This window comes from Coptis chinensis, unplaced genomic scaffold, assembly GCF_015680905.1.
Source record: "Coptis chinensis isolate HL-2020 unplaced genomic scaffold, ASM1568090v1 utg4047_pilon_pilon, whole genome shotgun sequence".
NCBI classification, from domain to species: Eukaryota; Viridiplantae; Streptophyta; class Magnoliopsida; order Ranunculales; family Ranunculaceae; genus Coptis; species Coptis chinensis.
The window spans coordinates 1-122,765 of NW_028238151.1; the positions used below are offsets into that span (position 1 = coordinate 1).

The 122,765-nt window shown below is 36.9% G+C and overlaps 6 protein-coding genes, 4 long non-coding RNA genes and 3 pseudogenes across 17 annotated transcripts; 9 read left to right on the forward strand and 4 right to left on the reverse strand.

Moving 5' to 3' along the window:
- Window positions 1-4,773: 4,773 nt before the first annotated feature.
- LOC147473166 (elongation factor Ts, mitochondrial-like) lies at window positions 4,774-10,653 on the reverse strand (annotated as a pseudogene). The gene is made up of 10 exons (XR_015210544.1): window positions 10,500-10,653; window positions 10,165-10,375; window positions 9,915-10,089; window positions 9,279-9,368; window positions 8,803-8,978; window positions 8,508-8,719; window positions 7,789-7,914; window positions 7,556-7,644; window positions 5,041-5,093; window positions 4,774-4,944 (listed from the first exon to the last, which is right to left on the reverse strand). The product of XR_015210544.1 is annotated as an elongation factor Ts, mitochondrial-like (transcript).
- A 9,166-nt stretch (window positions 10,654-19,819) lies between these two features.
- On the forward strand, window positions 19,820-22,803 carry LOC147473167 (ubiquitin-conjugating enzyme E2 2-like; annotated as a pseudogene). The gene is made up of 6 exons (XR_015210550.1): window positions 19,820-19,957; window positions 20,024-20,109; window positions 20,188-20,279; window positions 21,972-22,060; window positions 22,142-22,227; window positions 22,452-22,803. The product of XR_015210550.1 is annotated as a ubiquitin-conjugating enzyme E2 2-like (transcript).
- Window positions 22,804-25,130: 2,327 nt separating this feature from the next.
- Window positions 25,131-27,073, forward strand: LOC147473168 (putative xyloglucan endotransglucosylase/hydrolase protein 10; annotated as a pseudogene). The gene is made up of 4 exons (XR_015210549.1): window positions 25,131-25,343; window positions 25,638-25,740; window positions 25,937-26,130; window positions 26,242-27,073. The product of XR_015210549.1 is annotated as a putative xyloglucan endotransglucosylase/hydrolase protein 10 (transcript).
- Window positions 27,074-45,094: 18,021 nt separating this feature from the next.
- LOC147473169 (putative xyloglucan endotransglucosylase/hydrolase protein 7) lies at window positions 45,095-47,091 on the forward strand. Its single transcript, XM_086587760.1, has 4 exons — window positions 45,095-45,357; window positions 45,513-45,613; window positions 45,717-45,913; window positions 46,399-47,091. Exons 1-4 carry the CDS (start codon window positions 45,171-45,173, stop codon window positions 46,787-46,789), a joined length of 876 nt encoding a protein of 291 aa, XP_086443886.1. The 5' UTR covers window positions 45,095-45,170; the 3' UTR covers window positions 46,790-47,091.
- Window positions 47,092-48,277: 1,186 nt separating this feature from the next.
- On the reverse strand, window positions 48,278-56,717 carry LOC147473170 (zinc ion binding protein). Of its 2 annotated transcripts, none has more exons than XM_086587763.1 (11): window positions 56,551-56,717; window positions 56,382-56,453; window positions 56,222-56,292; window positions 55,903-55,981; window positions 50,977-51,051; window positions 50,739-50,853; window positions 50,593-50,650; window positions 50,440-50,511; window positions 49,291-49,421; window positions 49,082-49,205; window positions 48,278-48,441 (listed from the first exon to the last, which is right to left on the reverse strand). In XM_086587763.1, exons 1-11 carry the CDS (start codon window positions 56,563-56,565, stop codon window positions 48,366-48,368), a joined length of 888 nt encoding a protein of 295 aa, XP_086443889.1. In that variant the 5' UTR covers window positions 56,566-56,717; the 3' UTR covers window positions 48,278-48,365. The 2 variants fall into 2 exon arrangements, with proteins under 2 accessions (XP_086443889.1, XP_086443888.1); XM_086587762.1 differs by having other exon boundaries at window positions 55,903-55,984.
- Window positions 52,381-53,197, forward strand: LOC147473171 (uncharacterized). Its single transcript, XR_015210552.1, has 2 exons — window positions 52,381-52,521; window positions 53,037-53,197. It is a non-coding gene; the product is annotated as an uncharacterized LOC147473171 (long non-coding RNA).
- LOC147473172 (uncharacterized) lies at window positions 53,230-55,075 on the forward strand. The gene is made up of 3 exons (XR_015210551.1): window positions 53,230-53,646; window positions 53,884-54,523; window positions 54,810-55,075. It is a non-coding gene; the product is annotated as an uncharacterized LOC147473172 (long non-coding RNA).
- Window positions 56,718-75,238: 18,521 nt separating the features above from the next.
- Window positions 75,239-80,689, forward strand: LOC147473173 (homeobox protein knotted-1-like 2). Its single transcript, XM_086587761.1, has 5 exons — window positions 75,239-76,075; window positions 76,187-76,309; window positions 76,410-76,545; window positions 79,813-80,078; window positions 80,172-80,689. Exons 1-5 carry the CDS (start codon window positions 75,671-75,673, stop codon window positions 80,373-80,375), a joined length of 1,134 nt encoding a protein of 377 aa, XP_086443887.1. The 5' UTR covers window positions 75,239-75,670; the 3' UTR covers window positions 80,376-80,689.
- Window positions 80,690-83,379: 2,690 nt separating this feature from the next.
- On the forward strand, window positions 83,380-85,846 carry LOC147473174 (uncharacterized). The gene is made up of 3 exons (XR_015210546.1): window positions 83,380-83,562; window positions 83,830-83,956; window positions 85,413-85,846. It is a non-coding gene; the product is annotated as an uncharacterized LOC147473174 (long non-coding RNA).
- Window positions 85,847-85,998: 152 nt separating this feature from the next.
- LOC147473175 (homeobox-leucine zipper protein HAT22-like) lies at window positions 85,999-87,297 on the reverse strand. The gene is made up of 2 exons (XM_086587756.1): window positions 86,639-87,297; window positions 85,999-86,527 (listed from the first exon to the last, which is right to left on the reverse strand). The coding sequence occupies exons 1-2, from the start codon at window positions 87,110-87,112 to the stop codon at window positions 86,162-86,164; spliced, it is 840 nt and encodes a 279-aa protein (XP_086443882.1). The 5' UTR covers window positions 87,113-87,297; the 3' UTR covers window positions 85,999-86,161.
- Window positions 87,298-87,402: 105 nt separating this feature from the next.
- Window positions 87,403-91,438, forward strand: LOC147473176 (uncharacterized). Of its 2 annotated transcripts, XM_086587757.1 has the most exons (6): window positions 87,403-87,530; window positions 88,876-88,934; window positions 89,744-89,879; window positions 90,672-90,785; window positions 90,909-90,961; window positions 91,086-91,438. In XM_086587757.1, the coding sequence occupies exons 2-6, from the start codon at window positions 88,910-88,912 to the stop codon at window positions 91,121-91,123; spliced, it is 366 nt and encodes a 121-aa protein (XP_086443883.1). In that variant the 5' UTR covers window positions 87,403-87,530; window positions 88,876-88,909; the 3' UTR covers window positions 91,124-91,438. The 2 variants fall into 2 exon arrangements, with proteins under 2 accessions (XP_086443883.1, XP_086443884.1); XM_086587758.1 differs by lacking the exon at window positions 87,403-87,530 and having other exon boundaries at window positions 88,259-89,551.
- A 5,562-nt stretch (window positions 91,439-97,000) lies between these two features.
- On the reverse strand, window positions 97,001-100,362 carry LOC147473177 (uncharacterized). Of its 2 annotated transcripts, XR_015210548.1 has the most exons (5): window positions 100,166-100,362; window positions 99,827-99,973; window positions 98,964-99,109; window positions 98,618-98,762; window positions 97,001-97,473 (listed from the first exon to the last, which is right to left on the reverse strand). It is a non-coding gene; the product is annotated as an uncharacterized LOC147473177 (long non-coding RNA). The 2 variants fall into 2 exon arrangements; XR_015210547.1 differs by lacking the exon at window positions 98,964-99,109 and having other exon boundaries at window positions 100,166-100,357.
- Window positions 100,363-101,472: 1,110 nt separating this feature from the next.
- LOC147473178 (Serine carboxypeptidase S28 family protein) lies at window positions 101,473-105,329 on the forward strand. 2 transcript variants are annotated; one of them, XM_086587755.1, is made up of 10 exons: window positions 101,473-101,987; window positions 102,070-102,256; window positions 102,377-102,510; window positions 102,599-102,711; window positions 102,869-102,992; window positions 103,232-103,381; window positions 103,477-103,632; window positions 104,233-104,312; window positions 104,393-104,442; window positions 104,884-105,329. In XM_086587755.1, the coding sequence occupies exons 2-10, from the start codon at window positions 102,091-102,093 to the stop codon at window positions 105,066-105,068; spliced, it is 1,158 nt and encodes a 385-aa protein (XP_086443881.1). In that variant the 5' UTR covers window positions 101,473-101,987; window positions 102,070-102,090; the 3' UTR covers window positions 105,069-105,329. The 2 variants fall into 2 exon arrangements, with proteins under 2 accessions (XP_086443881.1, XP_086443880.1); XM_086587754.1 differs by having other exon boundaries at window positions 101,517-101,987; window positions 102,075-102,256.
- Window positions 105,330-122,765: the final 17,436 nt, after the last annotated feature.

Genomic DNA, 122,765 nt, shown 5'->3' on the forward strand with positions numbered 1-122,765 from the left:
CTAAGAACACAGAAAAAGGGAAATGTCCTGGTCTATTTATAGCGGTAGTTACCACATGCCACCAATGACAGTATACTGTTGTTTTTCCATTACTGAAAAATACAACACATTATTATACTTCGCAATTCTGTGATATTGTTTCGAAAAGAGACACTGCAAAAACTCATCATAAATACAAACACGATAAGGGTGATGCACAAGCAGTTCATCCCACTGGTTAGGTGCCTAACCAAAAGTGTAAGATAGGGCCCATCCACTGATAAAAAGTCAAATTGTATGCCGAAGCCCAAAGGCATAGGAAACTTATAAGTTGGACTTCCTTGCATAGACAAAAGTTTATAAGATCCATACATTTGGAACTAAAACAACAGGTACCGTTTGGGGGTGGGGAGGGAGAGGAGGAGGAAAGGGGGTTGTATTCCACTAAGTCATGAATTACTATCTATTAGCGGAAAAATAAATAAATAAAAGGACTCCACACCTCTCCCTTAGGAAGATTAATAAAGGAAATTTCCTGGTTTGGGAGGTTAATACTGTTGCATATTGAGCGGAGGTAACTAGAAATGTAGATGGGTTCGAGCAAGTCCAATTGGGTGCTATATGGGCTAAAGGCAAATATAGCACCCAACTATCAAAATGTATTTCAATGGGGCTGCTGAAGCTCCTAAATTTGGAAGAGCTATAAACCCGGTAAAAGTTAAGACCTTACGCTGGCAGCTGCCGCAAATAAATTTCAGGAGCGGGCCCGACATAGTTTAGTTGTTGGTAATTTGTAGGCGAAGAAATGGCTTTGTAGATACATCACCCATTTTAATTAAATGGAAGTGGGCCCGGCATAAATTTTACCCGTCTGTACTGAAAAGAATTGTGTGTTTTAAGCGTCACGGACTATCACGGATGGTAGAGTTTCTATAGCGGTCCATTATCCACGTTTAATAAGCGGCTAAAAGTCCCCGTGGACTAGTTTTGGATTTTGGTGGCAAATTTGATTAGGGCTGCTAAAAAGGCCTATGTGACACCTTTTAGCAGCCCCATTATGCAGCCCTCTATTGGACCTGCTCTCAAGACTTCAAATACACAAAATGTGAGTCAATATCCACATGTTTCACCTAGTTATACACTTCATAGCATTCCCCAATGCATGCAAGTCAATATTTTCACCTCCGCGTAGGCTCAATTTTTCCCTCTTTGTTACCGTTTGGTGAAAAGTAAAGGCGAGGGTGGCCAATCACGAGGTGACTTTGAATCTCGAGCGGAATGTTTGATTCCATCCCCGGGTGTAAAATCGAAAAAAGCGGCTGGCGTAATTAAATATCCGTCACGAAGAAAAAAGCGGAAAAGAAATTCCCGAAAAAACGCGAGGGCCGAATGAAACCCGAAAAAATATAAAAAAACACACGAGGCGGAATAAAAAATTCCGTCCAATCTCACAACTTCAGTAACTATCCTCGGTTTTACCAACTGCTATTCTCGTTTTGACTTAGTGACAAGTGACCGACTTTGTCACCCTTGCATTGAACAGGGTTTTGATTAAAAAGGTGAAAATTCTCAATTTCCCTCAATACTAACTTGCATTGGGAATGCTCTCAAGAACCTAGAAATGGAAGTGGAAGGGGCCTGCACTATTGAACGGTGAATTTAGTCCCACATATTTACTGACGATTTTTGGACTTGGCAAAATCAGAATATAAAAATCGTAAAAAAAACAAGAGATGGTTGGTGTCATGTACACCACATAGAATTATAATGAAAATCAAACATTCGGTTTCAGAAAAGATACATATACTTGGAAGGGCGACCGCTGCTTTTTTGAGAACCAACTGTTCAGCAATAGATTTGCTCCGACCATATGGATCCACATGGTCATCTATAGGAAAATAAAGGCAATGCTTCATTGCCATTAATAATCCCTCTTACCCCAAACACAACATTGTATGTGCTCACACACACAGCCTCTTAATCCCAAACTCAAGACAAGCATCAACACATGACATGTACCATTAATATTGACATTGTCTATACGCCCAGTTGCATCATCTCCTTTCCTGACATGCCATACGACGCAAGATGGAAACACAATCAGCACCTTTCAATGCTTTTCCAAATGATCTTTCTTTTTTTACTCACATCCCCCTGTGCATATAAACGTTTTAAGTAAAACAGGCAGAGATATATCAAAAGCATGGTCCATGCTGTCTAATTAAGCTCGAAATTTGTATGATTTGGTAGTGGATGAATCGTAAGTACCTTGAATGAAACGAACACGACCGATGTTTTTTTTAGATGGTCGGACCATGGAGATGAAGGCGCGAGGATCCAGGTCCGAACCTCGTGAGCACCTCTTCTTATTAGCTCAGAACATAGAGCTGAGCCACAAAACCGAGCCACCCGTCACCACAAACGTATTTTTTCTATCCCGTTCTCGCTCAAATGCATCTTTCCTTTTCTTCTCTCTCTCTACTCCCCGCCCAGGCTTTGTACCATTTTTCAGCGGCGTGTTTTCCTTTTCAGTTTCACTTATACGATTTTACCATAAGTAATTTAATTCTGCTACTGTTTTGGGCCTATGGTCCAACAATGCTTTTTGGTAAACATCACAAACTAGATCATGCCATCTTCAGACTATCAGACTAGATAACTGCAAACAGTGGGGGCATGAGCGGAGAGGAGAAAGAATGATCGAGATTGAGAACAGGCGAAACCAACCAAATAACATTTTATCCACTTACCACTTGTTTACCAAAGATCGTTCGCTTCGGCTCCTTGATTAAACATCACAACTTCTAAAATAAAAGTAAAAGCTAAAATACGTCACACACTCTCACAGACAATGAAGAATTCTTATGTATAGAATAGAATATGGAAATAATAAATCAAACTTCGCCTCTTCATTTCATTGTCTTGATGAACATATATTTGTAAAGAAACAAAAAAGAGTAAAATTGGGAAGCACAAAATAAGTGTAGTGGACACATTATTGAACGACTAGAAAAGTTAAAAGTTATGGATTCTCATGATTCCAGAGCTTCCACTGGCATAAGCATGAAAGATGTCATTGTGTGCAGACCAAAACTCTGCTTTAAGTCCAGCTCTTCTCACTGCTTTAGTATCTTTGTTCTTATGTGCATATCCAGTTACCACAACTTTTTGACTGCTTGCATCCACTTCCACCTTCTCAATACCTGGAAAATCAATTACTAGTTAACAATCAAATCCCCAATATAAGATTGGCTAAGATTAATATGATTGATGTAAAGATGGATGGAAGATAGAGAGAGTAGAGGGTACTGCAAATCTTACCCTTTATTTTGGATATGCTTTTCCTGAGTCTCTTTTTCATGTAGCCCCACCATTTCAACCCCTTCATTTCAACAGACTACATTGCAAATAAGACATGCATATTAAAGAGGGGTTGAAACAAAACAAAGATTCAATTCAGTTATTTAACACTGTCAAAATCATAACTCATTGATCAAGATCCTCCATGAAAATTGACATTAAAAGAATAGAAAAAAAAAAATCGGACATGAACACCAAATTAACAACAATGCTGCATGGTAATAAAGAGTATTAGAGTGTAGGTGATGTATTAGAATCATCAACTTTCGATAAATACGATTCTGGAAGTGAACACTAGATTTTACAAAACATGTTGTAAAATAATTGTATTATTCTATATGCTCGCTAAAAATGGAACGGTGCCACACACATTTGCAACATGTACGAAAGATTATATACATAGGATAAAGATCAGTGGCCGGAATTCGTTTTTTCTTGAGTATTCAGATCATTCTCAAAAAAATAAAAATTTTAATACACATCTAACCGTGCTCTACTCGCTCTATGTTGGCATAGCCTCGACGATGCTAAGTCCATACAAATATACATGAGCTCATGAAAAAACATAGCTAACATAAGAATCCTTCAAGGATTTGATATATCTACCATTCTACCTCCATGAAGAGCGACCCAACTGGAAAACGATGATAATAGATGTGATGAAGAACAGCAATGAGTGATTAAATTTCAGTACAATTGGAAAAATGAACAGATCGAGAAGGGAATGTTGGTTTATATATACAGTAACCACATAAAAACAGATGGAACTAAGGTGGTGGTGCTTTGCTTTGAGCCTTTGATTCGCTTTACTTTGCTTTATCAAAGAGAAGCAAGAACCATACCGCGGGATGCTGAGGTCAAGCGTCAGCAGTACCTTGAGACCAAAGCAATCGGAGTCTCTAAGTTAATAATAAAATGATGGGCTTTGACTGGTCCAACTTAACTTTTTCGAATCTTTGGATTTATAAAGAAACAGTTGAAATGGGCTTCTAAAGACTAAAACACATTAATTTAATCAAATTTTAGTTTTCTGATTTGATTACCATCGTTTGCCTGAATTGGGAGGTTGGAGAAATAAACCCCAAAACAAGATTGGAATATTAATTCTCTCTTTGAGGTTAAACTTGTCGATGGATTCTCCTCTTTCTTTACTGTTACAATTTTTTTTTGAACATAGCATTCTGTTAAGCCCTTATAGAACAGGTTCACACTATTGACTAACCTTGCAGGCTAACAACACTATGGAAAACAACACTTTATGAGTAGAACATTTGGGGTAATTTCAAGTGTTTTTGTTGAAGAGTTATAATTAAGTTTGAATTTAAAAATTGCTAAAAGTAGAACATGTGCAAACAAGATTTCAAAACAACAGAAAGTGAAATAGCTGAAAACCTTTTATTCAGTGCTCGCTCAAAATTGTCTATATCAAAAAAATTTCTTAACTTAGAAAGGCAAACCATTAACAGGACTGCATGATACAATTTCATATGAGGCACTTCACGACTGAACATCCATGAATGAATGATCTTTATCCCGAACCAGAATTTCTCTTCTACCAGCCCAAAATATAAATACAAAAAGTGATCTCAATTGAAACTTCAGTAACTGCTTTCCAGGAAAGAAAATGGAGAAAGATAAAAAGGGTCACTACTCACTACTCAAAATGCAAAACATTTTTCTGAACAAGGGGCACAATATTACCTCTAACTTAAGCTGCTTGAGCCACATCATCAGCCTCACTCGATGTCTCATCCCTGAAGTTCACCGCAGTATTAAGTATCTAACATATATGCATGAAACAGTATGAAAATTTTATCCGATGAAATGTACATATATGGAAATACATTCAGTTCTTAGAGAAACCAATACAAACTAACATGAGCCATTAGAATCTTGTTTACTTCATTACTGAAAATCAGAAGCAACATGGATGGGGACCAGGATTGAGAAATTGTCAAATTGGGACCAGAAGGATCATGGAGAGTACAATGTACAAGGTTTTGAAAAAGTATTGAGGCTTAAGCGTCAAGGAGTGCCTTAAGCCATTTACGGCTTTAAAGACTTTGAGGCCAGCCTTTACAAGTTTCTATTATTATTTTTTTACTTTTTTTCCCAATTTTTTATTTTTTTTGGCTACTTAACCACTCATAACTTCTTTAAAGATTAAAACTCCCTATTAGGTTATGTTTTTGACTTTTGAGCATCAAAACACCTCATTCTAATATCACAAACTTCCATTTTCCTCATTCTCTTTCTTTCTTCTACTATTGAAGCTCAAGCCTCAAGAGACAGAGCCTTGAGGATTTGATGCGTTTTTTAAACACTGACAATATGCTTAAAAGGTATTAGGCATTAATGCAACAGGTAGCACAAATTCTCTTACTGGATCTTTTTTTTTAATAGGTAGAGATCATCAGAACTCAACCTCCAAAGTCCAAAAAACAAATTCAAAAACAAAAAGAGATAACAGTTTTCTTTTTTTCTAAGCCAGCCTAGCTACCTATTCCCTTTCTTTCTCCCGGTTCCTCCAGCCCTTTTTCTCTGTATCGGCATTCTATATGATAACTTGAACATAATATATCTTAGGGTAATACGTAGAAACCTATGGAATAAATATGAAGTAGGGGTAGTTGTGGCTTTCTACTTCCTCTCCAAAAATGAAACTGATAGGAAAGCTCTTTAAGACTATAATCAGTGTTCAGTTTGAGTTTTGATTTCAGATATGAACTTATGAAGGATCTGCTTTTGTTCATGTTCACCAACGCATGGAAATACTTGGTGTTTTGATCCCCCTCTGAGTCCCACTCTCTTCGTCAATGGAAGTGGACGGTTTTGGTATTGGATTCCTTCTTCCTGACTTCATCTTCAAATCTGTCTCCTTGTCATGAACAAACTACTTTCTCTACATTAGAGTGCAAGGTGCGCAGAAGATTCATTTAGGTAAGCACACTAGAAGGAAAGGACTTGTCTTGTCTGGACTTCCTATGTCTTGCAGCCTCCGCTTCACTCAGGAGGAGAGCATTCTTCTACAAAAAGAAGAAAAACGATTATTGTAGAATAATGACACGCTACCCTTGCCTTGAGGAAGATCTGCGAACCGCGATCGAGGGAAGGCTTTTCTTCTTTCCTCAGCTTTCCTCACTTTATCACACTCGACGAAACAGAGAGCAAAAGAACCTTTACTTTAGCAAACTAAGAGACAAGCAAGGACGGGAAGCTACTCGCCCTCGGTCAGTAGAACCCTAGTGAGGGAAGAGCACCTGCTTCTCTTAGGCACACTACCTAGGAACAATAGCCAGCCGACTAGTCTCTTACACAATCCTTTGTGGACTCACACACATAGGTCACCCTCTTAATTATTTTCTAGTGTACCTCGGGTTTCGTTTCTTCTTTTTATTAATGGGTGGGCGTGAGAGTGCTTTCGACTGACTTTCTGTCCAAAACAAAAGGCTCATTAGTACAGCTTGGGGAAGCCCTGGTCCAGTAAAGTCAGGGGAGGGCAGTCGCCCAGTAGCGGAGGATAGTGGATCGATTAGCCTCACGCCACAAGCAGCACGACGTTGTTCCTACCCCTTAACCTACCTTATCTTAGGGAGTCTTTAGTCGCTTTTCCATTAAGATCTTTATTGCTTTTGCCGCTCCTAAGAGAAAGAGATCGTTAAAACTCAAGCAGGAGGAAAGAGAATCCTTCTTCTAGAGCTGCTTTCAAAGATCCCTTTACTAAGTAGCTTTCCACGCCCCCAGCCTTCTGACCTGCTCCATTTCATCTTTAATAATGAAAATAAGCAGACTAACTTAGACCTTAAAGGGGGCAACACGAATACCCACTCGATTGGACAAAACAAGACCTGGGTTGACATCCACGGGCAATTCAAATGTAAAAACAAGAGGGTTGGCCACTCGGGGGTAGACTTGGTTCCTCAGTGACTCAGAAATGCACCACCTCTTAGCTCAGCTTGGATGAGCTGACCCTTCTCTTACAATACTGGGATTTCCGCTTTTGCTCTTGCATTCCATAATGGGAAGAACCTCTTAGCCTATTCTTCTTCGAGGATAGTAGCAACCTGCAGGCTCGAGAGACCTGTGGAAGAGGAAGAGAAGCACCTCTCTCTTATACAGAAGTAGGGAACAGAGCTTCACCCTAGTTATGTTATGTTATGTTATAATATGGGGTAGTTATGTTATAATAAAACTTGTTTCTACGTATATGTATTACCTTTGAATTCCTTCTCCAACTTCCATTCTAAAAAATTTGCCAACCTTCACTGGAAATCCCACCTCCTTTGATAGATCATCTATCAGTTTCTGCAATAGTTGCAATAATAAGATTAGCAGTGCAAAATGGGAACAACCCTAGATCTAATCTTTTCGGCCATGGTATTCTCCGATGACCATGATATGAGTATATGACCATAACGGCCTCCTAATCATATATGGAAAGTAAAGCACCTTGACATTAATAGCATCATTTACAATAAACTTTTGCTCCAAGAGAACTACTTCTTCCATGTATTTCCGCATACGACCCTCCACCATTTTCTCTATGGCAATTTGTGGTTTCCCTGTACTTTCTGCCTGGCGGAAAAAAATCAAATGAACAAAAAGATAAGTTTAAACAGAAAATATGCTAGCTATTGGAATTGCCAAATTCGGATGATACAGGCTCTTTTGCTCTGTGGAGGTTTGCAAAGTTTAAAAAGTAAAAACATGGATTGCAGTTTCCAAGCAGTTAAATGTTTATACTGCTACTGTGTATATAAAAACTGAATGTTTATACTGCTATTACACAGCTAGACACACTCGAATATCTGTGGTAATTTGTGTCAACCAAAATCACTGCTGTAATATATCTCCGTGACGCCTTGAGCATGTGTCATTTGGTACCATTGTAACATGACCATGCATATGGATGTCTTTCAACATAACAATGACAGACTTCAAATTGTAAAATGGAAGATTGAGTATACTCCATAACTCAAATACAAAGCAATGGACAAGAGCTGAGTTTACAGTTTATGCAATCCAAAGTTTGTCTTGGCTATTGGCTCAACCGCCTTTAGTAGTGGGCACCTAGGCTTGCTCCCCGAACTCACTAGGCTCAAAGAAAAAAGGCCGGGGAAGGTGCTATTCGTCTCAAAACTAAACGCATATAAAATGTTCCAAAGTACCTGAGATTTAAGGATATCCGTTCTCTCTCTCAAGTGCCTCGGAAGAAACAAGTTCCCTCGATAAGAATTGTGGCTTTGCTGCGGACGGCGTGCATTGCCAATTCAGAACCAACTCGAAGAAGGGCATCCAGTGGAACTTTCTTTGTCTTCTGATTCCAGAGTCACAATACCAGCAAAGGCGCCCCAAACCTGCACTCATAAGGTAATTATTCCTCACAGATATCAGCATTAGATATGTACCTCGGCTTGTCATTCCCATTAAAATATAGAATATAGTAAGAAAATATTGCATTACCTGGTTGAGGGACTGCATTATGGAGGTATGAAGAAACAACACCATGTGAAGATGTTGACACTGTATAACCCCTTGAGACTTCACATTCTCCCAACCATTGCCGCCACTTCTGTAATTGCACCTTGAACCGTTGTTTCCCCACTTAGTTTTGGATGATCTAGATTTATCTTCAATTCCTGTACAAGAAAATATATCAAAACTCTACAAAGGAAATAGATCACTTTGAAAGTGAGGAAACTTTCAATGAGTTTCAAGTTACATAAAAGGTATCCGGTTGTATTCTAAGTAAACATAAAATGTATATAATTAGGAAAATAATAGCAATAGAGATCCACACTTTTTAATATCATTGTGATCAGAAAAAAGTTTCTAACCCATAGAAATGATCATAATAACAGGCTGTAAGACTATACAAAGAGATAAAATATCTAGGGCAATCAACAAAAACAAACTCTATCAGATGTAAGATGTCTCGCCTCCAAGTAGTCTGACCCAAGAGAAAAGGCCGTAGAAACCTGCTCGGGAGAACTTTCAACTGACAAAGCAAGCTTTGCCAAAGATAAGGCCTGAAAGAAAGAAAAAATAATTAGAATATGGAACATAGGCGAGAGACTAAAATTGTATTCTATTGGAAGTTTCAAAATGTTTTAAGAGTTTGGCATCAAATAAATTGGCTTGTTAAACGTGTGCGCACACAGAACCTACGAAAGCATCACTTCAGATTAACTAAAAAATAACAGAAGAAGAATATATTACATGTCAGAGACAAATTCATAATAAATCTGCAAGATTCAGGCATGATCATCCGGGTCCGGGTAAGGCATGATCATTTGCAGAACAATCAAAGCTTAAACAACTAGGGCCAATCCAGACTTTATGTATCGTGAACCTAGACATGGATTATGTAGAAGTGTAGAACAGACTCAAGATCCACTCTCAAAACATATAGGCAATAATTTATTTTCGAACTTCAAAACTCTACAGGTATATGTATCTCAAATAGTTTTCTAAGGACCAATGCATCAATTGACTCAGTAATCAGTGTCATTTACTAATGACTACACGAACAGATGACATAGTACACTTATCAAAGACTATAATTCCATACTCACCAAATACTGAAATATTTCATTTCTCGAAACAAAATCAGTCTCGCAGTTAAGTTCAATAAGTGCAGCTTTGCTCTCATTTTGTGCTAAAGCAAATGTAAACCCTCAGTAGCAGCCCTCGAGGACTTCTTTGATGCTAAAACAATACCTCTTTTCCTCAGCTCTGTCTGTGCATTCTCTGCATTAAGTAGATATTACTAGGAGACATGTCTTAATATTCTAAAACATAATTCTCCAACTCAAAGAGCCTTACCAATATCCCAATTGCAATTGACTAGAGCAGACTTGACCTCTTTTATAGGTGCACTCGTCCTTTCCCTTAAGGACCTGATGAGATTCAATTGGTCTGAAGAAGAAACTTGAGCACTGAACGATCTCAAAAACAGTTGCCTCCCCAAAGATTGCCTAGAACTACCCAAGTGGTTGAAGAGAATTCGAAAACTCATTTTAAAACAGAATTAATCCTTGGCAAAAACAAAACAAAATAAATAAGAAGTAATCATTTAGAAATACGAGATATATATAAGACGAATGAAAAAAAGTAAAACCATAAACCCTAGTTCATGCAAAGAGGCTTTTCAATCTTACTTTGAGACGCAAATTTAGAGGAGTTCTCGATGGCAAAATTTTAATCAGTCTTCTTATATTAAATCTCTTTACAATTGTTCAAAATCGATAAATAAATTTGTTTATTTCATTTTTTAAATAACTAATACTCTTAAAATGTGTTATTTTATTATAAATTAAATTATTAAATTATTGTTTAAAATAGGATTTTTAGAATTTTCTTTATACGTTACCTGCCTGGTCAGCTAAAGTTTGACTCTCATTCACCTTGACCATTAATCTAGGTTTTCTATTTTATTCTAATAAAATAATAATAGTAATAATCTAAAACTCCCATTATAAAATGTCGAGTATGCCTTCAATGGTAAGATTTTCTATTTTCTTCTAATAAAAAAATAATAATAATTTAAAACTCCCACATGAAATGTCAATATATCTTCAATGGTCATCAAATATATGAATTAAAATTTAAAACACCCATTGAGTACATTCATCTGTTCATGCTTGTTAAATAATATAATATAAATACTTTATTTAAAATAGCAAATTGCATCTGAAATAGAAATCATCAAGGCATATTGACATTTCATCATCGGAGTTTTATATTTTTATATATATTTTTTTTTTTGAAGAAAATAAAAACATAGACTAACGGTCAATGAGAGTCAAATCTAGTTAACCAGCATCCAACGTTAAATTTGGAGGGGAGTGGGGTATGTCTAAAGAAATCTAAAATTAAAACCTTTAAAAATATATGTACCAGAGGTAAAATAGTCAAAACAATCAGAGGTTGGTCATTCTAACATAAAACAAACATGTTTTTGGAGTTCAGCATTCATAGCAGACCCCAAACTTCAAGGGAAGGACTATCTACAAACCCCGAATCTCTCAAGGCAGACCCCAAACTTAAAATTGTCCTTGGGCACACCCTCTTGGGCCTAATTATATTTTGACAGCTTTGATCAAGGATTTTTTATATTCCAATTCAACCAACTAAAGCAGGAAATGTTAGCCTAGTTAGAACGTCTTTTCTCTTTAAGTTAGTTCAGTTAAACCGATCTTAATGCAGGACCAGCAAAATCTAATTTAAGTGTAAGACATTCCAATTCAACCAACAGAGACATAAAAAGATAGTCTAACTTAAATATCCTTATCTTTGGACCTATACATCTTGTTTATGTGCAAAATGGTTCAGTCCAACCAATTAAGACATAAAAATATAGCTTAATATGAACATTTTTATTTTTCAAGTTAGTGCAATTAAATTGTTCCTAGTCGCAGGACGGTACATCTCATCTATGCATAAGGCGGTCTATTTTTGGGTTAGTTAGACTTCCCCAATTGCAAGATCCAACGGCTACTTTGTGATTTTTTTTTTTTTCGATGAAGAAATCGTAGTTGGATCTTACAAATGGGGGGATATCACTAATATTTTTGAAAATGGGGAGTAACACTAATTGGCAACTAGTAATGGGGGTAAGTCTATGTAACCCTCTATTTTAACCAACAAAAAAGGAGGCATATAATAGTCCAATTTGAACATCTACTCTTTTTAAGTTAGTTAAATTGAACCATTCTTCTTGTAAGATCAACACATATCTCTTCATTTGATATTTGAAAATTTTAGTTTAAAGTTTTAAACTTAAATTTGAAATTTTGATAAAATATTTGGGTCCAACTTACTAAAGTTGTGCAGTTTAAAGTGCTAATCGGGGAGCAAGTCATTCAAAGAGCTTATAGCGATTAATCCTATTAATCACAATTAATCGAATTAATCGCCTTAGTTAATCTATAAAACATATGTCGATAATCTTAATACAACCAAGTGAATAGCTGGCACGTAAACCGGTTTAATGTATCAAATATCAAGTTGTTGGACAAGATAATTTTGTTCACTTTTTCCAATTATCAAATATTTGGACAAACTTAGTTTGTTGATTTTGTTCCCCTCCGTTAAGCATGCCACTTAATGAATTTATCTTTGCATGATAAATATCATTGACACAGGAATTTTATCCCATAAAATAAACTGATATCATAGCCTTTGCATGATCCCGCTTCCTAACATGAGAACTGTGAGAGTTTATCATTAGATGAGAGATTAATTATGCATGATCCCCATCCGTTTTAATATGGGATTAAGTGGGTTTTTCTATTTTGGGCTTTTTGTGGAGTTGAATTTAAAAACAAACATACAAAACTGGGGTAGAACCATTAAAAAGCGTTTTGTTATGCCAATTTATTGGAAATCAGCCGATTAAAGCGGAACAAAGCACGATTTGTGGCACCCGCCGGTTCTAATTTTTTTGGTTCAGGTCGGTCGAAAGTGCGCATAGCCATGCACCGATTAATAGGTGCTTAAACTACCCATACTGAAGTTCATAATGTTAGCTCTATTAGGCCAACACGAACGTCAAATATTAGCCCAAAAATATCGTTTTCCGTGTTCAATTTCAAATTTCAGATTCAAAATTTGGGCAGGATTTGAGATTTCACTAAAAATTAAAATCCAATTTGAAATTTGAAATTTTGAGCAAGAAATTTCAATTCAAATTTTGTTTTTTGAATTTCAAATTGGTTTTGTATTATCACTAACTCCAATTTCAATTCAATTCACGTTTTCATATTATATTGAACATGAAATGAAGAATACCAACCAAATTACCAAAATATTGTGTTCGAAATTTCACTAAAATTTAAAATTCAGGTCTAGAAATTTCATACCTCAAACTATAAACTCAAAACATATTCAAGACTTCGTATGAAACAAAAAAAAATAAGCCTCTACAAATCAATTGACCAAAATTTTTGAATCAAAGTTTCCTTCACTATATGCTTTGAACCAAAACCCAAAACTCGAGTCGTATTTAAATTCCAAAAATAATTTTGTGAGCCAAAATTCAATAATCAATTTTGAATTAAATAAAAAATGTTGTTCAAATTCAATTTTAATCACATCTCTATAAAGTACAAAACCTTGTTCATAAATCTTAAACTCTAAACTTATATGTACACCTATAGTGTAGTGGGAAAAACCATAAAATAAATATGTAACATTTTAGGTGTACTAACAATGGTTAGTAATGTTTTTTTTTTTTAATTATTATCTTAAAATCAATATTGTGTCAACCATTGTGGACCAAATTTTAGTGAATTACTAAAAATTAACCAATTTTGACCAACTAAACGGTTTATAACCATAAACCCTAAACTAAGTTGTGTATTTAAATTCCAACAATAATTTTGTGAGCCAAAATTCAATAATCAATTTTAAAATAAATAAAAAATGTTGTTCAAATTCAATTTCATTCACATCTCTATAAAGTACAAAACCTTACTCATAAACCTTAAACCCTTAACTCATATGTACACCTATAATATAATTGAGAAAACCATAAAATAAATATGTAACATTTAGGTGTATAAACAATGGTTAGCGATGGTTTTTTAATTATTCTATTAAAATCAAGATTTTGTTAGCCAATGTAGACCAAATTTTAGTGAATTACTAAAATTGACCAATTTTGACCAACTAAACGGTTCATATCAGTTATCCAAAACGAAATAGGTTAGTCTGGTCGAATTGTCTGTATTTGAAATGGTTGGTGAAATTGAATTTTGGTCCACCCATCCAATGCAGACAAAGTTAGCCTAATATGAATGTATTTTCTTTTAAAGTTGGTTCCAATAAACTGTTCTTAATGCATGACCAATACAATTTCCTCTCTTTATAAGACGATAAAGTCCAACCATCCAATGCAAACAAATTTAACCTAATCTGACGTCTTTTCTTTTTAAAGTTTGTTATAATAAACCGTTCTTAATACAAAACCAACACAATCTCCTCTTTATTAAAGACGATCCAATCCAACCAGTGTAGTCAAACCAAAGAGGCGCGAGCGTGAAAGACACACTTTTAGTGCCTCGCCTTGACTAAAGCTGAGCTAACATAAGGCGGTGCCTTTGTGTTTTTTGTTGATAAAGCGCCACGCCTTATCAACATTTACAGTTTTTTCGTATTTTTTTTACAATTTTTGCTATACGTGACACATTTACACTCGATCCAATTGTTGTATGGTACAAGAAATTGTACAAATTTAATTGGTTTCATCTTGGAGTACACTCTAAGTTTTATTTTGACTAGTTTTTGTTAAGTTGTATGGACTAAGAAAATACACAAAGATGGATTAAATGAAGTTTTATGGGATTCCAAATTTTGAATCATGTGTTCTATTTAAGAAGAACTCCTTTGGCTCAATTTGATTGATTCACTTTTTAGTTTATTGAAGTTGAGCTAAATTGTATTGAGATATCTGAGTTTTTATTTTGCTATTTACTTATTGTTTTAGATTTTTATTTTAAATGACTACAATAGTATGGAAATAACTTCGTGGATTTTATGGGTGTTGCTCAATGGTTTCATGTTTACAATTACATAAAATTAATTTTAATGTTTGGCTAAACAAATCAATGATAATTCATGTCATATTTAATATTTATTTTATTTTTTATTTGTTATATATATTTTTTGTTACTCCCCCTCATTTTAATCCGTTGTGCATGCGCCTCACACCTTGTGCCTAAGGCACAAAGAGGGTGTTAGCCTTAGGTGCGCCTTAACACCTTGACTACACCAGTCCAACCATCCAATGCAAAGTTAGTTTAAAAGGACAATTCATATTTTTGTTCCGTCTTTCCCATTTGCTTATACCTTTTATGAGATCGATCAATTCACCACCACCTCACATATCAAAATAAGTCTAGGAGCATTCCCACCAGTTGCATTTTGAGATTTCCCATGATGACAATAGCTCCCACTTTTATTTCCTTTATGTTGTGTCCAATCAATCAAATATTGATGACTATCAAATACCTATAAATCAATTTAAGTATTAATTAATCTATGAGTAAGAAAATATTAATTCAAATAAGTGAGTTTCAAAGCGTATATTCGTCAATACATACCATGTTGGTGTTAAAATATTTGGTTTGATCTATGTAGTGTCCCTCTGAAAATGCATTTGAATTTTGTGAAGTCCTAAGTGAATCAATTGGTACCTCATTGTGATGGTATAAATGATCATATAACATTTACAATTAATTATGATGTTAGCTAAAAATTTGTCACGGTGAAAAATGTCTATCAAAATAACTAAGCGTGACCAAAGTTAGACTGTCTATCGTTTCATAGGTCGCTCCAGTTGGGGCCCAGAGTCTTAAGAAGTTAGTTGGCATGGGACATCTTGAACGTAAAAACTACTATTTCCCAACACTCACTATTAAAATAAACCATAAATGGAAGAGGTCGTCCTCATAGACTGAGTTTGTATAAATACTTTGTAATCACATTTTGTACAAGTAGTCTTCATAATGATCTCATAATAATTGATATTGGAATCATTACGAACAATAATTGTGTATGGAGTTATCTTGTCTTGGTGGCCATCTTGGTCACTTGATTGAAATTTTATTAAATACAAAAACTTGGAGTCAAAAGGCAAAAATTGAAATTTGGGTGTTTTTTCGCTCTAAGTGAGTCTGTCATGAGAGATTATATGGGGACATGTCCTCTATTTGAATTTTTAAAATAGGGTCGACCCCGGAGAGATTCGAGTCTGTATATAGCAATCCACAACTTCAAAGCTCTCACGAACGCGGTGTTTTTAACAACTCAGCTCGTTTAATACGCAACTTGCTCGTTTAATACGCAACTTTCATTTGGCATTGGAGGTACGAGAGCATGAGAATTTGTCATTTTCCACTTGGGGATGCTCCAGTATAATGGAAACATGGAAGTCTTATTTCTCCACATGTTAACCACAATGCAAAAAAAAAAAACAAGAGGATTTGATTTTTGCTAGGACTCATAAACAAGTCGAGCTTAGGTCCTAGTCAACCCGCTCAAGCTCAATTGGTGTTACAAACTTACAATATCAGCCAAATATCAAACCCCCTCCTATGACTTGCTTTGAGCTCATTCCTATTGCCATTTAAGGAGGGCTGAAATGTATTTGAAGGCTAACATAAATAGGCTTTGAATCAGGGAAAGTAACAGATCTAGCTCAGTCTCTGAAGTAATTTGGGTAAAAAGCCTGGGCATTTTTCGGCTGAAAAATATGCTGTAACGAGATGCAAGCTGTAGCCTGTAGCAAACCATTTAGTCAAACCTATTTAAACTGAACGATATAGCCCACGATGAGTACAAACTAAACTAAAATCTTACCGAATTCATTTGCAATGGAATTTTGGTGCTGAATGCCTGGAGATTCAACTGAACTCTGTAAAATACGAATGAACAAATGTCCTATTGTATGGAGTTGAACCTAGCTATAACAAAATTGGATGGTAAAACTGTTAAAACTATAACGCAAAATTCAAAACCTATCCAAGAATATATGAGATGGATCAACCATATATCATACTATGATATCTTTTAATGGGACATGAGAACCGATGTTCATTTTGGCTGTGTTGCTATGGAGAAGGATGTTCTTGTTGCTGCGGTGGTTGTAGAGTTTGTTGTTGCCTCTCTTGAATCTGCAATCAATGCTAGTATTTTCAGTTGGGGTATTGATGTTGTTGCTGCTGCTACTGTAAAGCGTCTTTGTTTTCTTGATCAAGAGTCCCTTCTCTATAAACGTAAAGCACGTCTTCTTCGTTCATGCAGCGGAAATTCTTATCAAAAGGTCTGTCATGGACGCGATGCAATGGCATTCCCCTGTAAAGTACATTAAGAAGCATCAAAATAGCAACTTCACTGAACGAAATTTGATAGATATGTCTATATAAACATAATTGTAAGTCTGTGATAGATCATTACACATGTATTCATCCCACAGTGATGATATTCTTCTGATTTCAATATATTAACTAAAACCAATAATGCAATATTTAAGAAATATATGTGCAGAGTTAACCAGGCTATAAGACTGCAATCCTTTGACACAGACCTACAGCATCCCATTCTCATATATTTGTCTCTCAATTAAGTATGAACAACACAATAAACCTAACCATTGGAGATGATCATATATACGTTTGGCGCTAGTTATCATTAACAAACATTGTTGCTCAACAAAATATTATAAAGTTCATCCCAAATCATTTTAATGCAACACATATATTGTACAATGCCCCAATTGAGCTCCACAAACAAGATAGCCTTAACTTCACGAACCTAATAGCATGAAATCAAGTATTTTCCATTAGATCACCTATATATAGTTTGTATTTGTGAACTGTTACTTTAAAGTTTAAACCCGGTTCGCAACAATCTAAAGGCATAACAACGACTACCTGGACAATCTAAAGTTTAGTCAATTAGACCCATCTTACTTTTCTATTCAGACAAATTTGTAGTAAAAACTACGGTGTGAAATTAACTATGCTTAATTATAACAAAAATTCGCTCTGTAGGAGAAACTTTATAGTATATATTTTGACTTGGGTGTTGGCTAGGTGCTTAATACCCAAGTGGCCGTCATCAGGCCATGTACACACCACACTTAACAGCCTATGTTCCTAATAAGTTTGTATTTTTGTGCCTGTGATGACTGATGAGTGTGTTGTCATGTTTCCAGTCTACTTCATGATTTTTTATGCAAAATTTTCTAAGAGAACTATATCTACTGTTTTTATGCCTTGAAACAAGGGCATGTTTTAGCTTTTTGGTTTAATATTGAAGAAGAAAAAAAAGAGCCCGCTACAGTTCTCCAGTTTTTTTAGAGATAAAATGTTCCACGTGAATCAAGGTACCATGCGCCATGCGGTAAACATCATAAAATTAAAAACAGAAAAATTAAAAGGAAAAACTAAAACCAGCAGAAAAATATCTTATCATCAAGCATGAATGCTGGCCAGCAAGCACCCCTTGAATAGGCATATGCGTGCATGCAGTACAGGTACCACTGTACCAGACTAATCTACCAAAACAGGTTCACCTACTACCTACATAGCTGGTGTTTCCTATTTGACTCGGGACTTGTGCTTTTGATGAAAGATTCCCATTCGTCATCTCTGACTTTTTTCATTTCTATTTTATTTAAAAAACTTTTTAACGAAGCTCAATAAAAGAGGATATATTAAAAAGATTAAATGATGAAAAAAAGTACAACCTATATTGCTATAGCCTTTTTTTTTGTCGACAATTCAATCCATCACAAATTCAGAACTCAGTAAATTTCTGGCCACTGGTTAAGTAAGGTAAGGATTGAAGGGCAGCAAAGGGTTTGGTACTTTGGTTTGGGGGAGAAGTAGCCTGCTTCAGTGGCAAGTATGTAATTATGTATCTGCTTTTCAGTTAAAAACAATTTGCCAAAAGAAACAAAAATAAAAAAAAAAACAAAATAAATTGCTGGATTCCTTGCATAGAAGGTAGAACCACAACTGTACACTTTTGAAGTACTTTTCCGTGGTGAGTAAGCCTAAGATTGACTGGTCCCACCGATTGGAACCCTCAGGTCTCAATCAAATTGAATTTTTAAAGAATCCGTCCCAACTACTCAACATAATCACCAACATAAACAATCAAATTGACTTTTTGCCCCAAATAGAGAGAGACAATTTGAATGATATGAGGTATAAGCATGGGCAAATAAATAAAAAAAAAATTAAACAAATAAAAAAAAAACACAAATAAGAAAGTGATAAAAATAGTAAGTACCTCACGTGGAGGTGATCGGGAAATTCACGTTCCCCGATGTAAAAGGCAACGGCATCGCAGAAGGCACGATACGTGTATTGATGCAGACCGTCTATCCTTGGGTAAGGTAACCTTGGACGGGGAAGAGGGATAGTCTCAGTTTCAGTCTCATTCTCATTCTCAGTAATGGATATACGATCACATGCTCCGCCGTTAAAACCATACTCTTTCCAAACTGCGCCACTTGTGTTGGTGGTTGGTGGGTACCCAAAGAAACCCAAAGTCGACACAATGGGCTCTAGTTCTTCGTGCGTCATGATGGGCTTGAAAGTCTTTGTGTGCCATAGAGCTAGCTTCCGAACATAGTCCTCCATGAGTGTGTGTGTTGATGAGTTCCAAAGAAAGAGTGAATGTGTTTCACAGAAACGAGAGAGGTGGGTTCTGATGACAAAAAGAAATCTCGGTGCTTCAAAATAGGAGAATGAGGCTAATCCTTTATTTTCAATAAAGAATTTCTTTATTTGTGAAAGAGAGATTCCGTTTTTGGGACCAAATATAATATTTTCAATATATATATTTATATAATCCAGTTGGCAGTCATATATCGCGCGCTTTACAGGTTGGCAAAGGCGGTTGTACGAATCAAAACCCGCGAAATAGGAAAATCTCCATATCTTATCTTTTTGCACACCCTTCACTTCCCAATTCCAGATCTAATCTAATAAGTGAGTGATAGAATTGTGTAGAGAAAATAATGGCATCGTCCTCTTCCCAGCTTCGTCTTATGTCTGATCTCAAATCAATTGTAAACGAGCCTCAGAGGTCAATTTTATGTTATGTTCTCTACTCAGAATTCAAAATCAGTAGTAAAAAATATAAATAAATATAATTTTGCATGTATCAGGGATGCAGCGCGAGTCCATTATCAGACGAGAATCTGTTCGTGTGGAGTGCAACCATATTTGGTCCAGACAGAAACACCCTGGGAAGGTAACACATCTACTGCTTTTGCCAATTATATACAAAGCTTAAATTTAATCCGTCTTAGTCTATAATTCTATAATTCAGGTGGCGTGTTCGGATTAAGATTGATTTTTGGAGATAATTATCCCGAAAAACCCCTCGTGTTCGATTTACTTCTGAAATTTTTCATCCCAATGGTTAGTTTTAAGCTTTAACTATCGATTGCCTTAAGTTTTGGTTCCTTGTTACTTTGAACTATCGATTATGCTACTTCACTCTTGTTCTTCATATAATGTTCTTCTGTTAAGTTATCTAGTACATTACTATACCATCAATTTAGGATCTGGATGCTTTTTCATCTGCTAGTTCCTATATAAAACATGCTAGGCAATTGCAGGATCACTCAAAATTCAACTTTCGTTAGACCATCTGGATGGATCTGATTCAGTTTGTGTCTTTACTTGTTTTCAACTTTTAAAAATCACGAATAAGTATATAAATCTGTGTGATTTCACAAATCAAAAACTCAAAGTATGTTCTTTTTGTAAGTTTACATCATATCATGTTTTGATGACTTGTAAATATTATTGCATCGTTCGCGGCGCTTTTAGTCCTAGTGAATCATCGGCAATGTGGTGGACTTGTAGTCGGAAACTCATCTTATGATGGAGGAACTTTACCCTATGTGTTTTGTTATTTGGTATGTGATCTCCAAGGTGGTTAATTATACATGTATGAAACCTAGGTAGATGGCTAGGTGCACTCACCAAGTTTCCATGACATTACATTTTAAGTTTCCTATACTCACGAAATTTCCATGAGTTAAGCGTTGTCCTGATAATTCATTCCTTATTCAATACAGTCATGACCTTTTAGGTTTATCATAAAAGGAATAAGAAAAATGGGAGTCAAAACAGTGGGGAAAGGACATTAGGGGAAGTTTCTCCACATGGTGAAAACCAAAGTTAATTCAAACGCTTAACCTTGTGTATCTTTAGTTATTGTTAAAGTGTGGAGGCATTAGTGAAGATTTAACATACAGAGTTTGAGCTGTTCACAGTTGTGATGCAAATATTAACCAACTAAGAGAAACTCAACTTTTAGCATGTGAAGTGACCACTTATCAGTAAGTGTTTAGGTTTGTTCTCGACCACAAGTCCTTCAGACAAATTCATAATCGATACCTTTAGTACTAACTTCGTTTACTTCACCTTGCACCCGAGGTACTTGCTTCTTATTTTTACTTTATGAGCTACTACTAACCACCCATATTTCTCAGAGTGCTCCATATGATTTGTTAGGATCACGAACATTTTGACTTAGTATGACGACTTGTTTTCTTAAGCAAACCATCTAGGTGTAAATATGATTACATAAAAATGAATTTTATCACCAAACTAGGTGTGCATGAATTTCATTTGAAAACTTAAAGAAGGTAGCGGAGGCTTTATGCTCCATAATATCATATTATGACATTATGCAGTGCATTTCCTTCAAAATTCTGCACGTTCTCTGAAAATCATGATCAAGAGATATACGCTATTTATACTTGCATTAGAACTCTTTTTCAGGTTTCCTCACTTCTCTTCCTACTTTAAAAACGAAATTTAGTAATAATTTGTAAAACAATTATGTCCATTTAATCCTTGGATCAAGTTTTTATTAGAAACTTCTTTAAATCATTTAATGGAATCTTCAAGCAGCACTCAACCCGATTCCTTCGTGCAATTACCATTGCATGTTTAATAGCTTATACCAAATTATATGTGGTTTACTCAACCCGAACTTTGATCACTATGTTTGCCCACTAGATCTTCAATGTGCTTTTGTTATCATTTTTGATGCCCTCTTTAGGAAGTTTACGTCTTTATTTTCTTCGACTCCTGCAGTTTATCGTGATGGCACACTTTGCATGGACATCATTCAAGATGCGTGGTCACCTTGTCACAGTGTCTGTACAATTTTGACGTCAGTTCAGGTAAGTCGTCCATCGCCTCATGTTACACTTTAGTTACAATCAATAAGTGAAGTGTGTTGTATCAACCTTCATGTGTTGCAGTCACTTCTGATGGATCCAAATCCAGCTAGTCCTGCGAACCCTGAGGCTGCTCAGATGTATCAACAAGATAGCCAGGCCTATAACAGGTTAATGTGTTTCTAGTAAAATCGTTTCCATGCATTTACCTGTGTAGTATTTGGGTTAGTGGGGAAGGTGGGGGGACGGGGTAATGTGGTACAGAGCAATGCTTTGAATAGCTAGCTTTTCTGTGTACTCCAGTTGTGTTGCAGTTTTTTGCATGGGTGTGTAGAAGGACCTTCTGATTGAAGCCATTGACATGTTTTGACTGTCTCTGACCTCATTGTTGCAGGAGAGTGCGTCGATGTGCTCGTAGATCCACTGAATCATTCTGAGAAACCGTCTCCATTGTCCTTGTTGGTGATCCTCCAAGTTGAAAAGAGCTTCTCTTGGTGTTGAAATGTGGAATATCTCTCTCCTTTCACTTTGGACTCCAAATTATGATTTGTACGTATTCACTGTCACAAATTCTGTTACATGTAAATACTAAAAGCAAAACTTTGTTATTGAAACTTTGATTGTAACTTTTGCAACTCTGACACTCGTGCATACCAAGACAAAATATACATGACATTCCTGCTCCCCAACTGTGGGGACATTTAGATTTGTAACCATGAGAGAAATTACAATAGCTTCTTGCGCAAGATTTGCACATAATGGTCAACATGCCTGAAAGAATTATAGAAGCAAAAGCAGTCCAACAAGTTCAGAATTCCAAATGCAGCCTAAAAGATGAATATGCTCTCACTTCTCAATGTTTCCGATTCACAAGTCATCCCAGCATGGGCTGTACACTTCTGATGTTACTGACTAAGTTCATGTTTACGTAAATCTATCTAAATCTATCGTAAGATCAGGCATAATGTACCATACTAGGGTATGCCCGTGCCGTACGGCACTTATGAACTCTATGCGCAATCAGCACTATCTAACATAAATTGGACACTGTGCTATCTCCTCTACCAGCCCAATTAGTCATTATCCATAAGCCCAATAGTATTAATTGGGCAAACCCTATATGCAGTACCATGTTAAATTTGGAGGCCCAACAGTTTATAGGCTAGCCCAGTGCTTATAAGTCTAGCTACAATTGTTGACTTTTGAGTGATTTTTAGATAGATCACATGGATGTTGATTTGGTTTAAGAAAATTACACAAACCCCAAAATCATTTGGATTTGCCATGTCATATTTTGTGAGGAAGATTTGTAGCTACCGGATGGGCCCTTCGGGCCTCACACCGTTCTGTTTTGTTAGATAGATATGGAAGGTAAGTGGTGAAGATAGTTTGAACAAGTTAATTCCATATAGGGTTGATTAACTCGATTTGAATTCCCAGGTACATAATTCTACCAAAAATATTGAAGCAGACCAAAAGATGATCTTGGTTATAGAACATTGGCCATGTTAACGGTACATACTGATTCTCTGGTTAGCTTGCCATCAACCTCTCCGTCTAAGTTGTGGGCTGTGTAGACTGATTGGCTGTGAGCTGGGGCTCGGAGTGTTTGTCTGGAAGGTCGGGTTATTTATAGCTACAATGTTCGACAACTAGAATAGATAGGTATCGTACTGACTGCTGAATTTGTTTGCCAGCGAAGTTCTAGTGTCCTAAAACCATGCCTTTATTCACCGTAAAAATTGTTTTCAGTATCTCTCAATCTCTAGGGGAAGTTGTTTCTCTTTCTTGCATTCTTATGTGGTTTTCTTTCATCTTATAAGCCATCAAGGAAAAAGATCGAAGATTTTTACTATGTTGTTTCTCAAATTGATTGCTCAATCAATTACTTCCTAGCAAATAGCAATTATGTAAGAGAGATTCTGCTGGCGTCTGGCACCAATATGTGAGTTTATCCTAAGATGAAGCTGGTCTGAACATGGAATGTACTTTTAGCCGTTTTACAATTAGACTTAAGATAGAGCATAAACAGCGAGCCACATTCAGTCAAAAGGGGAAGGTTGTCAGACCAAATTATTCTAAAAAGTAATGAAGCCAAATCTTTGTTTGCTTTCTCAACTTTTTGCTCTTCGGTAGAAAGGACCCTCAAGAGAAAGCCTATGTGCTTACACAGCTTGCTTCAAGTTGCTACATTATACAAAGCGCCTTAGAAAGCGTACATTGTGTCACATAAACTACAGCAACAGAGTCACATAAACTACAGCAACATAGTCAAGGGAGCACAACTGAGAATGGTGTTTGATTGGAATATTAAGTATGTATGGTTGATTGAATTAAATTAGGAATGATCCTCTCAACCAGAACTATGTTGCATGGGTAGCTATAGCTAGGCAATGTGTTTTGGTGCAAGTTGAACTATATTGGCTCAAACCTTACTCTGCCTATTTTGTGCCTGGGAATTGAAGGAACATTTGAAGATGTGGATCCCTGCTGTTTTCCCGACTGGGGGATGCTTTAAGTGACAATTTATAGGTTGAAACATCAAGACACAGACTGTTTACAACGAGAACCACAAGAGAGTGTATGTTCGTCATTAAGTTACGTCACTAAGTAATCATGTGCTAATAGTGACGGAAAGTGAGATGCTTGCTTACTCATGATCGAAGTTTGATACATTATGCAGATGAGTCAACATATATGGCTGACTTCTCCAGTTACTAATCCCCTAAGACACTCCAAATGAAAACTAAACTTAGTTTCTAAGCTTGATCGACTCATAGTTATTGAGTGTTGATTATTAAGAATTATGGCAGCCATTTGAAAATCCTTCCAAACTTTTTTTTTATAATAATGATATAACAACGCAAGAGGAAGAGTTTTGGAATCATCCTGAGAAGGACGGCAATCTAAACTACAATATCCAGAGTCTACCACCCCAACATTCCTTTGCTTCCTTCTAAAGGCATTCTTCAGCAAACCTTCCTTGCTTCTCTTTACAATCTTCAATAGACTCAGCATGCAATCATTATATAAACCGCAACTACTCCATCTCTCTCAGTACTTATATGTAGGATTAATTCAAATAATAACATAGGAACCATGATCAGGAATAACGAGGTCATTGTCATTATTGGTTTTCTAATAGCGAATTTCATACAGGTTTCATATTCTTCTGTTGTATCCGTGGGGGACTTCAACAAGGATTTCTTCGTAACATGGGCCCCTACTCATATAAACACTTCAGCCGATGGGCACGAGAGAAGCTTAAAGCTTGATGAAGAGTCAGGTATCATGGAAGAACGAAGAGAATCTGATCATTTAGTTGTCTTTCGTTATTCTAAACCGTATTACTGAAATTAATGTTCATGGTACATTGGTACATGCTAAAATAAAAGTTCAAATTTGTCATTTTCATATTATGAATTTCGTGCACAAATACATCCTCTTGTAAAATTGATGACTGAATGCACAATGGTGGGGGAGAATTTTTTTTCTTATACTACTTACATTTCATGCTTGAATTTTAGTTTTAACACTGATAAATGAACAAGCATTGCATTTCTTCTTGTTTTCGATATAGGTGCTGGTTTCGCTTCAAATGAGATGTTCTTGTTTGGGGAAATCGATATGCAGATCAAACTTGTACCAGGCCATTCAGCAGGCACTGTCGTTAAGCCTATTATGTGAGTACTCCCTTCCATTTCTTGTGCCTAGCTCTTCTTGGCATCCATTAGAAATTATTAAGATTGACACTATGATTATGTTTCCTGTGTTTACTTGTCTGCTGATGCATTGTTTTCGGACTAGAAAAATATAAACATTTTTGAGATATTTGCCCGGCTGACGGTTATATACATTTTCCGGTCATATGCGATGCAGTTAACCTCTGATCAACCAAACAGAGATGAAATAGATTTTGAATTTCTTGGCAATGTGGCCGGGAAGCCATATATTCTTCAAACAAACGTGTTTGCTGATGGATTTGATAACAGAGAAGAGAGGATAAATTTATGGTTTGATCCAACACTGGACTTCCATACTTACACAATCCTATGGAACCTTCATCAAATTGTGTAAGTCTAGTTTATCAAACGTTATGTTCTGTACCCAGAAATTGTACATGTGGCGGACATACAAGTAAACTGGTACATATCATAACCTGATGATTTTTTCTGTGTGTTCAGATTTATGGTGGATTGGGTTCCAATTAGAGTATACAGAAACCATGCAGACAAGGGAGTGGCTTTTCCAAGATGGCAACCAATGAGTATCAAAATCAGCCTGTGGAACGGGGACAGCTGGGCTACGAACGGTGGAAAAGACAAGATTGATTGGTCCAAAGGTCCCTTTATAGCCTCATTTAGGAATCACAAGGTTGATGCTTGTATTTGGAGAGGTAATGCAAGGTTTTGTAGGGCGGATAGTGATACCAATTGGTGGAACAAAGACAGATTTAGCACACTAACTGGACCACAGCGAAAGTTGTTCAAATGGGTTAGGAAGTACCATGTTATCTACGACTACTGCCAAGATAACAAGAGATTCAACAACAATCTGCCAAAGGAGTTTCTCTCCCCAAGTACTAATTCAAGAGGAATATATATTCGATGCAATAATTTTATCAATTGTTTGTCCTTACAAAAGTTTTTAGTTTGAATATTCAATTGAAACCCGTGTCTCCGTTGTTCGAAGGCAAGTTATTCTGTTTCTTCCAATTTTTTGGAGAAGAACAGCATTTTTATAACTAGCACTTGAAAATATGGGACATCTCTAAAGTGGTCAATCCAAAGTTCCAAACTTGCGAAATGAGCTCGACCCAGGTTATCCCAGAACTCGAGCCAAAGTGTGAAGTGGATAAAGATTGATATGAGAAGCTAATCAGACTTTTTAATACTTGTACAGTTGTACTCGGTTCTCACATTGAACTTGAACTGTTAAGTCTGAGAGCATTTCTAGGTGATGAATGCATCAATTGTCATGTTTAAGACTAAATTTGAGGCAAACATCCTCAAACAATAACCAACTCTAGAGGGTAGAAGCAATATAAATAATAGTAAGACTCAATTTTATTTTAAATATTTTTTTTATTAAAAGTGGATCCCAAGTTAGTTTTTTAAATTATTAAAACATCGTTTTGTTTGTGGGGAGAGTTGCCCAAAAAAAAAAACACTCATGTGAAAGTGGGAGTGCCATGCCACATCCATATCCAAAATAGCAAATTTGCCTCCACAGATGCGGCTGGACACTTAATGCCTCTATATTTATCTCCACTTAGAGATGGTTTTTGTTGAAATTCAGAATGGTTAAGATAAATTGACACTTGATGCCTCCACCTAGAGTTGCTCTTAAGGCCTTAGACTAATAATCTGCAAACTCCCAAACGTAGAATCTGGTCATAGTCATGTACACAGTGTTCTAAAAAATATTAGGCGGTAGTCGGGAGGCGTAGTCATGTACACTAACATCTATACCCGCGCTTCGGGCCCAAGTTGCCATAATTGTACGATCAGTGGCCCAACTTTAGTAAACTTCGACTGGGCTTCATCAATTATTGTATCATAAAACGCCGTAAATTAACTATGGCCCATTTTCAATTTTTCATATTATCTTGTTCTTGTTCGAACCTCCTCTTAATGGTTAGGTACACGGATAAGACGACGACTCCTATTCCAATCTTTTATGCATCAAAACGTGACCATTCATTTCTCAGCTCTATACCTGTACAACTTTTTATTCCAATCCCTCACTCAGTTCCATTTCAAGTCACATTCTACCCAGTTAATATGACATAGATGTCATAACAGTTATCGAACTGGTACCAACTAATATATCCAAACTTTTTTGAATTATATTGTACCTGCACACAAGTGTGCATCAGTCTCGCCTAGCTTCATGTAATATTGGACTTATGGTCAATGTTATTAGTATATACCTGAGTGGTGGTCGAGAGTCGAGAACTTAACGCTTTATACATGTCAACAGAAATACTGGATTCTCGAGAAATGTTAAGTGTATAACTGTATATATATATATATATATAAAGGTGAATTGAAAATGTAATAGCGTGGTCTATTATTATCAGTTACATATCAATATCGGGTGAACCAGAAGCAGAAATATTCTGTTGAATTTTTTATGTTTTGACCCATGCTGAAGGAGTGAAGGTAAACTTATTATGGTAATGGTGAATTGAGTAATCAAGTTGACAACATTTACAAATTCGGTATTTGTCACGCCAATGATACAAACATGTAACTACATATGGACATATGGTAGTGTTTTTGTGTGAAAATGAGAGGAGAAAGCTGTACGTGCAAGAGTGATTGCGTGAACTTCCAGTGTATCCCTAATTCAATATTATCCCTGAATGACTGGACCTAATTAATTGCTTCTTTCCCTATCACAACTTTAGTGATGTCGATTTATGTTGTAGGCTTGTAGCCATCTGTAGCTTATTATAGTTACTAGCTAATGCATTTTTTTTTAAAATGAATATTGATTATGGATAAAAAAAAGGTCAATAGGAAATTTGTTACACGGGCTTTCCTCTCCAGAATCACACGTGAACCGTGAACCTAAGACCAAAAATATAAAGTAATCGTATGGAGAGTTCAAAGTGCGTCAGCTGCGACCTTACGTAATCCGAATTCCTAACTTTTCTTCGTCTTCTTTTTGCCACAAAGGGTAATTGTTCATGAAAATTCTAAGAAGTTGATAAAAAGATAAATTATACTAAGAAATGAATTATACTCGATTCCAGCTAATTAGCAGTTTGCGTCTCATTATCGACATGGATGATTGGCTGTCGAAAGCTCAAAAGGTTCTGCTTATCAAAAGTAAGTATCATCGTGTCCAATGCGTTTGAGATGACAGCAAATTACAAAAGGAGTATAATTTCATGAGGAATAAATCGGTTCATATTACATACAAAGAAAAAAAAAAATTACATCCGCGAACTAATTCTTAATAAAGAGAGTAATTATAGTTTCTGTTAGTCTGTTAGGGAAAAGTTTTTTAAGCTAAACGTGCGAACGTCGGTTGTTGAAATGTCCCTGGAGGACTTTCCCACTTATTCAGTTATATTTGTCGACTTGTCGTTCTTGGGCTCTATATACGTACCTTTCCTCGCTATAGAATATAGATTTCGAAAAAGCAATTTATTTGTTTTCTAGCGAGCCACATATTAATCAGCTCTGGGACAAAAAAATCACATTCAAAATCATGTTTTGTTAATTACTCACAAGAACCAGATAGATGCAAAGTTGTCAAGTATGCTATGGACACTGAAATAAAAAACGGCTTGAGTAGTTAAAAGGTCAAGTATACTCTTGACTCCAAATAATAAACAATGCCCCCTAATTGAAATGACCCCGTATATATAGTATGAACAATCATTGTTAATATCTATTTGGAGTATAAATAATAATTGTTCATACCACAACATAATATATGATAAGTAAAAACACCTATTGGAGTATAAACAATAATTGTTAAATGCAACATAATATATAATCGATTAAACTTATTGGAAAGATAAGCAATAATTGTTAAATGCCTCAATATAATATATGATCAGTAAGAATACATATTAGAATATAAATCATAATACAAAATATCGTGATATATATCAAAATTTGAGCAAAATATATAAATATATCTAGAATACGAATTTGATCATTTCAAAGGTCAAAATTGTAATCCACGAGATATCATCAAATATCCGCGATATTGTATTGATATATTGATAATTTGAAAATATCGTGATATATATATACTAAAACTTTTGTATGAGAGAGTTTGTTTAGATGATTAAGGTAGTTGCTTAACAAATTTGATGTTCCATCTTCTCTCTTTTTGTTCTTTTTCTTTGGATCTAGATCTGATGAATGTATACTAATTTTTTTTAAGCCCTATAATTCCAATTTTGACCCAATCAAATATAATATTTATATTTTTCTTTATAAAAAAAAAAACTCAATCATCAATTTCATTTCCTTCTTAGTTTTTTTCCTTTTCTTCTTGCAATTTCCTTTTCTTTTTTTGAATCTCCTTTTATGAATCAATCTAATTTAAAGAAAATTAAATAAGAATTAAGAATATTTTGTTTCTACATTTAGATAGGTTATAACATATCCTTTTGTTCACAATCAACGGAAATTAAGAATATTTGAATCTAGAATTGAAATTAAAAAGCAAATATAATCCCATTAATGATTTAAGTCCATTATTTAATAGAAGAAAGTTGAGATATTTATGATATTTTATGTATTTTAACATATGCCCACATGTAGAATATCAACACAGAGAGCGATATTTTGATGATATATATCAAGATTTGGGGGTGGATATATCCCAATAATACTGGGATATTTCGTTCTATACTAGTATGAATAATGATCTATTTGGGGTATGAACAATCACTATTCATACATCAACAAAGTTCATACTTCAATATGAGTTATGGTCAATCACTATTCATATATCAACATAATGTATGATCATTGATCAATAATAACACCTATTGAAGTCATACCTCAACATTTTTTTTTCCCTATCAAATAATGTATGATCAATAGTTACACCTATTGGAGTCATACCTCAACATGAGTATATGAGGTATGTTCACATATTTGGATACGAACAATCATTGTTTATATATCAACATAAGTTCCAAAACGACATAAATAGTATAATTGGGAAAAAATTATTTCAAATAATCCGAGCTATTTGTCTTTAAATGTTATTTTCACCAGAAAATTGTCTCTATGAGTGATTTTGAAAAAAGATTGTTCTAGCTAGCTTAGACAGTGATTTTGGCCTGAAATTAGTTCTCTAGACTATTTTCTTGCATACTAATCTAGGAAAGAAAGAGATGAGATATTTTGGTTGGAGTTTTAAAACATATTATTCTCTTTTAAGCATCAATTAAATATACATATTAAAGAATTTTTTTTTGGCAAAGATTAGACAATAGGAAATTTTGGTTGGTGTACAAAGCAAGGTAGAAAATTTCCATATCGGGTTATATATATCGCGTACCCCAAAAATCGAGATATATCGAAAATATTAGAGATATATATCTTTTTTGGTGAACTGGTCAAATTATCACTATATATCATAATTATTGCCGATATATATCAGAAATATCGGTCAAACAATCAAAAAAGTCAGTCAAACAATCAAACAATATATATCGATATATAATATATAAATCGGAAAATGGGATATATATCAGGTCGAAAAACCTACAATATTCGGTGGAGATATATCGAATATTTCCATATCGAGTACCCAGAAAAATATATATATTGGCAATATTTTAGACCTTAGTACAAAGATCCATGAGTCATCTATGAAATCTTAACTATTTTAAAAATTCCGACTCCCACCTATAATACTGCAATAGTACTATAATATTTTTTTTCGTGACTTTTGGTCTATTTTTTGTGATGATTGTAGGGGAGTGATATTCTCTATCTCTATACGACGCAGCTTAGCATAGTGGAACTAAGGCACCGACTGTGATATCGAATTCGCATCCACGAGCCAACAACGCCCGCCACAAGAGCGGTCGCACCATCACCCACGAACTACATCGGCGGTGACACATACTCCCTATCCATAAGCAATCATGACCGACGAGTTACTTGCACTAATCGACTATCGATCGATCGATCCGCGACCGCAAGCTACTTGCTCGGTGTCACTCCTCATCATCACAGCCGGACCTATGTAGATATTTCTCACATGCTCCCATGATCCACACCCGTTGGTGATATCCTCTACCGTGGAGGGTGAGGATACACTCGAATCTCTATAAATACCACTCCTATGAACTTCGCGCCCGGACTGATTCTACTCGAGCCCGGCCCCGAGCAAGATCGTCGTGGCGGTTCGCTCCAAAAGCGAACTTCGGTCTCACCCATTTATTCATATCGGTCCCGAGTGTTTGTAGAGGAATAACACACCACACCTTTACATTGGCGCCGTCGTGGTCACCGATTACTTGAAAGCCAAACCACCTTTACACTAATCATTAGCAAAAACCAAACCGAAAGATTCTCAAGCCCACGAAGCATGGCAAGCCTCGAAGCTCAATTCAACTCTTTGGCGGCCGCGGTAGGAACCATGAGCGAACAAATTGCCTGCAACTCGGGCAAAAAACGTCACCTTCGTGCACAAGTAGATACACAAAGCCCACTAGGCGGGCACCGCCGGCGGCGGCGTTATCAGCGTCGATCGACAAATCACCGAGCTAAATCAAAGGCTCGACAAGAATGCGGTCAAGAAAGATTCCACTCAAATAGTGCGAAAATCGCTGAAAACCTATCAGCGCCTCTCCATTCGCTGCGAAGTCCTTCACAAGGTCTAAGCCTCCGGACTTTGTCGACCCGTTTTCCAGCGTATGGCGGTCGTTACCTGCCGGCCGGCATATAGCGCGATATGCTCAAAGCCTCGCTCTGGTAGCGCCCGAGTTCGACCATCTCCGGCTTGCGGACTCTTTCCGGCCCGGCTAAAGGGCGGCCCACTCGGTTGGTTTTCTCCCTCGAGCCCGACTCCATCTGAAGCTTCAACGGCTCACCGACGTTCGCGAACCGATCGATGCCGCAACCGAGGCGAAGAAGGGTGATCTCGATTCACTCTTCCATTTCGCTCTCGGCGGGGAGAAACCTTCTGACTCCTTCTTAAGCCCGGTTCAAAACAGAGCTCTTGGACATGGAAGCGGCCTCAAGGAATCATTTGCGCGATGGCTTTCCAACCCGCTGCCGCTCCCTAACACCGGCCTCTTTAGGTCGCTCTTAAAAGACCAACCCGACCGTTGGCGGTATCGCGCGAGTGGATAAATACATCAAAGCTGCAAGAGGCTTTGTTAAAGCGAAAAGGAAGCGAAGAAGCGGCGGCGAAGAGGGAAGAAGTTCTGAAATCGCATCATCATCTAGGAAGCGACCCGACAACAAGGGGCAACCCTCGGACCCAAACCAAGAAATGATCGAATTCGCCCGTGCTCACGGATCTCCTAGTCACATACTAGAAAAAGATCAAAGCGTCTTTGCATTCTACGCGCCGGAGATCTGACGACCCGGCGGATCGCCCGGATCAGCCCCTGCGCGCTTTCATCGCCTTGAATTGCCATGAGACCGGCGTCTGGCGGGGGCTCAAAGCATTACTTGCAAGACACGGTGAAGGCGGGCACATCAAAAGATACACTAACATCCCGGCGGCGACTGCGCCACAAACTCATAGCCCGCAAGATTGAGCGGGTCCCCCACCAAGAAGGGCTCCGAGGTCTCCACGATTAAGCCCTCACGGCCGGGGGCGGCTCCCGAGCAACGCGCCTATCGGATCGCCGTCGGCCCGTCAAGGCGTCGCGAGCACGCGACGAAACCATCCACATGATCACTCTCCAAGGCGATTCCGTCTCCGAGTTCCGCGGAAAAGCGAAAGCGTCGGAGCCCTTCATGAAGTATACAATTTCTCTTCACAAGCCGCTGACCATGCCGCGCGATTCGGGAAGAAGAACGGGAGATATCACCTTCTCCGAATTCGACCTCAACAAAGGTCTGCCTCCCAGATAACGATGCACTTTCGTGGTCCACGTCAAAATCGATGGCCCGGACCGTCAAAGCCGAAGTTTTGATCGATATACGGTAGCTTCGTCGCGATATTTTGTTCTATCACCGCGATCCGGGGAGATGAACTTACCAAAGTCGGTCTTCATAGACCCCATTGCACCCTCTTCGGATTCAAGCGGCTCGAGCCGACCCGATAGGAGACATCATCCTCCCGGTCTCGTGGGATCAGGAAGACAAAGTCGGCTTCAACCGCAGCTTGCGTCCTAGATACCAAGTCGTCCCTACTGGCGCCATTCTAGGGCGGCGTTGGATACATCGAATCGCGGGGCCGTACCATCCGCGCTGCATCGGGTCATCCGTTTTCCGGCCCGAGGGGAATGATGGAACCGAAGCAACCCGACTCGAAGCCCGTCATTGTAACCAAATCATTACCCATGACCAAGGCGAGGAACCTCCCATCTCCGTCAGCAACGAACCTACCAACTACACTATGGCCAAGGATTTAGTGGCTGAGGTGAGAGCTAGCGCAACAAAACAGTACGCGGGGAGCTCCAGCAAGAGTTTTCAGTCACCAGCCCCGATCTCAACCACTACCAAAGCACTTGGCATATCGACGGTTCAAATCCCAGAGATCGCCCCATTGGGCAGCATCACGAACAAGCACAGCCTCGTGCTACCACCACCACCTCCCCTCCAACCAGCAGAATGTCAGGGAACTACCCCAGTTCCTGTTGTCACGCCAACGGCGCGATCGCCGACCACATTTATCGTAACCACGCCGGGCGTCCCGTTCCTCGACTCACGAAACCAACCAACACCCGATCTGAGCACGCGCAGCATTTCGCCCGAAAAGCCAGGCGCGCTTCGAGCCAAAGCGCCGACTCAAGACAAAAGCGGCAAGTGAACCTCCGGACCGAAGGCGACCTAAACTTCGTCTATGTAGGAACCAACCTAGACCCCACACTTAAGGCTCAACTTGTAAACTTTACGTCCATGAATAAAGATGTGTTAAGCGGTGGTATATTGATGTGCACGGTATAGACCCTAGTGTCGCATGCCACGGTTAAGCGTCGACCACGGTGCCAAACCGGTTCGACAGCGTCCTAGGCGATTGTCACTTCGCTTTCAAAAGCAATCAACGGCGAGGTAGATAAGCTCAAAAAGTCGGTTTCATCCGCGAAGAGTCGACTACCCGAATGGATCGCCAACATAGTGGCGGTCCGAAAAAGAATGGCACCGTCCGTTTGTCGTCGACTTCACCAACGTCAATCAAGAAACTCAAAGGCGGACTTCCCCTACCAAGAATCGACCCGGCTAGTCGACCCGGACTTGTGGGCACGAATTGCTATCATTCATGGGCGGCGTATAAGCGGGTACAATCGAGATACCACTAGCTGAAGAAGAAGATCGGGAGAAGACATCATTCATCACCGAACAAAGGAACTTACTTGTTACAGCGTACTCCCATTCGGACTAAAGAGCGGGAGCGACCTATCGTGACTAGTAACTAACATGTTCGGGACATGTTAGGGGATACCATGGAGGTCTACATTGGCGACATGGTTGTCAAAAGCAAAAAAAGCGGCCGACCACCTCACCCGCCTCGAGCAAAGCGTTCTCCGGACTTCTGACGAACCGGAATGGCCCGAACCCGGAGAAAGTGTCTTTTTGGTGCGTCCTCGGAAAAATTTCTCGGATATCGGTCTCGCGAACGAGGTATAGAAGCAAATCGGACCAAATTGGTTCATCGACATGCCCGACCACCAAACAAAAAGATACAAAAGTTGTAGTTGTCGGTATGGTCATTTTGCTCAACCGATTCATATCGAGCATCGGACAAGTGCCGACCATTCTTACAAATACTCAAAAAGGCGAGCAATTCTCATGGAGCGATCAATGCCACCAAGCATTAAGCCACCCTCAAAGAGTACCTCCAACACCTCCGATCCTCGCATGAAACCAACCGGCGGAGAAACTCGGGGCTCTATCGGCGGTATCGATTTAAGCCATCGGTTCGGTCTGTTCAGGGGCGAACCACAGGTCGAAAGGCCGATCTACTTCCACAAAGCAAGACACTCACTCCGGTAGGAAGAACTACTCTTATATAGAAAGAAGCGGTCCTTGCTTTGTTATACTCGGCAAGAAAATTCAGGCCGTATTTCCGGGCTCATCCAATCAAAGTCTTTGGCGATCTCCGCTTTGAAGAGGATTCTTCACAAAGACAACAAAGACTACCGGGATGGCAATATGGGCGAAGAGGCGAACACCATATGGACTTAGTCCGCGCGTATCCGCGGAAGGGTCGGTCGTTCGCGGACTTCCTAGCAGATTTCCCGTTAGCGACCCTAATTGGGAGGTTGAAGCGAGGTCGCGCAAGAAAAGGGAGCACGCATAAGCGGTCGGTCCCTCTACGTCGATGGTTCCGGCAACCACGGAAGCGATGGTATGGGAATCGTCCTAGTCTCCCCGAGGGGAGCTATGGTAGAAAGGCGGTTCGGATAGACTTATAGCGTCAAACAACGAAGCGATCTGAAGCACTAATAATGGGAATCTTGTGGCGATCCAATTTGGGAGTAAAGGAGATCAAATCTTTAGTGACTTCAATGGTAGTGGTTCGCCCGGTTGCAAAAAGAGTACACTACCGGTGAAGGTAACCTCTCTAAATACCTTCGGGTTGTTAACAATTTGCTTCCGTCATTTTAGCGGGCGTCGATACACCATTTTTTGCGTGGCGAGAACCGTCCACGCGAATAACTGGCATATCTAGCTACCCGGACACGAGCTGTGTCCCTCGACAACCGATTATCGAAGTAGTCGACCGACACCTTACCAAGCGGACCAAAGTCTTGACAATTAGCGACTGGTCCCACTCTCGAAGATCGGGCGAGTCACTCATGGATCACGACCTATTATCACGGTACATCCGGCCGCGCACTCTCGGAGGAGGCGCGCAAGGCCAAGAAGGTTCCACGCCAAACGTAGCTATTGTTTGGTGAGCGACAAGTTATTCCATAAATCCAGCGGCGGACCTCATCGAGATGTATCGCCCCGAGCAAGGCCGGCTAATTTTTCTTTGAAATTCCGCGAAGGAGAATCACGGCAACCATCTTGGGTCGGTCACTAGCCCAGCGATCTCCCAAGGGTACTTACGGCCTCATTATGCGATCCATGCTAAAGCGTATGTCCTCAAATGTATCAAATGCCAAACATTTGGTCCAACATCATGCAACCCATTTCATGGCCCGATTAACATTCGCGAGTCCTTGGCGTTCCACATGTGGGGCATGGACATTATGGGACCATTCATCCCCGGAAGAGCACCGGCTTCCGCTTTGTCCTAGGCGCCCGCGGACTACTTCACTAAGTGGGTTGAAGCAATTCCGTTAAGCGCCGCGTCAAAGAATCACATGTCGAAATTTCATTTGGACTCATCTCATCACCGGTTTGGCTACCACATACACCGGTGATGGATAATGGCTCCCGTTCAAAGGGCAAAAGCGATCAAAGAGTTTACGGCCAAATGGAAGATCGTTCATGCATTCTCTACACCCCGCGATGCGCTCAAAGCAATGGACAAGCGAGGCCGACAATAAGGCCGTCACGGAGAATTTGAAAAGAAAATTGAAAGAACAAAAGCCGGTTGGCCCAATCGGTTTGGAGAACATACTCACGGGCTCATCGCGACTTCTGGCTTCGCTCAAGCCCGCGAGTCACCATTCTCCACATGCTATGGCACGAAGCCGTCATACCCACCGGGTGACAATCCGACAACCCGATCTGAACTTGTCGAAGCAGGGCCTTAATAACTTCGGTTCTAGCTCGAGATCGACCTCCTCGAGCGGCGACCTAGCGGCCGTCCGAAATAGCGACTACCAACAGGTCCTCAAAAGATCTTACAACAAAAGCGAGTACATCCACGATCTTTTCAACCCGGGCGATCTCGTGTTGAAGAAAACTCAAGATGATGCTAAGCTAGCACCAACATGGGAAGGCCCTTACATGCGTGGAGCGTGTCGTTAGCAATGGCGTATTGGATTAAAACCAAGAAGGAAAGATCTTTGCCGCGACCATGGAACACATACTTGTTAAAGCAATTTTTTCCAATAGTTGTATTACGCATTGTAATTCCTGTTCCCGAACCGCAACAAAGTTCAAATGAAAGAAAGTCAAGATGGTATCATAAAGGCGGACCTACTCACATCTCCAAACCACGCCTCCCGCGAGGCATACCGGGGGGCTAAACACGCGCTCATCATCAGCGGGGCGCCTCTCGAGGGCTTACGGGCCTATCGCCTCTCCGAATCTCGCTAAGTTGGGGGCATATACTTTTCGAATCAACTAAGCGAGAACGCTCTCGAGGCGAGCACGCCCTCGGGGGCTAAACAGCTCATCTGGCGCGGGGCGGCTCGAGGAGCTTACGGGCTCAACGCCTCCGAATCTAAGCTAAGTTGAGGACCTATACTTCTAGGATCAACTAAGCGAGAACGCTCTCAGGAGCAGAACGCCCTCAGGGGCTAAACACGCTCATCTGCGGGGCGGCTCTCGGGGAGCTTACGGGCTCAACGCCTCTCCGAGGAGTCGCTAAGTTGAGGACCTATACTTCTAGGATCAACTAAAGCGAAGCGCTTCCGAGGCGAAACGCCCTCGGGGGGCTAAACACGCTCATCTGCGGGGCGGCTCTCGGGGAGCTTACACGGGCTCAACGCCTCTCGAATCTCTCGCTAAGTTGAGGACATATACTTTTGGATCAACTAAGCGAGAGCGGCTCAGGAAGCGAAACGCCCTCGGGGGCTAAACACGCTCATACGCGGGGCCTCTCGGGGAGCTTACAGGGCTCAACGCCTCTCCGAAGTCTCGCTAAGTTGAGGACCTATACTTCTAGGACCAACTAAGCGAGAACGCTCGGGGCGAAGCGCCCTCGGGGGCTAAACAGCTCATCTCGCGGGGCGACGCTCGGGGAGCTTACGGGGCTCAAGCTCTCGAATCTCGCTAAGTTGGGGGCATATACTTTTCGAATCAACTAAGCGAGAACGCTCTCCGAGGCGAGCATGCCTCGGGGGCTAAACACGCTCATCTGGCGGGGCGGCTCTCGGGAGCTCATAGGCTCATCGCCTCCCGAGTCTCCCAAGGCTGCGGGCATCCCACTTTTCGACTCAACTAAGCGAGAGCGGCTCCCGGTGAGCACCATAGCCCACGAACTCACGGGCAAAGCCCCTTGTCGATCCTAAACGATCAAACGCTCACCGCGTATTCCCATACATTATCATAGCGGCCTGACATGTAGCAAGAATACATTTGAAACCAAAACATATCTGGGCATTAATCCGATCGAGCACCGGCCTGACTTTGGGTCTACCCGGAAAAATCCAGTTCGAATTACCGAATCGCAAATACCAAAGGGACCGAATCGCCACTTTAGTGGAAACCCGGTTCTCAAAATCAAAAGCGAAACCGGGCAAGCCCGAAAATGCAGCTCTAATGTTTAACCCTCATAGGGGCCACGAGAAAACACCGCGATCAAAGCGGACAAATCAAAAGCGTATCCTCGCTGATAAACAAAATCAAAGCATCGCGGTGCGACCACATGTTTATCCTCGAGAACGGCGGTTGGTTGAGGGAACATATCACGGAAGCTCGCGAGAACAACACATCATACCGGCCTCTTGAGCACCATCCGCGCTTCTTCGGTGACAATATTTCTCGTCCGGCTTGCGTACTCACTCTGAGGCGGTGGTATCACGGCGTTACGAGCCTTACGAGCAACCTCGGCATTGCCCGGCGTACTTTCGGTCACCTCGTGATCTCCATTTGCAAGTCGACAACGACGGCGGCAAGTTTTTCATTTTCGTCGGCGGCGGCCGCGACGACACTTAGCCGACATAGCTTCCGGCCTCCTCTTATGCGCTGCGGCGGCTTCGCGGACATCCGGCTTTCGACTTCGGGCATCAACATCGATGCGAGGCGTTACCTGGCGTTCTTGACTTATCATAACCGGCAAGAAACGCAAGCACGAAAGTCTGATGAACATCAATCGGAGAACGCGGTAGAAATTAACAAACAGCGTACTCACCAAACAGCTCGCCATGTCCATAGTCCCCAGGAGCGTGTCCATATCTTCGTCCTCAACCTCCGCTTTGTCCCCGTCCAGCACGATGCCCCTCAGAAGACTGGTCGCTATAGGCGCAGAGTGGAAGCTGCGATCGAGCGCTTTCTGACGCGCTTCTTCCCCGACCTCCCGACGTAGAAGAACTCGCTCCCCACGTCCCCAACGTGAGAGCGAGAACTCCCACTAGCGACGTGGCCCCCTTGCTCCAGGTCGTCCATCCGTTCGGCAACCCGAGGGAGGCCGTCCTCTCGATGGGGCGACCTGATCACCACACCTCCAGTGGCTCGCCCCGACCTCCGGGGCCGTTTAGCTTTCTTGGACCCGTTGCTCTTGCCTTCCCTCTTGCCCGCGGTTTCGTTAGTGCATGTGGATGAAATTCCATCTCCTCCATCAGCAGAGGAGAGCTCTCTCGCCTACTGCCTTCTCCCACACCAAAAGCGTAACAACGAGCCATATGAACAGCTAAAGCACAAAGAGCAAATCAGAGGCAATGAGGAAGAGATAACACCTTTACAATGATCAAAAGAGAGCCGAACCACCATACGAGAAGATGACCACCAAAAGCAAACCGTTAAAGCGGAGTGAAGGCAAAGCGACAACGAAATCAAATGCCATCGCTCTCCCCGAGCGGTTTCTATTTATACAAAAAAACGTCTCTTCCCGAGCAGCTCATTAAGGCATCGAGGCGTAAAGCGCCAATCAATGGCAACCATCATTTCATATTTACGCCAAAGCTGTTCATCTCCGCTGCGTCGCGAAAAGCACGATGAAATGGAAGTGACCATTGCTCACAGGACGCTCGAGCCGTACCAATACTGAGTTACTAGAGGACGCTACCCCGTCTACCGCCGCGCCCGCCGTTCGGGATGACACAAGTCGACCAACCCGAGGGGCATACAAATCAAACACACATACAATATGCAAGAGGCGAAAAACAGCGGATAACAACATAGCATTAATATAAAACAATTAGCAACCTGAAGACCCGCGATCCGATACCGAGTCGCCGCCCGGATAAAGCGAGTGCTTGGGTTACCTGGAAAATCGGCCAGTTAAAACATCGATTATCATAAAGCCGCGGACAAAGAAAAGGCGAAACGCCGGGTAACCCGGAAAACAATTTATTGTTTTTAGGCGAGGGCGCTTAAATCTGCAAAAACCGGACCTTCAACTTTCAAACAACATCTTCAAAGCCTTGAACGGAGGGGCGTCCGGCAAAGCAGGAGCGGCTTCGGATCACCGGGGAGGCGCCAATCTCGCTTCCGGTTAAGCGTCCCACCCCCGGACCGCCAACGGCGGAAGGTTGATCCATGCGAACCACTTCACCGGCCAGGGAGCAAGAACGACCCATGAGAACCCGGCCGACCGACCTCCGGCGAGTCGACTGCCGATCTATTGCGGGTCCTTGGTAGCTCGGCGAGTCGCCATACCTCGCCTCCGGTTCTTCTATTTCCGGCCACGGATGGCAAGATAGGCGCGCCGCCTCCATTCGCGGTAGCTTTACAGCGTCGCGGCGGCGTATTAGCGGCAACGATCTTCTTCTTCATTCATCGACCTCATGTCACCGGCCCGGCCGCCTCGTTCCGCGGCCGGCGTCCTCTCCGCAGAGCGAGTAACCCGGTTCGCCCGGTATCCGGCTCCACCTTCTCCGATTGAGATATAAACGGAGATCGGAGATCTCGAGCCTCGAGGACTCAACCTCCGACTTCTCCATCTCGGCAAACAAAGGCGGTTGTCTTCAATTTACGATGCCGGCAACCATCTGCGGCCCGCGCTTTATAGTACCACAAACACCGCGATAAGCAGCGATTATACAATAAGGGATAGCACAAGCGGTAATAACACTACCACTTACCGGGCAAATCGCCTTTATCCACGCTCTCAGTTCGACTCTAGTTCGCTGGAGTCAAGGTCCTTCCTATCACCATCAAAGCGTCATCCCTTCCAACAAGCAAAGCGGCTATGGGTGCGGACTTGTAGGCTGCGGATCGACCTCTTCACATAGCTTCTTCTTCCCATTACTTCTTCCACATACATCGGAGGTTGCGCTCCATTTCGTCCTTTCCGTCTTGGGCGGCCCTTACCGGCGTCTCCTGGAGCCAACCTTCCCTTCATCTTGCGAGGCATCTCCAACCACCCGGGGTCGAATGACCTCCTGCAGGGGCAACCTCCGAGGCGTCCTCGGCTAGAACGCGAAGTCGGGCATCGGCCTCGACCTCGGGTTGCGAACGCCTCCCCCTCCATTCGCACCTCACCACCACATGCGATCACGGGCCACCCTCGCGCGATCTTAGCGGTCGGTACTCGGAACATCGGAAGGAGCGTCCTCAACGTCGAAGGGAGCATCCTCCCGACCCATGCCCGACCGGACCGGAGGCCCGGCACCCCAGAAGGTCGCCTTTCACCCCATCGGCCCCCGGTTTCTATCCTCCACGGTCACCAAATCACTTCCACGCTTCTCCATAACCGCGTGCTTTGGGCGCTCCTTACCACGAGCCCTACTTTTTCGAGCTTCTCTTCTCTTCGAGCAACGGGTCCTCCGCGCTCCTTAAAGAACTTCGGCGACCTCGGCAACTTGGCGATTTTCGTCGTCGAGTCGGTAGAAGCGAATCTCTCGATCACCGCTTTCGGTTAAATCTGCTGCCGCGGTCGGATATCTGTACAAACGACAAAACAACAAATGTTCGATCGATTACAAAATCAATCGATATCGGTGAAAAACCTAAGAAAGCGTCTTGGGTACCCACCGGTGAAATCCACCGCGTTTTCTGTCATCACTGCGAACCATTTCGCCGCGATGAGTTACCGACTAGCGAGGAGCGGTCTTTTATCCCAAGACTTCGTTACTCACTCCATCGAGCGGGCGACGAGTAGCTCGGGTTTGCAAGCTAAAATTGTATGCCCTAGATCGGCTTCAAGGTGAAGTGCTTTCGATAATATCGGCGACTCGATCACGGTATTCACGGCGTTCAACAGGTCGAACACCTTTAACAACCGCCAGGTGTTACCCACGAACTGCACAGGCGCTTTGCCACAGCGGTTCAAAAATTGACAAACCAACCTCGAAAAGGGTATCGTCATGTGGGCCCTCGGTGCCCTCCGCAGGACGATCACCCGTCAGTCGCGATGGGGCGTACCTATCGCTAAAGACCAGGACGCCTCGGTCAGGCTCGTGGATCTCCAGACCCTCTACGGTTATACCATATCTTTTCCTCGGATATGGAAACGCCTCAAGGCGCGTGTTTATCCACCGACCAGCGGCGGCTTCGCTTTCGAAGCCGACCTCTCTCCGTCTGAAGTGCCAACGTCGGCAACCCGCGAAGCCGGATCGAGCATCGCGCTTCTTCACTCGCGGACCTCGGCCTCATCCCTATCTTCCTCACCCGACTACCCGGTGATTCATCGTCTCCTCCTCCTCTTCCCAACCAAAGGGAAACTTCACGCCCGATGCGAGCGAGTGTCATCGAGAATCCGACATTCTTCTCCTCTAAACGTAACAAACCTAGCTCTTGGTATCTAACGAGCACCCTAACTACTCTAGCACGCGAGCTTAACACTAAACAAAGGGAAAGCGGGTTCAAAATGGCGAAAAACTAACTTTGAGGGTTGATCGCTAATGAAGTTCTCTCTACCAAACGAAGTAGCCAAATGAAGCCTCGGTCAAGCAAGTAAGATTTTTGAACAACCGCCCTCAATTTCAAGGCATTATGATTACACCGTAGCCTAGCCCCACGACTTCCAAGTAAGCTGTCTTGTCTTTTCACATCCCGAAAAAGCGGGCGCGTTCCCTTTCTTTGCCAAGCTGTCGGATCGTCGCGTCTTTGCCACGCGGCGTCCTACGATCACACTAACCAACTTACGCGGTTAGCACTAGTCGTTCTACACCGGTGGCGATCCCCAACTATCACATAAATGCGCCGCGCGTGCCACGTTCTCTCTCGGTAGTCGTTTTCACAACCTACTAAGAGGGCGTGGGGGGAGTGATATTCTCTATACGACGCTTAGCATAGTGGAACTAAGGCACCGACACGATATCGTCGCATCCACGAGCCAACAACGCGCCACAAGACAGATCGCACCATCACACGAACTACATCAGGCAGTGACACATACTCCCTATCCATAAGCAATCATGACTGACGGAGTACTTGCACTAATCCTGACTATCAGTCACTGATCACGGCCGCAAGCTACTTGCTCAGACTGTCACTCCTCATCATCACAGCAGACCTATGTAGATATTTCTCACATGCTCCCATGATCCACACCCCACGTTGGTGATATCCTCTACACGTGGAGGGTGAGGATACACTCCGAATCTCTATAAATACCACTCCTATGAACTACGCCAGACCTGATTCTACTCTGAGCCCAGCCCCCAGAGCAAGATACGTAGGCAGTTCGCTCCAAAAGCCGAACTCGGTCTCACCCATTTATTCATATCAGTCCCCAGAGACTGTTTGTAGAGGAATAACACACCACACCTTTACAATGATTTTGCCCGTAACTTTTTAATTTAATGACTATTTTGGTCTGATCTTCTTTTATGCTGTTTTGCTTCTCTATTGATTATTAAATTTTTGTGATTTCAGATGTGTGTGCTTAAGCCAGAAGTGCGTAGCACCTGCATCAAACCAATACTATTAACATGGGCTATTTCAAAATTTTGTAACACTAGTGCTCTAAAGTCTAAACTCGTTATCATCTCTGAAGTTGTTTACATTCACTAATTCAATCCGAACTCTTTTTTTTTATCAGAATTCATTCCGAACTGACGTTCCACAATTTCCAAATCAATTGCAAAAATGTAAAGGGTGACACAAATCACTTCAAAAAACCTTTTTATAATTTAATGTTTTAGCCTAGGTTAAACCTACTAATAACGACTCCCTTCTTACTATTTACGTATGTTTTTTTTGGTAAAGAGTATTTACGTATGTTGAAAGCACATGTTCGGCAATGAAATTTAAAATGTTGGACTTGATTCAACTCTTCCATTTATTAATTACTACGAGAATGAAAGATGCATCTCCAAATTAATGTATTAGCTACGTCACTAAGAATGTCTAAATTTATTGGATATTTGAATTTTGTGGTCCACGACTATACAAAATTAAAGCGATTATCGAACAAAAAAAAACAAAAAAAAAACTGTACAAAACTAAAAATGAAGACAAGTGTACTAGAGATGTGGCAGGCAAAGAGAAACTATGTTTGCGAAGAATGGAGGGGCCAAGGACGGCTTGCTATTAGCTGGCCGATGAGTCAAATATAATAGAGCTTTCTATTTGAATGCATGAACAGTCTCTATCTATTCCCTCTCCCTCGCATTCCTCAGTGTATAAAACCCCCTCTCTTCAACCAATTTGAACACAACTCAATTGCACTTCATACATTTCATTTATATATTTGGTACAAGTAGTGTACAACGACCATGAACAAACCAACATCCTTACGCCCTGCTGCTCTTTCTCTTCTCTTGTCTGTCCTAGTATTCTCCAGCACTATCTCTGCCCGCCCAGCTTCCTTTACACAAGATTTCCATATAACATGGTCTGATTCTCATATAAAACAGCTTGAAGGAGGGACAGCCATACAATTAGTCCTAGACCAAAATTCAGGTAAAAGAGAATAAACAGTATATACACCTTCCCTTTTTATAGGCAAAACATAATGAAATTAGTTTGCCAGTTCAGTTGATTATCAAAATAAGAACTCTTCTTCAAATGTCACGCTAGCGTAATTCAGTTTCATTTTACGATTTTTTTCATTTCAGGATGTGGGTTTGCTTCCAAGAATCAGTATTTGTTTGGCCGTGTGAGCATGAAGATCAAGCTCATCCCTGGCGACTCTGCTGGAACTGTCACTGCTTTCTATGTGAGTACAGATGATCATATAAATATATAATACTTGTCAACTTCGCATGACAATAGTTTCTATGTGACACCAATCTATATGCTTAATTGTTTGATGAGTACAGATGAATTCTGACACTGATACAAGACGTGACGAGTTGGATTTTGAGTTCTTGGGAAATCGAACTGGGCAACCTTATACCGTCCAGACCAATGTGTATGCCAATGGAAAGGGTGATCGCGAACAACGAGTAAACCTTTGGTTCGATCCAGCTGCAGACTTTCACACTTACTCCATCCTTTGGAATCATCATCACGTTGTGTAAGCTTCCGAGACCCACATTTCTTATTCCGATAAAGGTTCTTTAGAATCATCCCAAAAGTTCAAGCCACGTGCTCCATAAGCTCAACTCCAATGCTTTCGTGAAGTTATTAATAATGATAAAGTGAAATTGATGAAATGCCAAGAGCACCTTAGAGAGAGACCAAAGTCACCAAACTAAACCTTCAAAGACTAAAAGTTTTTGCGGGTGAATCTTTCTATTTCAGTATTACCATACGTAGTTCTTCACTTCGTTAACATTGCCAAGTAACAGTTGACATTGCCAAGTAACAGGTCCCATGCTTCTTAAAGTATTTTCTTTTCTCCTTAGTTATTTCATGATTTTGATTTGTTTGTTTATTTCTCTGTTAGAGTAGAAAAGACAAGAGAGTGGGTTCTTAAAAAGATCATAATAATTTAATATTAATTCTAGTTTATATCATGAATATATTAGAATTAAAAAGATGACAATTTTGGTGGTGCAGTTTCGCAGTGGACGAAATACCCATTAGAGTGTACAAGAATAATGAGGCAAGAGGGTTACCATTCCCCAAGTTCCAACCAATGGGTATATACTCAACATTGTGGGAAGCAGACGACTGGGCTACAAGAGGTGGGATTGAGAAGATCGATTGGAGCAAGGCCCCCTTCTATGCATACTACAAGGACTTTGAAATAGAGGGGTGCCAAGTTCCGGGACCAGCATATTGTGCTTCCAACTCTAGGAATTGGTGGGAAGGTCCAAGTTACCAACAACTAAATGCAGTTCAAGCTAGAAACTACAGATGGGTTCGGATCAACCACATGACCTATGACTATTGCACCGATAAATCCAGATACCCAGTCACCCCACCAGAATGCATGGCAGGAATCTAAATTCAATTTTCTTCCAATCCATATATATACGTGCAAACTTGTGCTGAATACTACAGCCACCTATTTGCAATCAAGTTGAAGTCCTACATACCAAGCGTCATAATCGGAATAGTAAGGCTATAATCTCTTCTGTTACTATAACACTTGTGGTAGCCTATAACTAGCAGGCAATGTCAGCATCTATGTGTTTGTAATATTAGGTGGAATTATTTTGATAGAATAAAGTCTTAGTGACTGAAAACGATGTGTTATATAAGCATGTACATGCAATTGCAAGTGGTTTCAAATTTTCAATAAGTAAACCTCCTCACCGACGCTTCTCGGGCTATATTATAAACTATAAAGTTCACAACCATCTGATATTTTGATTGGATGAATCCAAACTCTAAAGTTCTTACTGATGGTGATGGGATCAGGGTGATGAATAATTGTAATAACTAATACCATATTAATAAACAATCGTATGGTCATGGAAGATCGGGAACACGTGCACAATGGTCAATGTAGGCTCAATTCTCAGCATAGTCAATGCTCCGTTGAGCTAGACTCGTCATTATTATTACCGATTGGAGCATAATAAGGCTCTGGCTGTGGACAAGCACATAACACTTGGAAAAACAATTATCAGATTATCAGACTGTTGGGGTTCTTCTGTAAGGCTGAGTCCAATGGTTTTGGACTCAGCATTTGTATCCCATAAAAAAAACAGTGTTTTACAGATACAAAGTTGAATACTGTGTCCAATGGTTGCAGCAATTCTACGCATGGCATGCGTAGAATGAGATCCTACCCCACTTCATCTTTCATCTGACCCCATAACCAAAAAACAAAAAACAAAACAAAAAAATTATATACTCCATTCTATGCCAAATCAACCAGCGCCAAATGAAGAACATGTATTTTTTGACACCAAACCAACTTGCGTCAAAGGTACTATGTACTCTCTAAATTACTCTGTATGTATAGAGAGTAGTTTGGAGATAGAGAGTAAAACCACCAGAAGTGACTCCCTTTTATGGGGATAGGGAGCCATTGGACTCGGCCTAATAACGTGTATGAATTCTCTATGTTCTGTTCTAGTAAACCAAATGAATTGCATTTGTAGCAAATGGTTCTAAGCAAAATGAATTGCATCTGTAATGAAATCTCTATGTTCTGGTACAAAGGAATTGCATTTGTACCCTTTTTGTTTAAATTTACTTACAAATAGCGGGAGACAATAACAAGAAGGGTGAAAGAAGGCATTTGTGACTTTAGATCTCTACAAAAAGTATGTAAAACTATTGGTAACAAGGATACTGTAAACGCTATCTTTCTTATACAGTATACTTGAAAACAATATACCGCAGATTCCCTTCTTTTCCTCTTATGTCTTTTTGGTGTTTCCTATCAGTTTCTCCTTTCCGCATTGAGAATATAAAAATAAAAATAAAATGAAATAATAGAAGTCTTTTTTCCATGTTATTTTCTTCCATGGCCACTCAGATAAAATAAGAAAAACCCAATTTTATTGTTGTGAATGATTATAAACGTTTTTTAATCATTGCTGAAAAAAACAATAAAATAAAGGAAACAATTACTCTTTAGTGTTGACATTTACAGCAACTGGTCCTGAACAGTAAGGACAGTTCCCAAACAGAACATCAAACGACCTGCAATGTATGATTAGAAGAACCATAAACTGCACAGAACATAAAAAGTGATCCAAAACAACCATATACTACTATAAACAAAAATTGTAAAGGCTATGCAACTGACGAAAGGGTAGACCTAAGAGTTCTGCTTTACATTTGTACGTATTTAAGTTAAATTAGCAAAAGTTTTAATGGCTTTACTATATATATATAAACAAGTATGTGAACCGTGCTACACACCGATTTTTTCAAGTCTTCAAACCCGTCGCCTCAAATATCTATCTTTTATTACTATATAGGTAGTCTGGTTTTTTGGATTTTAATTCTAATTCAAGTAGTAGTATAAAAACGCTGGGGAACTGATTATATAATTCCAGTGATGTAAAGGAGGTGCTTCTAAAAGGGGAGGGGGGGAGTGATGATATTTTTAGTGTTGAGGGAGGTGCTTCTAAATTGAAAAGAAAAAGAAAATCCCGTATTCGACATTTGTGTGTGTGTGTGTGTGGTTGGGTGGTGGGTGGGGGTCCTGGATGTCCGACTAGGATTAGATATGGCCAATCTACATTGTTGTACCTTGAATATGTAGTAAATGTAACATCTTTACATTTCCTTTATTTCATCGCATAAATGGAATAGGTGGAAATTAAATTTAGCTTACCGCCTCGTTGTTGTGATAGAACACAACCAATCCCCAAGACAAACACTATGAAAAGCTCTACTGCAGCTGATATTGTCGCACACATAGTCAGGCCTACTTCCACTCTTTGCCCCAAGCTCATTATCTTCATTGACATTCGACAGATAAACAACAATAATAACTAACTAACCGATCACAAAGAGGAAAAAAAAAATGTAATGTGAACTTACCAACTGGAAGATACTGAGCATAACAAATTCCGCATTCAACTTGATGTTGGAGATTTTGTAGACATGGAGGTCTAGGAAGTGAAGTCTCCAATATATTTGCAAGATTTTCATGGAACGGTGCATCTTTCTTCCTAAATGTCAAATAAATTCCATATGAATTTAATAGACATAAAACAGAGAGAGGTTTAGACAGGAACGCAGGAAATGGTTATCCAACCAATATACTAGACATAGCACATGGAAAGCTCATGAAATATATGACCTGCAATCCCCCCAAGTATCCATAAACATAAAGAGAAAGTCAAATCAATAAGATTCATGTAAGGAATTTGGAATTTCATATCATCCAGCCCCTACGCCACAATATATAGATAAACTAATAAAAGAAGCCTGTTTGAAGTATGGGGTTTACTTGATTGTGAAAGAAAACTTAGTTCCTATGAGCTGCATATAACAAGGGACTCAAAATATGTAACTACTACTCTCAATAAACAATGATCTAACCCAAACTACCATGCTGATATTGGCTTACCTTCCACGCCTAGTCCCAAGCACATAGCTTAGCCTCGATATTCGTAGGTGATATATTATTAGATTATGTCCAGGTTCTAAGATAGCTTCCTAACGGATGGCAGACTAAAGCCTGGAGCTACCATCACCACTCATGGGTAGTGGTTCAAGTCGAGCCTAGCCTGGTGCTCCATTCGTGTGTAGTTAATACATTATTGATTATTGAGATAATAGATATGGCTAACTTATAAAGTCAACATTAACATACAACCACAATATCATCTTATTGCTAGGTTACATGGACACACCATATTTTGAAAAAAATCCGTGTCCGATACGTATCCATGTGTCCGTGGACACATATTGTATGTAATTTACCTCGAATTTTGATATTTTGCCGTGTCCAACAATTCGTATCCGTGTCCGATACGGAAACACCTACCCATGTCAACGTAACCTAGTTTTATTGCATGATAACCTACTATGCTGAAAAACGATCCTCATATCCATTATCCAGGTATAAATATTCAAGGCCAATTTATAGTCACTTTAACCTATACTTCACAGTTCACAGCAATACATGCTATTAAAGTCAGATCTAGATATTATATTGTTCACAAATAATAACTTTCAAATTACCATCTTTTGCTATTTCGTCTCCACGTCTTTCTGAGAGAGTCTACTAATGAGTTTGGTCCCAGAAAACGACATCTAAACAGACAAGCACACTCCTTTAGTGAATGAACATTGTGGGAGCATAAAAAATATCAAAAGAGATCAGATGAATCTTACTCTGGTAATGAACTTGGGCTGTGTTCACTTACAGATAACACGATACAGCAATCATTTCCTAATTTAATTGTGAACTTGGTAAGAAACAATCAAAAAGTTGAAGAACAAAGAAAAGAACCACCAAAAAAAACCCAGAAGAAATTTACCTATGTTGATCTGGCGAAACGATGTTGCTCGTGATGGTTGTCTTTGGTGGACAACCCAGAGATTCCTATCAATATTTTGCAAGGTATACCAGAATTCATGAAGCTTCTCCAAATGCTAGACATGATTCTAATGTTCATCAGTAACACTGGGGGTACTTAGACAGTGATATGGTTTAGTGTCGGAAGTACTCGAGACAGTATATTATAACAACGCATTTATTCAACTTGCCAAAACTACCTCACGGAACTGGTGCACAACATCCTTCAACCGCAACGTTACTAACCAATTCAACTCGCAAATGTAAGGCACATCCTGAAGAGGAAGACCAAATGAGACATTTAGATGCAGAATACATTGTAAACCATAAGTTGGAAAGCTGCATAAAAAGTTTAAAAATCTGCCATGTTGTATGTAGGTCAGAACTTAGTAAACATAACATAATGTGCTAAGTAGTTGTGAATACAGTTAATCATGCTATCCAAGATGTCAATATCTTCAGATCTTGTTATATATATATCTATTCTAATAAAGAAAGCGAACTCCCCACAAAAAAACGGTTTTTTGGTTCAACATGTTTGGCTAAAAAAAAATACGCGTTATATTTTCCAAATTTACTCCCAAATTCGCTTATCTCATCTATATTACCCAAAAAAAAAAAAAAAAAAATGGTAAACCACTCTTCTTCTCCCAACCGACGTCGCACCCTTTCACTTCGATAATCTGCTTCAAAAAAAAAAAAAAAACCTCTTAAAACAAAACGGTTTATAACTCGCCCGATATTAATCGCTTACCAAAAAAACTGCTTCATCTCATGCTATGCTTCATCTCATCCTATTAAGTCGCTTCATCAGTGCTTCTCATAGAGAAATTTGGTGCATCTGTCAGCCGTTAAAAAAGGTTTATTCCAAACAATAGATAAACTGTTATGGTTAGGATTATATTTGTGATTTACATTAATTCATCGATTCATTTTCTACATCTTCCCTCAATTCATTATTACATTTTTTCCTATTTGGACTTACGCATGAATTTGATTAAATTTGAATGTGACAGAATGGATTGCTCTATTGAACAAATGAGAGAACAAGCCCGTGAAAGATACAGAGTTCGAAGGCTACTTATGGATGATGAGAGAATAAATACACAAAATGTTAGAAGGGTACAGAAGAAGACTTCTGAGAGAGACGAACAAAGACAAACAAATGTAGTCGGTGCAGTTGCGAGGGATCAGAACATTACTTCTCAGATTTCAGATACTTATAGTGGGGTTCAACAGACTCCAGTCACCACTTTTATGCGTAGACATCGAAACTGTGCGAGGAATTTCAGAGACTCAAACGCATTTGTTGCGTTTCATCTAGCAGATACAAGGACCTATAGATTTTGCATGGCCTTTTGTTAAGTCGAGAGACATCTGATTTTTGTTGTAATCTGGAAAGATTGTGCTTACTCAGATCGCATCCCCACCAGAAATCTTAGCACTTTTTGAGGACCAAACACCTATTGGTCGTGATTTTCGACGTCAAATCCGCTCTTACAATCATGTCTTTTCGTTCACATCGATGGGTGTGCAATTCGATAGGTTAATTATGATGGTTCTGTATACTACGTACTAAAATGTTTGAATTTCTTTGATGGCAGCATTACAGGGAATTTAAGGATCTCTGAATAGCTGCTCTACTGGTAGATAATGGAGAAGACGGTGGCGACCCTAATATAGCTCTCAACCTTTTAGCTATTGCCAATACTGGTAATGCAGCATTTCTAGATGAACTTTTGAAGGTGAGGTTGGATCCTGATATTGTAGTTGTTGGCTTTATAGTTGAAAATAACATTTGAATAACAGTTTTATGTTCTATACGTTTCCTCTTTCAGTTTTATTGCCATAAATCTCATTATGTAAGTTGCTAAGTCTTTACAAGCATATTGGAGCTAGGTCTGGAATTGGAGTCATTTTGATGGCTAATAGATTAAACGTGGCAGCAGTTAGGGATCAAGTCATCAAACTCTAAACATAGAGGGAGGACGAATTTCTAGGTTAGAATTTGGGATGTGTCGATCATTGGAAATTGTCTAAGATCCAATATGATCTGCCAAGTGCTATATATACTCTCAGATTCACTCTATCTACCACAGAAAATATTGAGTAGCTAGACATGATGTGGTATCTAGACACGTACTGAAACTCTTTTTTATTTACAATATTGTATGTTCTTTCTCTTTTTTATTTACAATATTGTATGTTCTTTAGCTTTGTCTTTTTACATTAAGTAACAACTATAAATGCTTTCATACAGGAATCGAGCTTTGAAATCGGATGTCCACTATTATTGATATTGTACGAAAATACTAATACAATGCGAGAAATTATTCGGATGGAGATTGTCTCTTTTCAAAATAAGTTTCAGTACTATGATTTTTGATAATTGTCATATTAATGTTGAAGTTTGCAGTAGCATTTCATCTGTTAAGTATCTCTACAAGTATGTTTACAAAGGGCTAGACTGTGTATCTCTAGAAGTGCGTCGTGGACCTGAGTTTGATGAGATACAACACTTTGTTGATGGAAGATGGAATTGTGCACCTGAGGCTTTGTGGAAAATTTGTAAATTTGCCTTGAGTAAGATTTATCCATCTGTTGAAAGACTACACATTCACTTGCCGAACAGGCAACAGCTTCGATACTACAGTCATCAGTCTGTCTCCAATGTACTTGCAGATGAGCTCAATTCTAAAACTATGCTAACTGAATTTTTCAAGTTATATAGAGATGATCATGAAGCAAGGCAATTATTATACAGAGAATACCTGAATATTACCGGTGGCTTGCAAAAGAAAGGACTTGGGTTCGTCGATTATCAACATTGAAAGTTATTGGAAGAATATATACCATTCATCTTTCGGAAGGTGACATATTTTTCCTCAGGGTTCTTCTGAATCATGTTAGGGGTCCCACATCTTTCCATGATATGCTTTATGTTAATGGTGAGAGATGCAAAACTTTCAAAGAAGCTGCTGAAAGACTTGAACTCTTAGAAAATGATGATAGTTATCGAGCATGCCTTGAGGAAGCTTCTAGAGTCAAAATGTCATCTGCTTTGAGAAGTTTATTTGTTACGATTTTAGTCTACTGTCAACCAACAGGTGTGCGCAGATTGTGGGATGAGTTTGTCATGGCGATGTCTGAGGATTACCCGAGTTCGCTACACGTGTTGAAGTATTGCACAATCAGGTTCTCAATGATATAAGTAAACTCTTAGTACTACAAAACCGGGTACTATCTGAGTACGATCTTCCTCCTTTGAAAAAGGAATTCCTTCTAGAGTCTGACTTTTCTGAACTCTTACAGAATGAGCTGTCTGTTGTAGTGCCACATGAAGATTTATTGTCTATTGATCACTTGAATCAAGAACAGTTAAGTGCTTACAGAGCTATTTTACAAGTGATAGAAGAAGAAAAACAGTGGGGTTTTCTTTGTCGATGGGCCTGGGGGTACTTGAAAGACATACCTGTATCGTGCAATACTGGCTTCTATTAGGAAAGACGGGGGAATTGCTCTTGCAACAGCAACATCAGGGATCGCAGCCACCATATTACCCAGAGGAACCATACGGCCTCTGATCCATTCAGCGATCCTCAACCTCAGGAAATACTTCAGATACTACCTCATCTGGTATGGGGAGCTTATGGTTATCCTACAAAACAAGGTGAAGGATGGATTGGGGATTCAAGGACTTGGGAGCTAGATGTTGGGGGCTTGTCCGCCTCACTCTATTTCTATCAGGTACACACTCTTACTTATAGAAGCTACAACTTCGTGATTTATGTTGGAATCAAAATGAGGGGTCGATCTGGTGGTGTCTTGATAGTGGATAACTACTACTGATCACATGATGGCAACAATTATGAAAAGTAATGGTTGACCAAGCTAATTGATTTATATCAAATAATTTTCTCTGCAAGCAAGTAGTGTTCATATGTTGTAGAATATCAACTATAGTTATTTTGGTTGATCAAGTTTCAATCTTAAGCTATTGTACTGATAATTGACTCTTAATTTCAAAATGCAGGATCCTGGAACACCACCAGCAAGAAGACAATGGATGTCCATTGATTTAGGAACAGAAGTGTATAAAGATGCTAATTCTTTGACCGAAGTGGACTGTTAGCTTAATTGGATATCGTTGTACCTAAACAATAAAGTTAGAAGGAATTGAAGTGTATTCCCAATGCAAATACCATTTAGGATATGCTAGCTGATTTCATCCCATAACAAAGTTGTAACCTTAAATGTTAATATTGCTTTTGCATGAAAAAATGCACGGTTAGTTGATCATATGATTTTCCTCTAAACTCTTCATTCTGTACCATACCTTGCTCATCACAGCACAATGCAAGTAGTCTGTAAACAGAGGCCTCTGAGTCTTTTGAGTATTACTTACTGGTGCATGGTGAAATGAACTTCTATCACACTCATCATTTAGTTCCTTCTAGCACATAAAAGCGGGTCTGATTTGTTCTATATATACTTATGTACTTAGCCATTTAGGCGTAGATTTCGCTCCTAAGGGCGTATAATGTGTTCTCAAAGAAGATTGGGTGAAGATGTATTCAGTCTACAGTAGCAGCAGCTTGGAATGTTGGAATTTTGTTTGTGTTAGCCAATGATTTATTTATTTGTACTTTTCTATAAGACATAATGACTTATAAACTTTAGTTTTTGCGTTAGACATATTAATATGTACAACATTTCAATTATACTTTGCTTATAATCCTTATATGCCTAATCAATTATATTATATTAACAAAATTTTAACTTCGTGAATTTTCAATAATTATTTTGTATTCAATACCACAAAATAATTCGGCCATTGCAGGCGCAGCGCGCGTGCAGTTTTGCTAGTAGAGAGAGAGAGAGGTCTATAACCACTATATGATTAAATGGTACAGAACAAGAAGGTAGGAAAAGAAGGAACAACGGCAAGCCAGAACTGCTGCATCAGAACACTGTGACTGAATCCAAAACATGTATACACCTGTGCAAAGAGTTCATGCAACGTGTGTGCAGTAACAGATGATTCATACCCCCCACAGTAAAAACTAAATAAAATGATAGCCAGCATCATAAGAACTTAACAGTAACTTAAAGAAGTGGTAACTAACCGCAGAAATTGAAGGTGCATGTCTCGGATAACTTTGAGGCAAATGTACTTCCAAAATATGTGATTGTTTCTTTGTGTCTCTACTCCAGAATGACAAAAAAAGGCTAAATTAATATCGAAAGGCAAATAATATTATCTAGACATAATAATTGCTGAAATATATTCATTATAGATTGAACTCAAAAGCCAGAAACGGCTAGAATGTTGAAGATAAAGCCAGTGACAGTTTCTTAAAAAGTAAAATACAATAGCCTATTCTTAATACTTAATACAACAGTAAATAGTTGTAAGTAGATGATATGATTGTAACGAATTCTTACAAGATGCGGAAACTAACGTAGGTAAGATCGTCAGCCAACTTCACCAGATGTTCCCATCCAACCTCTTCAATCTGCAAAAAAAAAAAAAAATGTATGTATATATACAGGGGAAGAATACAAAATTGGTTGGTCTGGTCAAATTTTATAAAAAAAAAATTACCTCGGCATACACCAAGTGGTAGAATGAAGGTGATGGACATAGCTCTCTGTGTCTATTTTGCTCGATATGTTCCTTCAATATTTACAAAAGAAAATACACCAAATCAGAGATATAAAAAAATTCGTCAAACTGAAATTGGAATTATGGATTAGAATTCGACGTGACTTACCGAGTTGGCATTCATGAGTGGCTGTTCAAAACCGTACAAGTGTTTGTGCTAATTCACAAGCACTAAACCCAAACCCCTTAATAGTTCCAAAAAGTTACAGTTTTTTGGGTCAACAGAGAAAAATAGAGTGGGGCCAGATCTTGATTTGCGAACCAAGCAGCAGTGAGACTATCCGGGCTTGGGCTATTTTTTCGTTACTAGTATACTGCATGGAATTTGTTCTAGGGTGAGCCGATGTACCGTGAGGACTATAAATTTGCGAGACAGTTTAAATAGTTTGTCCACGAGGCAGTTTAAATAGTTTGTCCACGCCCTGATTTGCTTGTTTCTTTTATTATTTTTTTTTTCCATAATGACAACAAATATTCTTTCTATTGACTATTAAATAATTATTATTTACGTAAACAAACAATTGTTAATTTATTCACTCATCAATCAAGTTAATTTACATAATAATGGAGTGTCTAATTTTAAAGTGTATGATCACAACTACTGGTTAGGTTAATTATTTTATTGGGCTAAATAATATAATTAATTAGATAGGATAGTTAGTATTTGTTGTATTAATTTATATAGTAATTTTTTAAGAAGGTTATCTATATGTATTTCTCGTTCACCCTTTTTTTCCTTTTCGATAAAAAAAAAAAAAAATGTCACATGTTTTTAAATTCTAATACATTTCATATGGTTTTTAATAATTGGAGGAGCAGGCAAGGAATAATAGGATAGGTTTATCGTAATACTTTCTTTCTTTGCACAAACGAAATTTAGTGGTTGTGGACTCATGTGTTAAGGTACCAAACAATTGAAGTCAAATTAGGAGGAAATTACCATAGACACCAAATATGACAAATGAAATGGGCTTTAATTATTCTAACGCCAAAACAGACAATAATACATTGTACATGGGAGCTGTTAGTCAAAGTTTACAAGAGTTAGCACCAGTAGCACTTTGTTTTCTTGGAATCCAGGGTACGCCAGGGTGTACTCTCGGACCCCCCTGGCTCCGCCACTGTACTGCATGGCAATGGGGAGTGAACGGAGCAGAAAGAGAGAGTTGGGTGAAAGAGAAAGGGTATTGGGGGCGAAGAAGAGAAAGAGTATTGGGGAAAAGAAAAAATGAGAGAGAAGATGAAGACCACAGAAACCAACCAATTTGATTTTTGTCTGCATACCCTTTTCTGTCAAGATCATTCGCTCGGCTCACTCGATTATATATTTAACAGGATCAAATGGCAAAATTTATAAATTTAACAAATCAGCAAGTGACCAAATAGGATTCGAGATGGTATTAAATTTATAGGTCTAAAATCCTCAAAGATACAACGAGTGCCAATAATGATAATGCAGTTATACTTATTCGTTTGGAATTTAGCATGAATGGGAGTACAAGTTCCTGTCGATTTGGGATGGTGGTCTTTGTGAGTATACATCGTGTTTCTTCGCAATATGTTTCATCGCAATTTATTGATTGAATGAATTTAAGTGCTCGCTATTCCTCTACCTATTTGGTTTTCTCCATTGAAAACATGATTGCTGTGTCATACGAAATTGGTGACCATGGAAACAACAATGATCTGAGTCACGTGTTAAATTCAACTATAAACTTTTCTAGATTTTTGGATGGTCTAGATGCACGAAGTTGAGGTTGATTAGTTGAGTTATTAATCCTAATTATCGCAAGGAATGTCCAATAAGCTAGTCAATTTTTCAACTCCAAGAATTCCGAAGCTCTTTTTAACTTACAGGAATCTGTAAGCACTTGCTAAACTAAAACTTGTTGAAAAACTAATATAGTATTACCTGATCTCTCTACACCTTATCTCTCTACACCACTACACCTATACAAAGACATAAGTCATATAAACATAAGAACCTCAAGTTCTTTCTTCAATGAAAGTCTCGCACTTACGTGTACTAAAAGAGAAAAGGTCGTGGGTTTAAACCCAATCAAAGGCATATTTCATACATATTAAAAACTAAGTAATGTTTTTATAACAACCCCCCACATGTATGAAATCAGAAAATAATTTAAGTTGGAGTGGGTTAGAAGTTATGAATGGGCTAAAGGTGTCATAAGACTCGAACATTAAAGCTTAGTGTTAGTCCTGTTTGGTTTATTTGTTGACCAAATCAACTCGAAGTTTTGAATTGTCCAACTTTTTACGTAAACCGAGTCAACGAGATAACTCACATAACTTTCAAAAATCATCATATATAGAGTTCCTCGGTTGTGCTCGTAATAGCCATGAGCTTCCTAGGTTTCATAAGTGCTACTAGGGACTAGCCTATTCAGTTCCTATAGGAAGCGGCTCCACTTTTTCATTTATATAGGTGCTTCTATCAGGAGTGTATTGTATCACTACACCCCACTAGATTCCAGCTATAGAAAGTATTAAGAGTTAAAACTCGTCCTTAATAAGATACATCATAGGGATGGGTACAGAGTTTTCACTCTAGGTTGTACTACCATCACAAATCACTCGAATAACTTGCTTTTTCATTGAACCTTGCGTATGGGATCTCAATTCACTAAAGTTGGGCGCTAGTTATCGGCGATTTTAACAAATAAGCTTCAGTATTTAATAGACTTTAACCCCATCCCCCTCAATGTACTAAAGACAAGCTTTTTAGCCAGGCCTTTAGTTAATTAGCGGATCAGTTAAGTTATCTTTTGACCTCACAAAGTCAATAGCTATTATCCCATCTCGTAACATCTGTCTCAACAGTGTTATGTTTATGACATATATGTCAAGACTCTCCATTATAGGAATTATTTTGGGCCCTCATAATACCTGCTTGATTATCACAGTGAATAGAAACCCTTGTTAGAAATTTGCCGGCAAATCAAATTTTTGAAGGGGCATACGTTTAATATTTCCGAATACTTGAAAGATTCAGAATAATTCACGATTTTTGCCTTAAAAAGTATAATACGGATTTTGATGAATTTTTCAAAAATTTGGTTAGAAAATTTTGTAGTTTTTTTTTATTTTTATTGGTAAGCCTGTTTTAAATGAGATCAGTAACTCTTTGATGCTGGAGGGGTTCGAGCCCCAGACCTCTGATATCATCACTCAAAAGTTTTACCGACTTTGCTAGTCAGCACCTAAAAATTTCTTAGTTGTTGGCATAAAATAATAATAATATTAATAATAATAAATCGATTCAAAAATTCGTTGGGAGAAGCACCTAATAGAGCTACGGCAGGGAAGATGAATAAACACAACGATGCTTGTAGGGATAACCAATATTGTTTCATTTCATTTAGTTTCGACACTTTCGATTTTTTGGCATAACAGTCTGTTGAGCTCCTTAAGAGGTTGCAAAAAGTTATTGATAGTAACGTACAATGACAGTTGGTTCTAACGAGTTTGCATTTAAAAGAATATGATTTGTCATTCAGAAAGGACTTGCAGTGCAGCTTGTTGCACGTTTGTCTTAATTATTTGTAAAACTCGGTATCATTATTAATAAAAATTTCTATTTCTTAAAAAAATGTTACTATTATTAATAAAATTTCAACTCAAAAAAAAATAATAATAATGAAAATTTGGTTTTGCGTTTTGTTATTTTTATGTACTCTATGTCCTCACTCTTACTTTAAGTCTCCCACTCTTTTCATTGCAATCTTGAGACCAGGGGGGTAAAACTATACCTACAGCTATAGGACGAATTCTATTATCCGGCTTAAGAAGTGGAGTAAGCGGAGCACTCGCTATGAATTCTGCTAACGGCTGTGGACATCGTCCCTGTAACTAAAGATTCACCACAGAGGTCAATGTATCTAGCAAATCGCAGACGAAATAGCCACCAGAGCACCACCACATGGCATCTAACAAGTCCGAAAGCACGAGATCATCTCGGCCACAAGAAATGCCTTTTGGGAACGACTTAATGCATGACAAAAATGTGTCACTCTCTACCAATAAAGGGGGCTAAACAAGAGGAACAGTTGGTCTCACAGGTGGTTGTTGCATCGGGTGTTTCTCCTTTAATGCATACATAGTCTCCACAGTATTGGAGGCAACCCCCGATGATGACAACACTTTTATTGCTGCAGCTGCAGCAAAATGTCCATCAACAACTTTCTGTAAGCATCAACGCACATTCTAAGTGGGGACGGATTTCCTGCAGGTTGACTAGATTGAATGAGACTCTATTACAGATTCTAACAAATGGAACACCCCACTAGGCTCATTCCATGTCGTCAAAGAATGGAAAATTTGTTTCTGCTGAAGATTTTTTCGAGTACCAGAACAACGTTCCTGACGATTATGTGGTTGAAAAACTTGCAGAGTGCAGTGTGACAAAAGAAAGAGATGAACTCAAGGCATAACTGGACCAAGGTCAGCCGTAATATCCTAGAGAGCATATTTTAATGCACCAGAAAAAGTCAAATGACAAGCACGTGGTATATTTTTCACAGTACGAAAAGATATACAAAATGCACTATCAAGTAACGTCTCATCAAGATGCGAAGCAACACCAAGCGGATTAGGGGTATCACCATTACCCTTGTGTGTCATGAGTGTAAGATCTATAGTGTTGAGCTTAGGCGGCAGCTGTGGTATGCCCACAATGACACATGTGAGTTCTCCACTCTCCATCAAAGTAGGTGGTTCTATGGTATCATCTAGATGACAACATGGTATACCAAGTGCATGGATGTAAAGACAAATGCCACATATCCATTTTTTTTTTTTAGTATGTATACTCTTCAAATAAAAGATTTTTTTTTTTTTTTTTTTTTTTTTTTGTATATACTATTCGAATAAAAGAAAATGTTTTTTTTTGGAAATTTACAAATAATTAGGACAAGCGTGCAACAAGCAAGCGCCCACAAGTCCTTTCCCCTCCAGCAAATCCTATCATTCTAAAACAAACTCGTTAGAACCCAGCTATCATAACGCTACTACCCATAACCTTCCTCAAGTCTCTTGAGGAGCTCAACATATTGTTGTTCCAAGAAACTGAAAGTGTCAAACTAAACGGAATGAAACAATGTTGGTAAGCCCTACAAGCGTCTTCATGCTCCTCTATTTTTTCTGTCGCTGTTCTCTTAGCTGCTTCTCCCACCTCAAAGCCACCATTTCCCAACCCTACCAACGGAGAGACTCCAGTTACATCCACATATGCATGTTTTCCCTCATACCAACTGCATGTAAATCAAGATATCCGCAGGGCGAAGTGTTGATCTGCCCTCATTTGGATCAGTGAGAAAGTTAACATGAGCTTCTTTCTTCACTTGTACTCCAGCCATCCAAAATGCATCACACAAAATGTCTCTAACATAATCATGTCGGTATTTAAAACCCAAAAAATGTCTACAATGTGCTACATGGTCTCCATAAGCATCTAATCTATTTTTTTTTGCATACAGGGCAATTAAAGACTACCATCAGAGTACAGAGAAATCATAAAACTGTATCGGAGAATGGCACGATACTCCACCTGTGACATACGCTGTCCAAGTCTCTCCATCGAAAAAGTAAGTAGAAAATCTTTTGCATGTTCCGACTGCAAACATCCAATGACTGCTGATAGGATCTAGATCCTATATAGAACAATTGATCCTTGATTGGTCAATCCACCACCTTTGATCTTTTGATTAGAAGATCTAACTACCAAACCCTAAGGCTTAAAAGAGATATTATTCATTATACTCTGTATTACAACCTAAAACAACCTTATATAATGGTTGAGATATGTTAAATAAGGAATCCTACTATATTTAGGATTCTAATAATAAGAAAACTACTAAAATAAATATATGCCTATAGAACACGGGTTGCATGCATAGACCTAGTGGTCATGGTGCGTGTCACACTGGCTAAGTTAGGGTTCCCAACATCCCCTCGCCCTTAAGAAAAGGCTTGTCTCAAGCCTTAAATGATGGATAACGGTTATGAATAGTAGCAAAGATCTTCCCAAGTAGCTTCTTCAACAAAAAAACCGGCCCCAATCAATTAACCACTCGTAACTTCGAGCCTTGATATCTTGAGTCCAATACTGTCATTGGTACCCCAGCTAAATTCATCTGCATGTACTGGTAACTTTGTAGAAACAATTGTTCTTGCTCCCAATGATTGCTTTAATGCTGAAACATGGAACACGGGGTGTATTTTGCATGTAGTAGGTAGATCCAATTTATAGGCAATTGCACCAATTCTGCTTACTATTGGGAATGACCCATAGAACTTTGGAGAAAATTTTGAATACAATTGCGTTGCTACGGTGCTTTGTCGATATGGATGGAGGCATAAATATACCCAATCATTCACTGCAAACTCCCTTTTTATTATTTTAGCATCTGTATAAATCTTCATTCTGTTTTTGAGCTTGACCATGTTGGACTTGAGTAGTTGAAGTGTCAAATGTCTCTCGCCTCTTAGAGTAATATCGACTGCATGAACTGCTGTTGAGCCTCGTATATGGGCTAAAATGGAGGGTGGTACACGGCTATAGACTACTTCAAATGGAGTCATTTTAATTGCTGAGTGATACGTGGTATTATACCACCATTCGGCCCAAGGAAAGGTAAGTCACCCAAGTGCTTGGGCGCTTAAACTTGCAAAGCATCTCAAATAACATTCTAATGTGCGATTTGTGACTTCAGTTTGTCCATCCGATTGAGGGTGATAGGCGGAACTTTGACACAGTTATGTTCCTTGTGAACAGAAAAAAGCTTCCCAGAAGGTGCTGATGAAAATCAGATCTCTATCACTCGACTATTGAGCGAGGTGGCCCGCATGGTTTAACTATGTCTCAATGAAAACGTTAGCAATAGAGCTTGCGCAAAGTAAGGATGTGCTAGGGCTGAAATGCGATATTTGTTAAGTCCGGTCTACTACCACAAGAATAACCGCTTTGTTGAGGAACCGTGGAAGGCCTTCAATAAAATCCATGGATATATCAAGCCAAACGCCATCGAATAGGTAATGGGTTGAGGGTGCCAAGAGGAGAGATTGCTTCAACTTTATTCTTTTGACATGTCACACATTGTGCTACAAAATTCTTCACCGGCCGCTTTCATTCCTTGCCGGTAGAAACATGTTTGCAATCGCTTTGTAAGTATCAGTAAAATCCCTGAGTGTCCCGCTACTGGTGTAGCATGAAACTCAAAGAGAATGTTATCGCACCATGCAGAGTTAGGGGAAACCACTATGCATCCTTTATAACGCAAGATGCTTTGATCAAACGTAAAAAACTTACGTACTGAGGAGTTGGCTTGGATAGTTGTAATGATTTTTTTCATTGCTGGATCATTGGTGCATTCTTCACTGATGCTAAGCTCTGATTGGTAAGCTCTTGTGGAGAATTATCAAAGAGCCAGACAAAAGATGGGCATCTAGTCTCATACGGAAATACTCACCTAACACACTTTTACTCAGGGCAAAACGCCCTTGAAATGCTTCCAAAATCTGGAAAGGTATTATCAAAGTGAATAATGATATCCTTCCAAATCTCTGCTGGCACATTGGCGATGGGTCCAATATCAATATCTGGATTGACCCTTGGGTACCTACGTTACCCACTCTAAAGCCCATAGCCCCCATAGGCCTAATGCCATTAATTCAAGAGCTGAGTTGATTGATCCCACCAATCGAACATGGAACACTACTATCATAAATAATCTCTTCATCCCTTCTATTGTTGATGAGATTATGAAAATACCGTTAAGCCAAACTAGGCACGAATACACTATCAGATGGTTGGGCGATAATAACAGAGAACTCACGGTCAAATCTGTGTACAAGTACCTTAGCAGGAACTTATACAACGATGAAGGGAATGATCCCCAGTTCTGGAAGTTTATATGGCAACTAAGTGTAGCAGAGAGGGTAAAGATCTTCCTTTGGAAAAAAAAGTAAAAAATGGGCTGTGCCTACTCGAGAGAATCTTCACTTTCGACATATCATTCAGTCTGTTATTTGCTCAAGGTGTAGTAATCAAGTCGAATCCACTGCACATGCCCTCTTCCATTGCACCATCATCAGGCGAATCTGGTATGCTTCTAACATGTGCATTAGAACTGAAAACTGGGATCCAGGTGAGAACCTCTACTCTATTATTTGCAAACTTATTGATAGTAATTCATCAAAACTCGGTATTATTGATTTGCTTAGCATTATGGGCACTATTATGTATTCGATTTGGCTAGATAGAAATGACATCATTTTTAACAAATATTGCCATAACTCTATTGCATGCACCCTTACTAAGGCTTCGTCATTCATCACATCTAATATAGGGATGAAATGCACTAAAAGTGCATTAGTTGAATCTTGGCCTAAGCCAAGATTGGTTTTATGTCTCAATAGATGCATCATGGATGGATGAACTTCCCATGCCGGTCTAGGTTTTGCTTTATGGAATAATAATGGGGTTTGCATTGGTGCAGGACACGACAGGACTACATCTAGAGATCCAGAAGAGGCAGAGGCTCATGCCATCTTCAAAGGAATAGAACTAGCTAGGAAAATGAAGGTCAAGAAACTAATGATCTTGACGGATTGTATGAACTTAGTTGCTACCATGGAAAAGCGACCAAGACTACTATCATGGGGACCGGTCTCTATTGCTCAGGATATTTATTTTATTTCTTCAAAGTTACGTTGGATGACTGTAAAACTTTATATATTGGTAGATCCTTAAATATTGTAGCTCATAGTCTAGTATCTAGGGGAGGTCGAGCACTTCCGTTCTTTTGTTTGGATAGAGCTTCGGCAAAATCCCTAATTGACCTGTGTAAGTGTTAGTCCCATTGAGGGAATCCCTCCATTTATGTGGGGGTGATTCCCTTTTTGCTTAAAAAAAACTTTGTGTTCAACTTAAAAAACTCCTTATATATGACTTTATACTTAAAAGCTAGTAGGCTTGAGAGATACAGTCTTAGTTGTTAGAACAAGTCCAATGAGATGCCATATGAGATGCTAAAAGCTATATATATAACAACCCAAAAACCAAATAATCATTCCAATGGAGCTATTAGAAGGGTCTTAATAAATTTGGTTGGTGTGATATACCCAGCTAAATTTGTAGCCTTGTCTAGCAACTTTTAAAAAAAAGTTCTAGGAGACTGACGACAGAGTTTAGAGTCGTCCATGCGTTAAGTTGCAATAGACGGCAGAAACTTTGTCGTTTGTATTGTTCACTGTTACTATTCAAAGGGTAAATAGTGACCGATGGCAGAAAGTTTGCCGCCCATCTACCAGTTCGACAAAATGCTAAAAAACAACCCATTAGACTTGTTTTTCATGTTTTGGTATGCCAAATTTGGCTGGACTGCTAAAAAAAATCTAAAAACCATATGTGGCATACTATAGCACCCCCCATTGGACTTGGTCTTATATGATATTCATTTCGTATCAAATAATATTGTTTAATTAATTTGTATTTGATGTATTTGATGTTTTATGTTAGTTTCGTTTTTTTTGGTTCAATTCTCTTAATCATTTTGTTACTTGCTCTTAAACACGGTTATGGTTACTTTTTTTTTGCTAAAGGGTAATTTTGATTATAACTGAAAAAAGTACAGAGAGAGATGCAGAAGGAAAATAAAAAGGGAAAGAGTTACAGTTTGTATTTTAGGTCCTTGGAATGGATTTCCAGGAGCTATGACACTTAAGCTATTAAACTTGTCTATAGTAGGTTGTCATTGTCTCTTCTTTTTCGCCGAAAAGTGGTTTTGCCATGCCACCAAGCTTTAGTCCCTGTTGCTAGTCGGTTATGGTTACTAGACAAGTGATTGAGCATGCTTATAGGTGGCCTCTTAGGAATCGAGATATTGAGAGTTGCCATTTTGCTGAGAGGTTATCCCTGTGACTTAAGCAAAAACAAAATTCAAATTCAAATCATCTGGAACACATGTCATGATTTTGTGAACTCTATCCGACAGCTATCACCAATCCTTATCAAATGGTCATATTAGTAAATAACAGGGTGTGGGGAGCCTATGTTTTTTGAAGAAAAAATTGGGGTGTGGAGAGAGGAAGTTGGGGTGTGATGAGTATTACTTATATAAATTGCTATCTTCGAGATCTCAGTTTGATTCATTTATAAGGATGTGTTTAAAAGTTCCTCAAACCAAGGCCCAAAATATCGATATCGATCAACATATCGGTGTACCCAAAAACCGATATATATCGGACATATCGGATATATCCATTATTTTGGTGACTATTCCAAACTATTTAAAATATCGAAAATATCGGATATATCGGACATATAATATCGGAAATATCAGAAATATATCGGAAATATATTGGAAATATCGGATTTATATTAAAAAATAGTCAAAAAGTCAACCGATATATATCGTAAATATCGGATATATCGATTATATCGGCGATATAAAATTTTATATCGGAAATTCCGATATATATCGGAAAAAAATGAGTTCTATATTCGGTGGATATATATCGGAAATATCGATGTCAGTGTACTAATATACCAATATATATCGGCGATATATCGGATATATCGGGATTATCGGCGATATTTTGGTCCATGCATCAAACTCGGTGCATTTGAATTTAAAGAATGTTGCTAATTGTTCAGATTTGTGGTGTCGAAGAAAAATGTCGAGTAGAATTTTGCAATCCAACGACAGAGATCTTTTAATCGCAATATACATTCGCATGTATATATATATGGTGGGCCTTTCTTGAGGTCCAACGTGTGTATTTATTATGGTCTTGCAATAGAGTCCAAAACAAGGGTGGTGGAGGCGTGGAGCCCCAATTGCATACAGTGGGCCTTTCTTGAGGTCCATAACAATTCAAACTCCCAAACAGGGCATGTCCTCCTTACTCGTTTGCAATTTTGCAATCTCCTTTTATCTGGTACTTGTCTATCTCCTTTATATCAACTTCCAAGTTGATATGTTGATATAAAGAATTACAATTTACAACCCATAGCTCAGCAAGCCAGTATACCCTCCAGTGCTAGCGCTTATCGCCTTATCCCACTAGAACTGCCAATTTCAGCTCAATCTAGAAGACCAATCCTGCTCGCCCTTTTTCTCTCATAAAATCAAAACCACAAAACAGCATTAGTGATTTGGTATTCCTGGGTGATATATCACTCTCAAAGTCAAAGGCACTAACCCATTAAGTGCTTTGACGTCCCAGATTAACGCTAGTTCACCCCTTATCAGGAGAGAACAGGTACATAAAGGAATTAAGGAGATGAGGCCGGATCTTCTCCGCCCGGGTGTAAATCCCACCCCACTACACCTTACAGAGAAAACATGACATATGGATACATACTTGACGTCTCAAAAAATAGGAAACAAATGGAGTCACTAAAATACAAGAAAGTAATGAATCGTTCTCTCCCCCCATAATCCGACTTTCTCTCTCTCTAAAATCTCCTATTCGTTTTCTAGTTTCTACTGAAATAATATATTTCAATATTGAATAAGGCATTGTAAAAAACTCATTTAATGGCTGGTGACTACAATATGCCATGCCTCCCATTGAAATTAAGCACAAAAATTATATAGCTAATTCACTTAATCGTAATCCAAAAAAACTACAAATTGTCTCATTAAAGGTAATTAGTCTACTACATACGATCTTGATTTGTCGCACAGGTTTGCTGTAAAGTTTAAAAAGACTTTATGATTGCAATTAAAAGAGAAATCCCAATCCAATTTCGATGAGAGAAAATAAAACATGAACGAAGATAAAACTCTACATGAATTCTGAGATTCCTTCTTCTTTGACGCCATTAAAAGAGAGATAGTGGGATTGTTTACTGGAAACAAAACTAATCAATTAAAAGCACGAATATTATTCTTAGGCTTTCTTCACTCATTTTGTTTTGTTTTTGTCCGAAGGAAAAACTTACTGCTTTTTTTTTTTTTTTTCTCCCTTAAGTTTCTACTTTTGGGGCTGTTAAATATGTATCCACATGCCATGCTTTCTTTGTAAAATGTAGAGGCCGAGATTTACACCCGGGGCCGAGAAAATCTAGTATCTTAAGGAGATATACCATTTGATTTTTATTTATTTGTTTTTGGATTATATTGGTCAAATAATTATGTACAATTATACATTACATCATTGTCGTACTTAGTCTCCTAGAGACTTCCTTTGCAGATATATCTGTTTACTTGAGATAAACTACCCCCTATAAAGGCTAGTTGCCCCTTACATTTGTCGTTCCATTGCTGTCTTCACCAATCATGCTATTACGATAAGTGTAATGGATGATGAACTAATTCATCCTTAGTGGGCCTTTCAGTGAAACCGATGTCCTTTGACATTTTACTATGGACTTATGGTTGCATTCAATGGGAGTGAACTTATTTGTCGTTGGACTTATTAAAGTAATTAAAATACTTTCCCTGCTAAATTTAGTTAGAAAATTGCTTTTATCATCAAGCACACCTTTATTGATAATTAACATGAGTGTTCCTAGACCCATTAACAATTCCTTTTCTTTCAGTAAATTATTGTAGGAAAAAATGCAAATAAATAAGAGTAGAGTTGTGATAAGGAGAGATCATTCTTTCCACGACATGGAGAGATTTAGCCTAATAGCCGTTAGATCTCACTAAGTTGGCAACTATTTCGTAGCCCACAGACAAGACAAAAAACAAAATGATTTTTGAATACCCTCAAGATACGAGTGTATGTCTATCTAATGCTACTATCGTCGATGCGCACTAAATTTAGAGAAAATAATATTTTCTTATCATTTGCCATAAAATAAATAAGATTTAGATAGAGATATCTTCTTCCCTTCACACTTACCACTTTTGATGAGCAATCTAAACATATCACGTTGCTAAAATCTAGATAGCAATATACAAATTCCACAAGTTCAAGGTTGAAAGACTTTTGCAGTTTATATGAAACTTATCAAATAGAGCCAGAAATTCCTCTCTGTATTTTTCCAAATAAACATTTGCAAATGTTAGTTTCTGGCACACAATATGTGTGGTGCCGAGTTTTTTGTGACGATAAAAATATATAATTAATATTTTCAACTAAAATTGGATGAGCATTGGAGGTTGTGGTAGAGGATTAGGGGAAATGGAATTCAAAAGAAGATATGAGAAATGAACTTGAGCAAGACAAGGGCTACATTGGAATCCAACAAAAGCTTAAGCACAATTTGCATCAACATATTTGTAGAACATCTAATAATTCGCACATTGTAAATAAAGAATATTGGGTCTAAGTGAATCATGTGTTTTTGGAAAAAATCGAAGTGTGAATATAAAATGGTCCCATATAGAAAAAGTGGTGTACTTTATCAATTAAATTGAATTGGTGTGGTAGTACATATTTTGAAACCCCAGTTGGATATGGAGAGTTTAAATCCACTCACTAGCAAATAAATATAGGTATATATTAAATATTATATGGTCTATGATTGGTGGTTTTGGGCTTGATCCGTTAAATTGCTTGGTTTTTGAAATTCGTTTTGACAGTTTTTCACACTATAAAATATGAATTTCTTTTGCCAATTTAGTAAAGAAGTTACCAGTGGTTGCTTCTTTTCTAATAGTCATAAAAATATTTTCAAACTTGTCCGAGAGATATGTTTGAAGGGATAAAGTGACTATTTGAGTAGACACAGTGACTATTTGAAGAGATATTTTGTTTTTATTCAAACCATTGTCATATTTATTCAAAAACACTCCAAAATAATTATTTTCTTTTTTCGTAACTATTTTTCTAAAAATTTTCTATTGAGAATACAAAATCCATTAAAAAATTCACTAAAACTTTAAATTATATTGCTACACTTTAGAGTTACTAATTGTTGTATCATAGCAAAACAATGCTAACTTGAAGAACTGTGAGCACTTGGACATAGGTGAAATTCATCTCAATCATCAAGTGTAATTAATTTTACGTTATTAGTATTAGTTTATAAACATTTTATTTATATTTAATTATGTTATCAATAAAATTTTATTACTGTGTTAATTTTCTATATTGTTGAAGTGGTTCTAATATCATGTACAAAATTGAATTGTTGTGTGGAAAAAAAAAGTTAAAGAAAATCAAATACAGCGACGCATAAACAATTATCTAAGAGTGTAAGACGACTTATTCGTCATCTTCATCAATCTTCATACTTAGTCGTTATGTCGTTCTATTACAGATCTACACCATCTTCTTTCATTCCTCCTATAATTTCCATATGACCATGGATCAATTCAACCTCTTTTCATGTTTTTATTGAATAGAGAATCAATGAAATATAAAAAAGAAAAAGAAAATAAATTTGATAGAATAGAGGAAGAAGAGTGGCGGGAAGAATATGAGTTTAACACGTTATCTCTTCGGGGATTTGTTACCAATTTTTTTATTTTTAAGATACAGCGACTTGCTATTATGACTAACTAGTCAATAGTAAACCACACTACCAACATATCAATGGAGTAGTGGTAAAAAAAAAAAAATATGACAGGCCATTTTTGGTAAAAAATAAGGAATATGGCGTTAATCCCGGACCGCGTTCTCACGTTATACATCTCGATCACAATGAGAATCCAGCGAGACTGGGTGTGGCCACACAAATTGCCTTGTGCGGAACTGCCGATACCCTCTCTGAATCCGGACTCAATAAACAAAAACAATGAGTTTTCTTTGGAATTAGAAAGAAATGTGGTCATTTGCCAAAAAAAAAAAAAAAGTATATGTGATTTTCTTATATTTTCGTGTAAACAAATGTTAAATAAATTTGTCATATCAAATTGGGGAGGGTAGCTTGGGGTGATTAATTTAGAGGCATTGGGAAGAGGCAAAACAATCTTCACTCCATATCTACTAGGTGTAGGGTTGGGAAGGGGCACTGCAGTCTCGTGGGTAACTGTCACGTAGAAATGTCCAATCCCTTTAAAAGAGTAAAGAAGAAAGACATCAAATCAACTCAAAGTGTTCTGTGTTTTGTGGGACCAATCACCATTGGAGCGCGGGAGACGCGGGAGGTATTTTATAGAGAGAGATATTTGGTGTGCATATTTGTCAGGCCAAGACATGAGACAGAAAACAGGTCAGGATTGCTTCACAGTATTGTTCATGTCCACTAGCAGTTCATTAATTTTGCATAACTCTTTCTTTTAATATTTTTTTCTCTATATTAGCGAAAAAAAAAAATAATAATAATCTTTTCTCCATTTCTTTTCTGTTTAAGAGGCATGGTCTTCAAGGCTCAAAATAAGACAAGCCTCCCGAATAATACTTAATAGTTAATACCACTCTCAATTTCTCATATTTAAGAGGTCAGCCCCATGATTTTTCAAACTTCGTCAATCACTCTTAGAAAATGTGCTAATTAGACTTTAAGATGTCGAGTGGGCATATGTTATGGTGTTATGTACTTATGTACCACCTAATTTTATTCTCCTTAGACTCGTGATTTTAATGCAAATCACAGCATTTTTTTTTTCTACAAACAAAACTACGTGAAAGTTGAAAAAGTTTACAATATTCAGTCGTATAAAATGTTGGAATTTTTAACGTTTTACGTGTTGGTTTCTTACAAAAGCTGAAAATGCTAAGCTCAAAAGCCAAGTTAACCTGGTGATAATAACGGGATAACCTTTTTGCAAACTAACAATTACCATATATATATATATATATACATAACAGGTAAGGTGAGGTTATTAGTTCAGCGGTGTCATGCTCCAATTGGTGATATTTGCCGCCTGTCGAGAGTCCAGATTCAATTCTTCTCTCCCCATGTGAGGTCGTATAAGTACTCAGAGTTTATTGTAACTTAAACTCAGAGTCTTTTCCCCACTGTTTACCGTTTGAATGATTCTTATTCGTACTTCTGCATCCGTCACTCAGTCTCTGAGTGTTAGCAAATTAAAAGAGAGATAGAACCTGGAGACTTGAGAGAGCAGTAAGTTCGTTTTTTGTATTTAATCTGGAACCATTGTCTCAAACAATGAGTTACCCAACATGAGACCTCCTAGGTTCAGGTACCGTGGGCCCACGAATTACTATGAAGGAGGACACTTTTTGCCAGTGCTAACATCATCCCCATCATGTAACAGTGCTAGTAAATCATAATCTTGATGGGAAGAAGGATTTGGATTTGGCTCCACCCCGAAATCCAGCAGGCAACCCACTTTTGGAGTTGCATACGTGTCACCTCACTAATTAAAACCAGCTATTTTCTTTTCAATTGGTTTGATTCGAAGCTTTACATTCTTTTTTATTTTTGGTACCACGCACTAAGAACAATTTTGGTTCGAAATATCGCAAATGTGCGGTATTCTAGCATTCCTTACAGGTGAAGAGTGAAGACTCTCCCTTGTGCAATTTAGTATTTTCTCATCACTATGGGGGCGTTTAGAGTGCTTAGTGCTTAGTGCTTAATTAGACGGCTGGCCCTTTAAAAAGTGTTGAGTGATAAAGAAATTTTTATTCAGCAATCAGCTTTAAATAAAAATTAATTTGTGCTTAACGAGTAATCCAACGTGGATTTGACTCACTACTTAACTACTTAACTAGTAGTTGGTAAAAGTTAGTAAAGGTCGTGTGTGCTATCAATATATTTATATCATGCTATGCAATAATAAAAAATAATAATCTACCCCGCTACTGAGATAGATCATAGAATGTACGTGATTATATGAAACCTTTCTCCTCTGGGCTGAAATTCCTACGTGCTTCTGGTGCAACTCAGGCATGCGTGGGTGTGTCCGTGTGTGAAATTCTCGCACAACTCAGGTAGACCCAATCAAGTATGAATTTGGAAAGTTCCACAAGTTCTGTTGCATGGATACGCCCTAATTTTCTATCGCGTATCCGTGTCCTGCGGACACTGGTATAGACACCCGGACACAAGCAAAACAGACCCTAATTCTCAGAATCGTCGTACCCGTGTCCAAACCAGACACTCCGTCCCGTACCCATGCAACACAGTCCACAAGGGACGAGGCAATATGTTTTCCTTGCAATCATCAATTTATAAAGATTCTAGGTTGAAGATTGAAAGGATAAAATGTGTGGAAACAATCGTAAACATCTACAAAAAATAAAAAATGCCTATGAATAGCACACCAATAATATTTTTCCTCAATGCAATAAGAAACCCACGTTTGTTTGTCTAGGTAACCCCTAAACAAATTGGTTGAAATAAGAAAATTATGTTATTTAATTTTATTTGGAACAAACGTGAGTCGGGTTCTAGAATTGCCAAGGTATACACTATACAGTCTGGCTGGTAGCTCGCGTTTTAAAGGAATTTGGCAAAGCCAAAGGGGGTTTGAAGGAGAGTGAAAAAAGATAACACCAAAATTGACCAAATTAATCACAGGGTAAGTAAATTGGTGGAATAATGTCATTTAAAATGGGTCTAAAGGTCCCAAGGAGTAGGGAAAAGTGGAAAACACTATGATCGTACTCATTGGTCACGAACCAAATGATTTATGGTATAAAATTCAAGGCACTCGCCGGAGACCTTTATTTTATTTATTTTGTTTTTGTTTAATCGAAATAAATTAAGGCAGTACCTCCATTTGAGGAAGCCAAGTGTTATTCTCAGTACCCCACTCCAATTTCATTTTTTTCCTATGTTTTCAGTAGGTAACATTTCAAATATTAACGAAAAACCAAATAAATTTCTGATTCGACCATGATAATGTCAATGTGTTCTCAATTCGAATTTTGTCAGCAACTCAGTGCAAAAAATTACTGACATTATTCCATTAGTTGCTGACAAAATGCGCCGAATAACAATTTGTGGTCTAATTAAAAAGAAATTGACATTATCATAGTCTAATTGAGAAATTATCCAAAATATATATATATAATGCTTCAAAGATAAATTGAGTAGATAGAGAAAGTTTGTATTTGAGTATTGGGTTGTCTAACTACTTGTCAATTCTTACAAAATAAAAATAAAATAAAATAAGGGTTTTTATAATAATTTAATCTATTGGGTTCAGGCACAGCCGCACAAGGACATAATAATCAGGTTCAATGTCTCGGGGTTGTAATAGGACTCCCCTAAAAAAACATATGGCGTTGGCGGATACTTGTATTTATTTGGTCATTTTTCTAGCAAATTACTTATACATTATTTTACTTTTCCAAATCCTGGATCCATCTATGTTATTGTTTTATTTTGCACAACGGTTTTTCATTTGATCACTATATTTGCGAACAATAAGCATTTAACATGCACCACCAATTTGACAGTTGTTGAATATTCTGAAAACACAGCACCTACTTAACTTTCAGACCTTCAACAAGGCAAAAAAAAAATATATATAGGGTAGGACTTTCTGCTTCAGGCATTCAAGAGCATCTACGACACAACTAATTATCATTATACAAGACAGTTTACACTTTACATTAATCAGAATCATCAAACACGTATTTGAGTATTTCTTAGTTTTACAATCGCATTCGAGCTTACAAATACTACTAGCTAATGCAATAATAATGGACGTACGACTATAGGGTAAGACTTTGAGAGTAAAAAGAGGTACGAACGTGTGCAAGGATTCAGCAAGTAGCAGAAACAGTTGAGAAATTGTTGAATGCAGTGAAGAAATTGTTATTTAACAAGCAACAGGAACGGTGAAAGAAATTGTTAAAACGCAAAAGAATTGGTGAAAAAGTAAGGAAACAAAAAAGAATGAAAATCACCTTATCTATCTCGAATATCAATAGACGGGTGTGGGGGTTGGCTTTGCTTTTCTTGCCCTTGTCTCTCATTCTCTCTCTCTCAAAACGTCTTGTCACACCCACTCTCCCACGAACTGCTCCTCCTCGGAAGCCTAGCTAGCCTCTCAATATCATGAATGCAAGTGCTGATCGATTCCCACAGCTCCCATCTTGGCCACCGTGATATGTTCTCACCTCAAAATTATCCTTTCAGCCAAACCATATCTTTTAGACCAGACTTTCACTTTACTTTTCTTGTGCCCCAAGAACCCATGATTTATGAATCTTCTTGTTTGAGTTCATGGGTGATTTCTTTGCAGTTTTATAACTAAGCTGCTCTAGCTAGCTAGTAAACAGTCTCTTTGTCCTTTTATTAGTTTTATTTTATAACTAACATTTTTGAAATTATTTATTGAATTAGGGTTTGAGTTTTGTATTATTTTACTTTATCTGGGTCTGTTTAAGTCATGGAAGATTATTCTCAAATGAGTAATCATGAAAACACACCTTCAAGAGGGAGTTTCTTATACCCTACAGCTCTAGGTGTTGCACCAAATAATTCAGCTGCTTCTCCTTCATCCTCTCTTTATGGGAATAATTTAGCCATGAACTCTTTTCTTTCTCATCAACCATCTCTAATGGTCAAGACTGAAGCTGCTAGTTCCTCTCACCAACATGCTAGAGAATTTCACTATTCACTACTAAGAGGAAATCATGAGCAACAAACAACAACAACCCATTTCTTTCAGCAACAAGAACAAGAACAAGGACAAAGGACTAGGAGCTTTAACGATGTTGATGCTATGAAGGCTAAGATCGTCTCACATCCTCAGTATTCTAACCTTTTGGAAGCGTACATGGACTGCCAAAAGGTGAATATCCGATGCATACGCTGCACTGCACACAAACTGAAAACAAGTAGAATTTTTTTTGTTTTATTTTTCAGCTAAATGGTGTTGGGTTGGCTTGTTATTTTCTCACAGGTGGGAGCACCAGCTGAAGTAGTGAACCAATTGGCGGTGGTTCGAAGAGAGTTCGAGACCCAACAGAAAGCAAAGATCACTTATAGAGATGCTCAAGCAGATCCGGAACTTGATCAATTCATGGTGATAATGATCTCTCGGCCATTTAATTAAAAAATCATTTAAATTAACTAATTAAATTGCTTTGAGCTTATTTGTTCATTAGTTTGGTAATGATTTGTAGGAAGCTTATTGCGATATGTTGGTTAAATACCGAGAGGAACTAATGAGACCTTTGCAAGAGGCAATGGAGTTCATGAGAAGGATTGAAGCTCAGCTTAAAACTATAAGTAATGACTCCATTCCTATCTTCACTGCAGGTACTAATACTATACTTACACACTCGTTTCTCTCTCTCTCTCTCTCTCACACACACACACACATCACAGTAGGCCTGATCTTAATCACGTGCTTAATTAACGTTTAAAGAATCCTTTCATCTGTAACTTTCGTGAAGTCGTTATTCTTTTATTTCTGAAAGAAATTCTTGATGATAAAATTAAATCACACAAGCCAAAATGAGTTTTCTTTCTCGTTGCCAAAGCTCTCTCTCTCTCTCAATCTAGATTTTGAAGTATGGGTTATGATCTGTGAGAGAAGAGTGTGGCATGGCACCAACACCCTCGTCCATGGGTTTTAGTATTATCATTTTTTATTTTTTAAATAAAAATGTTGAACATTGGATACTGTTTTATGGAGATGTCTTTGAGCTCCCTTTTCATTTACATTTTATTAATTAGTGGTCTGCTGGAATGCTTTAGGCGAAAGAACAAAGAAGCAACCCCAATGCAAAAGGAAAATAATTAACTAAATGAAATCAGACCTGAAAAAAGAAACAGTAGAACTCCTTGTTGCAGTTCTTAATTATGTGGTAATGCTGTGTTGGAGTTGCATTTATTTGCCTAACATGGGACTACTCCTTTATACAATTACCTAGACACTTCACTACTGTTAGCGAAGACAAGTAGGTATAGAGTTTACTATTTTTCCATCTTTACTGGTTTTGGAAATGATAGTTTCCTACTCCCACACAAGATACGCATTGAAGACAGTTTACTTAATAGTTTTTATTCGGTAGTTGTGTGTGTGGGTGGCGGAGAGACAGAGAAGAGAGAGAAAATTAAACGAACTGTCATCTCTTTTTTTTTTTTGGTTATATGTATGTATATTTTAAAATTTAATTAATTAATTTACAGTACATATAGCTTATTTTGCCTTCTTTTTGTTTTTCAATTTCTATTGTGAGGGTTTTGAATTTTGCCTCTATATTTATAAATTTTACACAAGACCACATAATGGGGTTACGTACTTACGTCGGGATAAAATGTACGTAGCTAGCTAGCAAATTACAATTGGTACTCCCAAACCCCCCACCATATCTTGAGTGGTTTAGCTAAAAAGCTAAAAAGATTGAGAAGTAAAGCAAAAATCAAATATTGACTGTTCTTGAATGTTTGAATTGTTGTTTAATTTGATAGTCTGAGTCGAATTTAGTAAGGCTATTTTACTATATTTTATTGTATATAGTCATCCTACATTGTACTTCCTGACTACATAAAGGGTAATATCTAATCATAATCATTTTTGTTAATCTATGTGCTGAGTCATATTTAGACATTGCAAATGATGTGAATGATGGTGTTTTCTATTGTTTAAATAAAAAATGCTTGAAGTTTAAGAATAATATATCAGAATCTATTATGTGATACGACAAGCATCATACAAAATCTTGAATCTTTTTGCATGATCACCTGGCCATTTGAGTTCTTAAAGGCAATGCCTGTTCAAGAATCACTATGTATATGCTTATTTTTTTTAATTAGGAATTAAAAGGAATTGTAGGACACTAACCAAGTAATTAGGAGTTAAATGCAAAGTTACAAAAACGAGTTACCAATTTACCATACCTAGATAGCGATCTAGGATATTTGAAAAGAGCCAGGCTTGTATTTCACATTGAAATATGAAGAAAGTCATTTTCATATTGTTAATAGTTCAACTCATCTCTTCAATAGACGTGAGATACTTGAACAGTCCAAACAAAGAAAACGAGAGTAGTGTCCTAGCTAGAGTGCTCTTTTACACAGGTCAGAGGAGAATGATTAGTCATCGATGTCAACGCACATTATATGATATCTAGAGTCTTGGATATTAACAATCCCTGGGAATTGTCACATAGCTGACAATGAGTCTGCATAGAAAGTTGCAGGTGCCGACTAGCAAAGTCGGTAAAACTTTTGGATGATGACACCAGAGGTCTGGGGCTCGAATCCCGCCAGCATCAAAGAGTTACTAATCTCATTTTAAAACAGACTTGCCAATAAAAAAAAAAAGTTTGCATAGAAAGATAACAATAAAACTTTGTAGGAGAAGAAATTATTTGATGCCTATAGCTCTTAGTAAACGGAGTACCTGGTCTCAGTAAATGCATAGAAAGGGATGGCCTAACTTGTCTAAGGGAGTACCTGGTCTTGCCCATGGACTGATGGACCACATTATGCCCCCTCAAAACACAATATTTCAGCTTGTAAGAGCAACACCAGCCCTTCCAAGAAGAATACTTATTGTCGTGTTGAAACTCAAGATGCATGTATGGTTGCGTGTGCACTTTCAGTCAGTCTGTACTACTATTCAGTATTGAACTGCATGTTCTTTTCTTTTCGGAATGACGGAGAGGGAAAGACTGAACAACACCGGAAAAGGCCAAGCAAGTAAATTGTATGTAGAATAAAGTACCAAACATAGGTAAAGGTCAGGGCTTATAGTTTAATTGGTTGAAGCGTATTGCTCATAACGGTGATAATAGATTTTGATATAGTTGTAAATTTTTTATAATTACTTAGTTTTGAACTGCATGTGCGCAGGGGCGGATCTAGGATTGCCACTCAAGAGGGGCTGCTACAACTAACATACACTACAAATATTTTTTATTGGGTGAATTATATACACTATTATAACTAGTATTTTTTTTTTCGACGGAAAAGTTGGTTGTGCAGCAGCACACCCCCCACCCCCTGGATCTTCCCCTACATGTGCGTAAGGTATAAATAAGATATTTTCCAGAATATGGAGTTTCCACAGATCAAACACACCCATAGTGACGGCAATTCTTCTTGGGATTCCTCAAATTGAGTGATGTTGATTGAGGAATTTTTTCAAAAAGTATGTACAGAGTTAGGTTTATGTGTTGTGTTCTAAATATGTTCTAGGAGCTGTGAAGGGCTAATTGAAAATGTAAGACGTATCGCATATCAGACATCGTTAGTTAACACTACAGCAAATGCGATGCCACGGTGTGTCCCAGCCGTAATCTTGCAATCTACTGTATTTACCAAATTGTTACATGGACTGAAACACCTCTTTGAAGAGAGATGTTGAATCTGAGAATATTGTACTGTTAATTCCCCCTCTGTATGACCAAGTTTTGTATTTTCTAATCAGAGGGTGAAAGGTTGTTTGTTCATCATAATGAAGCAGTATGCACACTAAATATAGTAAGCATTTGTAAGAGGTGCAATTTCGTAGTCACCTTTGATTTTCTCGCATTAGAGTTCTCAGGTTATGTCCTATTTAACTGATCCATGCAGATGGTAAGTGTGACGGGGCTGGTTTGTCCGAGGATGATCAAGACAATAGTGGGGGAGAAACTGAACTTCCTGAAATCGATCCACGTGCTGAAGACAGAGAACTAAAGAATCACCTGCTGAAGAAATATAGTGGTTACCTGGGCAGCCTCAAGCAAGAACTTTCAAAGAAAAAGAAGAAAAGTAAATTGCTAAAGGAAGCCAGGCAAAAGCTACTCAATTGGTGGGAACTACACTATAAATGGTCATATCCATCGGGTAAGTCCCACGTAGAAAATTGAGTTGGAAATTCTTAAATCTGAGGATTCATTAACTATAGCTCTTTTATGTTGTAACATATGATATTCTGAACATTGAAACAGGAGACAGAGAAGGTTGCTTTAGCGGAATCAACTGGTTTGGATCAGAAACAGATAAATAACTGGTTCATAAACCAAAGGAAACGACATTGGAAACCTTCAGAGGATATGCAGTTTGTAGTGATGGATGGGCTTCATGCCCAAAATGCAGCTCTATACATGGATGGCCACTTTATGGCAGATGGTAATTACAGGTTGGGACCATGATGCCACACGCAAGTGGGAAATGGAAGACCTGGTATCTTTTGGATGTGCGCTGGAAAATTGATTGTGGTTTGAAGCCGAGGTCAAAACTTGAAATTTGTGGCAGCGCCGTTATGGTTCTTAGTGCAATGGTCGATCTTTTGTATTATACTATACCTAGTCACTTAGATTTATGGCAATTATTGCAATTTATGTTGCTAATTAGTTTCAGTTTCAAGTACTGAAGACGATATATCTCCTTGATATCAAGTTTGTCCAAAAGAGGCGGGATGTGTAAAGCCAGCCTGATTTATGTTAATGACTTGTTGTCTTCAAAATTGGTCTCAAGTGTACTCTAATACGAGCAGACAGATTGCAGCAGCAAATCTAGTCTAGTCGCGACCAAATATCCTAATGGCTGCAGAACAGCTCCTAGCGGTGGTTGTCAAACTGAACTCTCTCAATGCAATATGAGCGTCCTTGGCGATCCTATGTTGTCATTGTTGACATGGTCGCCCTCAAGGAGTTGGGATGTTATTGCATGGTGCATACTGCATATCCCTAGGACTACGAATACACCTACCTTGATGCCCCAAAACAAAGAAAGAACGGAGAAATAAAAAGCTTCTAATTGGGACAAAAGATAATATTGGAAGAGGTTTTGAAAAGAAAAGGGAGAGTTGTATAAACCAAAGGTACTATTCTTGTGTTTCATAAGATTCCTCGACTTATTCATGAATGTATACACCAAAGTTGTTATTTTGCCTATTTATTTATTTTTATTCTTTATTTCACTTGTTTTTATCATGCTTTCTTCATCTCTATTTTGGGTATTTTCTATATTTTTTGTAATTTTTAACCTCTCCTGGGTTTATGTGTTTTGTACTTGCAATCAAGGAGATCGCTAGCAGTGGGTTTTTTTAAATAATTTTGAGTTTTATTTTAACTTTTTATGTGAATGTTTTCTGATGACTTTATGAAGCACATTTGGAGAGCTGATAGTACTACTAGTTCTTTAACTGTAGCTTGTGTGTCTGTTCGTGGACATTGCTGGGTTTTGCGTGAAGTGGCTGTGTAGCATGGATATATTGTCTTGGTGTTCTTCATATATTTTTTTTGTGCAATGTTGATGATGGATGATCGGTAGAGTCCGAGGACCTCGTTGTTGATGAAAATATAATTGGTTTGGTTTCGGAGGAGTTTCTTGGGACAACGATGTATATGAGATGTTCACAATTTTCTTTTTTTTAGTATAGGATTCATAGATTAAAAGGCCGCAGCAACTCAGACCTTCGGGTTGTTTGTGCTGCATACAAAGAGTTCTTATGCACTGTATCCTTTTCCCCCCACTCTGTATTTTCTATCTTGGTGTTATAAATGCCATCATTTCGGTTCTTTAATATTTTAAAGTTATTTTGATTAAACATTCTGGTCGAGTGAGCGGAGGGAACAATCTTGGCAGAAGGGGGCTATGCAGACAAAAACCAATTTGATTGGTTGGTTTCTTTCTCTCTGTCCTTAACTTCTTTCTCATTTTTTCTTCGCCCCCAATACTCTTTCTCCTTCACCCATCTCTTTCTCCTTCACCCATCTCTTTCTCCCCCGCAGCTCCGCTCACTCCCCACTGCTACGTAGTATACTAGTTACTTTGGTGAAGAGGAGAACATCATTGTTGACAATATTAGTTTCAAAATAAACTGCTTATTTCAAAATACGTCACTTTAATCTCGCCTGTCAGTGTCCACAATATCGTTTCTATGTATGTACAGGGCTTCTTATAGCTTATGGGCATAACTCTAGCACAGTAGCATGCCCTTGAGAGTAGAACAGATAATCTCTATGTATATAACCTTGTCATATTTCTAATTTTTAGGTGTATTTCAAAAGTTATTGACATTATTCTTCCTCTGTATTACTACGCTTTCACAGTTCTGAACCTGCGTCAAACAATGATCTACTTGTGCTTGTTGTTGGTTTTCCTGTGATTAGCTGAAACCATATCAAAGGAACTTATTTTTCACCTCGAGCTATTCCTAATGCCCTATCCAGGATGATAAGGTGGCCACTGCTAAAGTGTCTTATAATAAGGTCACCCAGTATTGAAGTTGCCTACTTGTTCAATCAACAAGGATGTCTGCAGTTGGCCATAGATGGGATGGTGGTTTCTTAGGAATTAGATCGTTGCTACTTCTAGTCATGCTTTCTCATTTTTTATTTGTTCAGGGAGGGTTAGCAGAGTCGAAGGGAACTTCTAGGTAAGGACACCTTGAACTGGCATTTGGTCCCATTTTTGTAGTGGCTTTTGGTAATTCACATCACTGTACTTGGACTGCCCAAGTTCATCAGTTGTTTGATTGCCGTTGTACTTGAGCTTTATTCATTTTGGTTCAGAGTCTATACCTTGTGGAAGGAGGCATTTACTATCAATAATGTAGTACACACAGGTAACAATACGGCGAAGACTTCTTGTTTATTCACATTATAGTTATTAACGGTTTTATCTTTGACTTTGCACGGGGTGAACTGTTAATTGGGAAGACCATGTTTAGAGCATCTTTAGGAGAGAAACCAAGAAAACATTAAATTTTTGAACCAAACCAAACACTAAACTAAAAAAACACCAACCAACTTCAAGAGAAACATCAAATATTCGACAACAAATGGTGCGGTTTTGGAAGCCGCGTGTCACTAAAGCCTATCTTAAAAGCCCAAGTCCAGATGTGTCTGCACATCAATTTTTTTTTTTTTTTTCTCTTTTCAAATACCTCGCGCGGTTTTCGCAAAACCGCGTGATTGAAGCCTTCCATTCTAGCCCAAATCCATACGGTGTTAAAAAAACTGCGCAGTTTACTGCGAGAGATATTTGATATAGTACCAAAACTGGAACCAAATTTTAACCAATTTGGTGTTTGGTTTGGTGTTTTCATCAACATGGGTCTTTCCTGAAGATGAAAAAACATCAAATTATTGGAAATTTGCTAGAATAGTATCTCACTTAAAGATACTCTAGGCTCAACTGGTAAAATTCTATAATGTCAAGCCCAAGCTACCAGTTGACGGATCCATCGTTCATGTTGGGTGGCTCAATTTTTTTCAAGAAAATGGTCCTCATATGTCATAACCAATCCTCATAATCAACTGAGAATAATTTACTGTTTTTTTTTTCTGGCATCTGTTAGTTGGGCATAGCAGCTAATTTACTGTAAACCTGGTAAGTTGTTCATATCTCGACTTTAATTTGGAAAGTTTCATGTTCCTCAGTTGCAATAGCCTGTATTGAATTGGAGATTAATACTATTTCATTTCTAATGTCATGCCGAATTCAATTGTTATTTGATCTTGGCAATCTCATTTGTAATAGATTTTGCTTTCGGAATGGTTTGGTTTTCTGCCTTTAAAATTTGACAAGTTATAGATTTAATATGTTAGCAAGAATCTGATATATGTTCATTAAATATGGGTGTTCCGTGTATTGAAGGACTTGAAGCGAAACGGATTTACTGCGATAATGTTAGGAATGCTTGCTCACTGGTTGAAATTGGAGATGAATGCTCAAAGTTGGGATTCCGACTGAAATTATCCAAAAATTCAACTAAGGCAACAAGGCAAGTATCCTCTCAGTTCATTTGGGTGTTCAATACTTGAAATTTTACATGGTGGTTGATTAGGATCTTTCATCTGTGTCATATTTAGGTAGGGATGTCTATCTTGCCCGAAATCCGAAACCTGCCCTCCGAAGTATCCACACTGAACCTGTTCGAATCCGACAAAACCGTACCCGAACCAAAATACATAGGGTAGGGTTTGGCCACACTCTCTAAACCCGGCCCGACTTAATAGTTTAGCTCTAAACCCGTTAAAAGGGCTAAAAAACCCAAAACCAAACCCGGACCAAAATTGAACCCCAACTCCGGTTTCAATTGCATACAACTAATCTGATATAAAAGAATGAATTAGATAAATATTTGGATTATGATCTCATTCATGTTTACAATGACGAATTTTTTAATATATTGAATTATGAAAAAATTTATATCGGGATTTTCAATTTTTTAAGTAATTGCACGTGAACATATGTCTATATTTCATTCTGAGTCTATCTATTTTAAATCATATCAAATAATTATGTCCGAATATAAGTGATAATTACTTTCAAATTTATTATAAATTTTATTTTGTTTGAAGGATTAGGTGATAGCCAAAGAAAGAATAAAATATAGATATATATTTCAAAAAAAGATTCTTATTGTCTTCTTATATCGGGCTTTATCCTATCTGAACCCAAACCCGATGGGTACCCGAAATATAGAATTAGAGTAGGGTTTGGTCACACTTCTCACCAAAATATTCGACTCTGAACCCGACCTGCTAAAAATTGGTCCGGGTTCGGATAATCCGATATCCGTTCAAAACCCAAAAAGTTAAGTTCGGGCTAGGTCGGGTACCCATTTGGACATCTCTATATTTAGGGCAGGAAACTGGGATATGCTAATATCTGAATCCGATTTTTTTTGTAGTATCCGAATCTAAACCCGACCTGAATCCAAATTTTTTGCAAATATTTCTACCAAATTCGAACCCCAAACCCCATCTGGTAACACTAAAAATGTAAACTGAACCGGAATTATCCCTATCTAACCCGAATTTCAAATTTTCAATACAGTTATAAAGATGTATCCGAACCCGACGGGTTCCCTAGTCGTATTTGACATGCATATGACAGTGATTGGTCTTAACACAGCTATACTAAATGTGTAGAAATCTGAGAAATGGTCCAATCCTATGGTCCCACGGAACGTATTGGATAGACGTATGCGTACTGGAAAGTACCTTGATCATTTTCATGCTCTCATCATTCTGTTCATCATCACTCTTTTGAATGAGGTGGGAGTGGGACAAATGCACTATATTGGGGAAGAGTGTTTAAGATTCATTAATATCCTTTTTAAATCTGTCCCACCAAGTTATGCTGTCCACAATCCTGTCTGTTGGATTTTTATAGTAATTTTCTGATCATATTGTTTGAACCATTAGATTGAATTATTAGTACCCACATTGCAGGAGTACTCACAAATTAGTGTCTGAAATCTTGGGAAGATACTGTAGAAAAGGAAAGATTGAGGGGGTGTGGGGGAGACATCATGTGGTGCGTGACCCAGAGGTTTCTGAAAAGGAGGAGCAAAGTCCCACAGCACGCTATCCTTTTTCTGTTGTTGTTCGATTGATGATTGAAATATTGAATGAGTCCCTTTCTTTTAATACTTCTTTTCTTTCACCACACGCTTCTCATCATCACTTTCTCGACTCTGTTTTATGACTTTTAACCCCCTCCATTTCTTTCTATGCATACAGAATTTAATACTGATACTTGCACGTGAGTCCACTTCTACTCAATCATAACCTTCTACTCATCTATCGTTATCTTTTTTTCCCTTTCTTGCCCAATTCAATTACCGTAAGTTAAAAATTATATTAAAAATCAAAGAAAGGTTACATTGCTGTGTGCATTCCAGTTAAGACAGGCCCGTGGTAAATTTGATATGGGACCTCCTATTTATGAACCCATGGGGGTCGACACCAAATGTGTATTTAAAGTTCATACCATCAAGGAAAAGATAAGATTGATTATAAACATGAGAGATCTGAATTATGATTAACTTAATCTATATATTTCTAGCTTTAATTTACTTACAATTCTAAAGAGAGAAATTAAACAACAACAAAAGGAGATAAAGATAGACTAGTAAGCTTTGAGCCAAATTAACCAATAAAAGGGGTTTTGGTCAGCTTTCTGAGTGTTATATAGTAATCTAACAAGCTGCAGATGGATGAGTAAAAGGGTTATAGAAATGCGGTTTAATCGCCATTGTGAGTGAGTTCTTGGATGATTTTTCTCCACCGCCACCACCACCAATTTTCTCACAAGAAGGACACATGGTTAGAGTTGCAGCAGGGAGTTGCATGTAGAGTGATGAGGTTACTTTTAGTGCCTTGAGGTCTTGTAGTTCCTTCTGGAGTCTACTGTTTTCATCAGCTAGAGTCTGACAATGCTTTCTCAAGTACTCACAATCTACTTCTGTTTGTTTCAGCTTTGTTCTTGCTCTTCTGTTTTGAAACCATACTTCCACTTGTCTTGGCCTTAAATTCAGGTCTTTTGCCAAAGTTTGCTTTTGTTTCTGATAATCCAACAAAATGATAATTATGAAGAACCCCGTGAACTAAAATCTTCTAATTGGTAACAAAAAAGTTAAAAATGGAAAGTAAATAAAATGAAAGTGCGTCCTTACTGGATTGAGTGTTGTGTGGTCTTTGAAGCTCTCTTCTAAAAGGGCAGATTGTTCCTTTGTTAGTCTAAGCTTCTTTCTTCCACTACCTTCTTCATCTTCATCACTAACTCTTGAAGATACCCTTTCAACCTCCATCTCTTCACTTCCTGCAGGATCTCTTTCTCTCTTTATGCTTGCATTAGAGAAGGACGACATAGGTGTATGTGGTGAAATTTGTGGGTGTACATCACTATCACTGTTTTCTTCATACCCTTTCTTGTTCTTCCTTACATCTTGATGTGTCTCTTCTTGAAGTCCTAAAGTTAGCGAGGTCTCCAAACTTGTAGGTGGAGAAGTTAACACCAAATGATCAAACTTGAAGCATGGTTTTTGTGTTTGAGGATCAAACCTTCTTTGATTTTGATTCTCATGCAATCTTCCTTGACAGCCTAACTCAAGATCAAGTCCTATACTAGAAACATCCTCAAAACCCATTTGTTTTCAGAGTATAGTAAAGCAAAGACGAAAGAAATGAAAAGTATGTTTTAACATATGAAGAAGAAAAAGAACAAACTCTTTGGGGGAACAAAAGATGAATGAACTTATGAATGAACAAAAGAATTTGGGGGATGTGTTGGCTATGGCTTATGGGACTTATGATTATTAACCTGAGGAGTGAATGAGTAGAGAAACGAATCTGTTGTGATGAATTATGAAAGGAAGACTTACACATCTCTCTCTTTCCACCTAGGTTGACCATGAGAACCCCACCACTATAATTAATTACTATTACTATATATCCAAACAAAGTACTCTTATCCATCCTTTGCTTTTCTTGAATGTACAAGATACATGAAGACGTGGATTCACATGGAAGGTATAGATTTACCAAAAAAAAAAAGAAGCATAGAAGGTAAGAGAAAAGAACACCTCAAGAGAATGTTTCGTCATCCTCTTCATCACTCACGCATTTACTAATATTATTAATTTATATATTTCTTTTTCATGGACTTGTAATTAACTTATTTATGGTACTTTCCATCTTTACTTTTTTGTTTGTTTTATTAGTTTTACATCATTAATAGTTTATACACTATAACAAAGCACCTTTTGCTTTGTTTAGTTCATTTTTGCTTTTCGATGAAAAGCTCGTTTTGTTAACACTTTGTATGCACTTCAGCACAGTTTTCTCTTGGGTGGTATGTATACACGCATTGTATTGAAAATCCCATATGTGATATATGTCTAAGTAGGTGTGTTACTGTGACTGGAAGTGTTGCTTTTGGATATGTACTGATGTGTGATGTGTGGTGGTATTAGATTAATGGGGCGTATGAGATTTTTATAAAAAACCAATCCAAGAGAGACACTGCTGAGGTTCATAATTGGTGCATGTCCTAATTATTAGGTTTTTTGTCTACCTTGTCGCAAACCAACTAAATGTCTCCCACTCCATGATGTTAGCCTTGCTTAACTTTGTTAGACATAGGTTCTAGCATGTAGTATCCCTAGATTTCTTTTTTGGGTCGTATTATATATTCTTCTTGTGAAATGATGAAGGAGATGAGCATGAAAGAGATGTGCACTAAAGAGAAATTTAATGGTTCGTGTCCCTTACATTATCAAATTTGGGAAAAAAGGCAAGTAGGTACATAACACAATATGTGTTCACATTTTCAACCAAAGTTATAATGAATCCAGAAAATAATTGATGAACAAGCATCCCACTCTTTGCTTAAATAGAAAGTTTATCTGGAACTTTTAGGACCCATTATCAAATAATTTTAAATTTTATGTATCTATTCTGTTTATGATTTGTTGAATTGTCGACATCACTACTTGTTCACATGATAGGAGTTAATTATTAGAGAAGGGAAGAATATTATCGAACATTTTTACAGAGAACATCTATGCGACTTGCAGGTGTAGTAGTATTGGGAACTATAAGAATTTTGTATATGTTATCCACCGACAAAATTGAATTCCAGTCATGCTATTGGTGTGATGCGGCCCCTTCTTCAGGTCACGGCCCAATACGAGTACTGATAGATACATCTAACCAACTGCATACCTGGGCAGTTAATTTCTTCATCTTGACATCAGTGTTTTAAACAGAGAAGGCTTAAACTCATGACTTCATGATCATGCAAATGTGTTAATGATATTTGTTGACCGTGCACATGAATTTTTCGTGTTCTGTGATTAGTTACTCATGTATTTGAAGCGCATCATATAACCTTCTGGCCTTGTTCCACTAGAGCCGACGATGGTAATATGGTTGCTTAGGTCGACATGATGGCACTCTGCTCGATTACCGGTAATGAGAGTCTTAGTTACAAACGTATTTGTATTTAAACAAGTATATGACCCATCATGATATGCAAAAAAAATGGTTCTTGTAAGGTTTTGCAAAAATTGGTACAAATAGTGTGAATTTTTTTGAAAAAACACGAGAGACTTGAAAAATCCTAATTCTCAACGAGGTGAAAAAGGAAGGAGATAGCTTCCAATAGTGGAGAGAGTAGGGCCGGCAATGGGTCAGGTAAGAACTGATATCCAATCTGGTTCGAACTAATAAAAACGGGTCTAGGATAAGTAATTAGTATTTTGGACCGGTTCTGGACTTGAAAATCAGAGCCAGATTTTTTTTGGATTGGATCTGGATTAAGTTTTGATCGAACCATTTTGGACCCGATCCGGTTGAAATTATTTTTCTCGTATATTCCAATTTCCTTTTTTAACGTCAATTTTGTATTATTTTTTAACATAATAGAAAAAACTATTTCTATCTAAAGAAAAATCTTCCCTTACAAATTTAGATTTCAAATCATCCATCACGCCTATTCAAACCACAAATCATGCAATTAAGATTTGAATTCCCAACTATCTAGTGCATATTCCAAAAAAATAAAAAGGGAATGATATCTTGCCAAGGTGAATTCTCTATGATTATCTATATATACTTCATTCTTTACTGCTACTATCACAAGAAAATAACATACAATCCAACGTTTTCTTAATGTAAGCCTCTTAGTTTCATATATTTTAGATACATTATTTTTAATTATTATTTTAGATCATATTGATAGATACTAATTTATATTACTTTTGACCTGTTTGGTGCAGAGAGTGAAATTATGAGTAATCCTATTCCTATTGTTGAGAATGCCGCCCTTGCTGAAGTTTCATCTCTACCATCTGGAGTGAAAAGGAAGCAAGGTCAAAAGTGTGGCATGATTTTGACAAAAAAAATCATCGGAAGGTAAAGACATTGCTATTTGTAAGCATTATAGGAAGGAGTTTACTGCATCTAATGAAAATGGTACTAGTCATTTAGCAAAACACTTGAAGTCCTTTCCTAGAATGAAAAACAAAGATGTGCTTCAACAATTGATTTTTGCTAATAAGGATATCCATGATGGAATTCATGCTATTAAAACATTCAAGTTTGATCAAAGTCGAAGTCGACTTGATCTGGCACGAATGATAACAAAGCATGAGTATCCATTTTCAATGGTTGATCTTCAATTTTTTTGTATTTTTATAAACAATCTTCAGCCACTGTTCAAATTTGTAACAAGAAACACAATCAAGAGTGATATTCTGACAATATATAGCTAGAGAAGAGAAGGAAAATCTTTACAATTTTTTTGATGATTTTTTTGGTAGAGTCAATTTTACTACTGATTTATGGACTTCTGAAACACAAGATGCATATCTTTGTTTGACTGTTCATTTCATAGATAACAATTGGAATTTGCAAAAAAAGATTTTAAGTTTTGTGTTTATGGAAGCGTCTCACACATCTAATGAGATATCAAGGTTGTTATGGCATGCTTGCTAGATTGGAATGTTGATAAAAAGGTTAACACTATTACTGTTGATAATGCATCTAATAATGATGCAATGTTAACCAAAATTAGAGTCATACTTAATCGTGATCAGTTGTTAGTCTTTGGGGAAAGTTTTTACATGTACGTTGTACCACTTGCATTTTAAATTTTATTGTCAAAGATGGTTTATTTGTTATTGAGTTTGCACTCTCTAAGATTAGAAAGAGTTGCAAGTTTGTGAAGGGAACACCACAAAGAAAATTCAAATGGAAATCTACAGTCGACCAAGTGAAGGGAGCAACAACAAAACAGATTTGCCTAGATGTTCTGACCAGGTGGAATTCGACTTATAAAATGTTTAAATATGCATTGATGTATCAAGATGCATTCTGTTGATTGGAACAACAAGAATTTGACTTTTTAACGAACCCAAGCAACAAATATTGGGAAATGGCCAGGGTGATTTCTGGATGTTTGAAGGTGTTCTATGATTCGAAAAAGACTCTTTCAGGTATATGGTTCACTAACTACTAATTTTTATTAACTAGACAATTTTTTTTTTCTTTGACATGTTTATAGTTTTAGTTTTATCTCTTGGATGTTTCAAGTTAATAATGAAATATTTGATATCTGAGCATCGATTATCCCAATTTGCAAATATGTATTTTTCTGAAGTGTGTGAAATTCATGTGAACTTGCTTCAATGGCTAAATCATGAAGATGTATTGGTGATTCTGATGGCGGAGAAAAAATGTATACAAAATTTAAGAAGTATTGGTCTATTTGTAGTTTGCTTCTAGCTGTTGTTGTGGTTTTGGATTCTCGCTTCAAGTCTGAGATACTTTGTTTAAGATGTATTTGGATTCTCGTTTGTTCAGTTTTATTATAATCTCATATATGGAGCTGACGATGAGATTTATGTTAGTCAAGTACGAGATACTTTGTTTGACTTATATAATGAGTATACTTCAAGTCCAATTTGAACTCAAGCACTAGTACTCAAGTTTTCTATGCAGCTCTTCAAGTGAAGCAATGCTAGGGATTAGTAAGGACAAGTTCAAAAGGTTTGCAACTTGGTGCCATAATAAGGAGGGTTATGATGGTGCACCACAAAAATCTGAATTGTAGTATTTGGACAAACCCATATTTCTTGCTAATAGTGAGTTCAAGATACTGAATTGGTGGAAGGTTAATAGTCCAAAGTATCATATTTTGTCTAAGCTAGCACGTGATGTTCTTACAATTCTTGTTTCATCAGTCCCATCTGAATCAGCTTTCAACACTAGTGGTATGGTGCTCAACGAGTACCGTTCTTGCTTGACTCAGATACATATTCCAAGCTCTTATTTGTGCACAAAATTGGTTGAATTTGGGTAATGGAGGTATGTATCAATTGCAAAAGTTTAGTATGTCAATTTATATTATATATGATATCAGTTTTCTCAAGTTGGTTTTTTACTTGATAAACTAGGTTCTTCCAGTGTTCAAATAACACACATGGATGTCGACAAACGGTGGCTTTGATTAACTAGGTTGGTGGGATTTGGACTAGAGTATGGTTTGGAAGTTGTTGATTATAAGAACATCAAGTTTTTTTTTTTGTGAGCAGGAACAACAAGTTTTTTCACTTATCCACCATATACAGAAGAAGGAAAAATAATATTGAAAAGATAAGAAATAATGAGGGGGATTGGCAGGAAGGTAGAACAGAGGTGGGAACCACTCTTAATCAATACTTTAAGGAGATTTTCACCTCTGATCAACCAGAGATAAATGAGGATATTCTTAATTTGTTTCAACCTTGTGTTACCCCTACTGAAAATGATAGGCTCACTGCTATTCCTACTTCTGAGGAGATTTGGGCTGTGGTCAAAAAGATGGGGAGCCTTAAGTCCCCTGGACCTGATGGGTTCCAAGGCATTTTTTATCAGAAATGCTGGGATACCATAGGGCCTACTGTGGTTGATTTTGTTCAGGATTTCTTTAATCTGGGCTCCTTGAACCCAGAGGTAAATGAGACCTTTATAACTTTGATCCCAAAGGTTGCTAACCCAGACCATGCTTCTAAATTCAGGCCTATTAGCCTCTGTAACTTTGGGTATAAGATTATTTCCAAAATTCTGGCCAACAGACTGAAAGGTCTGATTAATAACATCATATCCCCATTCCAAGGGGCTTTTATTAAAGGCAGAAGCATTGGGGATAATGTTGGCCTGGCTTGTGAGGTTTTCCATAACATGAAACACATGAAATCTAAGAGAGAGGGGTGGATAGCTCTCAAGCTAGACATGGCCAAGGCCTATGACAGGGTGGAATGGAGTTTTGTAGACAAAATCTTTGAAAAACTTGGTTTCAATGAGAAATGGAGACATATGATATACCAGTGTGTATCTACAGTCTCTTTCAAAGTCATGCTCAATGGTTCCCCTCTGGAGAGGTTCACCCCTGAAAGGGGAATCAGGCAAGGGGATCCCATATCCCCATATTTGTTCATTTTGGTCTCAGAAGCCTTATCCAGAATGGTGGCCAAGGCTGAACAAGAGGAAAGGGTACATGGGGTTAAACTCAAAAGGCATTCTCCTGCTCTCACTCATCTGCTATATGCAGATGACTTGATTCTGTTCACTAAAGCAAATGTGGTGGAAAGTGGATATCTGAAGAATATTCTGGATGATTACTGTGCTGCCTCAGGGCAAAAAATAAATTATGAAAAGTCTAGTGTCTTCTTCAGGAGGAATGTCAACTATAGACAAAAGTCAAAACTCAAGAGGTTTTGGAAAATCGAAACTTCTCTCCAAAAGAGAAATATCCGGGGTGCCTATTATGCTATCAAGGAAAAAGTCTGAGGACTTTGACTACCTGGTAGATAAGATTCATACTAAGATAAAAGGTTGGAAAGCTAAGGTGTTGTCCCAAGCTGGGAGAACAACTCTTATCCAAGCAGTGGCTCAGACCATACCTCTGTATGCTATGTCAACTTATCTGCTCCCTGTGGCAACTTGCAATAAGATTGACAGAGCATGTAGGGATTTCTGGTGGTCTGGGAAAGAACAAACTAAAAGTGTCCATACCAAAGGGTGGGACTCTCTCTGTCAACCAAAAAAAGTTGGAGGTTTGGGATTAAGGAAGGCTAGGGATATGAACATGGCTATCCTTGCAAAGCTGCCATGGAAGGCTGCTACTGATGTTTCTTCCTTATGGACAAGAACCTTGTTCAGCATATATGGAAAGAAATGGATTGGAGATGTAGCCAAACCCCCTGACAAAGCCTCCTACTTTTGGAAAGGCATACACAAAGCATTCAATGCCATTAGTGGGGGCTTAATATGGGGGATTGGGAATGGGGAAACAATTTCTCTGATCAAAGACCCATGGCTGAAATATAAGAATCAACCAGTTACCCTGAAAGAACTGGGGGTGGAAACCCCTAGCCTACAGAACAAGGTGGTCTCGGAGCTGTTCTTGAATGATAAAAGTGGGTGGGATGAAACTAAGATAAGGAATCATTTTGATCCTTACCTGAGCAACCACATTCTAAATATCAAAGTTAGACCTGAGCAAACCTTGGCTGACAAGATGAAGTGGAATGGGGACAAGTATGGGCAACTAACTGCTAAATCAGCATATAGGTTCCTTAAACCTGAGGATGAGGTGGGTCAAAGTTCAAGCTGCAATCCCCACTCCCTCACCCAGGTGTGGAAATCCCCATTACCAGCTTTTATTCAGATGTTCATATGGAAGCTATACATGCATATGCTTCCAATGGGAGACATTCTGGCAGAAAGAAAGATAAAAGGGGAATTATCATGCCCATTTTGTTTAAGGGAGTTGGAAACAGCTGAACATCTGTTCTTCACTTGTGAATGGACAAGAACGGTATGGTATGGCTCTATATTAGGGCTGAGGACACCACAGCATCTCCCTATAAGACAGAGATTGGATAGGCTGATCTTGTGGAGCTGCAGTAAGGAAAGTGACCAAGCGCTGGCTGGGATACACATGGCCTTTATCCTATATCACATATGGACCTCCAGAAATGAGCTCAAATTTGAGAACAGAAAGGCTAACAGAGAAAGAATTCTCAGGAAAAGCAGCAGCCAGGCAGACAAGTGCTACAAGGCCTTCAGAGAAGAACATCTCAACCCTACTCCTAACTCAACCATCCTTAAACATAGTTTTGAGGAACTTTTTCCTATTATTCCAAATGATAGCATTATAATAAGCTTTGATGCTTCTTTTCACAGGGAATTGGGATGGGGATGATGGGCAGAGGCGGGCAAGAGACGATGATGATGGATGCATCATTATCAGCAACAGTAAGAAGATTTAGAACCATCGGAGCGGTGATCTTTGAATGGAAGCACCGAAGTTCATGGTTTTGCAAACAAGAAAACTTGGGAAGCCACATTTTGTGTGTATAGGCGATAACAAGGAGGTGATCAGGGCACTACAAGGACACCTATGTCGATGGGAATGGGAAGCCATGACAAAATATATTATCTCTCTGGTACCTGTTAGTAACTCTGTAGAGTTTAAATGGATTAGTAGGGATTTCAATGGGGATGCAGACTCCCTAGCTGCCTGGGCCTATCAGCAGCTAGGTAACTCTGATCTTCCGAATTGTATGGTTGCTACAAACTGTGTTCCTGTATGGCTGTAAGGGGGGTTGCTTAAGTTTGATAAATATAAATAGTATGAATTGCATCAAAAAAAAAAAAAAAAAAAAAAGGGATGTATGTAATTTCCCATTATTTATTATTATTTTTAATAAAGAAGAGTGGGCATAGAGTGCAAGATTGTAAGCTCTTGTATTGGCTTTTCATTGAGTAATGAAAATTTTCTTCTTTTATTTATGTGTTGTTTATTTTATTTTATTTATGTGCATTGTTTATATTTAGTAAAAGAATTAATTTTCTAATATCTGCATATAACGGAAATTAGGATCCAATTACAGAAGACCCGGTCCACCCAGTCCAAATTAAGGTTATTGGTTTGGAACGGATCAGGTCCAGAATCAAGAAAAAAAATTCGGTCCGATTCTCAATTTCAAATTTTCATTTAAGTCTGGTACGGTTCTGGATCTACATTGTTGAAAAATGGAACGGTTCTGAATTTTTAAATATCCAACCCATTATCAGCCCTAGTAGAAAGACATTACTAAATAATTAAATAAAAAGATATATTACGAATATGTAGAGAAGTATTAGAAATATACTATTTGGCTGGTGAGATGGGATTCGAGAAAGTCGGCAATCTGTAGAGATTTCTTTAAACGCATAATAATTTATTAAATCATGAAAGGAAGAAAATCACCATCATCAAAAGTGTGTCGAATCCTGCTGCAAGGCTTGCCCCAAACCTGAGCAATTACTGGACGCTTTCTGTAATCGTCAGAAAGATTTTGACTAACAAAGAAACATCCAAGAAAAAATCTTATGGGTTTGGCGCAAGTATGCAAGCATAATAGATCATTGACTTCTACGCAGTGTATGTACTATTTATTCATATACATTAATAGTCAAATGTGTTGCGTTATCTAAAGCACATTTCAAAATGACAAGGTAATGTGACCTATTAGGCATCAGGCTATTGTGATTCATTCACTAAAATCTTATCTTAGAAAATCAAATCTAAATTCTCATCCAGAATCCCAATTGAAAAACAAGTATAATCCTACTTGGCTGACCACTGTGGAGGATGTGTCTTGGCGTCATTATAGCATTTTCCATTTATTTTCCGCAAGTGGATAAAGTAAAGTCGCAACCCAAAAATTGAGAAATAATACTTGTCATGAAGAGAAGAGTGCCATGTGGAGAATATCACGTGGGAGTGCGGAGGAGACAAAAAGTTTGGGACCTTTAGACCCTACCAATGATTTGGTATGATGGGCATTCGATTCTTTATAGTGACGATGATTATTGGGTGAAGAAGTTAACAATGACGGATATGATATGAGATAAGGTTTATAACTTTTATTTCGTTGCAATTTTTTTTATTTTCTTTTGTTCGATGTCATTTCCCTGTCTTCACGGCCAGCCGACCATGTTGGTATGCGATATGTGCACTTTGTTTGCCATTTTATTTTCTTTTCTCTCTTTCTTTCTTAATCACACACCGTCCAAATTAAGGAAACCGAGACTTTTGTCCACCTTGTTCAGTGCACATACTCATCTTGATATAGATTTTGTTTTCTTTATTCTAAGTTCGTTTTCTTTGTTCTGTTGTCAAATAGTTTATGCTTGTTCGACCTGATTATTCTTAGCAACCTATATGATTGCTTATTGTTACCAAAAAAATAAATAATTAGAAAGAAAGAAAATAAACTGAGATTGCTTACGGAGTAAGATGAAATAATTTTGTTAATGTTAAATCCTAAAAACATTTAAAGCCAGAGTATATGGTCACTGTCCAAGTGTTGGATCCAGTTAACTTCCTATAATTTTTTTAAGTAAAAATTACATTTGGTTCGGTTCGGTTCTGGATAATTGGGTATCCATTGGCATCCTAGGTGATACACTTACAAAGATATTCTGCAATCATGAAACAAATCTTCAGTCAATGGAACCAAAAGATTTTGATTTATATTTAAAATCCCAGTTCTATGTACAACAGCAACGGGAAAACTTGAGGTCCCATTATGTGCATCAAAGTCATGTAGAATAAACTACTCAAACAGTCGAACGTTGCAATCGTGCTCATCTTGCTCACCTATTTCTTCTCATCCATCCCTTCATTGAAGTTGAAAACATAATGTATGATCTTGCCCAAGGCAGTATGTGGAACATTAGTAGATCGAGTGATCACAATCCAAGAGGTACATTGCGATTTCTCTGATCCTTGTCTCACCAATCCTTACAGACTGCATCAACCCACCCATCTAACCAAGAGCTTTTCTAACGAAGCCTTTTCTATTGATTGGAACTTGACCGCCTAAGTATCTCAATCAATCCACCTTCTAGTTGATAGAAATGATAGAAAATTTCATCTGGTTGCTTGCCCATCAACACCATTTTGTCACCGACACTAATAACAATTATAAAATTAAGTTAACTAAGCTGAGCTTGACATGATAAGATCATGCAAAGTACAAAACTGAAATAAATGATGATATACAACTATGCGATAATAGATAAGAACAACATTAAATGCTCAATTCTACATAGCGTACAAAACTGTAAGTGAACTTTACATATATTGCATTCCCTCTAATAAGATTATATGAACTCCAATTTAAAGGGTGATTTTTAATTCAAATTAAGACATTTTATTACTCTTACATAATCAAGCCATGATTTTCTTTCAATTTCAATTGGACTTTTAAGCTTTACATATGGCCTCAGTGACAAGTGACAGTTACCTTCCGGTTGCTTTCTATATAATTTGGCGGTGTTGCTCATGTTAATAGTCTTTTTTGTTTTTTAAGTATTGTTTTTCTGTTAACCAAGGTAAGCTTAACCAACGTAAACATGTAGTATGTCTGTAAGTTATCTCTTTATAAAATGATCAATATATGAAAGTGAGTCGAGAGCCTGATTTTAGAGTTTGAGAGGAATCGAGAATCCTTTAATCTACACAAAACTACTAAACAACTGCATTTAGTTATATAGGTCTTGAACAACAACTTAAACAACAATTGCACATGTAATTCCACTAAAACTTCATATCCAAGTTTAGCTTTAGATGGGTGGTCACCATGTCACCACTTCCACATGTCCCTCATGAAGGTATGGTCTATTAATAATTTAATACACATTTGAGTTTCTTAACCCCATCCATCATCTCCGTCCAAAATGTCTTCCCCAACTTATGCTTGTGTCTCCCTCTACCAAATAAAGAACTGATTTAACCCACATATGGTCACAGATTAAAATGATCTTGTTATTTGTAAATCTCACATACAACTGTATCATGTTCCCAATACACTTATCTCTGAATAAATCCTTAATATCAACTCAAAATTTTGAGGGATTTAGCCACATAACCATCTTACCCAATGTGTGCCTACTGCATTTACTATTATAATTCAAACACAAAAAACAGAAGTCTATTGGAGCATAATAGCTCAAGGAACATTAAGCGAGAAATAAATAGACTCAAATATATTAAGCAATGTAGAAGTCTACCTACATTCTTCAAATTAAAATTATTATGTTAACCACTGACATACTTGGTACAACTTTGCTTGAATTTTCCTTTTGGTATGCAGAAAATGCAATCTGCCCCTTACCTCACCATATTCGGCACTTTCGGCGCATACAAATCCCTATCAGGCAAACTAATATAATATCCAATAACATCACCTTCCATATATCCTTGAGAAAAAAGAGTAAGGATATAAAGAAATTCACATTATATTACCTTGGTATAACGTACTAAAAGAGATGGGAATGAAATATCAACAATAAATCCAAAAACAACTCCAATAATAGTTATGAGTGCAAGGCTAGCACCATCACTTGATTTCTTAATTACTCCAAAGTTAATGAGAAAAATAGTTTTAAATGAATACAAACCTATAGTCAGATTGTAATGAAAGCTAAGAGCAAGATAGGTGCTAGCTAGCTAGCATACTAAAACTGTAGTGTACATTTGACTATCACTAAACGTATCTGACCCCATCTTCGTATAGCAACTCGATTCAGTAAGTCATACCACTACCCTGGAACAAACACTGAAATCAGAACAACGCAATTGAGAACAACTTAATTGTAGTTCAGCAATAGAGATCAAACACACAGAAACATGAGATTGACTTAAATATCAATTTTTTTTTTTTTTTTTTTTGGGTAAGTACAAATAATGTAACTGTGAAAGCATATTGGAATGTACCCATTGATATTTCTAATCCACAGTCTTCGAAACCAAATCCAAGTACAACGTTCAATATTTAGAGAATTTTCATAGATCCTTCATACAAATGAATGAAATATAAAAAGAAAATGAAATAGCAATCAAAGTAAAAAAAAAAAAAAACATAGAGTAACGACTACAAAATCTTAAGAAATTTTGGAGTAGATGCTAGTGCACTATTTTTCATTGAAACCATTACCAAAGTACATGTAAGTTAACTACAAAAAATTAAAATCCAAGAGAAACTCAATTAATATGTACATGCAGGTGTTATAAGAAAAAGTGTTTGGATATACTTTCCAAGTTTCTATCACTGTTTGTGATGGCGAGCCTGCCTTCTTAATTTACTCAAACGACACATAGTAAGTTTAAAATATGTAGAACGAAACATATGCAGAATGCAGTGAGCAAATGGTGGAAAGTGGAGAAAGCTTGGAACTCAGTAATAGAGCAATAATACTCGAGGAATTTGACAATCATTAAAAAAACCCGCAAAAATAATGTGTAAAAGAGTGATAAATCTCACCTGAAAAACACCTCGCTAGAAATGGCCATTTTCGAATCCGATGAAGGTAGATAATTTGAGAAGATAATATAGTTTAGGTTCCATATACTATCAATTCTATCCATTACCCAAACTCCAATCTTTCATGTGAATGATCAACTTCTTGATCTGTATTCATATAAAAAAATAAAATCTTTAACCAAACAATAAGAAAAGAAAAACGCAAAATTCTTGTTGATGTTCATGTTGATTGATTGAAGAAGAACAAAGTAAACTTACCAATTTCAGAAGATCAAATGAGAGAGAAGGAATCAAATATCAAAAACAAAAGGATGGGTATTCAAAGAAACAGTTTGTTACCTCTTGTTGTTTGCATGCTGTGAGACAATGGGTCTTGAAGCAATCCCTTCTTCTTTAGATAGAGAGAGCTAGATTGGAGATAGAGATTTGTGACTTGAGAGATGCTGCTATGTTTTTTTTTTTTGTGTGAGAGAGTTTGGAGTGTTTTACGAAGGGAAATGTTGTTTCTATTTTCAGTGATTAATTATTGAATTAGCCCCAACGTATAACTCAAATAATATAATAGGGCGTATATTTGGTTTTTTTTAATTTCCTAATCATGTGAAAAGACCAATTAAAAGGGCATATATTTGGTTTTTTTTTTTCCTAATCATGTGAAAAGACCAATTAAAGGGTTTTTTATAAATTGCTAAACACACCAATAATAAGGCTGATTTGGTAATCAACATAGTAATTATTATTTAAGTAGGAACTTTTTTTAAACATTTGCTGATGTGACTCCCTATGAGCATATTGGGAAATCGAAAAGGATATTAATATAGGTAGGATATTCAAGATGGAAGCTTAAGTTCATTCGTAGAACCTCCGCATGTATGAAGCTTAATAGATTTGAGGTGATCTACTTTACATTGGTTTGACAAGGCTTCCTTCCGGTCTTCTTCTTTGTCCGATGTACCCCACTAATCATTGGAATAGACATTAAAATCATGTATATTGAAATGAGAAATGTGACAATATAAGTTTCAAATGCTTACACAAGTATTGCCACCTTGTACATGTCACAAAATGATAGATAAGTTGAAATTGTGTTTGTAAACCTAATTAAGAAAACACATACTGAAGATTTCTACTATGCCTCAATTTCTGCTTGTAACCAGAAGATGATTGGGCTATTGCTATTGAACTTAGTTGTTGGCCTTAGGTTGGAGACTGCCCAATGCAATTTGGTGGGTGTAGGATATAAGACATTTAGGAGCCATCCCTATCTAGGATAGCCGGTTTTGAAATCACTTGAAAAAACACATCTCAAATTCAAATAACCCAAAAAAAAACACATTTTTTTTAGTGAAAATAACCCCAACCCCAAAGACACCGATAGCCCAAATTTAAAATAATTTATTTTTTTGATTTTATTATTATGTCGTTTTGCAAATTGGTTGTGCATACCTAACTTTGGGTAAAAATAAAATGGTTTACACATTGTCTATTATTGCTTGTTCTCTATGGCTCATATTTTAAATATGGTCGTTCAAGGAATGCATCTGTGTATGTAATAAAATTTTTTTTACCCAAAAAAAAAAAAGGTTGGTTGCCATGTGCCCATATATAACAATATTTGGGCCTAATAGAACAACAAAAATGAATCCACCACAAAGAGTGCCCAATTGAAGGTAGAGAAACTCCAGCTGACAACAAAAGGAGGATCTGTATTTTTGATCCATCGGGAGCAGATAAGATCCGGACTCAATCTTTGCTTCTTTCGTCCCCACAATTTTTACTAGCAAAACTTAACTATGATCAGTAGAAGTACCAACAAGCGATATATTTCTTCTCATTCTCTTTACTAGTAGTAGTATTGTCAGCAGCAGCATTGCCTCGTTTTCCTGGAAAGCTCAACAAACCCGAAACCACTAATGATAAATCTTACAAATACGACATCCTATATTTCACTCAAACACTAGACCATTTCAGCTTCTCTAACAACCTCCCAACATTCCAGCAACGTTATCTCATCAATGATGATCATTGGTTCGGCCCCACTCGATTGGGCCCCATATTCTTATACTGTGGCAACGAAGGGGACATTGAATGGTTCGCTTCAAATACTGGCTTCGTTTGGGAAATCTCTCCTCTCTTTGGCGCCTTGGTCGTCTTCCCCGAAGTAATTTTATGCTTCTGTGTACTACATTTTTATTGATCCAAATTTAGTATCTTTACTAGGCTCTTGTGGTTGTTACTGCCAGCATAGGTATTATGGGGAGTCGATGCCATATGGCAGTAAGGAGAAGGCGTATGAGAGTGCAGATTCTTTATCCCATCTTACAGCTGAACAGGCACTGGCTGATTTTGCAGTTCTAATCACTGATTTGAAACACAATTTGTCCGCCCAGGATTGTCCAGTTGTGTTATTTGGTGGATCTTATGGTGGAAGTATGAGGAATATCTATCTTATATCTTGTAATATTTTCCATTAGTTGGCCATGTGAAAAAAAAGGCGTGGGCTTTTTAGTTTTTGAGCGTTTTGTTTTTGTTTTTTTTTCGGTGAATTAGTGTTAGCAGCGTGGATGAGGTTAAAGTATCCACATATTGCAATTGGTGCGCTTGCTTCTTCAGCACCCATACTGCAATTTGAAGATATTGTGCCCAAGGAAACGTTTTATGACCTTGTCTCAAACGATTTCAAGGTCTGTCAATCATCGTGCATTTCTCATACTGTTTGTTTTCTGATTATGGTGGTGTATTGTGTACTGTGTCTGTCTCTAATCTATGTAGCGTGAAAGTGTGAGTTGCTTTAATACCATAAAGAAGTCATGGGAAGAATTAGAAGTTGAGGGCGAGGATAATGATGGGCTACTGCGTCTTACCAGGAAATTCCACTTGTGCCAGTAAGAATATAAGATTGAAACCCAATGCATTTGAGAAAAGTTGTTCAGAATAATTTGCACAAATGTCTTAACCATGTGATTTCTATTTTCTATTAGTTTATTATGGTTTACTTAATTTTGACATCTCAGTTCTCAGCTAATGAAACACAAATTTCAGGAGACTGAATAGCAGTGAAGATCTTTCGGACTGGCTGAGCGCTGCTTATAGTTATTTGGCAATGGTGGATTACCCGTACCCTTCCAGCTTTATGATGCCATTACCAGGCCACCCGATTAAAGAGGTGAACCTAATTTGGAGGTCCGCTATGGAAGCATCTATTGATTAATGCAAAAGTCACTGCTGTGTCTCAAAAGTGTAGTTTCTTGTTTGAGTTGAATATATTCTATTGCATATGCGGTTGATTAAGCTTTGGAAAACATAGTTTCTTTAAAAGTGCAATTTATCCATTTTCTTAAATTCTTCAAGGTGGCTTTGTCATGATTGGTAAATGTCATAATGCTTAGTATCTTTGTTTTACAGGTATGCAAAAAGATTGACAGTTATCCTGAAGGGGCTAGTGTTTTAGAGCGTGTTTTTGCGGGAGTAAGCATCTATTACAATTATACTGGCACTGTCGAGTGCTTTGATTTGGGAGATGATCCTCACGGAATGAGTGGTTGGGATTGGCAGGTCTGCTGGCGGACAACTGATTGATTGTTCCATCTTCGAGTTTAGGAAAGATTTACCATCCAATTTGAGTTCTTTATTTGAATTGTTCTATTCAGGCTTGCACTGAGATGGTAATGCCAATGTCCAGTAGCCGAAACAACAGCATGTTTCCCACGTATGATTTTGATTACGCTTCATATGAAGAACAGTGCTTAAAAGAGTTTGGTACCAAGCCAAGACCTAGGTGGATAACAACAGAATTTGGTGGAAATGTAAGGCAACAACCCATTATATACTCAAAACCCCTCTATCATTTTCTCAGCATATCTTATTTACTCAGCTGACCGGATAAGGCTTCTTGCATTCTAAACTGTATACTGAAGTGGTGAGGTATGACCTTATGAAACACAGAACTTAATGACTACAAACACATTTTTGACTTCCTATGGTGACACTTTAGGTCTGTTACAATAATACAGCAGCTTAAGGGAAAATGTGTAGTTTTGGGGTGGGGTGGGGGGAATGGGGTAGAGCTGCTGGTATAGGTGAATATTCTGTAGTCATATGTATTTCTATATTTGCAGATTTGGTCCAGATTTTCCACTAAATGGTTGCAAATACACTATCAATTAATTTGAAAAAAGTTGTACTTCAGAGTAAAATAAACTACTATTCACGAGAAGAAACCTTCAAATAATTTATATTGTTTTCTCATCACGGAAAGATATCTGGGTTGGATGTTCAAGAAGATAAATGAGTCTGCTGCATTTAAGTAATTATTGGCTCTTTAGTGCATTTAGGTGACTACAGAGGTTAAAATGTTTTCTGTATTGCTACAGTGGATTTTCACACATTTCCGTTCTTTTGTAAAGGATCTGAGGAGCACCTTGAAGATGTTTGGAAGCAACATAATATTCTCAAATGGGTTGCTAGATCCATGGAGCGGTGGCGGGTGAGCTTGTATCCAGCAGAATTATTTACTGACGAGTTATCTATAACGGATAACCTGATGTGGTTCTATGTTTGTTGTAGTGTTCTGGAAAACATATCTGATACTATCATTGCCCTTGTTACAAGCGAAGGTATTTTTCTGAGAAAGTTTCATTCATTTATTGACCATCTTCTATACTACATTTGTTTTTCATGTGAGATCTTTTTGGCACTTAAAGATAGAACCATATTGATGGATTATGTTAATATCCTGAGTCAAGAAATGAGTTTCTATACTGGCTCTTGCTTTGGTATAACAATACTAAACGATTGTTATCTGCTACATATGCGTTGAGGTCCACTTGAAAGACGAAGAAGCTGAATGCTCGTTATTGCTACCTCTATTCAGGCATTTTACCAACAAAAAGGGTTCAAAATCGATTAAGCAACACCCAAATGCGTTCTTAGTCGAATGATTATTCACATTTGTTTATTTCCCCCTTCTTCCTAGTATACAGTTTTGATTAAATTAATTATCAATGTTATTTTATGAAGTAGTAAACTAGTAATATTGTTTTTTCGCTGTTACTTAGGTGCCCATCACATAGATTTGCGTGCTTCAACAGATGAGGATCCTGATTGGTTAGTCGAGCAAAGGGAATCAGAGATCAAACTGATTAAAGGTTGGATAAACAGTTACTACCAGGAGAAGGTTGCTCAGTCCAGCCGGAGCAAATGGTTTGTGGGCAGCTTCATGTTCATGAGTAGGCATATTTGATTTTTACCTCTTTCCATCTGGAATAATCATCCAATGTAAGTTCATCTATTACTCCAACAATCCAACATCATTAGTTGATGGTGTCCTTCCGGATGTCTCCTCAGGAATTTGCGGAGGAAATAATAATGTAAATATGATAAGAATATTGAGGTGCGTTCTCCACAGTCCACACCTTAGACCGCGTCTGCGTTCTCCAGATTTACTATTTAAGATGGTGCCAATGTGACACCAATTCAATCAATCGTAGTTTGAAAAGAAAAATTGATTTAGATTGGATATTCACGACGTTGGATTGAAGGTTTACACCAGCTGGTATTTTACCTGTTTCTCATTTACTTGTACTACCTAGGGAAATGAACATTAACAACTAAGTAACTAGCGATACTCTATTCAACTTTGACTGCCAGAGTGTTCCTGGGAATATTGCACTTAGTTGCAATATTTAGGCCCTGCAAGAGTTTTTGATTGTGTAATGTCTACGTTGGAAGCGATTTGCTGAATATGTATTGAGGTATGGAATTTCAAAATAATATTTGAGAAATGGAAGATTAGGGTGAAACCTAGATAAAGATCGTGACTTTGTAATGAGGTAGAACATATGCTAGAATGTTTCACAAGGTAGTTAGACCAGCACGTATATTTTAAATTGATGGCGCAAACTTCAATAGTGGAAGTTGTTTGGAGCATTTAGAGTAGTGCACGCCGATCAGATTTGGGAAATAGAATAAGTTCAGTTAGCTTTGCTTTTGTGAGTTTTTGATTTGTCTTATTTTTATAGGGTTTTATCTTTATTTTTATTTTTTTTGTTTTTGTAATGTATAATCTACGAAAAAAAGAAAATGATGATGATGTTTTTTTTTTTTTTTTTTTTTTTTTTTTTTTTTATTTATTTTTTTTTTTTTTAATATATATACTCTTCGAATAAAAGAAAAATATTGTTGTTTTTGTTGTTGTTATTTTTTTATTTTTTTTATTTATAGAATATACTCTTCAAATAAAAGAAAATGTTTTTTTTTTTGGTAGTATATTCTCTTGAATAAAAAAAAATGTTGGGCTTGTGTTGTTGTTTTAAGTTGAAATTTTATTTATAATGATAACAAATTTTACAAATAATTAGGACAAGCGTCAAGAAGTTTGTGACATGAAGTCTTTTCTTCGAACCTAAAATCCTATCTCCTCCGTAATACAAACTCGTTAGAACCAACCGCTCGTTAGGTTGTAGTTCATAACTATCTGCAATCACTTAAGGAGCTTAACAGATTGTTGTCTTAGAAACCAATAAATGTCGAAACTAAACGAAATGAAACAATCTTTGGTTAACTATAAAAGCCTCCTCGTGTTATCACATGATAGGGAAAGAAAGCACATAAATTGAGACATGTGCTTTTGTCTAAACACTCTTACGTGGTATGTTAAGTGAAAACTTAAGTTTTTCAATATGGGTTTTAATTTCGATTTCCTAGATGAAGATCGTGACTTTGTAAATGAGGTAGAGAACATATCTGAAGAATGTTTCACAAGAAGTTAGACCAACACGATATTTTAAATTGATGGCAAAACTTGATAGTGGAAGTTGTTTGGAGCTTTAGAGTAGTGTGCCGAATTGTATTTGAAGCGAGAATAAGTTCGAGTTAGCTTTGCTTTTGTGAGTTTTTGATTTGTCTTATTTTTATAAGGTTTTATTTTTATTATTTTTTTTTTGTTTTTGTAGTGTATAATCTACGAAAAAAAAGAAAATTATTATGTTGTTGTTGTTGTTGTTGTTGTTGTTTTTTTTTTTTTTTTTTTTTATATACTCTTGAATAAAAAATAAAATATTGTTGTTGTTGTTGTTGTTGTTGTTGTTTTTTTTTTTTTTTTTTAGTATATACTCTTCAAATAAAAGAAAATATTTTTTTTAGTATATTCTCTTGAATAAAAGAAAATGTTGGTTTTGTTGTTGTTTTTTAAGTTGAAATTTTATTTATAATGATAACAAGTTTTACAAATAATTAGGACAAGCTTGCAAAAGTCGTGGACGCAAGTCCTTTCTGAATCGCAAATCCTATCCTCCTCGTAATACAAACTCGTTAGAACCAATCAATCGATAGGTTGTAGTCCATAACTATCTGCAATCACTTAAGAACCTTAACAGTTGTTGTCTTAGAAACCAACAGATGTCAAACCGAATCTAATTAAACAATCTTTGGTTAACTCTAAAGCCTCCTCGTGTTATCACCTGATAGGAAAAGAAAAGCACATAAATTTAGATATGTGCTTTTTTGAAACACTTTACTAAGCGTGGTATGTCCGCCAAAAACTTAAGTTTTTCAATATGGGTTTTTAACTTGATTTTCTAGATGAAGATCGTGACTTTGTAATGAGGTAGAACATATCTTTAGAATGTTTTACAAGGTAGTTAGACCAAAGACGTATATTTTAAATTGATGACGAAATTTCAATAATGGAAGTTGTTTGGAGCTTTTAGAAGAAGGCACCCGACCGTATTTGAAGCGAGAATAAGTTCGATTAAGCTTTGCTTTTGTGAGTTTTTGATTTGTCTTATTTTTATAGGGTTTTATTTTTATTTTTATTTTTTTTGTTTTTGTAGTGGATAATCTACGAAAAAAAGAAAATGATGATGTTTTTTTTTTTTTTTTTTATATATACTCTTCGAATAAAAGAAAAATATTGTTGTTTTTGTTGTTATTATTTTTTTATTTTTTTATTTATAGTATATACTCTTCAAATAAAAGAAAATGTTTTTTTTTGGTAGTATATTCTCTTCGAATAAAAGAAAATGTTGGGCTTGTTGTTGTTTTTAAGTTGAAATTTTATTTATAATGATAACAAGTTTTACAAATAATTAGGACAAGCGTCGTCTGCAAAATTTGGACGCAAATCCTTTCTCGAACTGCAAATCCTATCCTCCGTAATACAAACTTCGTTAGAACCAACCGTGTCATTAGGTTGTAGTCCATAACAATCTGCAATCACTTAAGAGTTTAACATTGTTGTGCTTAGAAACCAACAAAGGTGAACCGAACGAAATGAAACAATCTTTGGTTAACTCTAAAAGCCTCCCTCGTGTTATCACATATAGGAAAGAGAAAGCACATAAATTGAGACATGTGCTTTTGTCCAACACTCTTACGTGGTATGTCCGCGTGAAAACTTAAGTTTTTCAATATGGGTTTTAACTTGATTTCCTAGATGAAGATCGTGACTTTGTAATGAGGTAGAACAACATATCAAAGAATGTTTCACAAGGTAGTTAGACCAACACGTATATTTTAAATTGATGGCGCAAACTTTAATAGTGGAAGTTGTTTGGAGCTTTTAGAGTAGTGCACGCGACTGTATTTGAGCAGAATAAGTTCAGTTAGCTTTGCTTTTGTGAGTTTTTGATTTGTCTTATTTTTATAGGGTTTTATTTTTATTTTTATTTTTTTTTTTTGTTTTTGTAGTGTATAATCTACGAAAAAAAGAAAATTATGATGTTGTTTTTTTTTTTTTTTTTTTTTTAGTATATACTCTTCGAATAAAAGAAAATGTTGTTGTTGTTGTTGTTGTTGTTGTTATTTTTTTTTTTTTTTTATTTATAGTATATACTATTCAAATAAAAGAAAATGTTTTTTTTTTGTTGTATATTCTCTTCGAATAAAATAAAATATTGGTTTTGTTGTGGTTTTTTAGTGGAAATTTTATTTATAATGATTACAAATTTTACAAATAATTAGGACAAGCGTGCAACAAGCTGTGACGCAAGTCCTTTCTGAACTGCAAATCCTATCTTCCTGAATACAAACTCGTTAGAACCAACTGTCATTAGGTTGTAGTCCATAACTATCTGCAATCACTTAAGGAGCTTAACATTGTTGTTCCAAGAAACCAACAGTGTCGAAAATTGAACGGAATGAAACAATGCTGGTTAACTCTACAAGCCTCCTCGTGTTATCACACAATAGGAAAGAGAAAGCACATAAAATAAGACATGTACTTTTTGTCTGAACACTCTTACGTGGTATGTGCGTGAAAACTTAATTTTTTCAATATGGGATTTTTAACTTCAGATTTCCTTGATGAAGATCGTGACTTTGTAATGAGGTAGAACATATGGATGAATGTTTCACAAGGTAGTTAGACCAACATGTATATTTTGAATTGATGGCGTAAACTTCAAAAGTGGAAGTTGTTTGGAGCATTTAGAGTAGTGCACGGGACTGTATTTGAGCAGAATAAGTTCAGTTAGCTTTGCTTTTGTGAGTTTTTGATTTGCCTTATTTTTATAGGGATTTATTTTTATTTTTATTTTTTTGTTTTTGTAGGATAATCTACGAAAAAAAGTAAATGATGATGTTGTTTTTTTTTATTTTTTTTTTTTTTATATTTTTTTTTTAGTATATACTCTTCGAATAAAAGAAAATATTGTTGTTGTTGTTATTGTTGTTATTTTTTTTTATTATTTTTTAATTTATAGTATATACTCTTCAAATAAAAGAAAATGTTTTTTTTTGTAGTATATTCTTTTCGAATAAAAGAAAATGTTGGTTTTGTTGTTGTTTTTAAGTTGAAATTTTATTTATAATGATAACAAGTTTTACAAATAATTAGGACTAGCGTGCAACAAGCTGTGACGCAAGTCCTTTCTGAACTGCAAATCCTATCTTCCTGAATACAAACTCGTTAGAACCAACTATCATTAGGTTATAGTCCATAACTATCTGCAATCACTTAAGGAGCTTAACAGATTGTTGTGCCAAGAAACCAACAGTGTCGAAACTGAACGGAATGAAACAATGTTGGTTAACTCTAAAAGCCTCCTCGTGTTATCACACAATAGGAAAGAGAAAGCACATAAATTGAGACATGTGCTTTTGTCTGAACACTCTTACGTGGTATGTCCGTGAAAAACTTTAGTTTTTAATATGGGTTTTTAACTTCAGATTCCTAGATGAACATCGCGGATTTTGTAATGAGGTAGAACATATGCTAATGTTTTACAAGGTAGTTAGACCGGGACGATATTTTAAATTGATGGCGCCAAATTTCAATAGTGGGAAGTTGTTTGGATCTTTTGAGTAGTGCACGCCTTCGTTGTATTTGAAAGCGTAATAAGTTCGTTAGCTTTGCTTTTGTGAGTTTTTGATTTGTCTTATTTTTATAGGGTTTTATTTTTATTTTTATTTTTTTGTTTTGTAGTGGATAATCTACTTAAAAAAAAGAAAATTTTTTTTATGATTTATTTTTTTTATTAGTATATACTTTTTTTAGTAATAAAAGAAAATATTGTTGTTTTGTTGTTATTATTTTTTTCATTTTTTTTTTATAGTATATACTATTCAAATAAAAGAAAATGTTTTTTTTTAGTATATTCTCTTGAATAAAAGAAAAAATGTTGGTTTTGTTGTTGTTTTTTAAGTTGAAATTTTATTTATAATGATAACAAATTTTACAAATAATTAGGACAAGCGCAACAACAAGTTGGGGACGCAAGTCCTTTCGAATCGCAAATCCTATCCTCCTCGTAATACAAACTTGTTAGAACCAACTGTCATTTGGTTGTAGTCCATAACTATCTGCAATCACTTAAGGAGCTTGTTCCACCAACAGATTGTTGTGCCAAGAAACCAACTCTCAAGGTCCTGCCCCGAACGAAATGAAACAATCTTTGGTTAACTCTAAAAGCCTCCCCAGAGGTATGTCCGTGAAAACTTAAGTTTTTCAATATGGGTTTTTAACTTCAGATTTCCTAGATGAAGATCGTGGACTTTGTGGGATGAGGTAGAACATATGCAAGAATGTTTCACAAGGTAGTTAGACCAACATGTATATTTTAAATTGATGGCTAAACTTCAAAAGTGGAAGTTGTTTGGAGCTTTTAGAGTAGTGCACGCTGAATCAGATTTGTATTTGAAGCGAGAATAAGTTCGATTTAGCTTTGCTTTTGTGAGATTTTGATTTGTCTTATTTTTATAGGGATTTATTTTTATTATTTTTTTTTTTTTTGTAGTGTATAATCTACGAAAAAAAGAAAATTATGATGTTGTTGTTTTTTTTTTGTTTTTTTTGTTTTTTTGGTAGTTTTTTTTGTAGTATATACTCTTCGAATAAAAGAAAATGTTGTTGTTGTTGTTGTTATTTTTTTATTTTTTTTATTTATAGTATATACTCTTCAAATAAAAGAAAATGTTTTTTGTTGTATATTCTCTTCGAATAAAATAAAATATTGGTTTTGTTGTGGTTTTTTAGTGGAAATTTTATTTATAATGATTACAAATTTTACAAATAATTAGGACAAGCGTGCAACAAGCTGTGATGCAAGTCCTTTCTGAACTGCAAATCCTATCCTCCTGAATACAAACTCGTTAGAACCAACTGTCATTAGGTTGTAGTCCATAACTATCTGCAATCACTTAAGGAGCTTAACAGATTGTTGTTCCAAGAAACCAACAGTGTCGAAACTGAACGGAATGAAACAATGCTGGTTAACTCTACAAGCCTCCTCGTGTTATCACACAATAGGAAAGAGAAAGCACATAAATTTAGACATGTGCTTTTGTCTGAACACTCTTACGTGGTATGTCCGTGAAAACTTAAGTTTTTCAATATGGGTTTTTTAACTTCAGATTTCCTAGATGAAGATCGTGACTTTGTAATGAGGTAGAACATATGCTAGAATGTTTCACAAGGTAGTTAGACCAGCACGTATATTTTAAATTGATGGCGCAAACTTCAATAGTGGAAGTTGTTTGGAGCTTTTAGAGTAGTGCACGCCGACCCAGATTTTGGAGCGTATAAGTTCTTAGTTAGCTTTGCTTTTGTGAGTTTTGATTTGTCTTATTTTTATGGTTTTATTTTTTTATTTTTTTTTTCTTTGTAGTGGATAATATACCTAAAAAAAAAAAGAAAATGAAAATGATGATTTTTTTTTTTTTTTTTTTTTTTTTTAGTATATATGTTTCGAATAAAAGAAAAATATTGTTGTTTTTGTTGTTGTTATTTTTTAATTTTTTTATTTATAGTATATACTCTTCAAATAAAAGAAAATGTTTTTTTTTGGTAGTATATTCTCTTAGAATAAAAGAAAATGTTGGGATTGTTGTTGTTTTTAAGTTGAAATTTTATTTATAATGATAACAAGTTTTACAAATAATTAGGACAAGCGTGCAACAAGCTGTGACGCAAGTCCTTTCTGAACTGCAAATCCTATCCTCCGTAATACAAACTCGTTAGAACCAACTATCATTAGGTTGTAGTCCATAACAATCTGCAATCACTTAAGGAGCTTAACAGATTGTTGTGCCAAGAAACCAACAGTGTCGAAATTGAACGGAATGAAACAATGCTGGTTAACTCTAAAAGCCTCCTCGTGTTATCACACAATAGGAAAGAGAAAGCACATAAATTAAGACATGTGCTTTTGTCTGAACACTCTTACGTGGTATGTCCGTGAAAACTTAAGTTTTTCACTATGGGTTTTTTAACTTCAGATTTCCTAGATGAAGATCGTGACTTTGTAATGAGGTAGAACATATGCTAGAATGTTTCACAAGGTAGTTAGACCAGCACGTATATTTTAAATTGATGGCGCAAACTTCAATAGTGGAAGTTGTTTGGATCTTTTAGAGTAGTGCACGCCGATTTGTATTTGGAGCGAGAATAAGTTCTCATTAGCTTTGCTTTTGTGAGTTTTGATTTGTCTTATTTTTATAGGTTTTTTTTTGTTTTTATTTTTTTGTTTTGTAGTGGATAATCTACCAAAAAAAGAAAATGATGATGTTTTTTTTTTTTTTTTTAGTATATACTCTTCGAATAAAAGAAAATGTTGTTGTTGTTGTTGTTGTTGTTGTTGTTGTTGTTGTTGTTATTTTTTTATTTTTTTTATTTATAGTATATGCTATTCAAATAAAAGAAAATGTTTTTTTTTGTTGTATATTCTCTTTGAATAAAAGAAAATATTGGTTTTGTTGTGGTTTTTTAGTGGAAATTTTATTTATAATGATTACAAATTTTACAAATAATTAGGACAAGCGTGCAACAAGCTGGGACGCAAGTCCTTTCTGAACTGCAAACCCTATCCTCCTTAATACAAACTCGTTAGAACCAACCATCATTAGGTTGTAGTCCATAACTATCTCGCAATCACTTAAGGAGCTTAACAGATTGTTGTTCCAAGAAACCAACAAAGGTCGAATTTGAACGGAATGAAACAATGCCGGTTAACTCTAAAAAGCCTCCTCGTGTTATCACAATAATAGGAAAGAGAAAGCACATAAAATAAGACATGTACTTTTGTCCAACACTCTTACGGGTATGTCCGTGAAAACTTAATTTTTTCAATATGGGATTTTTAACTTCAGATTTCCTTGATGAAGATCGTGACTTTGTAATGAGGTAGAACATATGGATGAATGTTTCACAAGGTAGTTAGACCAACATGTATATTTTTAATTGATGGCGTAAACTTCAAAAGTGGAAGTTGTTAGGAGCATTTAGAGTAGTGCACGGAACAGTATTTTAAGTTCAGTTAGCTTTGCTTTTGTGAGTTTTTGATTTGCCTTATTTTTATAGGGATTTATTTTTATTTTTATTTATTTTTGTTTTTGTAGGATAATCTACGAAAAAGAGTAAATGATGATGTTGTTTTTCTTTATTTTTTTTTATTTTTTTATTTTAGTATATACTCTTCGAATAAAAGAAAATATTGTTGTTGTTGTTATTGTTGTTATTTTTTTATTTTTTTATTTATAGTATATACTCTTCAAATATAAGAAAATGTTTTTTTTTGTAGTATATTCTCTTCGAAGAAAAGAAAATGTTGGTTTTGTTGTTGTTTTTAAGTTGAAATTTTATTTATAATGATAACAAGTTTTACAAATAATTATGACAAGCGTGCAACAAGCTGTGACACAAGTCCTTTCCTCGAATCGCAAATCCTATCTTCCTGAATACAAACTTGTTAGAACCAACAGTCATTAGGTTGTAGTCCATAGCTATCTGCAATCACTTAAGGAGCTTAACAGATTGTTGTGCCAAGAAACCAACAGTGTCGAAACTGAACGGAATGAAACAATGCTGGTTAACTCTAAAAGCCTCCTCGTGTTATCACACAATAGGAAAGAGAAAGCATATAAATTGAGACATGTGCTTTTGTCTGAACACTCTTACGTGGTATGTCCGTGAAAACTTTAGTTTTTCAATATGGGTTTTTTAACTTCAGATTTCCTAGATGAAGATCGTGACTTTGTAATGAGGTAGAACATATGCTAGAATGTTTCACAAGGTAGTTAGACCAGCACGTATATTTTAAATTGATGGCGCAAACTTATATAGTGGAAGTTGTTTGGATCTTTTAGAGTAGTGCACGCGATAGGGGTGGGAATTTGGCCCTAACGACCCTAACCCGGCCCTGACCGACCCGACCCTAAGCCCTATAAAGCCCTCACAACTAAAGCCCTCACATTTTTTTAGTTTAGGCGGGCCCGGCCTCCTAATGCCTTTTTGTTATTGGGGCTAGGGCTAAGATTCTAAAACATAGGCCCCTAATTCTAACCAAAAATATTTCCTAACCAAGCCCTAACCGCCATGTTTCATACTTTCACTATAAATACACATACCATAATTGTCCAACTCTTTGTTAAATATTTTCAATTAAAATAACATTGTCCTTTGTAATTTATCACTTACACCCAAGTGGTACTTCCAATAACTTGTTTTATATAACAAAACGTCAACTTAGCGACCCATGAAGAACAATGAAAGCACTAGCCTAATAAAAAAAAAGATTTTATTCCTTTGATCATCAAGTCAAAGTCCATAACTTATTATTCTCAATTTCTTTTCTCACTTATTTCTTATAAATTATATTTTTATTCACATCCAAGCCAAGTCTAAAACTAAAGATTTCCTTCCACACCATTAAAGCAAAATACGCAGAGCGGACATTTGTAACATAGAAACCAAAAAACAACCTTTGTCAGAAAAATGACATTTGTAATCTCAAACCTTTCTCCATCACTTGTTCAAAAGCCAATATTTTCATTTCCATATACAAAGTTTGAATCACTTTTAAATTAGAAGAAAGGTAATATTATATTTGTTTGAATCTATTATAGAAATAATTTATGATATTATAAATAGTTTAACAACTTCCATGACCCTTAACCAAAACTATTATGTTTCTTCTTTATATATATTACTTCTTCCTTTAAAATGATAATATAATTATTTGTCTATGTATTTCAATGTTAAATGTAATTTTAGTGAGGTTTGAGTACAAGGAAGAACAAATTCAACTCTCGATGTATTTCCGTTCATTAGATCATGGATGCATTTTAAATTTTTGGACTTATACGTGATTATTACTAGATTGGTTGGACTTTGAGTTTGTAGATTATTGTACATTTTTGTAATATAAATGAGTTTTAAAACCCATGTAGTAAAAAAAAATAGAAAATATATAGGCCCGCCTAAAGCCCTAATAGGAAAAAAGCCTTTAAAGAGGGCTGTGGTTTTGTCGGCTTGAGGTTTCGACTTGTGACGGTTTCAATATGGGATTTTAACGCCCTATGTCGATTTTTAGGTCGGTAGAAATCTATGGATGAATGTTAATATCTTAAGGGCTTTATATGTTTAGGGAATTGGCTAAACTTCAAAAAGTGGACCCGCCCATTTAGTTTTCACCCCTAGCAGACGCCGACCAGATTTGGAGCGAATAAAGTTCTTTAGCTTTGCTTTTGTGAGTTTTGATTTGTCTTATTTTTTATAATGTTTTATTTTTATTTTTATTTTTTGTTTTGTAGGATAATCTACGAAAAAAAGAAAATAATGATGTTTTTTATTTTTATTTTTTTATATATACTTTTTTTAGTTTAATAAAAGAAAATATTGTTGTTTTTGTTGTTGTTATTTTTTATTTTTTTTTATTTATAGTATATACTCTTCAAATAAAAGAAAATGTTTTTTTTTAGTATATTCTCTTCGAATAAAAGAAAATGTTGGTTTTTGTTGTTGTTTTAAGTTGAAATTTTATTTATAATGATAACAAGTTTTACAAATAATTAGGACAAGCTCTGCAACAAGTCAAGACGCAAGTCCTTTCTGAACTGCAAATCTTATCCTCCGTAATACAAACTCGTTAGAACCAACTGTCATTAGGTTGTAGTCCATAACAATCTGCAATCACTTATGGAGCTTAACAGTTTGTTGTGCCAAGAAACCAACAGTGTCGAAACTGAACGAAATGAAACAATGCTGGTTAACTCTAAAAGCCTCCTCGTGTTATCACACAATAGGAAAGAGAAAGCACATAAATTGAGACATGTGCTTTTGTCTGTACACTCTTACGTGGTATGTCCGGTGAAAACTTAAGTTTTTCAATATGGGTTTTTATCTTTAGATTTCTAGATGAAGATCGTGACTTTGTAAATGAGGTAGAACATATGCTAGAATGTTTCACAAGGTAGTTAGACCAAAGACGTATATTTTAAATTAATGGCTAAACTTCAATAGTGGAAGTTGTTTGGATCTTTTAGAGTAGTGCACGCTGACCAGATTTGAAGCGAGAATAAGTTCCCATAGCTTTGCTTTTGTGAGTTTTGATTTGTCTTATTTTATAGGGTTTTATTTTTTATTTTTATTTTTTTTGTTTTTGTAGTGGATAATCTACGAAAAAAAGAAAATGACGATGTTTTTATTTTTAGTATATACTCTTCGAATAAAAGAAAATGTTGTTGTTGTTGTTGTTGTTGTTGTTGTTAACTTTTTATTTTTTTTATTTATAGTATATACTATTCAAATAAAAGAAAATGTTTTTTTGTTGTATATTCTCTTCGAATAAAATAAAATATTGGTTTTGTTGTGGTTTTTTAGTGGAAAGTTTATTTATAATGATTACAAATTTTACAAATAATTAGGACAAGCGTGCAACAAGCTGGGACGCAAGTCCTTTCTGAACTGCAAATCCTATCTTCCTTAATACAAACTCGTTAGAACCAACTGTCATTAGGTTGTAGTCCATAACTATCTGCAATCACTTAAGGAGCTTAACAGATTGTTGTTCCAAGAAACCAACAGTGTCGAAATTGAACGGAATGAAACAATGCTGGTTAACTCTACAAGCCTCCTCGTGTTATCACACAATAGGAAAGAGAAAGCACATAAAATAAGACATGTACTTTTGTCTGAACACTCTTACGTGGTATGTGCGTGAAAACTTAATTTTTTCAATATGGGATTTTTAACTTCAGATTTCCTTGATGAAGATCGTGACTTTGTAATGAGGTAGAACATATGGATGAATGTTTCACAAGGTAGTTAGACCAACATGTATATTTTGAATTGATGGCGTAAACTTTAAAAGTGGAAGTTGTTTGGAGCATTTAGAGTAGTGCACGGGACTGTATTTGAGCAGAATAAGTTCAGTTAGCTTTGCTTTTGTGAATTTTTGATTTGCCTTATTTTTATAGGGATTTATTTTTATTTTTATTTTTTTGTTTTTGTAGTGGATAATCTACGAAAAAAAGTAAATGATGATGTTGTTTTTCTTTATTTTTTTTTTTTTTTTTTTTTTAGTATATACTCTTCGAATAAAAGAAAATATTGTTGTTGTTGTTATTGTTGTTATTTTTTTATTTTTTATTTATATTATATACTCTTCAAATAAAAGAAAATGTTTTTTTTTGTAGTATATTCTCTTCGAATAAAAGAAAATGTTGGTTTTCTTGTTGTTTTTAAGTTGAAATTTTATTTATAATGATAACAAGTTTTACATATAATTAGGACAAGCGTGAAACAAGCTGTGACGCAAGTCCTTTCTGAACTGCAAATCCTATCTTCCTGAATACAAACTCGTTAGAACCAACTGTCATTAGGTTGTAGTCCATAACTATCTGCAATCACTTAAAGAGCTTAACAGATTGTTGTGCCAAGAAACCAACAGTGTCGAAACTGAACGGAATGAAACAATGCTGGTTAACTCTAAAAGCCTCCACGTGTTATCACACAATAGGAAAGAGAAAGCACATATATTGAGACATGTTCTTTTGTCTGAACACTCTTACGTGGTATGTCCGTGAAAACTTAAGTTTTTCAATATGGGTTTTTTAACTTTAGATTTCCAAGATGAAGATCGTGACTTTGAAATGAGGTAGAACATATGCTAGAATGTTTCACAAGGTAGTTAGACCATTTTAAATTTTAAATTGATGGCTAAACTTATATAGTGGAAGTTGTTTGGATCTTTTTTAGAATGTTTTATTTTATGCACGCCGATAATTTGAAAAAGCGTAAAGTGGAATTGTTTCTCGATTAAATTCTTTGCTTTTTGTGAGTTTTTGATTTGTCTTATTTTTATAATGTTTTATTTTTATTTTTATTTTTTTGTTTTTGTAGTGGATAATCTACGAAAAAAGAAAATGATGATGTTTTTTTTTTTTTTTTAGTAAATACTCTTCGAATAAAAGAAAATATTGTTGTTTTTGTTGTTGTTATTTTTTATTTTTTTTTATTTATAGTATATACTCTTCAAATAAAAGAAAATATTTTTTTTTTGTAGTATATTCTCTTCGAATAAAAGAAAATGTTGGGCTTGTTGTTGTTTTTAAGTTGAAATTTTATTTATAATGATAACAAGTTTTCCAAATAATTAGGACAAGCGTGCAACAAGCTGTGACGCAAGTCCTTTCTGAACTGCAAATCCTATCCTCCGTAATACAAACTCGTTAGAACCAACTGTCATTAGGTTGTAGTCCATAACTATCTGCAATCACTTAAGGAGCTTAACAGATTGTTGTGCCAAGAAACCAACAGTGTCGAAACTGAACGAAATGAAACAATGCTGGTTAACTCTAAAAGCCTCCCCGTGTTATCACACTATAGGAAAGAGAAAGTACATAAATTGAGACATGTGCTTTTGTCTGCACACTCTTACGTGGTATGTCCGTGAAAACTTAAGTTTTTCAATATGGGTTTTTTAACTTCAGATTTCCTTGATGAAGATCGTGACTTTGTGATGAGGTAGAACATATGCAAGAATGTTTCACAAGGTAGTTAGACCAATACGTATATTTTAAATTGATGGCGCAAACTTCAATAGTGGAAGTTGTTTGGAGCTTTTAGAGTAGTGCATGCGACTTTATTTGAGCATAATAAGTTCGGTTAGCTTTGGTTTTGTGAGTTTTTGATTTGTCATATTTTTATTATTTTTTTTTGTTTTTGTAGTGTATAATCTACGAAAAAGAAAATTATGATGTTGTTGTTGTTGTTGTTGTTGTTGTTTTTTTTTTTTGGTTTTGGTAGTTTTTGTAGTATATACTCTTCGAATAAAAGAAAATGTTGTTGTTGTTGTTGTTGTTATTTTTTTCATTTTTTTTATTTATAGTATATACTTTTCAAATAAAAGAAAATGTTTTTTTTCTTGTATATTCTCTTCGAATAAAATAAAATATTGGTTTTGTTGTGGTTTTTTAGTGGAAATTTTATTTATAATGATTACAAATTTTACAAATAATTAGGACAAGCATGCAACAAGCTGTGATGCAAGTCCTTTCTGAACTGCAAATCCTATCCTCCTGAATACAAACTCGTTAGAACCAACTGTCATTAGGTTGTAGTCCAAAACTATCTGCAATCACTTAAGGGGCTGAACCGATTGTTGTTCCAAGAAAACAACAGTGTCGAAACAGAACGGAATGAAACAATGCCGGTTAACTCTACAAGTCTCCTCGTGTTATCACACAATAGGAAAGAGAAAGCACATAAATTTAGACATGTGCTTTTGTCTGAACACTCTTACGTGGTATGTCCGTGAAAACTTAAGATTTTCAATATGGGTTTTTTAACTTCAGATTTCTTAGATGAAGATCGTGACTTTGTAATGAGGTAGAACATATGCTAGAATGTTTCACAAGGTAGTTAGACCAAAGACGATATTTTAAATTGATGGCGAAACTTCAATAGTGGAAGTTGTTTGAGCTTTTAGAGTAGTGCGCCGAGAATCAGATTTGAAAGCGAGAATAAGTTCAGTTAGCTTTGCTTTTGTGAGTTTTTAATTTGTCTTATTTTTATAGGGTTTTATTTTTATAGGGTTTAATTTTTTTTGTTTTTGTAGTGGATAATATACGAAAAAAAAACGATGATGTTTTTTTTTTTTTTTTTTTTTTAGTATATACTCTTCGAATAAAAGAAAAATATTGTTGTTTTTGTTGTTGTTATTTTTTTTTATTTATAGTATATACTCTTCAAATAAAAGAAAATGTTTTTTTTTGTTGTATATTCTCTTCGAATAAAATAAAATATTGGTTTTGTTGTGGTTTTTTAGTGGAAATTTTATTTATAATGATTACAAATTTTACAAATAATTAGGACAAGCGTGCAACAAGCTTTGATGCAAGTCCTTTCCGAACTGCAAATCCTATCCTCCTTAATACAAACTCGTTAGAACCAACTGTCATTAGGTTGTAGTCCATAACTATCTGCAATCACTTAAGGGGCTTAACAGATTGTTGTTCCAAGAAAGCAACAGTGTCGAAACTGAACGGAATGAAACAATGCTGGTCAACTCTACAAGCCTCCTCGTGTTATCACACAATTGGAAAGAGAAAGCGCATAAATTTAGACTTGTGCTTTTGTCTGAACACTCTTACGTGGTATGTCCGTGAAAACTTAAGATTTTCAATATGGGTTTTAACTTCAGATTTCCTAGATGAAGACCGTGACTTTGTAATGAGGTAGAACATATGCTAGAATGTTTCACAAGGTAGTTAGACCAAAGACGATATTTTAAATTGATGGCTAAACATCAATAGTGGAAGTTGTTTGAGCTTTTAGAAAGTGCACGCGTGATTTGAAAAGAGAATAAGTTCACATTAGCTTTGCTTTTGTGAGTTTTTGATTTGTCTTATTTTTATAGGGTTTTATTTTTATTTTTTTTGTTTTTGTAGTGGATTATCTACGAAAAAAAGAAAATGATGATGGTTTTTTTTTTAGTATATACTCTTCGAATAAAAGAAAATGTTGTTGTTGTTGTTATTTTTTCTTTTTTTATTTATTTATAGTATATACTATTCAAATAAAAGAAAATGGTTTTTTTCGTTGTATATTCTCTTCGAATAAAATAAAATATTGGTTTTGTTGTGGTTTTTTAGCGGAAATTTTATTTATAATGATTACAAATTTTACAAATAATTAGGACAAGCGTGCAACAAGCTGGGACGCAAGTCCTTTCAGAACTGCAAATCCTATCTTCCTGAATACAAACTCGTTAGAACCAACTGTTATTAGGTTGTAGTCCATAACTATCTGCAATCACTTAAGGAGCTTAACAGATTGTTGTTCCAAGAAACCAACAGTGTCGAAATTGAATGGAATGAAACAATGCTGGTTAACTCTACAAACCTCCTCGTGTTATCACACAATGGGAAAGAGAAAGCACATAAAATATGACATGTACTTTTGTCTGAACACTCTTACGTGGTATGTGCGTGAAAACTTAATTTTTTCAATATGGGAGTTTTAACTTCAGATTTCCTTAATGAAGATCGTGATTCTGTAATGAGGTAGAACATATGGATGAATGTTTTACAAGGATGTTAGACCAACATGTATATTTTGAATTGATGGCGTAAACTTCAAAAGTGGAAGTTGTTTGGAGCATTTAGAGTAGTGCACGGGACTATATTTGAGCAGAATAAGTTCAGTTAGCTTTGCTTTTGTGAGTTTTTGATTTTCCTTATTTTTATAGGGATTTATTTTTATTTTTATTTTTTTGATTTTGTAGGATAATCTACGAAAAAAAGTAAATGATGATGTTGTTTTTCTTTATTTATTCTTTATTTTTTATTTTTTTTAGTATATATTCTTCGAATAAAAGAAATTATTGTTGTTGTTGTTATTGTTGTTATTTTTGTTATTTTTTTATTTTTTTATTTATAGTATATACTCTACAAATAAACGAAAATGTTTTTTTTTTGTAGTATATTCTCTTCGAATAAAAGAAAATGTTGGTTTTGTTGTTGTTTTTAAGTTGAAATTTTATTTATAATGATAACAAGTTTTACAAATAATTAGGACAAGCGTGCAACAAGTTTGTGGACGCAAGTCCTTTCTTCAACCGCAAATCCTATCTTCCCGGAATACAAACTTCGTTAGAACCAACTCTGCTATTAGGTTGTAGTCCATAACTATCTGCCAATCACTTAAGGAGCTTAACAGATTGTTGTGCCAAAAACCAACAAAGGTCGAACCGGAACGGAATGAAACAATGCCGGTTAACTCTAAAGCCTCCTCGTTATCACACAAATAGGAAGAGAAAGCACATAAAATAAGACATGTGCTTTTGTCTGAACACTCTTACGTGGTATGTTCGTGAAAACTTTAGTTTTTCAATATGGGTTTTTTAACTTCAGATTTCCAAGATGAAGATCGTGACTTTGTAATGAGGTAGAGCATATGCTAGAATGTTTCACAAGGTAGTTAGACCCAAAGCTCGTATATTTTTAAATTGATGGCGCAAACTTATATAGTGGAAGTTGTTTGGATCTTTTAGAGTAGTGCACGAGACTGTATTTGAGCAGAATAAGTTCTGTTAGCTTTGCTTTTGTTAGTTTTTGATTTGTCTTATTTTTATAATGTTTTATTTTTATTTTTATTTTTTTGTTTTTGTAGTGGATAATCTACGAAAAAAAGAAAATGATGATTTTTTTTTTAGTATATACT

Excerpts from the sequence above, each read along its gene's own strand:
- LOC147473169 (XM_086587760.1), top strand. The coding sequence starts at position 45,171 with ATGAACAAACCAACATCCTTACGCCCTGCTGCTCTTTCTCTTCTCTTG. Across the intron at positions 45,614-45,716 it reads GAACTGTCACTGCTTTCTAT|ATGAATTCTGACACTGATAC; the intron begins GTGAGTACAGAT and ends TGATGAGTACAG. Across the intron at positions 45,914-46,398 it reads TGGAATCATCATCACGTTGT|TTTCGCAGTGGACGAAATAC; the intron begins GTAAGCTTCCGA and ends TTGGTGGTGCAG.
- LOC147473178 (XM_086587754.1), top strand. The coding sequence starts at position 101,842 with ATGATGATCATTGGTTCGGCCCCACTCGATTGGGCCCCATATTCTTAT. Across the intron at positions 102,257-102,376 it reads TGGTGGATCTTATGGTGGAA|TGTTAGCAGCGTGGATGAGG; the intron begins GTATGAGGAATA and ends TCGGTGAATTAG. Across the intron at positions 104,313-104,392 it reads GATCCATGGAGCGGTGGCGG|TGTTCTGGAAAACATATCTG; the intron begins GTGAGCTTGTAT and ends TGTTTGTTGTAG.
- LOC147473170 (XM_086587762.1), bottom strand. Across the intron at positions 56,293-56,381 it reads ACCACTTGGTGTATGCCGAG|ATTGAAGAGGTTGGATGGGA; the intron begins GTAATTTTTTTT and ends TTTTTTTTGCAG. Across the intron at positions 50,651-50,738 it reads GTTTCGCCAGATCAACATAG|GAAATGATTGCTGTATCGTG; the intron begins GTAAATTTCTTC and ends CAATTAAATTAG.
- LOC147473175 (XM_086587756.1), bottom strand. The coding sequence starts at position 87,112 with ATGGGTTTTGAGGATGTTTCTAGTATAGGACTTGATCTTGAGTTAGGC. Across the intron at positions 86,528-86,638 it reads ACCACACAACACTCAATCCA|AAACAAAAGCAAACTTTGGC; the intron begins GTAAGGACGCAC and ends TTGGATTATCAG.
- LOC147473173 (XM_086587761.1), top strand. The coding sequence starts at position 75,671 with ATGGAAGATTATTCTCAAATGAGTAATCATGAAAACACACCTTCAAGA. Across the intron at positions 76,310-76,409 it reads CGGAACTTGATCAATTCATG|GAAGCTTATTGCGATATGTT; the intron begins GTGATAATGATC and ends AATGATTTGTAG. Across the intron at positions 80,079-80,171 it reads ATCCATCGGGTAAGTCCCAC|GAGACAGAGAAGGTTGCTTT; the intron begins GTAGAAAATTGA and ends ACATTGAAACAG.
- LOC147473176 (XM_086587757.1), top strand. The coding sequence starts at position 88,910 with ATGATGGCACTCTGCTCGATTACCG. Across the intron at positions 89,880-90,671 it reads ACAAAAAAAATCATCGGAAG|AAAGAGTTGCAAGTTTGTGA; the intron begins GTAAAGACATTG and ends CTCTAAGATTAG. Across the intron at positions 90,962-91,085 it reads TTCGAAAAAGACTCTTTCAG|CATCGATTATCCCAATTTGC; the intron begins GTATATGGTTCA and ends TTGATATCTGAG.